Below are 144,179 nucleotides of genomic sequence, written 5' to 3' on the forward strand. Positions count from 1 at the left end.
TGTAAGAAACATCAATACTATCAGCTATCACCGTGATCTCTAAAAAGAGGTGACTGGATCTTTGACATGTAGAGCTCTGCTTCTGATTGGTGCACAGTCCGTGTTCTCAGTCTGTGCTCGTTGGATTGGAACTTGAGCGGAGGATTTCCCATCCATACAGGCTGGCTCTTTAGACCTCTGGCTCAAGAGCAAAACTCTGTGCTTGCAGTCAGAGGAGTAGCTGTTTAGAGATGTCCATGATGCAGTGGCAGCCAGGTGTGGGTTTATTGGATTATAGTTCAAGAAATACTTCATTCAGTCCCACAAAGAGACTGAAATAAGATTGTATTATATATACCATATTGCAGTTCAAAAAATACTATTTGTTGGTCATATGCATGGCAAAACTAAAGCTTGGTTTCACTTTGTTATCACACTCACTTCTGGAAGCAAGCTTTTCCAGTGTGGGAGGTCTTAGTGATTTGAAACAGGCAGCAGCTTTTCTACAGTTTTTCTCTTTCTTCTTGCGCTTGCTGCCCTTTTCAAGAAACTGATCATGCTCCATATCTTGGTCTTCATAATGTTTCAGATGAAAGAGAAGCTTGTGATTGGGCATTTTTCTCCAATGATTCATCTATAAATCATGATAATGAATAAAATAATTTTGTTTAGCTAATTGCTATCCAGTTGTAAGTTGTTATTAAAATCTGGTTTCCTACCAGTAGTTACTCCTCAGAAATCATAATTTAATCAATCTGTAAATCTACTGCACCATTCATAGTGCTATTATACCTGTGACATCGTAATAGCAAGAGTGAAAATCAAATCAACAATCTACTGACAGAGTAAGAGCAGTAAATGTCAAACTAATGAATATAGAGTGGGCATATGTAAATGGCCTAGGAGAGCAGATTGTTTCTTGGCATTTCTCCTTTTAAACATTGATCAGCCTAAGTTTTGCCATGTGAAAGAAGCTTACACAGCTCATCTGCCCTGGCTGTACCTTCATCAGAAATAACTTAGGAAGGGTTTCATTAGCGATTAATAGATGTCTAGCTCGGCAAGAATGAATCAAGAACTGGGATAGCATAAAGATTCCATTCAGTGAAATGACAATCAGAAGGATGGGAACTGGAAAACTGAGGCTTTTGGGGTCTGCCCCATTCCCACCAACTACCTCCTCAGAGGGATCTGTATGAGACCTTCCACAGGGGATGCCTCTCAAAGAAGAGAGGGCTAATTGTGACCAGGTGTGCCCTGGGAAACAGTTTGGTGACCTGCCTTTGAGTGTGTAGGTCTATCTGAGCTCCTTGGCAGTTTTTGATTCAGGGTGCAGACATGCTCTGTGGTGTGCTCCAGAGCTGACCTGAGCAGAAGGCATGTTGACATGTGCCTCATCTTGCTCAGTGCCCATGCACTCTGCTCCCCTCCCCATGGACACAGCAGGGGGACCAGTGCTGGGAGAAAAATGCATTCAATTCTTGTGGTACACACCCTGAATGTACATCTGGATTCAGGCACTGGGAATAACTCTAGACTGAGAACTCAGGTATATAACCTGCTTCTTTGGTTTCCATTTGTTCTGGACAACTATGCTTACTGTCACAAACATCTTTCAGCAGCTTTTCTCTGATGTGATTTCCTATCATGGTTTCTGTTTTTGTGTTTGATCTTTTTTGAGTCTGGAGTAATTGGAACTATGAAAGGACATGGTTTGCTCAGAACTACTCAAATGGTTGCACATAAAAATTATTTCTGAGAGCAGTTTCAGAAAACTATGGCTTTTAAAAATCTCTTGTGATAAGCTGAAAAAAATAATCAAATGATCTAATGTGGCAGTTTCATTGATTGGTTCATTTTGATTCAACTGGAAATTAACTCTGCTTATTTGAGTAAATACCCAACTTAGAGGGTATTTTAGTAGAATTTTTGTGTTCTTTGTAGCAGTGCTTCTGCTGAACAAGCCAAACAACGCTTTCATGAGGAGAGTCATTGAAATTTCCCCTCTCTCACTCTTTCAGTACAGTGCTATCCAGCAAGTGTAGGTACCTTTCTTTAACATTTATTTTGATACAGTAAGCATTTTAAATGAGTCAAGCTGAAAACAATCAGACTTTCTTGTCACTGAGAATGTCCTCCATGAAGCTAAATTAAAATCATTTAAATAAATACATTCTCTATTTTCTGTAGCATTAGTTCAGAGAAAGCACATGACACTGGATTTAGTATTCACTAGACTTCTCATTTTATTGTATAAAAGTAATTACCTTTTAAATACTATCCAAATTAACATTTTAATATCCCTCTGGGCTTATATATTTTAAAAACATAATGTAAGTCAGTACCTAATGCAGAAGAACCCTGTTTCCTTTTCTACTAAATTAGTCTGCTGTATGAATCTTAATAATCTGCCATGCAAGTGGCGGAAACTGGGTTATTTTAGCAGATAAGACTTGTATTACAACCAAAGACACTCAACATTTTCAGCACAAGCTACTTAGAACTTCAAGAGCTTAATTTCCTTGTATTTCTATTTCTTGGTAAGGTATTTGTAGGAAATAGTGTCTTAAGTTAATAATTTTCACGTTTTACTATATCTCATCAAGGAAAAAGTGTATGACTTAAAATATGTAGAGTTCCAACCCTCTGGTGACTTTTGCATATTGAAAGTTACAGCCGACTGAAATAATATAGAAAATTCCCTTTTATCTATTAAAATTATGAAGAGCATTTTGCTGTTTCCAGATTATACATAGATATGTTTCATGCTTTCATGTAGTTTTTTCAACAGTGCATCTTGTGATAATAAAAATAATTTTCCTCTTTTATTATCATATTTATTTTTTGCTCATGTCTAAAGCAAATTAATCACTTTTTCCTATGCATAAAACCAGCTCATTTATGAAGAACTTTATACTAAAATCAGGAGGGTGGCTAGGAAAGGGCTTTAAATTTGTAGCGAACAGATCAACCTGGACAAAAAACGAGAGAAGGACAGGAGAGACATAATACAGGTATAATAGGCTGGTCCACCAAATGTCTGTTGATTCCAAGAACACAGATGGAGAGCAAGACAGGTTAGGATGTATAGTAAAAGATCAGGAGGTTTGCAAAACTGTAGGGAAATTAATTGTGTTTATTAAAATCAACAAATGTGGTTATAACAACCATAAGGCAAGTTTGTGAAAATGCATACTCCTCACTGTCACATCCTAGAACAGGTCTGGTGACAGAGCTAGAAAGGCATCTTCCATAGATCCAGAACTGTGAGTCTGAGCCTTGTTTCTGGCATTATTCACTCTTCTAGTCTTATAGCTGCAATCCAGGGACTTGGATTAATACAGCGTAAGGCAGGTCTGTGTGCTGCTTTAGTACTACTGGCTGCAGATACTATTTAAAGCTCAACTCATTGTCCGAGTAGGCCATCTAATCTCTTGACTTCATCAAGCTACTTTTTCTCTAATCCTCTAAATTATTGTATGTGTTATTTGCTAGTCTTGGATATGCGCTTACCTTTTAGTGACTGTTCAAGTTACTGTGTGGGTTTGTGCGTTGGTTTGAGAGAGGTGACAGACCTGACAGTTACATGAGGAAAAAAATGAGTTTCATCTTGTATGACAAATATCATTATGATGTAGTTCCCAATGTTCTTTGTGTTGTTTACATGTCTAAAAACTCCTGGATGAAAAACTCTCTATGAAAAAATCAGGCAGAACTGCAACTTTACAGATCCATGATGCCAGTAATTATTCTAAAACATTTGCATAATTTCTGCAAGATTCTGAGAATTTAATAGATGTTAAAATAAACAAATGTTCATTAGGTAATAATATACTTGTTACTTTCTTTCCTTGAGTCATTATCATTCTAAACTATGAGTGATGGGTGTGCGTATTATATATATATATACATATATCTATTTAGAATTGTAAATCCCCAACAACTAAAAGCTCTCTGATTATCCTAAAACGTGCATTTTCACTTAAGCTTAAAATAACAGCACTAAAAAAAACCCTGAGTATTCACAGAAAGATGTCATTGGTAGTGTTCTTTTGTTTGGGGTTTTCTAATCATTTAAGTTATTCATATGATGCATAATTTTTTCATTTCACTTGAAGTGAAGGTTATGACACAGTATCATGAACAAAGAGAGTCTAATTCATCTGAGTAAAACTGTTTCATTGCTTTTGTGAAATGAACATTCAACTGAGATCATACAGCTTAAAAATCAGTTTCAGAGTATGACCACTGCCCTTAACTTTAAGGTTTGTTTTATTAAGAGAAGAAACAGACCTTTTAAAAAATTCTACTGTTATATTTATGGATCTATCATCTCCCTTTCTCAGCAGGTTGAGTTACAATATTATTTGTCAGAATAATTTTGACTTTGAGTTTCTCTGAATGTATTTTCATGTAATTCAACCAGAACTGGTTCATTTGACATTGACAATAACTGCCCCATTTCCTGTTAAATACTTACAGCTAACCAAGTAAAAAGCATTGCTGTGTGATTCCATCTGGGAATAAAGCAAATTATAAGACTCATTTTATTTCAAATGCAGAGCTCACAGTGACTAGTTTTAAAAGCAAGCTACTGAAAAATGTCTTGCTGGCCTAGACCATGAAGATATGTGTAGCTAGAGGAGTTAGCTGTGGTATAGCACAAGGAACAGAAGATGGGTTAGGCTCTCTATCCTAGATTTACATAGGCTTGACATGGATTGATTTGCATTCCATATTTATCTCTTGCTGATAAGTAATGAATTGGCCTGTGTTGGTATGCCTGGCTTCTTATGTAGATAACTCCTGCAAACTTGTATATTCATTTAAGCAAAGGAAATCAAAGCTCTAATAACATGTGTAGATAGTGGATAATTTACCAGCAGCATTTTGGTTAAACTGTAAGTAGGAGACTGTTACCACAAATCAGAACCAAGACAAGTGCTCATCTTTAAAAAAGATCATACAATTATAGAACCATAGAATAGTTTGGGTTGGAAGGGACCTTCAAAAGCCATCTAGCCCAGCCTCCCTGCAATGAGCTTAGGCATCTTCAGCTATATCTGCTAGATAGCTTTTATGAATGGTATATTCTGCTGCATTGTGGATAGTCTAACCACACATAGTTTAGAAACTCTGAGGGGAAATTAATATGACAAGCTCAAAGGCATATTTAAGGAATGATCCCTTGAATCAGTTTTCCCTGGAAGAAATTGTCATTAACACGTGCCCATTTAATTTTTGTCAGCTCACAGTGGTTTATTTTAATTATAACCAAACATTGGCAGAAATAACACTTCTTAAACACATTTAAAAAAATAACAAATTCTCAGTCCAGTCTGGTTAACCAGAAAGACAAAAAGCAAAATGCTGCAGAAATTCTCCAGCCTCTCATACTTACTGATTTTTTATATATATGAATTGGCAGACCTCAAAAATTACATTAAAGCAAAGCAATCATATTTGTAAATTAATTGTGGTGTAATACCTGTGCATTCTAAGTCTGCCCCTTAACTTCTGTCAAAGCATAACTGAAGGCAGCTCTTTAAAAGGTTGGGAGAAGCAAACCATGTGTATGTTAACAAGTAAACAGACATTTGCTTAGTATGATATAATGCTTTTACAAAAATCAGTCTTTTATTGTTGCCTTTCTCAATCCCATTCCAGCTGCATAGCATCTCTTAAACACAAGCCCTGACAGCACCCACAGATCCATCATTTGCTTGAAAATCTCTTTTTGTAGGACAAGAAAATACATTCAGTGTCACTGATGATCCCCAAATATTAATACCAATGTTACAATCCACAAGCATGGTAAACATAAATGAATGCTCTTCTGCATTGTTTAATATGGTGAAAATCCATACAGTGTTTTATCTTTGAGCTTTAGTTGCATTTTTTACCCATCCCGTGTGCCAAACTCTTATTGCTGAAACTGTTTGGCTTTCTCAAGCAGAAAACTATTTTCGTTTGTATATAGCGGCACTTTTCTTGGTAACAATCAAGATGTGACTAGTTCCAATAGAAATGTATTAAATGTAATGTATTGAGATCATCGAGTATTTTTAGCACACTCCCATCAAAGGAAGATGAAGATGAAGTGTACATTTCATAAATCTGTCCAGCTCTTTAGAGACCAACTCTTCATTTTTGCTCTCCCAGTTCTGGCTTGGTTTTTTCAAGCTGCTTTGATGCACATTTGGTCATGACTCTTTTTCTCTGGAGAAAACAAAACTTCTCCTGTTTTTAAAGAAGTGGATGAATTAGATGAGCAAAGTCCTAGAGCAACTAAAAGTCCTGATCCAGATACCACAGAAATAAATGGAAACATTTCTTAAAAGGCTACTAGAACATGGTTCATGAGATAATTCTCAGGGGTCCTGAATAAAGGAGGAATCTAGGAGAAAGCAGAGGATTGTGGTGATTTTCAAGTCCATTGTACTTACCACATTTTGTCTTGCTGTGAGAACCGAGGAAGTTCACAGTCCGTTCTACACAATTTAGTGGCAGAAGCCCAAAATTACTTCAGATAATGTAGCTGGGTTTACCGAGAGCCCCACATCTGGTCTAGCTTCCAGCATCTGGTGGCAACACAAGCCTACACGTCTTACTGCTCCTGGAGACCTCCCACGTTCAAGAGAAGGAGAAAGGAGCCAGAGCAATAATGACTTCCCCTTCAGTTTCATTAACTCCTTTATAGACAAATAATTACTGCAGAAGCTTTGCACTTATACATCTTAGCTGTAATGGTATTGTAGCTGCAATGATACTGTATTTTATCCTATCTGTAATGTCATCACTCTATTAGGGCAAATTTCTCCTTCTCAAGTTTGATGAAGGGAAGAACCAGTTCTCTACAGTAACCATGCTGAAATGTTGCAGCAGAAATACCTGTGAAGTTACAAGATGGGTTTTCAGGGCAACCCAGCTCCAGTTCTGCCTGGCTATAGCATGCTGCAACGTACTTGTCTCGTTACAGCCTCCCTGATGAAATCATTAAATTATTCACACCAATAAATGTATCTGGAGTAGGCATTTTTATAGGCAAACTTGAATTCTCAATTATTTCAAATATGGTATTACAGGAAAAGGCATCTTGGCAAAAATGGATCCAAATTAAAGGCAGGCATGCAGGTAGGAACTTTTGAGAACTGGCCAGGTAGTTATATCCACATTCAATACTACATATAAATGAAAGGAAGATTTTTTTAAATGTTATGTTTGAGCTAGTTATAGGTGATTCTAAAAGCCAGAATAAAATTCTGAATTATATTTAATTTGCCTTAGGAAACATTTGGGGTTTTTTCTATTCCTATGTTGCATTAATTGGAGGAAAAACTTGGAAGAAAATAAATGGACAGAAGAAGTTGAGTTATTTCATAATTGTGGCTAAAAGTCTGTAATTCCAAACTATTTCAGTGCTGAGGATCTTGGTTGTTTTCTGCCTGATGAAGGATTATTTTGAAAAGAGAAGACTAATCTTTAAAAAAAAAAAAGGTTTTATTTTACAGCATTAATTTGATCTGTCCAGTTGAACAATTTTGTGTTTACAAGTTAAAGGTCCTTGATATGATTTTCACTTGCTGTATTTACTGCTTTGCTAGAAGAGTAATATAATATATGGAATTGTCACAAATACTTACTGTATACAAATTAAGAAATATTACATGTATTCTGTAAGGAACAGATGGGCTATCTGCATGTTCAAAATTAAATATCCAACTGGCTTCAAGTTCCCTGTGCTTGTTTGGTTCCCATGTTACTTTTTCATTATTTTTGTTATTTCTTCTCTATCAGGATAAATATTTGGGCTTTTTTAATGCCCTTAGCTTTTAGAGCCAATAGGTGCCTTGAATAGGTCCTCAATAGTACATTAGTATACAGAAGATGCACATCCTCCTTAGCTGTGCTTGCTATAAGGTACAATTATTTTACTAGACAGCAAAACCACAGCAGCTTGCTCCAGCATTCCTCAGTGAATGTCTCCATTAACTAAATACACAAGGGAAACAGTATCCAACATTGTTGGTAAGTAGCTCTCACTCAGTTTGGAAACACATAGCATTAAGTTATTTATTTCTGTGAAGCAAGTGTAATTAGTTGTTATTGTGCTGTTCAGGTATTGAGATTACATAAGTATCATCATTGTTTTTACCTACTGGGTGGGGTTGTTTTGCTTTTGCGACTAGAGTTGGGAAGTAAAAGTTCATTTCATTTGCCTAGTTTCATCTTTTCCTTGCAGCCATCCTCAGGATGGTAGATTTGACTGAAAAGCCTCTGTTGAAATAAGTGTACTACAGTGTCTTTCTTTCACTTCTCTACAGAAAGTGAAAATAAGTATACTGTAAACACAGTTTTCTGGACCTATCGAGACCACACAGTTACTGAATTCATGAAATATTGTTGGTTTTCACTGAGTAGATAGAAAACTAAAAGCAAAATATTTATTCAGTCTGGTATGTTGGTTTATGAAAGTGCATTGGTCTCTTCGGGAAATTTTCGTACATCTGTATGCATTTTTTTTGCTGAAGTAACTTGACTTTTTATGTGAAACATCACAAATGACAGAAATTATAATTTCAATCAGTAAAGCCACAAAGTTATAAATAAGCAAAATATTATCCCTTACAGTAACCGCATATTTATGTCTTTAAGAAAACACAATATCTTAGGGAATTTTTTTCTTGCAGCACAGACAAATGAATCTATGAATCTAAAGTACCCTTCAGTTTTCAGTAAGTAAAAGCCATTCTGCCCTATTGGAAATATCGCTGCACAAGGAGGAGTTTGGCAATGCAGCAAGGCAGCTGAAACGGCTGCCAAAATAGCAAGTATGGGGAATGACAGGCCTATTTGGCAAAATGTTTAGAAAGTGGGTATACAAAACAGTATTAATTCACTTCAAACTCATGCTGAACCCACTCTTTAGTGGCAGTAGCTACTTAAGAGATTAAAATCTGTAAGGAAGGATATAAATTTGTATTTCTTACACATTACAAAAATTGCTCTTCTAATACAGCTTTTCTGAGGCTATTTTTTCATTTATTTACTTGAGCCCTCATTAAAAAAAATGAAAATCCATTCCTCACCATTCCTACCTCATTATCTTTTCAAATAAGGGGTGAGTGTCCTCTGTTTACAGGATATTAATAATTCTGCACCTTAAGACTATTTTTAATGTCTCTGAATTTTCTCTTTTCTCTCTCAGTGCATCTTCCCGAGAAACATTGTTTCAAAAGACAAGAACTGGTTCCTAAGCAATCAGAGAACAGTATTGGATGATACATTGATCTTGCACATTTTCTGAGAGCATTATGCTTTGAATAGTTTTTTTCTGAAAGATAAGTAGCATGGAAAGCTAAGTTGATAGCTAAGGGAAAGCAGCAGAAACAATGGCATTGCTTCAAAACACTTTCCAGTTTTGCACCTACAGCATCTTGGTCAGCGATCCCCAAACTTACCTCAGTAATGTTCTTCTAATGCTGCTGCACTGACCTCAGTATCCTGGAGTAGGGGGTGCCTGGAAATCCACTTTCCTGCCATAAAGCAGCAGGGAGGAGGAGTGTGAATGGATCCTATCTGCATTATTTATAGTATTAATTTGATAAATAATCCCCTTCTCTGTGTCTCATTGTAGTAGATTTATTTCCCACTGTTTGACATATCTTTCTGCAGGTGGTAAGCTAGTAAATCTTCAGAAGAGAGCATGAAAAAATACTGGTTTTCATAAAACTGAAGGGTGAAGCAATAGACATAGAATAATGAGATGTTATCATAAACTTACTTTTTCTACCCTGCTATTTCTGTTATTACCCAGTAAGACTCTTGCTAAACAGAGGAGTTTGGCAGGTGCCAATACTGTGTTAATCCTACAGGCTGGTAGATGGCAGAGCTGGGATAAAATGTTAGGAGTGAGGCTTCTACCACAGAGAGTTTCCTTCAAAATAGTAGTACTAAGTGAGCAAGGGGAGTGCAGTTTTCACAATGTAGTGAGACTGCAACAAACCCTTGAGTTTTATTTGTATGAGGAGGAAAAACGCAATGGGGATTGTTATATTTTGTTACAGCCTGGTTCTACTGCAGAACAACTGCTATTGTGAAATGGGAGAGTGGAAATAGGTGAGAAGTACATTTACAAAGGCACTTGTCAGCAGGAATGGCAATTAAGAAATATGGTTATATGTGATGCTTGAGAACCTCTGAGCAACAGTTACTGATTAGACTCCAGTCAATTAACTCAATAAACTGAGATGGGAGCGTGCATAGTGGGCAGGGAAAGCTGCAAAACCAGCCGAAATAAATTCTTCACGAAGCATTATCTCAAATTCTATTCCAAGGGTATTGCTTACACTGAGGAGAGTTGTTCAGCCCAAGTCTATTCATCTAAAGCCCTTACTGTAAGCTGCTTTGTGTCCTCTTTATATCAGACAAATTACACAAATGGTGTATCTGAGCAGGGTAAGACTAGAAGGATGCAAGGAGCTTCCTGGGAAAGTACAACCTGTACATTGGCTGCTATTACTTGCATGAGATACACTATGGAAAGATCATTTCAAGAAAAGGAGGTTGATCCAGCACCCCTCACCTGGGATCCATGTACATCTAGTGTTACCTTTATGGATAAATTATAGATAGGGTAAGGCTAATACCATATAATGAGTTGTGTAAGGGGAGGGGAAGCAGCTTTTAGAGCTTTGCTCTTTGGCTTTTATTTTGGCTACAGCTGACGTGTATCTTAGGTAAAATGTGCTAGTGATACTGAAAAGGTGGGCTCAGGAAAGGATCTCTGGCATAGCTGTGACTAAAATTCCTTTTAGTGAACTGCCTCACACAGTGGCCTCTCTCAAGAACCTTTACATACATTTTAGAGGTGAACAAAGAATCATGTAAAGAAAGTCTGACCAGTATCTCCCTGTGTTGATTTTTGTTGATAATTCTGGCAACAATTGAAGATCTCAGGCTGCAGGTGAAGACTGAGTGGCTGCTTGTGCCACCTGAAGAGGTGATGTAGATGCTGTCAGCAGTTGCACAGCTGCTTCCTGATTTCCTCAGCCCCTAGCAGAGACTGTGGCAGTCACCCTGAAATTACAGCCTGAGCATTTCACAGTATCACCTTGTTTTTCCCTGTGCTTAGGCAAGGGGTAGCTGTGTGACCATCCCCTGAGCTGATATAGCCAGCTACATTTCTGCAGAAACACCAACCAGAAAGGGAAAAAAAAGCCTTAATCTAAAAATGCATCATGGTGTCTCCTTCCCTCCCTGAATAAGGAGAGGTAAATTCCCACTCGAGAGCTATAGAGGAAGCAAAAAATGCTAAACAGCTTCATGAGATCCTGGAAAGCAAATACAAGTCCAATGTGTGCATGAACTAAGCACAGCTGTTTCAAAAACTTGTCAGTCTAGTAAGGCAATTGATCCCAATTTCAAAACTGTTGGCTGCTAGTATTATGGCCATGCAGAAATATGACTGAGCCTTCTAACTGGAAGTACTGCATATGAGTACTGTAGCTAATAAAAAATGCTGCACTGAGTTTCCTCAGACAAAAAATCCAGCTGGGGCAAGGCCAGTTCTGCACTACAGTTAATGGGCAATAATACTATTCTCTAGGATGGCTTTTTCCACTCTTATTTGTTAGCTAGACTGAGCTGCACAGTGCACCTAAGGACCTATTCCAGCCTTTCCTGTCGAACACTTGAACATTACACAAAATGACAGCTACTTTCATAGAAAGCCTGAGATTATCCAGTATTTCAAGTCCTTCACACTCTGTAGTTACCATGGGACTTCTCACATCTCACACTGTGATGAGATAGCTGAAACCTTCCAAACCTCTCAGAGATGGGGTATAGAGTTAGTTGTCACCGTCATCCACATCACTCTTGTGACTACTGTCTATGGATTTAGATAACTTTCTTAAAAAAAAAAATGATTGCTTGTACATCTTTTAAAAGCATACATTGCTTTTACATCTCAATAGATCTTACCAAAGGTCAAGATCCACTTCATGCTGCTATCATTTTTTAAAACACCAGGCTTTTATTAAATCCAGAGCAGTGCTGACCTGCAGAGCCCAGCTTCCCTTTAGGCAATAAGGTAGTGACAGTCTTTTCAGTGGGACTGCCCAAGCATATTTTAGAAAGGTTTGTATCTTTAGCTTCAAAATCTTGGGTATGTACCCTTGTTGCCTCTACATTTTTTGCATTTTTTCCCAAAAGTAACTATCCAATCACAAGTCTGAAATTTAGAACTGCTTCTGCATCTTGCTTCTGATACCACATATCTTTTTCTCTCTCCTTGTTCAGTTAGAACTATGCTGGCCTCCCTGTGAGCTGGGTTATTCCGGGAGGATTTTTAGTAACTTTTTTTTTTCACAACCCCATCTATGTGATTCACCCCCTTTGATTTCTCCTAGAAATCTCTGAAAAGATACATAGACTAAGAGGTCAATCTTTTCTAGGGTTTGGTATTAGCATGTACGAGGCTGCATACATGATGATGTAGACTTCTCATTCACACATTCACATTATCTGTTGGCAGCTGAGTAGTGAATTATCTAATTGAAGGAAAAAAAAACCAAACCAAACAACCTACTGCTGCAGGTAGGTATTTTCATGCAGTTTTATTTATTTATCTTTAAAAACAAAGTCCTGTTCTTAAACCTAAGCAGTTATTTCCTTGTGCTTCTTATCTAAGCCTCATTCAGTTAGCTGAAAGCTTTCTCCTCTTCTCAACCCTGTGTTACCTCTGTGTGTGGATAATGGGGCATTCTTCTAATCTCAACTTCTTCACTTTTTCTTTCAAATGCAGCTCCATCTAACAACAGCTTCCTTTTGCCACACAGCTCTGGATTTGTTCTGGCTGCATGAAGAAACTGTGTTGGTTGGGTTTTTTTCTTTTCTTTCCCAACACATCCAGAGATGAAAGGTGGCTCTTTATCTCCAAGTACTTCAAGGATTGACACACAGCCCCTAACAACTCTTGCTCTTTCTGGGTTCTCATTACCTGAAACAGATGGTGGAGGAGAGCTGGAATCCTGAAGGATGCTTTCCCTAAGGAAAGCAATTGCCTTTAGTGACAGCTGGTTAAATGTTAATTTCTGACTCATAAGACATATATTTCATTTAAAAGAACAAAAAAAATATTTGGAGGAAACACAACTTCTCACTTTCCTGCAGAATAAAAAAGGCTGAAACTTCTGGACAGAATTCTAAAATCAGCTTCAGAGTTTCACAAGTCCACTTGGAATCTTCACAGATACATTTATTTGTATATTCTCCTATATATCCTCACATAGGGGGAAAAAATAAATTACAGAAGGCCTGTGAAAATTCCTTTTATGTTAGGAACTCAAAAAATGCTACTCTGATAGCTAACAGTTAGAAACATGTCAAATATAGAAAGTATGCTTGAGTTAAGATGAGTTCTGCTCCGTATTACAGAACTTGCAGGTATTCTGGACCAGAGTCTCTTCTCATCCTACTGTGTATAGTACTTCTGGAATATCTGAAAGAAACTGGACAGTTCCAAACCAATGTGAAACTTCCTCAGACAACTTTTTGGAAGCTGGGATGTGGCCTGTCTCTTACTATTACAAAACTATGATCCTTCTCTAAAAATGAGACCAAATGTACTTCCTACTGTATGTATCCTAGTGTATAAATCCATTTAAAATGGCTTAAGTCTTTTTCAGTACACATAGCTCAGCACATCAATCCAGGTCTTGTGTATCTGCCACTTAGAAAATCAAGTGTTTGCAATGATGTCTGTATGATTTGAACAAGGAGTCTGGCCAAACTTCTCACTCCTTAGGTGAAAGTAACATTACTACATTCATTAAAGTAATTTTGGCTTTATATTTGAAAAAGTGGGGGCAGAAGTTATCCTGAAGTGTGATTTGCTGATGAGGCAATTTGATAATGAACATGTCTCTTCATCAGTGTCCTTATATCTGAAAAAGTAGATTGAGTTCTGAAACATACTTTGTTAACTTCATTCACCTGTGCTTCATCTGCAATATGGTGTGCAGTGCAAACTCAGTCCAGGAAAAGCATCTTGTTCTTACAAGTTGTTTTATTATTCTTTGAGGTTGCTGCAGTAATCTATTACATAACCAGTGCATTTTATATTAATACATTACTAGTAATATATTAATATAATTAATGCACTTATTCTTATTAAATTTAAAATATAAATATTGTTATAATATTTGACCCTGGTCCACTGAGGGAAGAGCTTTGTTACCAAAGTCAGGAGAAGTAGAATCAAATACTTCAATGAGCTGCAGTGGTGGGGAAAACAACTTGAATTAGAAAGAGTAAATTATTTTGATTCTTACACAAGGCAAGGCTTTGAACAATCTTAAACCAAAGTGATGACCAAAATCAGTAAATAAGCACAGATTTCTCCTACCATCATAGTTTTAAATTTATTTTTTCCTTGCTGACTTCAGAAAGGAAAGAAATCCCAAGAAGCTAGAAGAGCTTTCAAATAGACAGTAAATTAACTACTGAAGTGGAACAATAACTAGCCGTATATCAACACAAATGACCTGAGCACGGATAGAGTCTCCATCTAGATTAGAGAAGAGCTCAACTGATAAAGCCAAGAGAATTAAATAAAGAAAAGATGAGCAAAGACCAGTCAGCTCCTGAAATAAACTGTAATCAGGCACATTTGTTATGTTATGTTAGTAATATAGGACAGATCTTTATGTGATATAATTGGCATAGCAACACTGCACCTAATTGTGCTGCATGACTGCATGCAGAAGTAGATGTTGGTCCATGTGACTTTACTCATACTCTTATATTCACATTGGAAGTGTAACATACTTTCAGTGCCATAGTTGCTGGGCAAAGGCAACATTAAATTTCACAAAGTACTTTATTTTCAGACAATCCAGTAAATTAACATTTAATGGACATATGTTCTTTAATAATGAAGAGTGTTTCTAAGCATAATTCTTTGATCAAGCTTCTTATGAAATGGTTTATTTTTATAATAACAAAGTGGAAAGCAATGAATTATACTGAACTTTTCACCATTCTCAGGTCTTTATTACAACAAAAAAATCTCTAGGATACAAAATGCATCCAACATTCAGACCTTCTAAATTTGTTTGTTGTTAATGGCCAAACAAGTGGGTTAGACAAACTTTGGTCTTTCCTCACTAGCAACTCAAACATCTTGCACCCTCCCCCTTTCTGGTATTCCTCTTACACCCAAATTCTTGTTTCTCCAGGCTCACTAGGACTGGCAGGCTGTACAAGAACTAACCTTGCTACCTTCCAGTTTCTTGATGACTGCCTTAAAAGTGCTCAACAAACCTGGTTCTTCCCATAACTCTTCTTTCAAATCTGTGGGGAAAAGCTAATGTGATAAAACAATAAATTATCATAGTAAAGGATGAATGACCTTACAGAACAAATTCTGGCTTTTCTGCAAGCTTCAGAGCCTCATGCATCCCTGCAGCTGATAGCTTCCGGTTGATATTCCTGTATCTGCATTGCAGGAGGTTGCGATAAGTTGTCCTCAGGTCACGATTGAAGAAAGCATATATAAAAGGGTTAATGAGAGAGTTTGCATAACCCAACCATAGAAATGTTCTCTCAACCCACAGTGGGATACAGCTGCATGTTGTACCACAGATGAAGGGCCTGGCGGTTGAGAGGAGGAAGAAGGGCAGCCAGCAGACAGTGAAAGCCCCAACAATAATTCCAAGTGTAGTGGCAGCTTTCTGTTCTCTTTTAAAGATGGAAATGTTTTTCTTGTCATGCTTTAGGAGTCGTGAAAAATTAGCACATTCTTCAGATTCCTTGTGCAGTTTTACAACTCCATTCATAGAAATCCCTTCTATTTTTTCTGGACGGGGAAAACCAGCAAACTTGTGTTTAGCAGCACTCCTCTTGGCAGCTTTGTAAATCTGATAGTACATGAAAAGCATCACTGACATTGGAATATAAAATGCAACTGCTGTGGAGTAAATGGTGTAGCCAAAGTCTTGACTGATCAAACAAACCTTTTCATCATTTACATTTTGGGCCCAACCGAAGAGCGGTGGTATAGTGATAGAGGCCGATAAGAGCCATACACACAGGATCATTTTTGCCATACATTTCCCATTCTGCCTTACGGGATATGTAAGAGGTCTTGTTATTCCCAGGTACCTAGAATGATAATGTAGAGTTACTATATAGTGCAGTGCTTAACTAATAAGTTATTTCATGTAGACTGCCCTAAAATAAAACATCTTTGGCTGAGGTTTCTATTTTACATTTTTCAATCCTATCTTTGCATGTATTTCAAACTAGTAAAATCATATGGTTTTCATATTAAGATTTATAATGCTATTCTGCATAGTGATATCCTGCATATAAGGTCTTTTATTCTCGGAGGAAATCTCCCACAGGCCATAACACACTGTGATTTTAATGAATTTTTACAATCTTCATGCAGATAACTCATTTTTTTTTATTTTAAAGAAATTCTGAAACCTGAATTTTATTTGGCTAACATATGAAATCTTGGGGGTATAGACGAATGCTTCTTCCACAAAGCCTACCACTTTTTGTATTGAATACATGGTTAAATTAAAACAAGCATGCATTCATCTTAATTTTTCTTACCTATCCTACAGTTTTGAAGATCCCTGCCACTAAACTGAGATGCTTAGTTGTCTTTCTTATCTTTATGTTTCAGATGGGAACATCAAACTGCAAACTTGTGAAAAGAGTATATTATTTCAACACTACAATAATTCTTTTTATCATATTATTAGAAAGGAATTATTCAGTGTTCAAACTTTTACAGAAAAAATAATAATCTACTACACTGTCAGTTCAAGAAGTACTTGGACATGGGGAAAATATATAGTTTTCCCAGGACCTAACTTTTGAGTGGTAAATTGTAAAAAGGCAAGAAATATGTTTAAAAGGTGTCAAGTTTTAATAGGGGGAAAAAAAAAAGCTCACAACTTCTACTGTTCCCAAGCTGTGATAGCTTAAACTATGTGGGTTTTCTAATAAAAAAGTGCTATGGCCCTATACAGCTGGACAGCAGTATCTTAAGTTTGTGCCTACTCTCAACTACAGAAAATGTCTTTAATGCTTCTCTAGCTGTGGGAGGTTTCTCTTAGATGGAATTAGAGATGCTTTTTTTCTTACACCTAACATTTTTATGTTTAAATTTGGTTTCTACTTGGCTGGAAATTACATACGAGTAAGTGTTAACCTCAAATTGTTCTTTCTTTCCTCTCCCCAAAAGAAAGAGTTTTGAGAAAAATCAGTGCAATTCCCCTTGTTATTTGTAAAAGAAATGGTTTCAAATTATGTTTCAGGACAGAAGAGCTACCAGGGTTTAGTTACACAGTGAATGATTAGGGGGGTTATGAACATGAAATATAGTAATGTGATTAAAATATTTTTTGACCATTTTTTCCCTATTCACCTAGCAAATCAAATATAAGTATTTGCCTGGCTCTGCAGAATGCTGCATTGTTGATTTTACTGCAATGCAGTAAATTATGATCAGTGCTGCTGCTTTATACAAACCTCCAGGTATACTACAGTTCTGGGAGTAGGAAGAAGCATCATTTCATGATCTGTTTTGATGGGTAACAGCAATCCCTCCAAAAACATCATTGATTTTATATTAGTGATAGGGGAAGGGTTACACAAAGGACGGAACTGGTTTATTATAGAATCATAGAATAGTTAGGGTTGGAAAGGACCGTAAGATCTAATTCCAACCCCCCTGCCATAGGCAGGGACACCTCACATTAAACCATGGTCACCCAAGGCTCTGTCCAGCCTGACCTTGAACACCACCAGGGATGGAGCATTCATCCACAGCTCCCTTGGGAAACGCATTCCAGTGCCTCACCAACCAGTAAAGAACATCTTCCTTATAGACAGAGTGCCTTACTCTCAACAGCATGCACAAGCACATTACAGCAGGCCAGAATTTTGCCAGTGAAGCGGTGCCTAGTGGGGCTATAAGCTAAAAACAAGTATTAAAGTCATCTTACTTTAGAGCAATGCAATATATGGACCACTCTATTATAAAAGGCTGCTTCTTGTGCCCCTCACTATCAGCATTACAATATAGTCACTGGAACAGCTCCGCAGGCTGTGGGCACTCTGTAGGGTCCACAGAAATTTCTGGTTTACAGCATCACAGCTGAAACCATTTGTGCTCCTGAGCTGAGTTTTCCAAGGCATCCCAGTATGTAGAAGAGCAGTTTCAGAGTCTGACTACCTAAGGGCTACATTGTACTGCTTTAAGTAATCTAACTATAGCAAGGGTAAGTTATTAGCTGCAGTCCTTCTGGGACAAGATTTGCGTGCATTTTTCTGAGAATACCACAATTTAGCTACAAAACAATCGAACATCCTTTGTGCAGGAAGATTACTTGTAACTTACAATGTGTTATTTTCAAACAAATCTTTAAAAAGTTGCCAGCCTTCCTGAAGTGTGTATTTTTCTAGCAATTACCTAATTAGTCATTAAAAATAACAGGAGTTAAGCTTTATTGTGTAGCTAAAAAAGTTAAACTGGATTTCTGTAAAAATCGGATCTGTGCACACTCTGAATATCTGTTGATGCATTCTAATGCACCAGAATGTAACAAAAAATTCCTGAAATCAGAAGTATAAAAGTATACTGAAAAGAATTGAAATTCATTAGTTTTGCCTTGGCACCACTTTTCTGGAAGCTATCTGAGCTTCAAAAAATGCTATTTGAAATTAAAATACATTAATTAACATAAAAATATACCAGCATCCTTTTTGCCTTAGCCATTTTGTTAAATGTAGTATGATAGAGCAAGGAAGTCAGTAGGCATAAATGAAGGAGCGTTATATTTTTATCTCTACATATGAAACCCATTACCCTTGAAAACTTACTTGCAACTTCACAATAATGTAAATCACTACTGTTGTCTAATACACTAGAGTGTCCAAGATTTAATAGATTAATGAACTTCAAAAATATTATGTCAAATTCATCGCAAAATATATGCTTTGTATTGCTTAATCTGTAATTACTGCCTTCTGAAAAAAATACTAAAAGTAAATCTATCTCAGCTTCAGATACCATTCAAAAATATTTAATACCTTAAGACCTTACTGCTGCGAACAAATGAGGTGAAATTCGCTAAAAAGTCTTCCTGATGAATGTCAGCTACCCTCCGCGAGAAAGAAGTGTCTCAGACTTGTTATTCCGAGATTTGTCTCTTTTATATGCCACAGATGTTCATTTTGATCTGGTGGGAAAGAAACTGTGCCTCAGTTCTCACTTGCAAAAGAAGGGCAATGCTATTTCCTATTCCTCCTCCTCTGAGTTTCTTGACTATATGGTTCTGCTAGACAAGGCAGCTACCCATATTACACCCACTACAGCAAGGACCACATCTAGATTACTCTCTGAAAGCACAGTATTGCAGATGCATAGCCCTAATTTTCTTTTAAACTGGTAATGGTATTCCTCATTCAGCATTGCCTGATGGTGTAGGCTGAACACCAAAGTGCAGGATCCTACAGCATGTCAGGCAACACTATGGGAAGCACAACACATACTCCAGTCATGGTCCTGCTGCCATTCCAAGACAAAAGGCTGCGGGGTGACTGGAGAAAAATGAGAAGGGAGAACCTGGCACAGGTATCTAGTGGTAGTACAGCAACAAAAAGATGATGGGAAAATTTTTGTACTACATCACTGAAATCTGGAAAACAGCCTCTTACTCAAAGAGCTCAAAACAAGAGCAGACAACACAAATCAAAAAAAGGCAGCAAATGGCAAGGGATAGAGCAGATTTCTTTTTAAACATATGTTTAAACACACAAGTATACCCCCATTCTAGGTTGGTTTCTTATGATTTCTTCAGTGTCTGCTGGAGGATCAGAAACTGCTCTTTTGCCTCAATCCCATTCAGGCGTGAGGTACACAAAGGATGTTCAGCTCTAGGAAGGAAAAATTATCCCTTGCTACCATCTTTCTAGAGCTCTCTTCACATGTAGGTGGTAGGTTAAGAGCTCCCTCCTCGGTAGGGTGCTATCATCAGCTATCGCACACAATTGCCATTTGCCACATTCACCCAGTGAACACCAGCAATGGAAAAGATAAAAGAACAAGTCCTTTCTCTCCTTTTGCTTGATAAAAATCTGGCTCTCCTGTGATCCAGTATTCTTTCCCAGTACCTCTAAATTCTCATCATTTAATGACAAGCCATTGTATAAGCAATTTAATATAAACCCATTATAACTGTATAGGACTGCTCCTGAGATCATTCAGTTTGTAGGTTTTTTCATTCTGACTTTTTTTATACTGATGCTTTACCTTTAGAGCGACCATACAGAAAAGTTTTTATCCAAAAGGGCTAAAAAAAGTCTCCATTGTCACTTGAACTGTAGATCACAGAGGCATTTCTTAATACAGTGTGCTTAATACACTAAATGTTACAAGCAAGTGTTAAGATGTAATGTATATGGAAAGCAGAATGATGTATGGCAGAATGAACCAGCGTCCACTGACCCTGGTGTCTGTTTCTGGCACATTTTATCTCTTTGTGACTCTTTGTATTCTCTCATCCTATTTATGTTTGTCTTAACTATCTGCTTGTTATGATAGCTGTTTCTACTTGCACAGTGATTATCAAAGTAGAAACTGGACCACCACTGTGTCCCACTAGATATTACTGTATTTAAAGAATATGAAAGGTTCAATATTGTTTCTTTTCTTTCAAATGTATTAACTTGATTCTCTAAGCTAGGAAATTGTCATGAGTAGTTTATTTTGTCTGCACTAGAGTGAAGAGTGTTTATATAGCCATTTATTTATCGTCTACTAGAACTTTTCAGGAATATTTTCCATGTTGCTGAATTGATTAGTAATTCTGCAGATATAGAAGAAGATACCAAAGAGGGAAAACAAATCAGCACTGGCAGGCATGGTTGCATTTCAGGCTAGCTAGGCATGACTTTTCTTTGTGTGCGTGCCATGAACCTGATATTTTTTCAGCAGTAGAATAGTTTGTTTCCTTTTCTTCGTGTTTTGTTTTTTTTTTCCCTGAAGAAGCTAAACATAGCTGCAATATTTAAGCTGTAAAAATGGTGAATTGTTCATAACTACATTGGAAACTTTGGTATAGGTCTAGTCCTTGCACCTTTTGAAATATCCAGGAAGTTAACTGGGACTTAACAGCAGCAACTTCAACAATAGAAAGAAAATAGCAATAGGATGGTCCAATTTGGGATCCTGTGTCCAAAATCTTTCTTTATAATCTCTGTTATATGGCTGAAAGATAAAGAAGTGAAAGGACTTGCAGCTCACTGTGGTCAAAGTCTCAAAGTAATAGAAAACCTAACAGCTAAAAGCATTAAAACTCTTTTGAGGCCTCTTGTCCCACCCAATAACAAATCGAATGCACCATGACATGAGCATTACTCGTGCCACTTTTGAAGCACACACATGTAATTCTTTTGTCTCTGGTCTCCATGTACTTAATAGGCAGATAGAATTCTGTTCTAATTAGCCCGCATTAGTTTCTCAGAATTCACTGACCTGATTTAGCAATTATTTCAGAATCAGATTAGTATCTTTCACTCTCTACTTTTATGAAACAGATTATGGAACAGAACCAGAAACACTGTACTGGAAATTATACAGATGTGTATTATAGCTATTTCTACCAGGAACCTCGATATACTGTTGTTACCACTTACCATCTGTCTAGAAGTTGCGCTTAACCTCAGGTTCTTTCAGTTCTTCCTATTTTTGTATTTAAAAATAGTCATAAAGCTGTTTTACTTCAAAGATACAAAAATGTTTGCTTATTTGCTTTCATGTTCTTTTTTCTAATAGAGCAGCTTTCTGGATTCAATACATATCTCCTTGTATTAGTTTCTTTGCCAACGCACATATATAGAATCCCGTCTAATGATTCACCTGCAATAATAAATCACTCTGAAGAACAAGTAAGATATTCCTTCTGTGGCTATGATTTTCTCATAACCTTTCAGATTTTTTCTGTTTAACTCTGTGCAACATTAAGAGACACTCCACAAGAATATGAGCATGATGCCATTCCTAAAAGCTATCCAGCATTCGGAAATATGATCCCTAGTATAGTGATTGACTCGGGCTGATTTTATTTCTTATATTCTGATACATTAAACAATAGATTCAATGTAAATGTAACAAGTTGAAACAGTGATTACATCTGTTATTTGTTACAACTAAGTGAAACCACCTAACAGAAATTTAGAGAACAGAATTTTTCTCTTCTTTACAAAGATACTGTGTTTACACTAAGCAAAAGATGCCCTGTCCCACAGACATGCTTTTAAATAGAATAAGGTATACAAGCTGATCAGAGAAATACTATTTCCATTATATATGTAAGCAATTGACATGGAAGTAAAGGGATAGAAACATTAACAAAAAAAAAAAACCCCAACAAAACAAAGACTTAAGTACTGAGACATGAGCATTAGAGCTTACAACTGCGGTGCTGTAATGTGAAAAGTAATCTTGTTAATCATTGCATGACAGTACTGACACTTGGCTTTCTACAATACAGACTGGCCTCATAATTACATTGTGATAACTGACAGTTTATCATCTGGGAAGAGGAGGATATTTCAGAGGCAGTAAAATACTTTTTCTCCTTCCCAGAAGTGAACAAAGTTACTGATTTCATTGCATATATGATATATTTCAGAATATGAATTAGGTCACTTAAAAACCTAACTGTTACATATTGTGCAATGTTTGATGAGAAAGCAAAGCTGACAAAATCAAACCCTTATTCAGTGGAGAAAAAATACTTTGTTCAACTAGGTTTGTGCTCCATCTAGTTGAATGTTGCACCTTTTCTAGGTGGTGAATCAGTGCAAAGCTTATAAAAAGTCCTATCACAGTGGCTGGCTTCCACATCTTAACTGCATTTGCTAGAAATGGTTAAAGCTCTAGTTCATCCTTCTCAGTTGATGGTGAATGCAGTATCATGGAAGATCTTAAATGTGTGGTTTGGTATCTATTGTTTTATATGCTTATGGTTCACATTTCATTCAATTTCAAAATTATTCTTATTATTGAAACAGCCATAATTTAATTTTAGTATCTGGAAGAATTAGAATAAAATATTTGTTTTGCTTTCAGTAAGGTTAACACTTTCCATTATCCCCCTTCTTGCTCTCAATTAAACATATATCCTTAAATTCTTTTTACAAGTGGAAGACATTCATTCCCACTGTTCTAGTGGGTACATACTGAATACAGTACTATACTTTTGTTGCATGTAGTAGAAGTTCTGACTTGATTTTTCTTTTTCTCAAAAATCATTGTAGGGGTTTATTTTTGATAGAGCTCAAGAAGTGTAGGCTTTCCTGGCAGTGGGGGAGGATTGAGTCAATCAAAATTAAATATCTGTTCATCTACAAGAATGAAGTTTGCATAGTAGAATTTTATGTTCTCCTCCCTTACGTTTCTTTTGGTTTCTCTGTACTTTTTCCTCTCAGATTGCATAACTTCACAACTTCATATTTTTTCTAATGTATTTTAGCTCATTTTCATTCTTTTAGTTCACTCATTCTATTTTTATTTCACTTTCTTGTCCTGTCTTATATCTGTTTCTCTCTTAGCTCTGTATTTTCCCTCTTCATTTTTGCTTACTCATCTAAGACATCCATCCCATAGATGGGGGGATATATTCTACTTTCATTCTAAGAAATACATAACAAATATATTACCAGAGATGTGCAATGCCTTTCCACTCGACTTTCATTATCTTAGTTGTAATTTCTGAAACCATATTTCTCTTTCCTTTCAGACCTTAGGAAATTAATTTACCTGTCCTCACACTTTGCCTTTTATTTTTCCATTGCATGACTGCTGAAGTATTTGTCACCAGTCACTGCCTTGTTCTTAGCTTTCTGACAAAACTGTTCAGTAGCCTTTGGTTTTCCACGACAAATAATTGTAGTGGTTGGAACTGTAGTGCTTGGAAGAAAAGGTCCTAATGTGTTATTGTTGATGTGTGTCTTGAAACACTGCCTCAATGTTAGCCAATATTCTGCAATTACCCAAATAAATACTTTGTGTAAAGCTCTGATTAACTGTCTTTGAAGAAAACAGTGCCTGTATATTTCCCATCTTCTATCTTCACCATAAATGATTTAAAGGTACGCAACATTAGAAAGGAAATAGATTTCAGTCCATTGCATCATTCACCAGCTTCCTAGAATATAGATGCATCTGAAAATTGAAAAGGTTTGTTCGTGAAGTACTTAGAATTAAATTGGACACTGTAATGGAAAACTTTCTATTTTAAAAATCTTTCAAAATGTCTGAACTCCATCTTTGTGGATTTCTTCATCTCTGGTTTCCTGTGTATAAGTGTGGTTTGTTTACTGAGTGCAATAGAATTAATTATATACCGAGCTCAGAAGTGCTTCTCATCCCACTTCTTGATAGATAATCTGTATCACTTCAAAAGCCTTCTAAATCTCAGCAAGTCACACAGAGGAAGAATCCATTTTCTTTACATTGTTCAACAATGTGCAAGGTCAAGGGAAAATGAAAAACAATTTCATGCTTTCTAAAATAAAAGGTATTACTGTGTCAGGGGATGCACTACCCACTTCTGACCCTTCACAGCCCCTTCCCTAGATTATTTGCAAGCTCCCTTTATCTAACATTGATATAACGGGGGGGGGGAAGGGGAGGGAGGAATGAGAAGAGAGCCAAAAGGTTTTTCATAAATTCTTCTTCCTTTTCAAAAGCAAAAACTATATTAATCAAAATATAAGATGAAGTACAATTCGCAATATATATTACTACATTTCAGGAATATTCCCTAGAGAAGGTCTTCTTGTGTTTTTTTTTAAGCAAGATGTAAATTTTTCTCTGAAAAATTCTTCATGGAATTCATCATAGTATACACAAAAACTACTTCATGAGTGCAGGCCAGACCCTCGTAAACTATTACAGCTTCATACCCTTTGGCGTAACTTACACTTGTATACCGTATAGCTGTCAAGCAATTTCATCAGTCAAGGAGAAAAAGGAGAAGCAAAAAATGGTTTCTCATTGCTATATTCAATATAGTGATTTTTATCAGAAAACGCAATTTTGTTTAAAATTCACATTTCAGTTTATTCCATATTGAGCATCTTTTTGTTATTCCAAAATACTTTAGACTCATAGAAACAAATTTGCATCATGTCAGCTGTTGTACCCATCTGAACATCTAGTTACATGTCACATGTAATTAGATACTCAGGTGTCTATCTCATGTGACTATTTTTTCATCTTTATGTGTATGATGCAGTATCTCATTTTGTTGTTACTACAAGATGCCTGGACCCTTTTTGAGGGGACAAAGAAGATAGTTTAAGCTTCTGATACTATTTGAGAAGACTAAGATAGGAAAACCTGTATTTTAGGAGAGAAATAAAGAGAAAACACAGTCTCATTTATTTCTGTCTAGTTGTGATGCAATGTCCATTTGAGATTGGGTGTGTAGCAAAAAAGTTAATGCTGGTAAGGCACTGGTGGAAAATGCTATACCTCTATCCTTTCTTCTTTTTAATAACAAAACTGTGGAGGAATGCTTTAGCACAGGAAGTCATTTTTATGGTTACCTTAGTTCCTGAAGCGTTAATCTCATGTTTCATCCTTACTCACAAATGTTTCTACCTCCTGCACAATAAACCTCACAGTCCTTCTGGCAATTACAGTCTGTCAGAAGACAGGTATTAACTACAGTCTTCTGCTGAATGCTTACATTTTAAAGGATATAAAGCTTTAGATGATTCATTTGCTTATTGGCCTGAGCCACCTATACAACTGAAGATAAGTCCCTGAAATTTATTTGATCCTATGGGTTACCAATACAGAAAAATATGGGAGTAGAATGTCATAAGGATAACCCAAATGCCCAGCTGATAGGCAGAAGCACTCCAGAGCTGATATTTGCTGAAAGGAATAGCTTTGCATTTCCTGTGGGGAAGAGTAACTTAAAGCAAGGATATGGTTTCTTGAAGCAGCAGCTGAGATGAAATTCCTACTCTGTTAGTTCCTGAACAACAAACAATAGAGGAATGCAGAAGAATACATTTTGCAGGTTAAGAATTGGAAAATTCATGGTTTTTTTTTTCTCTTTTGGTTTCTCCCATCTTACCCCTCTTGTCCCTCATTCCAGAGGTATCGTGAAGGCCGACGCAGATCTCAGGGTTGTGTCAGTCTGTAGCACTTCTACCACATCCCTCCTCCAGCTCTTTACTCCCCTCAGAAGGGGGTTTAGTTCTCAAACTTACAACTTAATTGCAGATCTCAGATCTCTTGCCCTCCCATGTTCTGACTGGTGTTCTCCTATGGCAAAGACAAGTGTTTGTGATTCCAGGCCAGCCTTCTGACTTCAGCCAGGCCAAAGTAGACATGCCAGGAGACAACCACCAGACGTACCTCAGTCTTGGGACCATCCTGTGCTGTGCAAGCATTCAAATAGGCTGTAATAAAAGTTGCAGCATGTTTTCTCTCAGTTCTGTACTCTGCCAGACACCAGCACAAACATCACTTAGGTGACCAATGAAGCAGGCTGGTAACCCACAGGATCTGTGCCCGTATTTTGGCCAATGTCAGTCTGCAACCTTCTCCCACGTGTGTGGAGGCACATATGTACACACAAGATGACTCTTTGTAATTGGCAGCAAGGTGGATCCCAAGATGTATATCCTACAAAGAAGCTGAAGCAATGAGCAGGTTGTAGGAGGACCTTCAGAGAGGGCACTTGAAACGCTGGCAGACACCCAGCAGACACCCGTGGGAAGATGTCTGCATGGATGCAGCTGAGGCAGCCTGGAGAGTTTCTCAGAATAACTGGTGGAGACTCATGCTGGGGATGGGACACCAGGCTTTTAGATGGTTCTCAGGAGGAGGAGGTTGACAAAGCAGTACAGGGATGTCTAGTTCAACAACACAAAAATGCAGAACTCCCAAGTGCTCGCACCCAGCTGAGCACTCTGGCTGTTCCCTGGTTCCATCCTGGCATAAGACCCAGGCCTCCTGTGACCCTTGCTTTTGCAGAAGAAACCCTAAACACACTAGGAGCTGCAGAGAGCTCTGCAGCTCCCTCTGTGATCAGGGAACCTGGATATCTGTGTTTGCCGTGAGCATACCAGGCTGTCATTTTAGATACAGCTTAAGTGGCCTGCCCAGAAGCACAAAATAACCTTATAGACCCTGACCACTGGGTCATCACAAGCCAAGGCTGGTGCTTCAGTTGCATAATGAGGCTTCTTTTTTTGTGCTGCTTAAGCTATGCTAACAGATAACTTCAGCTAAAATGTGTGGGGGCTTGATTTCAGAGCTATGAAAAACTGCCTTTTTTAAAATGAAAACTCCAATAATGTAGAAATGGCTAAGGTGATTTTCTCCAACTTTACTACATGAGTCACGCTTGGATTGACACTAAACATCAGCCTAAAAGGAATTATTTTGAAAGTTATAATGGTGTTTCGAAATGAAAGCCTCCTACAACTTTAACTAGAAAATTATGACTGATGTCTTTAGTACAATTAAATGAAGCATTTCAGAAACTTCCACAGTATAAGTGATGAATGAAATGAAAACGCACAGCTCATTGAACTGATAATACCTCTATATTAGAACAAAGTATCTTCAGGGAGTAGCTATTTAAATGTGGTGATATTTATGTCCCCTCACTTCCTTCCTTGAATACAAACAATTTAGGCACAATATCTCCAGAAAAAACACCTAAGGAACAAGCCCCTCTAGAATGCTTCTTCCCTCCTCCCCCTTCTTTCACTTCCTTTCTCTGAAGAGACAGGAAAAATACTGTGGAAGGACCTGGTCCAAACTCTTCTCTATTTTTCCATGACAGCAATTCTGCAAGAGCCTTAAGGGACACCTATATCATCATTATGGCTGAATCTCAATACAGAACTAATCTACCTGGATATTTTTGGCTTTGTCCATAACCGTACTGGCCTGAAGGCAGATCTGAATTTGTCAAAAATCACACAAACATTTTGCTATGTTCTGCTTCATTGGGTATGAAAAACCATAAATATTGACCTCAAGTTATACTTCTTTTTTGCCAGGCTTAGCAGAAAAAAAAAAACCAAAACCACCACAGTATATCAATAAACTGTGCTTGATATACAGCAAAATCAAAGTCTAAAGCAGGTTTATTAGAAGTCTTACTTCTAAAACATTGGGATGTACAAAGCATCTTGTACCGAGTCAGCATAGAGTCTGGGTTTTCCCTATATTACCTGCAGATAAGTCAGCTAGAGGTACCTATTGTTCCTAGAAAATGATCACTGTGGGGTTTACTTTGACTTCATTCCTGAAAAATGTTTTTAAAACATTGTCGTTGTAGTTCAGAATAAAATACCACTTTCATTAGCGTGATCCTTCCACAAAGGAACTCTCAATGCAAATAGGCATGAAAACAAGAAAAAAAAACACAAACAGAATAAAAGTGAGAAATGACAACTTAGGGTTGTAACTGAGGTACTAAAACAGCCAAAGCATGTAAGTCATTCTGTTTCATAAAGAAGTCTGAGATGAAAAGGGACCCTGTATCTCCTCAAACACCAATGTATTCTGACTAACTTAGATCAGTGATGTTTCACTTGAGAATAGCAGCAAACAAATAATTTTGGTAAGGCTAAGTCAATTGGAAAAAAACCCCAAACAACCAAACAACAAGCAACCAAACTGTCTAAAACATGACCAAGGGAGTTTGTGATAAATTTCCAGAGTACAAGTAACTAAGTATAACCCTAGTCAAAGCATGACAAGAATAAGCTATCTCTGCTCAAAGTCACATACTGACAGGTATGTAGCAGTGCTGTGTTTCAGGAAAGTTTTCAAATTGGCCTTCATTCTGAAATTTATGAAGAAAAAATCTGAAGATTGTTTTTTCTCATGCATTGAGTGGTTAGAAACACAAAGGTACACTGAACCCTGCTTTTCACATACAAGCAAATGAACTGAACCAGCTTGTTCCGAAGTACCGAAAGATGACATCACCACAATATAAGTCTGTGTTACTTTAAAAAAAATAAAATCTAGCAAAATCATCTCAATTTCATAAAATATTATAATAACAGAACATCCCACTCTGACCCCCTGGAATACCGGTAGTTTTTTAAAATTGCAGACTCTGGAGTGGCATGTTGTCTATGGAAGTTAAAGCTTATCTTGCTTCCTAATATGAATAGGTCCTATCATAGGAAGAAATCACAACCTGGTTTAGAAGGAGAGGCAGTGGATTGGAGAGAGCACAGCATGAGGGGAAGTGATCAAGGAAGGAAGCTGGGAAGTTAGATCAGACCACGTATCTGCAATCCACCAACCTTTTAGAAAAATGTTATTCACAGCCCTCACCAACAAAGACTTCTACAACAGGGATGCATCAAAAGCTATTAAGGTGATTCCTTCCTTGTAACTTATAAAAACAGCTATTTGTTTGCTTTATCTTGATATTTTAGCAGTATATTGTTTATCATGTCTCATCGTCCTTCATGTCAGTGACTGTCAGGTCTACTGTAGCCACCACATATTTCCTCAGTACTCATTTTAACAAGCATACTTATACTCCAGGTTCCAAGTTATCCTTTCCCATGTAATCCTCCTGCCTGCTGTCATTTTCTAAGGAAAATGTCTTATTCAGTGATATTCTGGAACTTAATTTCAATAAATAAATTGGTCAGATCAAGCTCTCCTCTATAAACTCGAAATAGAAAATTGGTAGGAATTTAATATTATCTTACAAATATTTCTTCCCCTTACAGTCCCTCAGAACACTTAAATACAGCCCAAGGTGTGCTTTAACTGAAGGAGAAGGTTGAAGGGGAGAAATGCCCACTTCAGGATGAAAAATAACTGCAGCAAACCCCAAATTGCAGTGGGTAAAACCTGTATGCTCAGCCATTCACAACCACAGTATATAATAGTTCATTTGTCATAATATTTATTGATTTTCACCAGCAGGTTTGGGAATGAAGAAGTAATGGGCAAATGGTCACTACTTCTTTCTAGATAGCCAGTCCTGTAGTTTAATGAACTTTGAACCTCCTGGGTTTAAGCAGACCTGCCAGGCTGCAGTTCTGTGTAACTGGAGTTTTCCAGCTCACTGCTTCAGTAAGATTTAATCCACATCCAGAAGTCCATACACCCCATTTCAGATATCACCAGGACTACTTTTGCAAAGCCAGCTTCAAGTAAGCTTAGAGATCCCTAGACCAGGAAACCTGAAAAAAAGATTAGCCAGGATAATGTGTCCTCTTTGTCTTGTTGAGTGAGGGCCTGCCCGCAATAAGTTTCCACTACAATATATTCTTTTCCTTCAGCAACATCTTTCATAATATTCCTCCTTTACAAAATTGTGCAAAATCTGCAACAATAAAGCTTTTTTAAATATAGAACAAATTTCAACACAACACAAACTGCTACCACCAACTTCACAGATGCAAAAACATAGTACATCCAATCTACAGAAACAATCTTCTGCTTTTCTCCTGCCAGGAAAGGAGTCTCTGGCCCACTTTCACTGGGCTTTCTGTACAGAATGACAAAATTTGAGGCCAGATTCAACTACTGGTTATCCACAAATGGACATTTGTCCAGCTCAGTGTGTGTGGGCAGGGGAATTTTTTTACAATGCCTTTTCATGTTCCCCAGAAATTAAGAGTTACACCTTTGTGCTAAAACAGAAATACATACAGCTGATGATAGACTGTCTCCTCCTCCGAAGTCTTTAAAGATAGCAGGATATGGAGATTATAAAGAATCCCAAATCTCTTTTCTCTGTTCATTTTACAGTGCTACATCACAAATGAAAGCAGAGAAATAAGTGGCATTTGTGGAAGGAAACTCTTCTTCTCATCTCTTACTATGTCTTTCTTTTGCTTTTCTCATCAGCAAATTAGCAACTTTAAGAATGTTTTAAGATGTGGTGGCATCAACTCTGTGTAGATAAAGATTGAAATATTTAAGGTTTGTTGCTGTGCCTACAGCTTCCAATAATATCATTTTTTATTGTCAGGCTGACAACTTCAAACGTGCATTTGAATTTAGGAGCAGAACTTTGGCATCAGTGTGGGATGAATCACCAGAACTAGCTCACGGACAGCTCAGGGAGCTTACTGCAAACTGCAGGTATTTCAGATATTTGATAAGATACTCCCTTCATTTCAGCACTAAGGCAGAAATGCAGAAGCTTTCTGTTAAGTAACAGTCTTTGGAAATGTTAAGCTCCAATTCATAAGCAAACATCCACTATGCTATTTTAATTCCAGTTATTTTTGAAAAAATTAAGATCGTGTTCTGCCAAACTCATGTAATAAAAATAGCTTTTTAATATGACACAATACACTCTTGAGAGATTACAATTGGTATTGTTGCTAAAACTGCTTGTGCTGAGAAGTGGGTCTCCAAATGCAGACTTTTTAAGGTAAAAGAAAATCTGCAGTACATAAAAATGCAAAAATTAAGTCTTTAAAGCCAAAGCTGTACTATTTTTAGCATCAAAACATCTTCCTAGACTATTAAAGAGAAGCTTTGCATCTTGTCAGCAGCTGTTTTGGGTCATGGATATAAATATTTCCAAGTAATTTGTGGCCAGACAACACTCTTTGTTCATTGATTTAGAATTTTGACTATTTGTTAAATGTCAACTTACAGCAAATAAACAAAATTTAACAACCCATATGGAGAAATGCTACAAGAAATTATTCTGGCAAATGGTACTGTGTATCTGAAACATTTCATGACAATCACAACATGTTTTTATGGGTTTTATTCATGACAACATTTATGTTGCAACCTACAGGACAAATAGTTCCCAATGTGAAAAAAAAAGTGTTACCTTACATGTGGCTCTACCTCCACTTTCCACAGTCTCCTCAATGGAACATAAATAAAATGTAAAAAAAAAAATAATAACCCAATTTCCTTGTGGTTATATAACTTCCACTTCCACAAGCTAAAAAACTTGATTTCAAGTTTTTGACAGTATCAAAAAACTACCCATTTCCTCAAAATACCTCAGGACAAAACTCTGCTGCCAGCTTTTTCACCAAGACACAATGTACATCTAAGAATAGACTTCACCCTCATTTCTCTTTACTTTAAAAAGGTTATTTTTGTAATTTTCCCCCTTGTTTTTATGGTTTGGGTTGTTTTTTTTAAAGCAATCATGATCCTTTTGTGGTGAAATAGCTGTCCACGATGATGTTAACCCCTTCAGTGATCTCTTGTGCTAGCTCACACTTTGATAGCAAAGAACAAACAGAAAGAATATAGTCTGACTTGATTTCCCAGCACATCTCAGCTCTGTGTGTTATTAGAACAACTGACACTATAAGAAAATGTCTGTACATTACCCAGAAAACTTATTTACTGTTGAATCACTATTTACTGGTGAATCACTACCTGATCAGTATACATGCTGATATGAACAGAACCACACATATGTATCAGATAATCTGGATGTTCTATATAAAGCCTCCTAAGTAAACAGCAAGGTGCAAGCAGAAATTCAAAACTTCCACACTCTAATTTTGTTATGTTAGTTCAAACAGAATAGAAACAAAATTTCCCTACAATATACTTAATTACTGGAGACTTTTGGAAAGGAAAACTTAATCTTTGTAATAAGAGTTCACTTAAAACTTTAATCTGTTTTTCTATCTTCCTATACATAGGAATAGCTATATTATGAATCAATCCTTTAGAAATAGTTGGCTAGTTAGTACAACATGAAAAACTAAAACTTATTAGCTCTCCAGCTGAAAGAAACTACCCTTACCTTACAAACAGCAGTGGCTATTAGGACAAAACCACACTGAGCATTGCTTTATGATGCTCGTGCTTAGTACAGCCAGATATCAGAATTTGTGATTTTGATCCCCAGTCTTTCTTGTCTGAGTCTGCTCCTTGGCAGACACAATAATTTCTCATGTTCATCCAAGACCTTCAGTGGCCAGCTCTTTATTTAGATTTCCTAGTCCACAAGGGACGACCAAATCTTTGTGTGATATACTGAGAGAGAAAAAAAGAGAGGTGTTTGTAGCTGAAAGGCAGAGCTAAATGTACAATATCAACTGCAGATGAAATGGGATGTTCTGTTTCAAAAGTTGCTACAAATGTGTCTGATAAAATGTTTAAAACTCTATCACAATGTTAAAAATAATACTGGATTTATTTCAAAGAAATAAGATATTTTACTTATACAATTTACAAGAATTTTTATAAATAAGTTTCAGAGAAAATTATTCCAGAAAAGTCAAAGAGCATTCCTTGTTTCATTTCTGTTCCTCTAGAAGGTTGTGAGACCATGCTACCAGTGATATAGTAAAGTTGTTTCAAACATGGTATAATGACTACAGATTCTTTCTTGTTTTGTTCTATGACACTCATTCAGCTCAAGAACACTCTAGGAAAATACAGTTTGATGCCAGTATACACAGGTTACACTACACCATTGTGCAAGTATGATATGTATTGGTCTGTTTGTGATTTATCTTAGGATATATGTCTGAAAACTGCCTTCTAAAACTAAGAGGAGTGATTCTAGAATTGTGCTTTTCCCATGAATCTTGAAACAGATCCCACCTCACTTACAGAAATTATTTTGTGATCTTGACAGGAAAAAACCCACTTTTAAAATGTCTCCAGAATGCCCTGCTTGGCAAAAATGTGAATTAATGTGCCCTTACCTCTGACTTATCAGGCTCCTTTGAAATGTCTGGATGAACCCCCAAGAATTAGAGAACCCAAAATCACTTCTGAAAACTCATCCAGTGTTAAACCCTGGTAGGAGCAAACAGAAGATAGTTTCAAATGTGGGGGGAAAGTGCAACATACAATTTCAAGAAAAGGCATTCATGTAAATGTGATGTTAACTGCAAATCTCCTGGTACTGACTGAACTGTAATTCCCCATTCATGCATATCTTGGAATATTACCAATCACAATCACCTTTTCACTGCCACCTCTTTATTATCTTGCCCTCCTGTGACTCCCTTTCAGTAACACTACTAAAAAGCATCCAGTATAAAACAGCAAAAGAATAATCAATCTACAGATTTTTTCTAGAACGTCTTCTAGCTTCCCAAATTTTGTCAGCCTGCACTACAGCAGCTATGAGACACACCACAATTCAGATCTTATATCTGCTCCCGCTCCAGAAGGACAAAACTTGCATGTGTTTTGATGGTAAAGGAACCCCCTTAACTCACAAGTTGTTAAGGCTTCACAAAATAGGCCAACTGTTTGACAAAAAAAAAATCTTTTATTTGCTACCTCCCATCTTATTTACTGCACATCTGGCAGTCTAGTCATGAAGCATTGTTTTACTATGTCTGTACCAGGTTACAGCTTAAGTAACTGCACATCTTGCAGGCTGCCTGCGTGACATGGAGAAGATGCCTGCAGATGCTATAGAAAGGTACCTAAAGACATGTCATCATGTTAGTACAGCAAAACACCCCAGTTTCATTTATTCTTTTGGAGCTGTGAAATATACATTACACTGCCTTATAATATTTAATGAATTCAACTTCTTCCTCTTAGGATTTGGGAGCAAAAATCTATGTAGTATCTCTTAAATGTAAATAATAAAATGGAGATTGCAAAAGCGTTTGGCAAGAAATTCTCTGCAAAAAGAATCTACAACAACTTGAGAATATTGTTTAGATGGACTAGATTAGAAAAATTACATAGAAAGGAATAAAACCAAATCTTTTTTTCCACTGTAGTGTATTGATGCTGTCTGTATCTTTCATAGTTAGATAAGTTATTTACAGACTCCAAAAGAGTACATTTGCTTATTGGGAGGAACAATGGAAAGAATGGCTCTTGTGATGTTGGTGGTGATCAGGAATTAGCTGCCACATTGACCCCAAAACTTTCTTCTGCAATACAGACCTGAATTGCAGTAACTCCATTACACATTTTCCCTATGATTTTAGATTTTTCCTGATTCCTCAGTTATTTCTGTGTAAATATATATACTGAACAAAATCTCATGGGGAGGCATTGCTGGTGGGTGCCCATTTTATTATAGATCTAAAATACATTACATATAGGATTTTTTCATGTGTGTCTCTACATATATATCCTACCTGTATCTCCTGAGGTAATTAAGCAGGGCTGGAAGAATAGACAGTAGGCTTTTCCACCTATGGCCTGAAGGCAGAAGAGTTTCACAGCTAATGGGAAGCCATGCAGGTCTCTTAGGTGCCATTAGGCTTAGGAAATCATTGGTAGGGTTTTCAGGTCACATTATCAGTTTTAGATGTAGGCAGAATTTAGACACCTGTGTTCTACTGAAAATGCTTAAGTCTTTATTTAAATTTAGCCCCAAGTTCTTCCTGTTAGGCACTCTGAGGCCTCCTCAGTTCCCAGGCATGCACCAAAGACACTGGAAATGAGTGAGCTTTTAGAGACTGACATAGTCTAAGGTGAAACATAAGTACTCATACCTACTTAGAGTATAGCAAAAGATACCAAATGGGGAGGGAGAGAGAGCTGATCCTCATGTATAAAAATCTCAGGATCAACAAGCATACTTCGGTATCATTTGCACACAAATTCTAAACCCTCATCAATTTAATGGAAGTCTGGAATACTTGTGAATTGTTGGCTGAGATACAGACTGGAAAGGTTCCCCAAAAAGTGTTTCATTACTTGTGTGGGTGTGGAGAAAGTGTTATAATTCGTCAACTGTATCTGAGTAGTTATGTTACTTTATCACTTTCTAAGCCAAAGAGCTATTTTTAAATTGAATTAAAAATTGCTACTTATGCAGTTATCCAATGGATACTCTCCAAAAAGGATTTCTACAGCTATCTTGGGTCAGAAGAACATGATGAATCAGCATGCAAACACCACCAGTTTAAATTCAATTAATTCCCTTTATATGTTCACTCACCCACTAAGATGTGGTTTGCATTCATCCCTCATAATTAATTCCCAATTATTTGCTCACTCTTAAATGTAAAGGAATCTAAATGTGGTATAATTTATGTAATTTAGAACCAGAAAAGTGGAGCCTTGAGAGAAAAAAAACCCAAACACACTAATAAGAAAAGTTTAAACAAGGCTGCTATTCACTGATGCACACTTATCCTGCCAAATTCTCTGTTAACACCTACCTTTTTCCAGAGCTACACACCTCATATCATGAGTGGTGAGTATAGCAAAGGTAATATTGATTGTCAGGGTAGTGAGCCGTCTTGCTTGTTACATCCTTATAAAATTTGAAAAGGGTGAAATACTCTGTTTCTCCATCACATCTGTTTTAGTTCTGACAGACCTGCTTGTAAGCAGATAGCCTTCTTCTAAAGAAGAGGCTTAAATAAGATAAAGATACCTCAGAAATAACATGCTCATCTCAGGTCACCCTTATTTATGGGCGTTTTCATGTTGTGAAATAAAAGGAAAGATGTGATCTGAAGAAGAGCATAATAGTCCAAATCCTGGTATTGTTATGGACATTAGCTCATGATCTTCATAAATTTAGTTCTTTGTGGATAATAAAAAGGTCTTTTCAAATTGGCTTCTTTCTTCTGGACCCTCTACAAAGTTAGAAATCCCCACAATAGCATACTAACATCTACTTTGCAGCCCTAATGTTTATACAGCCTGAGAGTAGAAACAACTTTAAAAGTATGAGAAGTGCTTGATGGGTCTGACTAGGAAAAAAAGATCTTTATTTTATATTTTTTTCAACAGAATGAAACCAGCCTGTTGTAGATTCCATGCTAGTCTAAATCTTTCAGAGCTTTCTAACTGATAAATTCTGCTGGAAAACACATCCACAATCAACGGCTGTATAGCAAAATATCTCTACATGCAATAGGCCTGCCAGCTGCTGGCATTTCAGGGCTCTCTGGAGCATGAGCTGAGTAGCACATGTTTGTGCAAAAGAAACAAATTAAAAAGCCTCTTCAATTTACCCTTTTTACCTTGTTTGGAAAGGCCTCAAAGCCTCTTTTTTTACCAACTATATTTGCTTGTTTAATAAAAAATAGCAGTATTCATATTAATAAAATATTAATATTAAATTGTATATTCATAAAATATATTAACTTTCCGTAAAAACTCTGCCTAAGAGTTTTTAACAAACTTGTTAAAAAAAAACATTAGATCAATTCAATAGTAATATTCTTTTAGCTGTTTACCTTCAACCAATTCTCATATCTGTTTCATGAAGAACTTAGAAGTTAACAATTAAAATTTTTAAATATCCAACTTAATTGCTGTCTCTGCACTGCCTGCAACAGCCTCAGCATCTTCCTCTTCAGGAGAGACTTTATTGGATCATAACAAAGGCTTCCTAAGCTGTCCTAAAGAGCCACGTGTCAGTGCAATTCATAATGCTTCAAAAATGTTCCTTTTGGCCCTATATTAACCCTTCTTCCTAAACAAATGTCTTGTGCTAAGTGTATCCAAAAGGCACCAAGAATAGCAGCCAGGCTGAAGGAAGGTGAATTTCATTCACTCCTTCCCTGCTTTCCTGGTTCCTGGTTCACCTTGGTTTTGTACTCCTTGGACTGAGATAGTAAGGGCTGCATCATCAGAGATCTCCTCCTCCTAGATAATATGTATACAAGTGTAACCATCAAAACTATGGGAAAATGACCCTCTAAAGCACAACACACATTGTGATTTGCAAGCTCCTGTGCTACACACACCACTTCCCCCAGAGATAAATCATCCCCACTGATCATTCAAGACTTTCATACTGCATAAGTATAAGAACCACTGCCGGTAAGTTAGCACCATTAAAATCAGTGCTACACTGGCAACATTTCACCATTCACATTTAATTTTCATCACTTCTCCCTGGTTTGCATATTTGGTACATATTCACTATTCAAAGCTTAGTTACATCCCAAGCTAATCTTTGGACTGACTGAGCAGTGTTACAACAGTGTAAGATATTTATTTTTAAATGGGATTACAAACCATTAAGGTTTTTTATTTTTTTTTTTATTGTCATGTGGTAGAGACATTTTGCTAATGAATTGCTGGCTTGTCTCCTTTATTTATGACATCACCTATCTTAACTGTATAATGGATTTGGGTAAGAGAGGTTAAAGCACCATTATTCATAGAATTTTGATTTCAAGTAGGGAGTAGACAGCAGTATAATGAGTTATGAAGAGATCATGTTCAATAAACATTCAGTGATTGAAGTAGGAATATGAAGAGGAGAATAATTCAGTTTTAAACTAGCACTTGTTGACAAAAATCAGTCATTCAAAATAGGTTATATTTCTATCTAAATACATAACTATATCTCTTGTTAGTATTTTGGGGGGGAGAGGAAAGTGAAGAGAGAATGGAAAGATTACAGCAAGAAATGTAATTATCATTGTGACCAGTTCAGTCAAAGCCCCTGTTCAACACACAGCAGTGACCTCAAATGCTAAGCTAAGAAATTAAAAGAGCAAAACTAAATTACCCCAGTGCTACAGTGTGAATCAGACACACATTCTTTCTTGGGTAAGGAAGCTTAACTATGTTAACCTGTCTTCAAAAGGCTATTAGAGATGGAGGTAGAGAGCTTAGAGATGGACATCAAGACCAAAGAAGGGGAATACTTTATGTTGAGAGAGTGGAAAAATGAAATCACCTATCTTAAAAATAGGTAGGATAGAAAATGAGGGAAGACAGATAAGCTAGGTAAGTTAAAAAACAGCAAATTTCAAGGCAACAACAAAATAAAAACCCACCACCCTTTGATATTCAAAGTATGCATGTGGCTTTCACTGCTACATGATGCTTTGCAGCATTCAGATAACTTATAGTCATTAAACAAGCAATGAAATAGCATTGCAGCAGGAGATAATTATACAAAAGTTTAAGTTTGGAATTTAATATGAACCATGATCCTCTTTGGCATGAAACAATCTCCAGTTACTGTGGGAAGTTCTTTTGAAAGACTTTCTTTGCAGAAATCTAACTCAGAGTTCTTTCAAAAAACTTTCTGAAGTAGACAAGGGTAGTGTTTGATATCAGACTTGAACTACTTCTACAGTTTAGGAAGAACTGGGAGGTTCTTAGATTCTGCTAAGTGTGTTGACTTGTAAAGAAAACAGTCTCTCTCTACACTAAAATTCTTACGGGATTTAGGCTGTGGAAAAGGGAAGTTAGAGGCTGCAACTTACTTTAGAATGGCACCTGCAGGGATAAAGCAATCTGTTAGCCTTCCTTTGCAGAGGAGAACTTAGACATGGACAAATGCGAGATCTTAGGTATGGCCTTAACATTGGAAGGACATGTCTAAGATCCATTTCTGCAGTCTGTGTACACCTCCTTATTGCTTCACTGCTTTTATCTTTCGGAAGAAGATAAATTTCAATGAGTATAACTTGGGTTTTAAGAGGGCAGGATTTTTTTTAAAAAAGCAAACATTTGAAAGCAATTTTTCCTTCAAATAAACGTTATTTGTCAAAAATGGTTTTGTTAGTTGAAATGGAGCTATTGTGGGATTGTCCTAGAAAAATGATATAATCCTAACAGGTATAATTTCTGCATCTTCTCTGATCTGATAAAACTCCACTGAGCTTAATGAGGTCACACTGTCATCAGCTTCGGAAGAAGCAGTTCAAATCTAGCTGGGATATAAAGCAGCTTAAAGACATGTTGTAAATTTTAAAGCAACTACAAATGCCCCGTTGAGCCACAGTGAAAGTATAAAGTTTAGCTCCAGGTTTGTTCTGACGCGTTGACCCTAATCCTGGCAGGGAAGTTGCCCAGCGGGATAACCAGTTAACCTGGGGCTCGCGGGAGTACGCATTACTCCGGCGGGCTCCTTCGAACAGGAGAGCCCGCAAGGGTTGCTCTCGCCTCCCTCCGTGCTTTTAACGTGTCTGCAAATAATTTCCAAGGGGCCTGGGGGAGGCAAACGAGAGCCCCGTCGGAACCGCTTCTGGCAGGTCCCATCCTCGCTGCCCGGGGGCTGGCGGTGCCGATGCCCCCGGCTGCGCGGCAGGGCGGGCTGCGATCCGCCGGGTGTCTCACCTGTCGATACTTATCACGCAGAGAGTCATGATAGAGGCCGTGCAGCACATGACATCCATGGCGATGAAGACGTTGCAGAAGAGGCGGCCGAAGATCCACTCACCGCCGATGAGGTCGGTCACGCTGACGAAGGGCATGACAGCCAGAGCCACCGAGAGGTCGGCTAGGGCCAGCGAGACGATGAGATAGTTGGAGGGCTGCCTCAGCTTCTTCACGAAGCAGACGGAGATGACCACCAAGCAGTTGCCGGCGATGGTCAGCAAGGTGATGAGAGAAAGGACGGCTCCTATGACAACTTTCTCCACGTTGCCGTAGCTGAGGATCTGCTCCCCGCACTGAGAGTCATTGGCGGGGAGGGGGCTCGCCGTGGGCAGCGCCGAAGGGGGGGGCGACGGGCCGAGCTTCGTCAGGCTGCGCGGGGGCCAGGATCCGGCAGCGATCATCCTGCCGCCGCCCAGCGCCCGCGGGTCCCCCAGGATCAAGGGCCGGAGGTTACCGTAGAGGTGGCTGCCGTTGAGGGCGAGGACCATACTGGCGGAAGCTGCCCATGAAGCCCCGCTGCCCGCTCGCCCGCTCTCCCCGCCGCCCGGGATGCCTGGGCTCCTCCTCGGGCACCAGGCACCGCCCGCCCCCTCGCAGCCGGCGGCCCGGCCCGCCGGGGGGGCCCAGCCTTCAACTTCCCCTGGAGGGGCCGCGCTTGCCCGCGACGCTCCCCAGGCGGCCAGGGGGTGGGCAAGAAGCCGTCCCCTCCAGCCCGCAGGGGCAGGGGCGGGCCGGGGCCGCTCCCCGCCCACCCGCTCCCACCCGCTGCCGCTTCCCTCCGACGGCGGAGGGGACCAGGGTAGGAGCCGGTCCGCCCCCCACTCCTTCCTCCAGCTCTGAGCGGGTGAAAGGGGGTGCGCTTCTTCCCCACAGCACCTCCGCGCTGCGGCCGCGGGCGGCGGTTTCTCCTCTGGCTTCTCGTCCGCGGCAGTCGCAAGCGGGGGGGCGTTTCGAGAACCCTTCTATATGTGTATATGTGTATGTGTGTATAAATATAAGTGTACAAACACACACATACATATATGTGGCATCCGAGAAGCTGCTGGCGGGGAGAAGCTACAGCAGGATGAGCGGAGCGGCTCAGGTGGAACCGGGTAGGAGCCCCTTGCCGTGCTTGCCCCGTGCAGCTTCAGCAGCGCCGCTCTTCCCGCTACCGGAATGTGTGTGCTGGAAGACAGTCGGCCCGGCAGGAGCCTAGCTGCCGCCTGGAGAGTTGACAGTGGCTGCTCTTATAAGATCTAAACCCAACAACATGGTCTTCTCTGAAGTACTTTGTATCTTCAAGCTTACAGATTCTCCTTCCTACTAAATCAATGTGAATCCCATTACCTGTATTTTCTCTTTTATTAATGTTTTCATTGCATTATCTTGAATTTATTCACTGTTGCATGTCTAATCCTTTCAGTAAAATTAAAAACAACAACAAAATCCCACTGCTTTGAAATACCTGGTTTTCCTGCAGATTCCTAGAACTCTTGGATACTAGCCCTTTTCTGGCACTTACTGACTTTCTCTGTTCTTTCAGTCATATTCTTGCTTCCAGGTGGGGTGAAAACTGTTTGAATTGGCAGTTACTCATGGGGTGCCATCAGATCACACCTCTTGGTGTAGTAACATGCTAGACAGTAAGGATTTAAAACAGCAAACACCTGCCTTTGAGAGTGCTCTTGTATTTCCAGCAAGAGACAGAACCCAGATGAGCTAAATAAAGAGAGGGAATGACAGTTGAGCCCAGACGGATAGTATCCATTGACCAATGACAGTGATGTCTGAATGAGAGGAGGTCTTGCAGGCAACATCATGATGGCAAGTTTGTTTAAGTGTGCGCCAGACACAGGGAAGCACTGTGTTTGTGTCCCAGCAATAAGAGAGGCTGCAGTACGAGCTCACTTCACACAGACTTAAAAGTCTACTTTGAAAAAAGACCTAAGAAGTACCCAGATATCTGGAAAAACAATTCATCTAACACTCATAAGCACTACTGAAACATAAATCCACAGCAACTGGGGCTTCCATGCCTTGGCTCATGGAATGTCTTGGTTTTAATGAAATCTTCTATTCTGTTGGCATCAGCTGTTCTTGAAAGCAAGCTTTCCATTGTATGTGGCTCTGCATTGGCTCAACTCACCCATCAGCACACACAGGACTTGAGGGGTTGGAACAGATGTGACATAAAGTCTGAGCACAGGTAGAGTCTCCAGTGGTCAGAACACAGCAGGCAGTGAGCAGAGTTTGGGAGTTCAGTTGCTTGCTTTACCTTTTCCTTTTTTGATTCAGCTGAGAAAATAAAACAGGCAAGTCTCACATGGTAAGGATGCTCTTTTGACCCGAAAGTGTTTTCCTATTCAGTCACGTATTTTCCTGCACTTCATTAGCTGTCTCACTATGTCTATTCCCTATAGCAATAGGACAAGGGGGAATGAGAACAAATTTAAACAGGGGAAGTTCAGGTTAGATATAAGGAAGAAGTTATTTACTGTGAGGGTGGTGAGGCACTGAAACAGGTTGCCTAAAGAAGTGGTGAATGCTCCATCCCTGGCAGCATTCAAGGTGAAGTTGGACAGAGCCTTGAGCGACATGGTCTAGTGTGAGGAGTCCCTGCCCACAGCAGGGGGTTTGGAACTAGATGATCTTAAGGTCCTTTCCAACCCTAACTATTCTATGATTCTATTTAACCACCCAGAATGTGTTCATGAGCCTTGAGCTTCAAGTGACTTATCCCTCCAAAGTGATAAAGCAAGTCCTTTGTCTTTCCTCCTCAGACAAGCAAATATTAGGAAGAAAAGGATCCTTAGAAGTGAAAGGGTACATCAAAACAAGCTAAAGCATTCAGGCAAAATGTGGAGAAAGGAGAATATTTCCTTGTGTGAATAAGTTTTATAAAAATAGTGTCTGAAGAACAGATAAGGAGATAGGGAGCTGGTAAATTTTGTTCAAAATAGCTTTGTATCATAAAAGCTGATAACATTGTACAGTTTAATACTCACTGTAAAAGCAATTTTTCAGTTACTTAAAATGTCACTAAGGCAGAGCAAATTATAAGCTGGTGCTTCCTGCAAATGTGTTGACACAATTTATTAAATCAGTCATTCTTCTTGACAGCTTTTCAATATACTCCTGGAACGTGACTCTCCAAGTGTACTTGGTGGATGATGTACAGGATCATTTGCATATTACCCTTACCCATTCCAACCTGAAAGGGGTATTTTAGACTCATATTTTGTTCTGTACCTTAAATTCCCATGCAGTTCATTGAACTTAGCTGATTTCTTTCTTTCTCAAAGGTCATATGTTCCTTTTCTTTGTATTTACTCTCATAATCTTATCTTAGAAGAGACAAGCCAATTTAAACCAATTTGCTTGCTGTTATAGGAAGGGGGTTTCTTACTATTGCAGAGAAAACATGGAACCTTGGCAAGATGAAGTAGCTGATACCTCTTTATTTTTTTTTTCTTTGAAAGTTTTTCAGTAGGACACACCTAGAATAACATGCCAGTTCCCAGGGCTGGGCTGCATCTGGTGAGGTGCTTTCCTTGAGGGTTTTAGAAGCTTCCACATCACCAGTGTCTGGGAAAGCAGACAGCATCCATCACTCCATAATGCTACATCTATTCTATGTATTTAAAATAATGTTACAAGAAGGTAGGAGTTAATTCTTCCAAGTTTAGATCCTGCTTTTGTCTTCAGTGACCCTATTTACAAATTCTAACATGCTTTTCCAGACAGCATTCAAAAAATGAAACATACAAAATGACTGGGTGGCAAGAATAACAAGTTGATATTTGTTCTCCCCTTATTCCCTTACCTTTTCACCTTCCATTAGGCTTCAATAAATATCATCAAATCAGTTTTCTCTCTGGGTTTAGTAACATCCTGTCCTTTGGGTAATTTAGGCTCTCTTCATATTTCTGTATACCTCTGACTCTGTGCTAAAGCCCTTGTTCTTCCTTCTTCGTGCACTTCTTGAAGTTAAGCTACTTTTTTCACACCTGATAATGCACTTTATTTGCAAACCTCTTCTTTGATATTTCATTTTTGTTATATAAAAATGTTCCACATTAAAAAAAAAAGTAAGGGAAAGGAAACTTTTTCTTTGAATCTATTTTCCTCTCAAAAAATAATTAACTTTTTTTATTTTTTTCCCCTCCTCCAGAAACAATGTTAGTCACATATCTTATGCATTTGTGATTCATACTTAGAGTAGATTACACCAGAGGGTATTGGTATCAATTCTTTGTTCCTGTGTTAGCGAAGTAAGGTAAGATAGACATCATCAGAGCTAGCCAAGAAAGAAGGCCCCAGCACATGTTGACTTACTGAGGCCAGACTGTATCTATCAAAGTGTCTGTGTTGAAAGAACTTGCACTAAACCCTGAATCCTCCCTCCCTCTCCAGAGGACTTAATGCTTGCAGAGTCTGTTGACACAGCAGGTCTTCCTAACTTGGAGCACTCTGACTGAAATGAGTCAAGAAGTGCAGCACAGGAACTTCACCAGTGAAGGAGAAAGCATTGACAACCTGGCATGGCAACTCCCCCACTCAGCCACCTCTAGGAAACATCTTAGCATAAGAGTTTAAAGGCACTGCTACGCTCCACTTCTTAAACAATTCCACTTTGGATGCATGGCAGGAAAGTAACACAACAGGAGTATACAAGGTAATAAATAAAAAGATTTTTTTTCTTGCTCTTTTTCCTTTTTTATCATACCCATTTTTGTCCTTTCTTTCATGCAGCAATCTGTCTTCATAAAGTGTTGCTTTCATTTGCCTAGTGTAATTTTTTTTTCTTTTCTTCTGTTTTCCTTTCTTGGAAACAAATATAAGACTGGTGAGGAGCTGCTGTTGGGGACAATAAATAAAGTATAGGTATATGCTTCTTTTGCCTAGGGGAAATATGTTGTCAAAATGTTTAGAATATTTATCAGAGGCTGGTTAGAATTCTGTGGACAAATATTACTGAAACCTCGATTTTTATTCCCAGCATGTACTGTTCAGCAAATAACACTCTTGTCCAACTTCTAGCAAAGATGTTGCAGCTGCAGTTTTCTTTTCTGTCTTTTCTCATCTTTGTGAAAATAAATCATCACCAGTCTGTAGCAGTAAAGCTGAGAGGTAACTGTTCTCATCTTTGACATTTCTTATCATTGTCAAAATAAATACTTGCATCTGTGCAACTTAAATGTGAAATCATGTCTTCTCTTTTTGGAACTAGCAAATAATAACAACAGCAAGCTGTCATACGAAAAGAAAACAAACAATTAAAGTGAAATTTATGCTAAAAAATCTGTACTGCTCAGAAAAACAGAGCCCTGAAAATTCAGTCTGCACCTTTACAAAGGAGGTTATAATAAAAGTGACAGTGACATTTACATTGCTGAGACAGACAGTATCAAATAAGATGTTAGCTCCCTAAAAGTGTTAAATGCGAAACTAAAGCAAAACAAAATCTAAGAATTGCTACCAGGGGCTGCCCTATTGGTAGGATTCCTGCATGCAAATTTCTGACAGAATTGACTTGAGATCTATGTGTATTGAGGAGAAAGAAAACACCTGGAGAGAGGAGATCTGGCTCCATCATGAAATCTTCAGTATACTGATGAAACAAATCACAGTAGAAGCTTGTGGCTTAACAGGGAGGACCACAAAGATATTTTAAGCAGGTCAGTGGGGTTGGCCTGAACAAAAGTAGTAAGATTTGAATTATTCATGAAGGATATAAGATTGTACGCTGATCTGAGTACATGATTCATGATACCTGATGCCTAAAGTGCTTCATACTCAGGTTCTTACACCATTACAGCAACAGGGTTGTACAGATGTTCTGCATGAAGATCTGTTTAAATGTTCTCCATTTTAAGTGCCTTGAGGAAAGGTTTGTTTTGTTTGTATATTGCCAGACATAAAAGCTGCTTAATCCTGTTTGATGACTCTGAACACTGCTGCAGCACAGCCGTTCAAAAATAACTGACGCATGTTTATGGACTGCTTCTTACATTCATTAAGACGAATTACGTTCCATCATATGCTCAGCCAAAGAAAACCTGGAATTGTATCTCTAGCTCTTGTTTTCACCCACATCAAAGAAAAGCTTAACAATACCATTCAGCCTATGCTGATTGTTTAAAGCAGAGAAGCAGTGCTGACTGATAATAGTCAAGCCCCTTACAGATGCAGATAGGCCAAACCAGAGCTCCTTTACCGAAATAACTTCACCCAATATTGTCAAGAATAAAATGCTGCCATAGATGTCGCAAGAACAAAGGACCCTGAGCTCCTTGTGCAGTCTCTGCAGCCCAGAAGTAGCTTCTCTCCTATCACCATCCCAGGTCCTTGAAACTCATCAGACAGCAAGGCTAGAAACGTGCCCAGAAGGCACTATTGTTTGTATTGTTTGACCCAGAAGGTCATTCATTGCAAACCACGGGATCTCTGGTAGAAATGAGCCATAAGTGCCCAGGCACACCTGGCAGAAGCTGCACAAAGGACAGATCCTGTAAGCAGGGACGTACCAGGAGCTGGCAGCATTGATGCCTTGGCCTTGGTTGGAAGCAGTTTTGCCTCAGTAAGAGTTTGGAGCTCCAGACCGCACAGATTTCCCTTTATGAACATTTAGACCATTTTGAAGAAAGAGAAATCTGAGGATCCCCAGCCCAGCTGAGGCCCTGGAGTTGGATGAGAATTGCAAACCTGCTGTCTGCAACTGCTGCTGAAAGTAAAACCCGTGGTGGTAATTACCACCTGTATTTTACATATTCTGTGCTATTAATCAATGGTAGAAAGAAATATTTCTGGTTTTTGTAACAGTGCTACACAGTGAATGTGTATTTGGTTACTAGCCTATTATAATTCCTCAGTCCTTTAGGGGTGTAAGGGGTATCTCTTGACATGGGAGCTTGGGGCTTTAGTTCACATTTAATTTTTTTAGCTAACATAGGAAAGAGAAGACCTTTCAATAACTAGAAACGATTCGGGCTTTATTACTGGCAGTGTTGAAATGGAGCTCGAGTTTAAGTGGGAACACTTCAGTCGAGCGAGGTAACTGCTCCACCTGGTGGGGACGAGGAGAGCGGTGTGCCTCGGCCTGCTCTGTTTCAGATGTGTAGAGGAGCAAGAGCCAGGTCTCGTCTCTTTCGGAGCCAAGCGTGGTCTTCCTCAGACCCAGGTTTGATCTTCGGCTCTTCGCCTGAGATCTGACACACTCGCCACACTGGCCTTCCCCTGGGTCATGGCGGCCCTTTGGTAGAGCACCTCCGATCGAAGAGTACAGCGAAGATGTGAAACACCCTCTCGCTTTGCTGCTGCAGTTTTGTGAGCACAGCCAGCGAACACCGCCGGCTAAACTGCAGCTCTGCCGACGGGAGCAGGGAGCTTCCTGCCTGGGCCTACAAGCCCCAGGCTGCCGCGGGCCGCTGGGGGCGGTGACGGGAGCCGCCGCCCGCCTCTCCACAGCGCTCAGTATGGCCGGCTTCGCCGACCTGAACCTCCCGCAGGGATCGGACAAGAAGTCCCTGCAGGCTCTGCTGGAGACCGCAGCACACTGTAAGTCCTTGCCCGGGCACGGCGGGAGCGGGGAGGACGGCGGCGGAGCCGGGGCTCTGGCTCGGGCTGAGGTTCAGAGCCGGGTGGGCCTGAGCTGGGCCCAGCCAGGAGGGCGGTGGGACAGGAGCTACAGCTCCGGCTGTCTCGTGTGAGCACGGAGTGAGCGAGTTTCCAGGCGGAGTTTTCCCTCCCCGTGGGGTAAACCTGGCCTCCTGTTTCCCCGGCGGGTGGCGTTTCCCCTCGCTCCTCACCACTCTCCCCCTCAACTTGTGGTTTTCTGCAAGTGAAGTGACCAGGACTGAGGTCTTCCCAATGCCGAGTAGCGAGTAGTTTCCGTGTAGAGAGGAGAGCCTTGCAGGCTCTGTCTCTGCCTTTATCCCAGTGTAACACTTGCTTTTATTACCCGCGTGGACACATCCTTCCACCTGCAGTTTATTATGGCCCAAGTCTTTTTCTGCAGAACTACTGTACGGCCACGTTCTGACTGCCAAGCGTCTGGGGGGTGGTTTGACTTCCCTGATTCCTGCCGAATTAGATCTATTCAGTCAGTTTTGTTCAGCATCACTTTGAATGCTCACCTTGTCTTCTGCTGTAGCTGTATTTCTCCCAGCTCTGCATTGTCAGTAGCTTTAACAACTGTCTTGAATGTCCTTAACCATTTTCCCTAAAGAAAGATACAATAGGACCAAACTAGGGCAGAGTCTTTGGGAACCTTATTCTCAAGTGTTCATGCTCATAAAGCTCTGCCATTGAGTAAGGGTGGTCAGGACTGGAACATATTAAAAGGCAAATAATTTTTTAAGGCACTTTTGGGGTGAGTTAGTCTTCAGAGAAAAATCATGTGAAAAGCAAACATGCATGTGATTATTAATTCTGAGACATTTAAGTATTGAGTGTTTAACACGTTTTGGTTTGTTTCCATTAGTTTACTGTGATTACTTTTTCAGTGGGATATTCTGCGGTTGCTCTCAATCATGTCATTGATTTCAAAGAAAAGAAACAGGTAATTTTTGTTGGGATTATTTGTTTTTAGTATGTTTTCTCTTTTAAACCTACATGCCTCACTACATATTCCCAGGTAGCCTTATTTGCAGAATGCACATTAGATGCAAGTACAAATGTCTGAATTTATGACAGAACTCCTATTTTATAATTTAGTATAGTTGCCCTGGAGTTAACTTTTAATATGGTCCATGTATTGTCCGTGGGATACAGTTTTGTTAGCATTGCAAATTTCTTTTTAGGATTGGAACACAGCTTTCGTTTATATTGTAAACTTAACCCCTGACATTTTCAGTAACTCTGTTCTCTTTTAAGGAAATCGTCAAGCCAGTATCTCCTTCAGAGTTGTTTCCATCTTTGCCTGTTGTGCAAGTATGTCTCGTTACATCCTATCTATGTATTGTCATTCTGGGTTATGTTTTTTACTTTGGTGTGTTTGTATATGTGATTTTGTGTATTGCATGTTAAGCAAAAAAGATAAATTTGTCCATTGGTTGATTGTTAAAACTCCCAGCATTAGAAGAAGTATTAGAGTAGGCGCTATTCATTATATTTAACATTATTTTAACAATTGCTTTGTGTGAATTTTGAACCTTCTTGTAGCTGAATAATTACACTGTAATTCTTGAAAATTGAGTTTTGACAATCACTTCCTGACTTTGGTGGAGTATCATTTGGATATAATGAACCGAGTTACTATTTCAGATCGCTTATTCAGGAACTGCTTTTGCACACAGTTGTGGCCTGCCTGGGGAACCATAGCAGTATTAAAACATACTCAGGTTTTCTGCATGATTTTGTGCTTTCTGTTCTTCCACCATTATTCAGAAAAACATAGTAAGCCCTTTATAAAGGGCATGTATAATATCAAACTGATCAATTTAAAATTGGAAAGTGTAGCTTCAGACTTCAGAAAATTAACATAGGAAAGAATACGAGCAAGACACCATTTTCTTTTATAGTGGTCAGAGTAAAAGTCACCACATATATTTGCTTTGAAACTTTTTAAAGTCTTTTGTATTATATCTTTTTTATAGGGGACATCTAAAAGAATTAAAGTTTTAACCCGGCTAACACTTGTTATTTCTGATCCTTCCCACTGTAATCTCTTGGTAAGTATGTTTAGTATATCAATTTGCCAATTTTTATTTCCTTTTCTCAATGAATGAACGAAACTTTGGAAATTGTATGGGGAGAACTTTGTGGATTTTGTAGGACACTCAGCATTGGTTTCTTATATGGCATTTTCAGCAAATAATGTGATCATGAAGAGATGCAAACTTACAAGACTGGATATGGCTTCTATTGATCATTTCTCAATATGGGACAACAGTTCTGTTCCTCTTTTTTTCTTTGATTTCTGGACTTCTGCATATAAACTAGAAGGCTGTGAGCAAGCCCTGTGTCTATTTTTGGTTTGGTGCTACATGATCAAAGCAAAAAGTGTAAGTGCCTTACTAGGTGGGTGGGATAAGCCTCAAAATGAGAATGAATGACTTCACAGTATGGCTCACAGCAGAGACTTACTATGAAACTGGATTATTATGTACTTTTTTTTAGTAAAGAAAGTAAAAAAGGGATTGTCTTCCCATTATTTTGGTAATAGTCATTGTGCCTAGCTTTGGTACCTGCCAAAATTCAAGATAGTAATTGTTCCGACCTTTTGTAGAGATCGACGTCTCCAAATATAAGGTTGTATGACATCATAGCAGTATTTCCGAAGACTGAGAAACTGTTCCACGTAAGTAAAGTCATCTGATAGGTAATGCTCACTGGGTAACTCTTAATACCTTAGGCTAGTTTGAGTACATGCTTTGTTTTGATTTTATTTCCCATTTTATACAGTCTTGCATGTCATGGAGCTAATTAAGCAACACAGGCTGCCTGGTCAGTTGATAAACTGAGAAGGTCGGGAGGGATTGCAGGGGGCTGCAAGGCTTTGAGGTGACTGGTTACAGTCTGAAATATCTACCTAATGAATGGACTTGTATGCCCCTGCACTGTGGTTTTGTTTGTGTGCCTTGTACTCTACTGAGTACTTCTCTCTAGTGAGGAGGAAAAACATCCTTTTTTTCTTTTGTATATCTACACATACACATACTATCAGCATGTAGAAAACTTCAGTTTCGAATTTTAACTTTTCAAACTCTGACAGCTTTCCCAAAACACATTTGCTGTCTTCTGGTCTCTGAAATGCCAGGGAAAGTGGAAGGATTTTAAAGTGGAATTAATGTGGTTCTGAGAGTTGGCTTCTTCCTTTTAGCCTTAGGACATGGCTTGGAAATCTGTCCAAATTAATAGCTGATCTTTTTTTCCTTAAATTTTCCTTTTTTTTTTGTTATTTTAAATCAAAAGAGGAGCAAGAGCTTCTGAGATGGAGTTAGTTCCAGCTATCACAGCATCTTATGCACAGACAAAATTTCCAAATGTAAACATGCCCAGTTGACCATAATGGCCCTTACTCCGTTGCTAGACTCAGATTTCTGGTTTTATTTTGAGTGTTTTGGATTATCAGGTTGAGTGAGAGAAGCTTTACCACTCTGACTTCATGATGTGTTTGTTACTTTGCCTACTGGGAAAACCATTGGGGCTGTATGAAAGTAGAGCAGCCTCAGGGGAAATACTTGAAGGGCAGACGGTCATTTTCTCGCTCAGATTTATCCTGGCTGTTCAGCACAAACTTGCAACTGAAAACTGTCTCCACAAAACTTCTGAAGGTGTTAAAGGTGTTGCTATATCAGCAGCATATAAAATTCCAATATGTAAATTCCAATATAAGATTCCACTATCTAGGGCAGAACGACCTCAGTTTGGCTTGTGGGATGATAGGTGTTCATTATCTCCATGTCTCTTATATTTTGAACTAGATTTTTCTCAGGTACTTGCTAACAGCTGATGGGAGTGGTCTGATCAAGTCAGGCATCTGGAAGCAAGTTATCTTTTTGTCAGAATTCTTTTCTTACAAGGCCCTGAACTCTGGCATCTGACCTATTGCAAGCTCAGAAATAATAACATTAACTTTGAACTGGAAGAGTAAGTGGAAACATCCTGTCTCTGTTAGCCTTGGCAGGCAGCAAGCTTGCATGCAGTTTAAAGCAGCATGAAGACACAGGAACACCAAAAGAAACATGAATCTCTTTGTAAAACTTACTTCCAAAGAGAGCTTGCAATATAAAACTGAGTCTGTTGGTAGTGTTTTCAAAGTAAGTTAAAGCTACATTCTAGTACTGCTGAGTACACTTTAAAATTCTATTCTTCTGTTTTCCCTGCTTTTTGAAAAATAAAGTTTAAAGCAAGAGGCTGTAGAATAAAGTGAACTTTAAATCATCTTTCAGTAGAAGGATTTGAGTATCAATTGTGACAGTTAACAGCTTAATGAAACTAATTTCTGACTGCTTTTATTTCCCTTGTAAGATTTTAGGACTCCTGGGGATGTGAGAGAGGTGAATAGTTGTAAAATACTTTTGAAGGCCGCTCTTCACCTCTTTCTCTTCATCTCTGGCAACAGTGTGATTGATATGTTCTGAAAGATGCACTTGAATTCTCCAAGTAATTTATATCTTCATGGGTATGAGTAAGCTGTGTTTGCCAAGATAATTGTAGAACATGTTCCTTTAAGTGTCCCATGAGGATTGTTTTGGGCTGCAACAGGAATGCCCACTCCTTGCCAGTATTGAGGTCTGTGCCTGTTGCTTTTCAAAAATTACGCTTTTTAAGATTTCTGACTATTTTAATGATATTAGTTCTGCCTGCTGTTTGTAAGCAATTAGCAAGTCACCTGCATCTAAAAAGCCTGCACATAGAACTCTGAGGATGTACTGCAAAGCCAAATTTCAGTGTTTATTCCTAAAACGTTTTCCCAAACTTTCTTCAGGCCATCCAAGCAGTGGTGAATTTATTTACTTCTGGCTGTCTGGAGTCTCCCAGCAGATGGGGCTGTTGCCTGCGGTGTGGCCAGGCAGGCGCTGGGCTGTGCGACTGCTGATCATTTTCTGTGAAGTTTTCTATGAAATTTTGTACTTCAGATCATTTCAGCAGGCAGGGTAACCTTAATGTGCCTCTGTGTGTGACTTGTGCAGGATCCAAAGCTAGGCTGAACATTGTAGTGTTTGGAGAAATCTCCTCTGAAGTTTTCCATGCAATGAAGGAATTCCTCCTTATGGGAAATATGACTCTTTAATTTTGTTTTTCCTTGGTGGTGGTTTCTGAAATATTCCTGTCACTGGAGACCTGTAGATATCCTGACATTTGGGTCTCTCCCTTTCCCACTGTGCTTAATTTGCAAAATGGGAATGAGTTTTCCAGTGTTTCTGGAGCTGATTAGGAGCACTTGTTTTCTCATCACTTAGGGCAACTTGTATGTTTTGATATGTATTCTTTTTCCTTCATTTTCATCTTTCTCTCTTTGTAAATTTCTTATGGCCTTACTGACATGTTTTTTAAGACATGATTCAAAGCTATTTGCTCTATTTATTTTCCCATGAATCACCTCTGTCTAGGTAGTAGTTAAGAAAAGAAGTTAAACTGGCTGTAGTAGCGCTAAACTTAAGCATGCAAGTCTAATTCAATGAAGTAGATTCCAACTGTGTTCTGTTTAACACAGTTGGTAAAGGTAGGGCATGAAGATAAATTTTAGTCTGAATGGTAGAGACACCTTAACATGAAAAACCCTGTGGTCTTCTGCATCTTTGAATTGATCAGCTAAGAAGTTGTGTGTTACCCACCCAGCCAGGAAAGTGGGGCCCAGAACTGGGCATGGAGCACACCAATTCTGCTTTTCTTTCAGTCTTTTCTTGGTTGCTTGTGGTAAAAATAATCCCGAAAACAAATAGTTGCTACACTGGATTTAGAGAGTGATGGGGTAAGAGGCAGTGCCTTTGCAAATAGGGGTTTTCCTTCATTAGCTATGAGTTCTTTTGCCAAAACCCAACATTGCATATCCTAGTCAAGGAAAAAGCATTAAGCCTTGCCTTTGGGTTTGTCATTATATTACTGGAAAAGTAGTTCTGTGAGAGAAGGTTTGGGTTTTAAGCCCAAAATGCTCAAGCTTTGCACCTGTAGCCTTGCTGTTTTATTGACAAATGTGCAAGACAGGGTACCTCTTCACCTTAAAACTGAACTCATCCTGGAGAGACATTTATAGCATTAAGAGATGAAGGAGAATATTAGTACATCTAAAGTTGGTTATGTGTTTTTTTGGCATATCTAAAAATATGTTCCTATTTCTTTGCTGTAGATCGCTTGCACAACTCTAGATGTGGATCTGGTATGCATAAATGTAACAGAAAAACTGCCATTCTACTTCCGAAGGCCCCCTGTGAATATGGTAAATTTACATCTAAATTGTTTTCTTGCTGTTAAATTCTGTATTTAATGTCAGTCTGAGTTTAATTCCCTACCATTTTCTTCCCACCATTCCCATCCACATGGTTCTTTTATTTTCTTCCATACTGTATAGTGTTGTTTCAGATGTCCTTCACTTCAAGGCCTCCACTGCAGCATTTAATACACACTGATGTATGTTATTTCTTTTTCTCCTCCCTGTTCCCCACTTAAGAAGGCAGAAGTGGTGTTCCCAAGGAGTGGAAACAGAGCGTTAAGGCCACTACTATGCTAAGCAGTGAGATGTGGTGTGATTGCTGACTAGGCTGCTTCCCATACCAGAAGTGGTACACTTGTGTCAGAATAGATAAACAGCCCTGTGATTTAAAAGATAGGAGAATGTGAATGACAGTATTAATTTGGGACAGGGATCTTGTGCAGTTATTTGGAAGAAAACTGTATTGCATCCATATTTAGACAAAAAAATGTCTTGGCAGATGAGCCAAATGTGGAATTCCTAATATCTGCTGTGGGACACAAGAAGATTATCAGCATGGATCAAATATTTTGTTAATACAGTTTTGCCTGCTGTTGGTGGTTTGCCAGAAAGCTTAATCCAAACATGCTCTTCAGTGAACTAGTTTTTTCCTTTGAGTACATGTCAGGGTTCATTCCATGTGGGCATTCTTGGCTTGGACTACACTACTTGGTGTAGTCCTTAGTGCTAAAAAAATACAAATTTGGAATTGGCTAGAAACCCTACTTCCTTTTCTACAGAAAGTTTGTTCAAGAATTAAAATCAAAAATTAACTAGAATTTATTCTGAAACAGAGCGAAAGTAATAATTTTAAATTTACTATTGGCTGGGAATTTTAACATTCCACTTGAAATAACAATTTTATATGAAATGTTGTTTGAAAGTAATCTAGCTGGCTAAAACTCCAGCAACTGACCTGGCTCCAGCAAGAGCAAGGGTAACTTTTGGAGCCCTGTGTTAGGAGACATTTTCCTTACAAGCTACTTCTCATCTTCCACATTTCCAGCTTCAAGACAGTCTGTCTGTCAGACTGGTTTTGTGCATCCTGGGGCAGTCAGTTTTGGTTGTTGTGGTGCCGGACAGATTGGCAGGCAGCTGAAGCAGTGGGGATGAGGTTAAAAATCTGCTTGACTGGAAATTGGTGTATTGCCATCACCTGTTTTGGTTTTGATAAATTCAGGCTTCTCTTCTTGTTTGCAGATGTTGGACTAGTTCTGTTTAAAACATTTCACATGTACATAGCTTCTGTTGTGCTTACATGCAGAGGTCATGCATGGATAGGAGCTGGACTAATTCCACCTGTATTCAGTTACTGGACTCTTTTATACTAGTATTGCAGCATTTCTTAATAACATGAGTATAAAGCATAGAGCAGAATTTCAGGTAAATGTAGTTTAGGCCATGGAACAAAGAACTAGCTTTAAATTGTGTCTTTATCACTAACTCACTGTGTCCTATAACAAGTTGATAAACCTTTCTCTGTGTGCTTACAAAAACAGGAATGCTAGGTTTTTGGTGAGGTACTTTAACAGATAGGAAAAGATTTTAAAGCAGCTGAAAATATAATCAGTATTACTATTTGGAACTTCTCCTGTGACTCACTGTTGTTTAACTTTGTCACAAGTATCAGTATTGCTGCTGCTTTTATATAAGGACAAGTTCCTCACCTGCAAGTCATAGTACTGTTGGAACCAGTGGTTTTCCTTACAGCAGGCTGTGTGGCTAGAGGAGAGTCGTCAAAATTTTAAGACTTGTTTCTTATCAGAAGTAGCTTTCTCATCAACTCTATGATCTATAGATGTAACTGGAAAGCCAGTTACAACTGATAAATGGCTGCTATTTGTTTGTTAAACCTTGTTTATCTGTCATCCCAAGATTCAAGTACACATATCTGATGTACAGTGAAACCTTGCTGCCTGACCCTTGCATGCTATGCTGTGCTCTTGCTGGAACAATTCCATCTTCCTTTTTTCATATGGAGTACAGTTAAAGTGAGAATAAGCAACATCAATAATAGACAGTAGTTGTTGGATTGTTATGCTTCTCTGCTTTTGATTTTCAATCACTCTCTTTCATGTGAAGGCAATAGATCGAGGCATTTACTTTGAACTTCTCTATACGCCTGCCATCAAAGACTCCACAATGAGAAGATACACAATTTCAAATGCGATCAGCCTGATGCAGATCTGCAAAGGAAAGGTAAGCTCTCAATGTGAAAGCAAGCTAATTAATTCCCTTCAAATTCTTCTGGAGTTGGACAGACTGAGCCATTTTAAATGAGTTTGATGCTGGGGTTTCTGAAGCTGTGACTGAATCTTTGCCTGCTAATACAAGGACACAATTATTCCAGCGCCAGATACTTCCAGCCATGCACCACTGCATGACTTAGTCTTAAGTTGTCAAACTGTTAGATTCTTTTTTCAGAACAGTCTATCTGTTATTGTACAATGTGTGCATTATTCAAAACAAAAGGGGAAAAAAATGTTGAGAACTAAGGTTTGCACTGGAACTGAAACCTATGCATCTTTTCTTTAAAATCTGTTCCTTATTTCTAGTTGACCAAAAGTGACCCTAATAGTGTACCTTGAATATGGGGAGTAGAAAATAATAATAAAAAAGTAGAAATTTTATTTTGTTAAACAGTAAATTTAATAGTAAAGATATTTTACTATTAAATAGTATTTTTAATAGTAAAAATAACTGCATTCTTCCCTGCTACTGAAATCCAAGGAAGAAATAATGCTTGCAGCTGAGATGCCTGTAATGAATTGCTTTCATACCTTACCTCCTCCCAGCTACCAGCCTGAGCTGCCTGTCATGCTGGGTCCTTTCAGGCCATGTTTTGGTTTTTTTTTAACAGGGAAGCGTATCGTAATACGTGTCCAAGTTAAAAGAGATTATAGCTCCCACCACCTTTATTGGAAGTAATGGCCTTTGCTGCAGCTAGGTAGTTCAGAAAAGCCAAAATTGGCATTACTGTGCAAATCTAGAATGAAGTGGGATATACAGCTAGGAAGGCAAATGAAAAGCAGGTATGTGTTACCTTAGTTCCCCTCAGGCATAGCAGCCTCTTTTACAGGACAATAGAGTGGGTCAGACACATTCCCTTGGTGCTACAAAAGGTATTTTCATGGCCTTTCCTGACAGGCTCAGCTCTGGGAGCTAATTGCACAAATACTGACTTCGAGATGAGGTACATACACACAAGCCCCCTTTTCTCTGGGATTTCTTTTTTGCCAGTTTCCTTTTTCCTCTGTGCAGTTAAAAGTGTGCTTCTCATGATTACTGGAGAGCATCAGTTGAGTTGCCATCATGAACACAGCAAGTGAGACGTTTGGGTGCTCTGTCTGTGCACAGTGCCCTTTCTTTCTGCATCTGACAATCTAGTGCATCATCTGTGCCTGGATGGTAAATTAGCTGGACATGACAAGTTGCTGTTAGGCACTGGTAGTGCTGGAAGGGAACTGCTAGCTTGTCTTTACTTTTCACCATTATTCTTGCCTTCAGGCTCAGTACCTGGTGGGCCTGCAGAGGTGCTTATTAGCTCTCACTGGCAGGTTGTCTCCATCAGTTATGGAAAGGCCTTTTTTTAATGAAAAAGAGATGGCTGGCCCATAGTCTGCACTGATATCTAGCATGCAGCCCTTGCCTTCTGTAACGTGTAGTTGCTGAACTTGTAGCAGCTTTTGGATCCTTTTGTTCCTCCTCTGTTGTAGCAGGGCAGAGAAATTTCCAGAAATTTACTTGTATCCTTGGAGCTGCCATTGAGCAGAATCCTTCAAACATAGAATCATAGAATAGTTAGGGTTGGAAAGGACCTTAAGATCATCTAGTTCCAACCCCCCTGCCATGGGCAGGGACACCTCACACTAAACCATATCACCCAAGGCTTCATCCAACCTGGTCTTGAATACTGCCAGGGATGGAGCATTCACTACCTCCCTGGGTAACCCATTCCAGTACCTCACCACCCTTACAGTAAAGAATTTCTTCCTTAGATCCAGTCTAAACCTTTGCTGTTTAAGTTTCAACCTGTTACCCTTGTCCTGTCACTACAGTCCCTAATGAATAGTCCCTCCCCAGCATCCTTACAGGCTACCTTCAGATACTGGAAGGCTGCTATGAGGTCTCCACGCAGCCTTCTCTTCTCCAGGCTGAACAGCCCCAACTTTCTCAGCCTATCTTCATATGGGAGGTGCTCCAGTCCCCTGATAATCCTCGTGGCCCTCCTCTGGACTTGTTCCAACAGCTCCATGTCCTTTTTATGTTGAGGACACCAGAACTGCACACAATACTCCAAGTGAGGTCTCACGAGAGCAGAGTAGAGGGGCAGGATTACCTCCTTCAACCTGCTGGTCACGCTCCTTTTGATGCAGCCCAGGATATGGTTGGCTTTCTGGGCTGTAAGCACACACTTCTGGCTCTAAAATGTGCAGGCAATGAGGGAAGAACTAACCTGCATTGCCAGACAGGAGGTATGCGTAGCCACAGTCCACCTCTCATGTTTTGGTAACTGAGTGCAGGTACTATGCCTGAAGCAGTGTACTGAACAGTTGGTGTCTCCTTTACCTGGGGAGATAATATTTTGCCTTTGAGTTCTTCCCTTCAGCCCTTCCCTTGGATTTGCCTTTGCTTGCCTCTCCTTCACTTGCTAGCAGTGCTTTTCTTGTCTGCTCTTGCCTCCTCCCATCTTACCCATCCCCTAATGGAGGCCTTTGAACCAGGCAGAGCATATCTCCAATGTGCAGCAGTGAACTACAATCCTGTGTTGGTTGAAGATGACTTGCACAGCTGCTCTGGCAGCTTCTCTGAGCCTGGGAGCTGGGCATCGGTTGCTACAGCTCAGAGCAGGAGGCTTGAATTTTCACAAGCTCCAGCAGTCAGCACCGTTGAAGCACAAAAGCACCATGGGGATCCATAATGCAGTCATTTTAAAGGTGAACTATGCAGAAAGAAATGTCTTAGGCTCCATCATGATGTATGCTTTTAAGTCACTTTGTGCGTATTGCTTCTGCTTCTGGCTTTCCTTATGCTAAGGCAGAGTGGTCTGTCCCATACTTTCCTCCTTAGCACATGAAACCTTGGGCACAATATGAACATGCAGTCATTTCCATGCAAATAGCTGTTTTATGTGTTGAGTTCCAGCTGCTTACAGTGTTTTCTTCCAGTGTCTGCCCTGCTGTCTGTGCTGAGGAGGTGGCAGGACAAGCAAAGCAGTTCAAGGAAGGGATCAAAATCCCCATCTTGTAACGGGGGTGGTGTGATGTTGGTGGTACTCACGTCAGAGAGGGAAAGTCTTTCACTGCCTCAGTACAATTGCTCATTCCCACCCACTCAAGCAGGAATTCCCAAAGCCTTTCGTTCAGTATAATAAAAGGTGCAAGGGTTTTTTTTTTTTTGCTGCTTCAAGGTTTCCACCTGTGCAAAACAGCCACCCCCTGAGTGAGCATCCTTGGAGGTTTAATAACAGGAGAGCACTGGCAGCTAAGCTGTGGTATATGCCAGCCCCCAAGCAGTCAGTTTCTGCAGAAACCCTATGGGGGAGAAGGATGTGTCTCTGCCTGGTGATTTTCCTGTGGGTGCCAATGTTGATGGAAGTGAGTGTATGGCATGAATTGGCAGCCACTAGCTTCAGACACCAGTGTGAGTTCAGTTAAAGCCAGCATGAATGCTGAGGTTAGGATTGAGTTTACTACAGCACAGAGTAGGCTGAAAATTCGGGAGCACCTAACTGGCAAAAGGCATTATCTGTAAGCTGCTGCTGGGGGATCGTGAACTCCACTTCTAAGTCTTCTTCTGTTACAGCTCAAGCTGAGTTGTCATTTGTGTGAGGCCTTTTTCAGCTAGTGTAGGTAAAGGGGGCACTTAACACAGTGTGTACAGCTCTGCGTTTCTTCTTTACCCTTTAAAGTATACTATGAGAGGTATTGGCTTAATGCCATTACTCTGACATTTATATTGCTTAATCTGTTACCTCTGAAAGGTGCGGTACTTGTTCATCTCACATTTGTCTGTGAAAGTGTAACTGCAAGGGGGATCTTGTCCCTGTGCCCCTCTCTCTGTAGGGGGCAAGGGGATGACTGGGATTTATTCATGTCCCCAAATTAAGATCCACACCTTGCTAGAATTCACTGCCTCTGAGGGCATCAGATACTCTGATGTTTAATTGGGCTCTGAGCCTGAACTTAGTAATGCTCATAAAGTCTTTGCTGCTTGCTGACTTTTTTTCATTTCTTGATGCTGTCTGACAGATGAATGTTTGTTCTCTTTTGTTTTCTAGAATATTGTCATATCTAGTGCAGCTGAAAGGGTAAGTCCCAGATTATTTTTTTGTAAGTCAGAACAAGTTGAGGATTTATCTGTGCCTGAAAATAGAGCTCTAATTGCATATTAAACATTAAAATAAATTGTAATTTTAAATATTATTTTCATCTTGTGGGTGGTTTTTTAATCAATCTGTTTTGCCAAAGTATTGTATTGTGGGTTGAGGTTTATTTCTCTTGGTTGGGTGGGGATTTTTTTGCTGCTGTGGTATTTTCCATGACAGTTTTCTCCCAGATGAGGACTGTGTTTTCCAAAATAGGAGTATTTGCTTGATTTCCTAGTGCATCTTCAGCAGCTTGCTATTATGTAGTATTTAATCTTGCCTTCCTTATATCCCTATCCTGCTGCTCACACTGTGTCAGCCTTAGGGAGAGTGGATGCACATCTAGAATCATAGAATAGGTAGGGTTGGAAGGGACCTTGAGATCATCTGATTCCAATCCTCTGCTATGTCCAACCTTCTTTGTTTTGTTTTAGCCTTTAGAACTACGAGGTCCTTATGATGTGGCTAATCTGTATCCTTTTTTCAAGTAAAAGACAGCAGTTACTATTAACATGTTGAAAGTTCAAAGCACTTTTTGAATACTTCTATCCTTTGCACTCTTTGAACTTCACACAGTGATGATTGCTGATGACCAGTTCAATTAATTGAGACTGAGTGGGTGTGGGAAGAGCAACATCTTGGTCTTGAGGTGGCATGAGCAGTCACTAAATAGTAATGTCTCTGTTCAGCTACAGGTATGTTTGATTGTGGTATGTATTGATCCTATGTGGGTTTAAGTGGGGAAATGAATAAAAACCATCAAAATCTATGGACACTGTGAACCAAACCATAAATGATTACTGTGATCTCCAAGATGCCTCATCTTTAGTAGAAGAAGCTATAAAATTGAATTTATATTAAGAAAGATAAAGTTCCTATCAGAATGCTGGTTAGTTCTGAATTTTCCAGTTGTTGTTTACCCACATGTGTGTAACTAAGAGGTTATGTTCTAGAAACCAAGGAGAGTGTCTTTTCTTCCCTCTTTTAGGAATTCAGGTTAATTTTTACTATTTCTCCCTCCCTGCCAGACAACCACATATCTGGACTGTCCCTTGAAGGAGCATGCTCTGAGTCATGAGAACCGTGTGGGAGGTTTTGTGGCCTGGAAAGATTTTATGCACAACATTTCCTTCCCTCTTAAAAAGAGCAGTCAGGCTGAACCCAGATTAACATACCTAATCTGGTGGTGTCCCTGCTGAAGGTGGCTGGGAACTTTTCAGCGTAATGCTTTTGTATCAGACAGTGCCCTTCCCCCAAACCTGAACTTTTTAATGGGGTAACTTTTTTTGCTTATTAGTCACATCAAATTGTTCCTGTGATGGCAAACCTTCATTTTCAAAAGTATGGCTCCCTGTCTGGAAAAAAACAACATTGCCAGGAGCATTCCAGGAGGGCTGCTAGGGAACTACAGCTGGGAGAATTGGGTGCCTCAGTTCCCTGCCTCTGAGTAACCTTATGCAAAATGTCACTTTGAGTTACATCTTCGCTAATTCCCAGTTATTTGTGGAGTAAGCAAACCTACCATGCAGACAGACTTCCCTGTTTTGTTTGTTCCTTTCTGTGCATTTTGATCCTGAGCAAAGGTGACAGAGGTTTGCTATTTGGCCTGTCAGAAGGTGAAGCCAAGGCAGCTGTATCTACCAACTGCAGAGCCACCATGCTTCATGGAGGTGAGTGAAAAGCACAGTCTAAACAATGTGCATTTGTTGAACGAAGTTCATGTTAATGCATTTTTTCCAAAAGTCCTGAGACCTTATAAAGTAAGTCAGCTTGGGGTTTTAGCTTCCTTGTCCAATGCATGAAGAGGAGTTTGTGTGGCAAGGGTGTTTTATTTTCCTAGTTGCTGTGTCAGCAAACCAGTGGCTGAACTGATTGTGCTGTCTGTACTGGAGTACTTGCTTAACCACATTAACGAGTCATAAACTGTTTAGCCAAAACACAGATCTGCCTGTTGTGTTTCCTAGTGAAACTATCCCATCCCTTGTTTCAGGAAGGGTTGAATGCTGATCTTGGTAACACCAGCAGAAAATGTGTCATGGACTTTGAGAAAATCAGGATGCATGTGTGTTGTGTTTACCCTCTTGCAGCATGAGTGTGGAAACAACCTTTGCCATGTCTCTTTCTGATGCTTCATTATGTGGTCTGTTTTTCACTTGCTTTTCAGTCTGGACCATTTCAAACTTGATGCAAAATCAAACACCCTGAATGCTTGCTGCTTAGGAAAAAAAAAGTTTCATATAGTATAAAATGGCCTGAAGTGTTGTGCTGAAGCAAACCTTGCTACTTTATGCTTTTGGCAGAGGCAGCTCATAGTAGCTCTCTTCTGTTTGCCCATTGTTAATATTAAGAAAGTGGAAATTTAGCTTGTGGCCCCCTTGACTGGATGTCAAAAGGTTTCCAGTTGTATTTTGTGCCCTGGTATCAGTGCAGCAGAGATGTGAAAGTTGATGCTCCAGCAATCAGTTTAGACCTTTGCTTTCCACCGCAGCACCAACTTCTTCATCCATACCCTCCGTTTTACATGCTTAGCTATTGGTTCTCCGTCTTTCTTGATTTTTGTTGGTTATTTTGGTGGCAGTTCAACTTTGTGGCTGAGTAAGTACATCTAGCTCTTTATGTTTGCCTCTCTCAAGGTTTGTTGGGTATGTATGATTTCTGGTCACCTTCCTATCAACTTGAGTTGCTCTAAGTTTCAAATGTACAGTAGGATTTGGTTTATATCACTTGTTTCAGTAGAGGTGGGGCTTGAACCTGCTGTAATTCACAGCAGGTAGCTTTGACCTCTTGGAGAGGGTGTTTCTGAGAATAGGGTCCTTCTCCAGCTGCTACTCCTCAGCACAGAGACAGTGTATGGGAAAAATTTTTGTTGAGTTTATGTGGAATTTCTCAAGACCATCATCTATCTTATCTGGTAAATTAAATAGCAAGTGCTGGTTCCCTGTCCCCAGAGACTACTAGCCCAGAATAAGTCAATGCATTTTGGCAAGTTTCTTGCAGAGCCTCTTTGCTAGGAGGATTTGTAGAGAATCTCTTCTATCTCAAATTTTGTGGAGAAGCCTCTCATCATTAGTTATGAAATTGGATTGGACTTACTAGGTTGCTTGGCAAACTTGTGAGGAGTTTGATAACATCACACAGTAGTATTTTATGGTAATGCTGAGGGTTCTGTAAATTAAATATTCTTGAATACCATAAAGCTACTTACTTGGTATGTAAAGGGGAGCCTCTGCCAACAGAGCTGTGCCAGCATAGTCTGTTCAAGAATCCTGGCGTATGTGAATTTATTTTTTTTGAAGAACAGTATGTTTTGCTCAGAAATGCTTTTGACAGTGCTATAAGAATGTGTCCTGAGCCTATTGAACTGATTAAACCTGGTTTCCTATGTTCTTGTGTGTCTGCAGCCCCTCAGCCCCTACAGACCTTAGTTTTCACTTATGCTTGCTGTAATTTTACACCCACTGTCGGGTTTCCCCACTCCATAGTGCAGCATATCCCCGGCTCCTGCCTATGCAGGTTGCTTACCTGCTGTGTGTGCTGTCTGGCTGTTAAACATGTTGAACTGTGCTTTGGGGCATGGGCACCTGAAATAACTGTATTAAATGCATGTGTCATTTTATCTGAGGTACTACAGCTTCTGCTTATATTATTCCAGAAACTCGGAAGAGTGCCTGTGGGATAGTGTACACAGTGAAGAAGCCTCGCAAGGTTGAGGAGGAAGAAACACTGCCAGCCTGCAAAAAAGCTAAGACTCAAGCCTGAGGACTCAACCAGTTGTCAACAAGAACCTCCATCCCATCTTTACTCAGTGTTGAGACTTCTTCCTCCCTCCAGCTACTCCTGTTCCTCCCTTACTACTTTATTTAGCCTGGAGAAGAATTCTTCTGGTGCTCAAGTGAGGAAAGCTGTGGGAATGAGACTGCTGTATGGTAGTCCACCACACCTAAAAGGTCATGCTGGGCTTCTGGCCAAGGTCAGGAGACTCTCTCTCCACCCTGTCCTAGGTCTTCTGAAGATAGTGCAAACTCAACACAATGTTTCTAACAGAAATTTTCAGTTGTTACAAGTGCATTCCTTTTTAATTAAAAACGTTTCTAAGAATGTATGCTTTGAAAGTATAGCTCATGGTTTGTCAAGTTTTAAACACATCTCTGTACTAAACCTTACAGCTGCAAACAGTAGATGAAGTTTACCTTCAGGGGCCTGTGGAGAATAGTTGTGCAGTAAAGAAAAAACAAAACAAAACACTGCTTCCCATTCTGTTTTGTGGCCAGTGGCTATAAAGAAGATCCTAGATTCTGCCACTTGCTAGGAGATACCTTGGATTTGTGTTACAGTAGGACTGACTAACCTGACCTGCCAGAGACACATCCCAAGGGCCATCCCTGACCTGCAGCTCTTAAACCAAGGGTCACATGAGATGGTTACTGCAGATGGAAAGGAAGAGCCCAGGGTTACACTGAATATGTGCTCAGCATGCTGTGTTGCAGTCACAGCATAACAGCTGTCTCACCTAGGACTGAGCAGTCTCCATGTCACATCATTTTTACTGCATCATTTCCTTCTTTATGTCCTGGTCTGGCAATGTTGTCTAGGAGAGTGTTCATTTTGCTGCCTCCTGCCTTTCTGTTTTCCTTCCTGTTAATGCTTCAGTAAACTTAATCTGGCTGCCAAAAAAGCAATCATAACAGATTTATAATCAGCAGAGCATTGTCAGAGCTTTTCCAAATGTTGACTGAAGTTTTTCTTTTGATGAAACCAATATAAAAAGTTATGTAAGCTACTGTACTCGGGATACTCTTGAGCCAGCTTTACAGTGAATATTCCAGTTCTTTATTTGCATCTGACAAGTTGAGAAGTGGAAGTTACAGGATGTAAGATATTGCAGAAATCTTGCAGTGGATCATCTCAGAGTTCTTGGTAACTGGACTGAGCAGAATAGGTGAAGATCTCAGTAGGGTAACAGTTCTATATAATGCTCGTTAAGTCCCAACAGCTTTTGCTTCATTCAACAAATTTTGAGTTATTATTGTTAACTTGATGATTTCAGTCTGTTTTAGTCTAGTTGTTGGGATGTTATATGTATGTATCACTCACACATAGACACACATAGTTTGCTGTTTATGGGCTTACCTCCAAAATGATCATGCTCTAATTAGAGAAAAAGCAAAATGTGTCTAGTGCAATTTTCTGAGTGACATACCCTCTTGCCTTGGCTACTGAATAACCTACCTTGAGCATGACAGAAGTTGTTTGCTAACTAGCATATGGGAGGTGGCTTTGAATGCTAGAGGTCCTTGCTACTCGTTTGATTTGATACAAGAAAATTACAGTCTTGTATCTTTATTCTTTAAGATACAGTGCTTCAGGAACTGATTGAAAAGTTTCTTCTCCCTCAGTTTCCTGAAGTTTGTTCTGGCCAATTTGCTGCCTGAACAATTGAACTGCTTCTCAGTTAGGATGATAAACAAACTGAGTTAGCCAGCACTGATGTAATTTCTATTTCCTGCAAGGCATGCTCCCAGTGTCTGGGTAATTGTGCACAAGCAAGTAGTGAAATAGTGGCTTACAGAGAAGGGCAATGAGCAGAGATGTGCCATAATTTTTATGGAGAAGAGCGTGTTCACAAATACGGCCTATGGCTGGCAAGGTGACATCTGTGAGTTATGGTGCTTGTGTGAGAAAAGTCTCATCTGTCTAAAACTGTTGGCCTCAGTCTAGGATAGCTGGCTGCAGACAGAACTGGCTTTTCTTCTGCTTGCTCCTGTGCAGGGTTTCTGTAAATTCACTTAGTCTCCAAAATTGGCACTCCTGTAACAACTGTTTATCACTGTCTGCTCCTGACCCCACCTCATTGCCCAGGACATTGCTTTGGCCAGACAGTAAAGCCTTGTGGCTGGAAGCCAAGTGACAGAGCTTGGTGAAGGTGTTCAAGCGCCTGTCATGAATTTCTCAGGAAGGCCATTGCTATGGGGCATCAGGATTTTCAGTGAATGCACCATGTGATGTCCCAGTGAAATGGGATGTTGATTCCCCTGCCGGCAGCACTGTTAAGGTTGTTTTGCTTCTGCAAAAGCAAAGGGAGAGAGAGGTGTCTGCCTTTCCTAGCAGAACTCACATTGTCCTTGGCTTGGATAACTGAAGCTGTCTCATGTGCTCCACATAGTAAGTACTGATTTGCTGAGAAACTGAGATTTTAAATCAAATTCAGTAATAAAACTGTAGCTTTGTTTTACTAGCTGCTCAAGTACTGTCTTTCTGCTTTTGTGTATGTGTTTCCATTTAACAAAATAAGTAAGAGATGGCATTTATCTTGCAGTGACAGGGAGGTAGCTCAAGGGCGGGCGGCTCTAGGAGCTGAGACTTTTTCTGAGCTTTCTGGCCAAGACATGAGCTTTCTTTACGGAGAGACAGAATGACCCTGTGCATGTGCACCACTCCAGCTAATAAAAAGAGCTACCCTGTTTATTTAATCTGAAATAGATCAGTACAAAATGTACAGAAAAAGAGTTACAAATTTACAAATATACATAATCTGCTTTTGCATTCTTAAATCATCAGACTTCTTGGTAGTCCAACTTAAAAAATATTCACATTCCTGATGCTGTCTCCTCTCACCTTCATAACATTGCATCTGAATCCCACAGCCCAAATGGTTACATGATGGTTAGAGCTCTGTCCTAGAGCCCTTTATCAACTACAACTGCTAAACCCTGTCTAAACTCCATTACTCAATTGCTTCTATAAACCCACTTGACACCTTAGTATACCTTACATTGCTCTTCCACATATCACCACTCATTTAACATACTATTTTAACAGAATTTGGCAAAGTCAAGGCAACAGTTGCGAATATCTGCTATTTAGCGCTATTGGAAGGTTTGAGGGAAGTTGCTAATGTAGTTGGAAATCCTGCCCATCTAAGACAAAAATATTTATGCTTCTGGCAAAGATTGCATTATGATGTAAAGCTCTATTAAAAAGAAAGCTACAATATTGAGAATAATTAAAAATGACCTTTTAAATAAATAAATAATAAATAGTAATAAATAAAGCCATTTCAGAACTAGTGGAATTTTAACAATCAACCTGCCTTTTAGCAGAATTTGCATGTTTGTTTTGCAGTTTTCAGTGACGGTACCTCAAATAATCCAGTATTATAAATATTTTCAGTATAAATACTATGTTCAGGGCTATTTTCCTTCAGGTTCACATGAAGCATGTAAAAGCAGCAAAAAGAGCAGTCTGGTTTCTGTCTTCAGAACTTGCCTGGGTGGCTGCTCTTATAGGATTTGTCTTTGAGGCTATTGAATATCTCTTTGGTGCCATTCTGCCATTGAAGAACAAGATCCATAGGTGTTTTCCCTTGCTGGTTAGAAAAGCAGAGGAAGCAAGATTTAGTTTCAGTCAGTGATTACTGAATCCATCTTTCTTCCCTAAATATTTTTACAGTGCATCTGCCTGATGTGGACCCTTCTGCATGCACAGGTTCAGACTTCTCTCACCACCCTGAGACCAGAGTCCTTTTGCTCCACAGACCTACTCCCAGGTCTTGTCAGACTTGTGATGAAATTTCCCTGGGTTTCAGAGTGTCTCAGCTATGTTAGCAAATACCATGACTAGCAGAGCATGTAGGTGTTTCTTTTGATCTAGTAAACTGATTAGAAAAACATTGAGATGAAACATCAGTGAGACACTCAGGTTTAACTGAGAATTCAGATAAGAGTTTGTTCTGGTTTAATTAAGTTATGGACCACATCTACATTAAACAGGAGCAACCTTTTTGTGTGCTGATGAAGCCTAAGAGAGTTAGACTTTGGCCTTCAGGGCTGTACCTGTCATTGTTTTCATACCTTGATGAGGGCTAATGCTGGGAGTGGCACTGCTTCAGAGGGCATGAGCAGAGAACAGGGACTGCAAAGTGCTGCAGTGACTGGTGTTTTCCTTGCTCTCTTAAATTTTGATTGTTTGCCAATCAAACATTAACTGGCATTGGTAAAACACACCATCCATCCCACTGCTGCTTGCTTTGGGAGAAAGGGTTTGTGATGTGCTGTATTTTTAACAAGTGGTCTCAGAACTCCAGCAGTGTGTCTGCTGCTGCTATGGTAGCTATGAGCAGTCAGGTGTGGGACTTCTTCAACTGAAGCTCTGCTAAGGCTTGGGGAATTGTTGCCCAACAGTCAGGTTAATGGCCAGTCATACAGGTGTAGTGCTTGGGCTTGCCATCAGCTGTGGGAAAACAGAGCAGATTTCTATGACAAACTAAGATCTTCATTGTCTCGGTGGTGGTTGAAACCCAGAAGTTGTGCAGAGAGCAAGTGTCTGTATGTTAAAACTTTTCAATGTGTTGTGTATGTAATTAGAAAAAATCCTAGAAATCTGTGATGTTCTTTTCAATTGTAGCTGATGGGATCTGGCTTTAGAAGAGGTACAGGTTTTTCTTCCTCTCTCCAGTCTTCCCAAGTTATACTTTCCCTGTGTCAGCTCTGCTTTAATTAGCTTGAAGTGATCTAATTAAGACTGTTCAAAATAGTCTCTCCCAGCCTTGAAACCTGTGAAACTGCTCTGAAGGGAAGTTCATTCCAAAGTATTGGAATCACTGGAGTTTTGGGGGTATTACTTACGCAGTTTTTTATGGTTAGATCTGCTCCATACAGAATCAGAAGTCTGATCATTTTGTAGCGGTTCAGCCTCACGGCATCATGCATTGGTGTGTCTCCTTCCTAGAGGCAAAAGACATGGACCACAGCATCAATCCCACTGATCTGGCACTGAGGACCAGCTCCAGTCATACAGCCAGGGATTTTTACAAAGACAAATGGGAACTATCAAAGCAGACAGCAGCTTGATTCTACTTCATAGCTGACAGGTAAGAAGTCATTGGTACTTACTCTGTCTCTGGCATTGAGATCCGCTTCGCAAGCGATGAGGTGCTCCCCACAGTCATACCGACCCGTTCGCACAGCCACATGCAAAGGAGTGCTGAGCAGCTGAGAGGTGAGAGGAGGAAGCAGTCAGTAGCATGAAACAGGTAATGCCCACTCCAAGAACAGCTGCCAAATGTGATCTACTTGGAGTAAGGGTCAGCTTTTTCATCTCCAATTTAAAAAGCTGCAGAGCCCAGAAGTCCATACCTTGTCTCTTGCATTTCTGTTTATCCCTTTGTCCAGTAAGAATTTGAGAACCTCCAGGTTCCCCCCACGGCATGCCCAGTGCAGGGCTGTAGATTCAAGCTGCAGAAGGAAAACAAATGGTAAATTAACTCATCATTATATTTAAAGAAAGCATTCTGCTGTGATCACTGAGTTGTTTCTAGTAACACCTTCTTTTATTTTGCCCTAAATTCTTTAGTACCGTGAGTTTCTCACTCTTCACACTTGCTGTAATTTGCTCTTAAAAACAGAGATCTTTGCAACACTGCTGTGAGAGTGGATGTGTTTGTTCTGTGAACCTAGAAGTTATCTTTAGCCAGGTATGTGGCTTGTATGTACTAGTTAATATTTTTTATTCAATGCCTTTTGCGTTCTAAATGCACAGAAAATGAAGATCAAGGGGAAGACTAGTTGTCTTTAAAACAAACAAGCAAGCAACTTATGCAGGACCACAAAGTGAATTAGAACCCTTTTTCTCTGCAAGATTAAGTTTCTCTGCCCTAGATCTCTTCTGGGAGGAGTGGAATGTCCCCTAATGGTTTCATTTGGCCTGTCTTTCCTCCTGGTTCTTATTCTCTCCATGAGCACTGCTGGGTTAAGCAAGGGGGAACAAGGCTGACCAGTTCTGACTCTAGCAAAGGAATGGAGAGCCTGGGAGCGGAGAAGCAAAAAAAAAACAGGTGTAGAAACTGTTGATACTCAGCTACCCTTGTGGCTAGCATTCCAGTGAAGCAGGGGTCTCTCCCAAGCAGTTTGAAATCCCAGTGGAGAATGTACATGTTGCACCGAGCCCCGGATACACGTGTGAGACAGTGTTATCTCCACCACCTGCCAGCAGGCTGACATGGTAGCCTGACCTCAGCTCTCAATGTTGGGCTTTGTTGCCTGTGGCAGTCTACTGGCCAATGTGTTCCTTCACTTCTGTGTTTTCCACCAACCATTTTGGCAAAGGGAGGCAGACACAGCCTCCTGAAACCTCTTCTCAACAGTGTTATTTTAAGGACAAACAAAAGCCATTGCAAAGCCCTTTAATGCTCCTTTTCTACAAGAAGCACTTCTATCAGTGCTTCTCTTAGCGCTTATGAAACAATAAGCATTTTGTTGAAAGGAGAACGAGGTGATGAGCATACCATGTCTTTCTGTTCAAGCTGAGCTCCTGCTTCCACCAGTTTTTTCACCACCTCTAGATGTCCTTCAGAGCATGCCCTGTGCAAGGCAGTGCGCTTGTACTGGCAATTAAAACAATGCAAAGTCAGACATTAAATATGGCACAGAAAGATATCTTTAAATCTTTCCTCCCCTCCTCCCTAGGATGGTAGCAGATGCATACTTTATGCTGATTCATTTTCAAGAGCTAATACATCTGAGACCTGAAATCTGCTAATATTACTAGCAACCTGATAGCTGAGAGCTTCCTACATAGCATTTTAGAGGGTGTGAGAAATATTTGCAGTATGCCATTCAAATTTAAAATCCAACATGCTGTGCTGCATTTTGCAAGTGCAGATTATACATTATGGAGTGTGAGGGCAGGCAGCATCATTTTTTTTTGTTGTTCAGCTGACAAATTTCTTGTCTCTTAATCTGTACCTTTGGAAGATCACCTGTTACAGAAAATCAGGGTTTACTGGGCACCAACAGCTTTCTTTTAAACATATTCTTTTGAGTTAATATCACTAGATAACTTTACTTCCTTCCCCCACCCTCCTCACCCTCCCTTCTTTTCTCCTTATAAATGTGGAAGCTACAAAACCTAGTGGTAAAGTTATTTTTGCCCTGTAATAACCTTTCTTCCATAGGAGGCTTTGCAGTAAGAAGGAAGATTGTACCTTATCACAGACGTTGGGATCCCCTTTGTCTGACAGGTATTTTTCAATTACTGGCAGCTTATTCTCCAGTGCAGCTCTGAAGAATGTGGGGATATCCACTGGTCCTGTCTGGTAGTAAGAAATATACAGGGCATAAGTGTGTGTGGCATGAAACCCCATCAGTGCTTTCCCAGAAGAAGGTACTTTGAAATAACTTACTATAACTTCTGGTTCGGGTTCCTTTAAAACGGGCACTTTCACTTTCTTGCATCTTTTCTTCTTCTTCAGCTGAACAAGTTTTTCAAGATCCTCCAAGTTTTCAAGTTTTGACCTCTCCTGTAACTTCTTCTTCTTCAGCTGAAACAAGTCAGGGAAGTCAGCAGGATGAACCAAGTGTGACCACCTCTCCCTTTCAGAGTGGCAGGACCGTGTGTGGCACTATTCAGCTGAATTCAGTTAAGGCTTTTTTTATACAGCCTAATTGAATGTTAGCATAATTTACTAAGGGTGTGAGAAATGCTGTATCATCTATAGCTTCTCATACAATACCGGACCTCTTCCTAAATGCTGCTTCAGCCATATGTTGTGGGCTAAATAACATGCAATTTTGGTCTGTGTGAGACCAGGACTCAGAGCAGTACTGCAGTCCCTTCTGGACCAACAGCTTAAGAAATCTCATATGCAGCTTACAAGAGCTGGGAAGTCCCTGTAGTTTGAGCTGACTCCCACCACATATGTTTGTTTCCTTTATGATACAGCCCCTGATTTGTTCTAACTTAATCCTCTTTGATGAAAAATATACCCGTAAGTGAAAAGCAAGGCTTATGCTGATCTTGGCATTTCAGTCAGCAAGTGTTACATTTTGGTAAGCTACAGAGAATGTCCTCAGTATTCTTGGAGGGACAGTTCAATAAAAGTTTAAGACTTCTTCAAGCCTGTTTGTAAAATGCATCCCTGCACAAAGTTGGTATGAGGCACTGCTAGGATTAAGGGGAAGTGTGTTGCCTAAACTGACATCCCAGGTACCATGAGGTGTCCTTGTCTTCAGAAGGGGGATTCATAAACAAGGGGTAACTCACTAATACACATGACAGATTCTGTCCCATGGAACCATTAAGGGTAAATACATTGATGAGACCCTGTCATACAGTATATTTTCTTTTTTCAACTGAGTTATCATTCAAGCTATTTCCACCTCTTCTTTGTATTGTTCTCTGCATTTAGGATTTGACCTCTGCATTTAGGGTAGATCATTGACTTAATGGACAATCATTACGTTGGAACAGTGAACCAATTGGAAACCCCAGATGTTCTTAGGACACTGTTTTGAAGGAACTCATAAAACCTCTGTAGTAAGTATTGATCTCTCTGTTGAAGATGAAGTTCAGTAGTGTCTATTTTAATATTTCTTAGGCTCACTTTCACCCTTCCTTTTTTCAGAACAGTTTTATACCCTGTGCTAGTTAAACTTTTTCGTTCCCAAATAACTTTAATTTTTTAGGCCAGTTGGTTGCTTATTCACCAAAGAATTTATGATGTTACAGCTACTGTGGTTGGGTTTGGGTTGTTTGGGTTTTTTTTTTGGGGGGGGGAGAAGGAGAGAGAAAAGCATGTGTTCTTATGGATATAGGGAGAATTGTCATGCTCCAGGAATATAAAATGGTACTTTTCTGTAGGCCTGTATAATTTTCATTTATGATTTTTTTTCCTAAATGCATAATGCAGTGTTTTCATAAAAAGAACATTTTCACGGTAGATAATGATGAAATGCACTCTTACGTCTTTCTTGGTTAGCAATTATTGGTGTCAGTCTTCAGGTGCACAAGCTGAAGGTGTCTTACTGGCCATGATTGCTGTCCCCCTTACTGACAGCTAGCAGAGGGGTCTCTGTGCAGGAGGAAGACTGCAGCATTTCATTCAGACATTATGGGGGGAGTTTCAAGTTCTGCTTCACAGCATGACTGCCTGCCTGCACCCATAGCCTACAGGAGTCAGCAGATCTCCATTGCCTTGAATGGACTTTGGTGGCAATGTCCCAAAGGTTTATCTAGCTTACAATGCATATATTTCTAACTTAGAAAGAGGCAAAACTTCAAGGGCAGCAGCAGAATGTGCACACAGGATGATAAAAAGCCAAGTGCAAAACCCAAGAGCCTACCTCTGCTTCTATTTTTTTCTCCTTCTCATAAGCCAGATCATGTTGGGTCAGTGAGTGGTCAGAGACTGTCTTTAGGTCCTCCTGCTTCTCTAATCTTACAGCAGCTTCATACTCTCCATTTTTGAAGTCCTCAGGGAGGAAGTTGCCAGTCTCTTTATCATCTGCTCTCTTTCCAGTCACCTGTAAAAGCAAACGTGATATGATATAAGCAAGAATTTCATGACTGCAGTAGCCACCCCCGGGAACATGGATTACCTCAGAGCTAATTGCATGTCACTCCTGTCCTACTCTAGGAAAGTGTTACAGACAGAGTGCAGACCTCATTCCGCCTGTGCCTGGATTAACTGTGCATGTGAATGGCTAGAGCAATTTCACTTGCAGGCAGATCTTCCACATCTATGCAGCAACCCCCTTGGCATCTTAAGGGCTTGGACTGAGACCTGTGAGGCAAACTCACAGTCCAACTCCCTGCCTGGCTGGGTCGAGGTGCAGCCTATGCAGACAAAGGCCAGGGAGTTGGGAAGAGCATCCTTTTTGTTTGGGGTTTTCTTGTTTGTTCACTCGCCAGCGTGGGTCAGACTCATCAGAAGCCTGTGAAAGCCTGTAGTGGAAAGAGCCACCCTGAGCAGTCATCAGCACCCACTGGGTGTTGAGCAGGAGAACTGAGCAGGAAGAGTGGGAGGAGAGGCTTTCTCCCTTGGGACCTTGCAGTTTTATTGAAACACATCCAGTGCAGTTAACTCAAGTTTATGAGTAATTTCAGTGCTGGTTTTACCCATTGCTCTCAGTACCAAAGTCCCCATTTCTAGCAAAATAGCAGAAGGTAGTTCCTGTGCAAATCTATGCAGCAGCACAGCTTTCAATAGCTTCCAGAAATATTTCTGATGCTCAATTAAGTATGTACAAAGAGATAACTTATTAAACTTGGTAGAGGCTGTTGTGTGTTTTGAGAGTGATTCAGTAATTCATGTAGCCTAGACTGCCTTTCCATTCATCACCTAGTAGAACTGTGCTTGTTACACAGTTTAACACTACAGAAACTTGCCAAAGAATTTAAGACAGCATTAAACAGGCTGCATAGCAGTTGCATCTTAACATTCCGATCTGGGGGGGGGGGGGAGGAAAGCAGTTTCTGCATGATGTTGCAGTATTTTACTGGATCTTTCCTGTTTTCCCAGTTTATTGATTAAGTCAGGCATTCTTAGTCTGAACACTACAGTGGAATGTCCCATTACTTGCAGACTGGTTTAGACACTATTTTACAAAGACTTGTTACACCATGAGCAGCAGCGAGTATAAGAACTGTTAGGTTATTATAAGAAAACAATACTATTGCTACACTGTTCATTTAGTATTAGAAAATACTTCAGTTTCTCTGCATTGATAGCTCCTCCCAGCCCCTTACTAAACTCGATTGCTCAGTGTGATCATACACTTAATAGCTCCTAAAAGCACAAAAATGAAAATCAAGGTCAAAGGAAAATACATAGCTAAATTTTCCTTAGTCTCTTCTTTCTGGTCAACTATATTCTGATGCAAAAATCCAAACTGCTACTTGCTTACATCAGTGGTGTTTCCCTTCACAAGGAAAAGTTAAAGAGAGAATATAATAGGATAGCATGCAGTATATACAGGGTTTGCAGCTGGAGTACAGCAGTGCTGGTAAGCCTCTAATCACCTCAGTGATCCACAGAGGTAGGTTCTCTCTCTGGTATAATGACAGTCTAGAAAGAAACGTAATTATGAATAAGTGAAAGAAGGTTGTACCTACCAGCTCTTCTACTTTCATCATCATCATATTTGCTGGTGTTGTATTCCTGTATAGCTGAAACTCCCAAGGGCTCAGGCCAGCTCTGCAGGGACCACCACGCTAGCTTTGCTTATATAGCTTTGGGACAACTGTGCTTGAATGAGATAATCTTCCAACCTGGGAATCCAAGTATGCCCCTTGGGCTTGCCAGCTGAGAGGTAGGCTCACACTCATTCCAGACATGTTAATGAGCCAGATCTGGTGTCGAGGCAGAGAGGGGGGCGTCAGTTGGACGAGGAAGGATGAGCCTCACAGTCTAACCACACCGAATATGTGAATCGGAATGAAATGTGAGCTCATCATTCCTTTGGCAATGACTGCATGGCTCAGCAATGCGAGTCCTTCTGCGTTCCCAGTGCCCACTAGGACAGCTGTCTGTTGATATAGCATTATAACTTCATCATCTCTTTTTTTAATGTTTTCTGTGAACTGACATTCAAATGACTGTAAGACACTGGAAAGGGTAAGTGGGTTATGTACAATACTTGTAGTAATATCTTCCTGATAAATGGATTATGACCCCTTAAGTCTTGGAAAGCCATTCTTTTCATTGCTATTTATTCTTAGATGATAAACAGCTTTAGGGGAAAGGACTTTTCTCATCATGATGGCAGCCTCCTATATTTGTTAGAAGGAATTATCTGAAGGGATTACCAAACCGGAATGATGTCTGTGGTGCTAAAAGGGCCTATGACACAATAAGTTACAATCAACGTAAGATCTCGAAACAGTAAGCTTTTCTTTCTGGGCCTTTGTCAGTGATCACAAGCAGAATACTAAATTATATTCAAAAAAGAAGATAAAATTAATAGTGTTTCCTCAGGCAGTATTTTCTTTTTTGATATGGAAAAATAGGGGCGCAGGTGCCATTAGTTCATTTTTGGAGATAAGGTGGAGTACAGACAAATATATACAGATGATGTATGTGTCTGGGGGAAAAGGAGTTGTTGAGTCCTTTGGAAAAGCTCTTCTTGTGCCATGTCATTCTGCAATGCTTGGATCTCTGGTCTGGTGAGGTAGAAGACTGGCTGTAGGCATCCAAGTCACCTGGGTGAAATGAATACAACTGCTCAGGTGTCTCAAGTACAACATGTACATAAGTGCTTCACCAAATTAAGATCTAACTATCTCGGGTGTTGTTTATATCATTAGCATCATTAGCATTCTGCATTCCTGACATTGACCTTTCAAGGTGTCTCCCTGAACTATGTCCCAGTAATCCGAGTACATCCAAACTTGTCTTCTAGTGCCCATCATACCTATGCCCTCCCTTTCCCTGAAATGAAGCTGGACATCAGGTGGTTTATTTACTACTCAAAATATATACGGCATTAGAGGATGAGCCCCAGAACTAAAATAGAGTATGTGGCAGCAAGAGAACCTTTCAAAACATTTTTTTCCAAACCCAAGTACAGCCAGGCCATAATTCCCCCCAAGTGATATGTCCTTAATCACACTGCCAGGCTTTTTTTCCAGCTGTTTTGTACTCCTGCTATATGTCTCTATGATAAGAGGCAGCTTGGTTTGGCTTTTTCTTGTTTATTAATGTGCTGTAACAGCTTCCCTCCCTTTGTTTTGTTTTGTGATGCTTATCTGGGAGATTGTATTGAAATTCAGAGCCCTAACAGGGTGGCTGCAAAAACCACTTCTACTTTAGTTGAAACAGATCACAACAAAGACCTGATGTGAGAAGAGAAATATAGAAGTTTGCTTTAAGAACAAAAACTATTTCAGAAGCTGTAAACTATCTCTGGCCTCACTGCTTGAAGCTTACTTCAAGCTGATATATAAAACTGACTCATCAAAACCTGAACTGGAATGTTTAAGCAGATAGATCTTCCTCTGCAAATGGTACATAAATCCAGAGCCAGAGTAGCCTTACAGGAAACCTGTGCTCTGAGAGAAAACACAAACCCGTTCTCACACCATGAATGCTACAAAAAAACCTAGCTTATATAGAGATAATTCCATAATTATCTTTAAAACATCCTATCCCTGGTGACTAAAATAATAATAAAGACTAGAAAAGAATCTTCCTTGATTATCCTGAGTTTCTATGTGAAAATGGTGGCACACAGAAACTGACTTCAACCAAAGGCTGGGATATAAATCAACCTAAATGCTTTTAAGCTAAATGTCATGTAAACCAAGGTAACCTTACTGAAATAGTAGAAATGCACTGATTCATAACAGCTAAGACTCTTGGCTTATCGCTGCTGCTTAATAGTGGAGGGGGAAGTATTATAATGAGCTTGGAACCTTGTCCTGGCCTGTAACCACTTAATCACCTTTCAACAAGTGATTTCTCGTTAAGGTGGTTATAGCAGATGGTCAGTGGGAGACTTGTAACGGGAATCTGAAAAACTCTTGCCACTCTGCTGAAGGATAAGGGCATAGCAATGATCTGCAAGGTGTAAGGCAATTGGATATTGCCACAGAAAAACTTCACAGAGGAAAACACAAAAGGGGAGTAGGCTCAGCCTGACAGAGAGAAAACTGTGGCATGCCATGGTCCCTGCTATCCATAGAGAAATTGTCTGAATAGTGTAAAGAGCTTTTGCAATTAATTTTTAAAGAGGTTAGAGGTAGAATGAAAGCATTATGTGTGATACAGATGATATTGCCGCCTCCTGTCATGAGTATTACCATCATGCTCCCCATGCCGTCACTGCTGTACTATCTTACATTTTCCAGCACTCTGCCCTTGGCTCTGCCCTTGCATCTGAAGATGTTGCCCTTTGGAATGCCTCTGTGCCTGGCTGTCCCTGTCTTTTTCCTCCTGCTAGATAAGTAAGAGTATGAAAAAATCTAACTTTTTCAACATAGTAATGTGTAAATCTGTGTGTGTTTTTGAAAGTGATGAGGGAATTGATACATCTGTTTAAAACAACTTGGAGACTTCTTCTCAATGTATATTTTTGTGTATATAACTGCTCAAAAGAAACACATTATCTTCTTAGGAAAAAACCAAACAAATAATTTAATCTAGGAAAATAAAGTTACTTTCAAGTACAAAATTAGATTATGAGAAATTATAAGTTTAAAGGATGAGGTTATAATTCCATTTCTTCAGATAAATTACTATCAAAGAAAGAAAGAAGTCATAGTCTGACATGTTGCTGATCTGTCTAGCACAGTCCTCTGGTATCAAAACCCAAACCAATAATGACTCAATAGTTGCATCACTTACTGTAGGGCTTAAAAACCCCCTCATCAATTGTTAGAATTGGGGATTTCACATAGCAGAAAAATAAACAACAAAACAAAACAAAAGCCAACTGTAACTTCTATTCTAAAAGAAGGGATTTGAATTTATCTGAAGCCATAAGCTTAATCACGGCTTCAGATAAATTCAAATTTGTGGCATTTGTACAAAACGTGAATCTGGCTAATTCATCTTAATGGGTCTCAGTTAACAAGCAAGTGCAGCAAAACACAACAGAGGGGGTGTTATCTGTGGTCAGATGGGTTTATCTACTGGTTACTTGGTCTTCATAGTCAGCAGCATTGGTCAAGATCCTGAAGTTCCAGCACACCCATGCTGATGCTCTGTTCATTACCTCTGACTACATTTTTGTGTGGTCAAGGAAGTACAATATACTTACAGCTGCTGCAAAAAGGCTTTTCTCAATGTGGGATTGTCGAAAAGATTTCTGCCCTTCATAAGTACTCCAGAACAGCTCTGAATCTGTCAGGAAAGGAAGAGTACTTGAAGTAGAGAACTGCAGAAGAAGTTACTACCCTTACAGTGAGAGCATGCCTGCAAACCCTGATCACTTGAGTCATGACCCAACAGGTACCTACACTGACAACCTGCTCTGCAGTAAAGCATGGCTTTTGACTGGCAGCGGGGGAGAATTCACCTTCACTCCAGAGAAGCTGTGACATTTTTGAACTTTATTTTTATTTTGATTTACACATTGTCTTAACTTAAAAACTGCAGTTATTGAATCTTGTATACCTTTGCCTGACAGCTCCTAAGTGCTCCCTCTCACCCAGTAGTTCAATGCCTTTTTGCTCTGTAAATGTAAGGGGATGCTATAGTTTTGGGTAATATGAAGACCCCTGTGAAATGCTGCCTAGTTTTGGAATTTCACCCTGCAAAGGCAGCAAGTTTCTTGTGGGGATGTTTACCAGTGGCCAAATAACATGCAACCATTGCTTTTCCCTGTAACATGTTACAGTTATCTAATGCAGTTCCCAAGTCACTCTCCAGATGGAATCAACCAAATTATAAAGTGTAATAGGGAGAACCCTGGGAGGTCATTTAGTCCAAGTTTCTGCTCAAAACAAAGTCAAAATTGAATTCAGGTCAGGTTGCTCAGGGCCTCATCCAGTCAGAACTTGAAAACCTCCAAGGATAGAGATTTCATAACCTCCCTGGCCATCCTCATACAATGCCTGAATATTCTCATAGTTAGCTTTTTTCCCTTATATGAAGTTGAAACTTCCCCTGTTCCGATGTATGTTCATAAGTCTCTCATTCTTTTCCCATAAACCTCTGTATAAACCTCTGTAAAGCCTGGCTCTGCTTTGTTTGTAACCTCCTCGTAAGCTGCTCTTAGTTTCCCTGAAACCTTGTCTTTTCCAGGCTGAACAAGCCCACCTCACCCAGCCATTTCTTACACAGTAAGTGCTCCATCCCCCAACTATCTTGGGACTGATTTTACATCATTGTTTGGACACGTGATTAAAATACTAAATGATGTTGTACCAGGAACTGATCCTTGTGGGAATCTTCTGGAAATAGTTCCACTCATTACTCTCACCACTTTGTGACCTGTCAGTGAGCCAGCTTTTAGTTCTTCCAAAGTGCATCCTTTTAATTCCATACAACGCATGCTTTTTAATCATACCAACAGATGCCATGAAATGAAATGCTTTGGCAAGACCCAAGTGAACTGCATTAACGTGAATGCTACTCTCACCCAGATTTTTCATCCTGTGGAAAGAGACTTGGTTCCAGAGATTTGCTTTGCATCCAGCCACATGGATTCACATTTGCTGCATGTAACATGCCTGATTCTTTCTTGGTAATGCTTTGATTAACCCTTCCTCCCCTTTTTCCCAGAATCATGTAAAGTCAGCCTGTCTGTTGTTCTCTTTCAGCATTTTCAGCTAGCCAAAATATCTGGAAGCTAAGGAAAAACAGGAAGGTACTTCTCTGCTTTACTGGCAGTGAGGCTGGCCTGTGAGCTTTTTGGATGCTACCTAAGTGGATGCTGTGCTTCAGGGAGGTTCCTGCATCTTGTGAATGAACGGGAGCTCAGGGAACCAAGGTGAGAAAGAATTGGATGGATTTTACTTCAAAAATATGAGAATGTTCCCATAGAACATTGATTTTGTAACCTCTTAGCAAAACAATAACATGTCAGAGCACTGGTATAATATGTGCACTCAGGTACAACAGCCTCTCTGTTTCTCATTTATTGAAACCATATCCTTTATAATGTTAGAAACAGGTTGGAGAGATTCTGAAAATCACTATTACCTGGAAAATCCAACCTTTTTAGATTTTGGGTTTTTTTTGGTTTGTTTTGTGGGGTTTTTTTTTCTTTTAACATATTGCAATTAAAATATAAATGGATAAATCTGCTTCACACTAAATTTGATGAAAAGCTCTTCTCCCCCTTTCATGAGTTAATATTTCATTGGCAGTGAGATATTATTGGATTTGTATCCAAGCTATTTTTAACAAATATTTCCTTTCATTGTCATAATACCAGTGAGGGTGGGAAGGCATTGATGCAACTTATATTACATCATGTTATGTTGGTCGTCCTCTTGGGGCTAGAGGGTAAGTATTTCTGTGAATACAATCACAGACTGAAAAATCAATTTTCTCTTTTTTATCAAGCTGTTACAGGTATGGTGCATATACTAAAATGCAGTTTGAGTTTAATTTTAGAGAAGAGAGTAGTTGAAAACTAAACAAATAAAAAGAAACCAAAACCTAAACCCACCTTTTCCTCTAATGTGTTGTAATCAGAGACAAATTTATGTCAGAAGATGAACTTGGAAGAAACCTTGTGCCCTTCTGTAACACACAGAGTCTGTTACCACACTTCGGCATGTTTAATTTCAGGAGAAAATGTAGGGAATGCATGAAAAAAGGAGGAAAGGGGAGTGAATGATCTAAATTGGTTTCTCTGGGCCTGCAAACTGCAACATATTCATCTGCAGGTGTTATTTTTAGTAAGTTGTTATTTCACAAGAGAAATCTCCCATCGCTATTTTCTCTCAGCAAAGGCATCTTCATACCAGAGCCAGTTGGATAAGGAGACCATGGAGTAGGCCTTTTCCCCAAAAAATCTGTTGTTATCAATGTTTAGGAGATAGAAAGATGACGATGCTGTGACTAGCCTGTTCTTGCTGAGGCTGTACTAAGCCCATGCTCTGCCCACATCTAACTCACATACCCTGTAAGAAATCTTCCATGAGCTTTGCTTTGGTTTTCATGTCATCGTAGACATGTGGCAAAGCCAATGTATGGGGAGGCTGTTCTCACTGTAACATGACAGAAACACCAGTGAGAGCCTTGTTGCCCCAGGACATCAAGGGGCAAGATAGAGGACATTAATCCAAATGAAACATTTAGTGGTGCAGAAACGTAAAAATAGACACATACTTTCCGTTTTCTGATAGATGCAAGAAAAAAATCAAGAAACTGAGAGTACTAGGTGACTGCAAAAGTGAATACATTCAGTAGTTTTCCTGTCTGAATAGAACAAAGAGGCCGCTGCCTTCTCTGACAGTGGTTCAAACCACTGCAATTGTCTTTCTTTCAAGTGTGTGACCATTCAGTTCTGTTGAGTAACCTTAAGCTTTAGCAACACTTTGCATGATGAGGAGGGGAAAGGGCTTTGCTGTCCTGCTTAGCAGCATGAGTGGGACAACTGGTGTGGAGGAAACAAGAAACCACCAGGATCTTTGCCAAGAAACTGCGGTTTGTGAAACGTAGCACAGTTTTGGCAAATTATTTTCTTCATAAACTGTCTCTTCAATTCTTAGTTTTAGCAGAAAGTGAAAGAGAAATATTGAAGCATTGTATGTCCATCTAAATTCCTCTCAATCCCCAGCTTTCCTGAAGTGAGGAAGTAAAGGACATGTCTGAGAACTTTTTCTGATTTCCAGCCCAAATAGATCTAGAAAACCTTTTTTTCTTTACTTTCCAATGTTACTGAGTGTTATTTGTCCAATGTCAAACTCTTATATTTGCACATAATAGCTTGTCATGCCAGACTGCTGAGTTTGTAGCCAGGTACAGAGGAAATTGTGTTTTTCCTTGCGATTTCCTATGGGATTCCCTCTTTTAGTGTTTGATCGTGGAAATCAGGGGAATTTTTTTTACTTCTCTTTTAAGGGGAATAAAAAAATTCACCTGAGAGGTATATATGTGACATTTGTTCTATCAGAAATCAGAAATCCTACCAGAAATCCCTGCTAAGTGACCTAGAGACCTGCCAAGATATAAGAATTGTTTCTTTGATTGAAAGTCAGTCAGTCAACAAATCTGCAACCAGAGAAAAATATATTCTAAAAACAGCCGAAATAAAACACTGACATGTGCTTTGAGCATCTACCCAGCAATAAGAACACTATTAGTGTATTTTACATCCTACAATGGTTATTTACTTTTTGAAGCTACTGCCATGTGCAGTCTTTATCCCAGAAGCACAAACACAGGGGCTTCACACACTGAATTTGTGTACTACTTCTAGTTAAACTTGAAGAAATTAAGAGCAAGCATCCATGCTTCCCTCACTTTAATGCTTTAATGCCTCACATTTAGTAGAAAATTGTATAGCTTAGTGTTGAAGAGTTGGAAATGATGCTGCTTTCACTAGGGATTTTTGAGGAAGAGCATCACGTTCCATATCAACCATAAATTGCTGATGAGAGGACGAAAGTATCTTCTCATCAGAAATGTATGTGTGGTAGAATGAGCTCTCAAGGCATTACAGTATCATTCATGGGAACACATATAGCTATGAAGCAGTTCTTGTCTGTTGAACCAAATGAATTAATTCCAAGTAAAATATTAGATCTGTCAGTGCCCGTTGAGTGAGAAAGTCAAGTCAGCTACTAAATGCACTTTGCAGTTGCAGAGAAGTTCCTACTTATGATCTGCAAAAGCAGGAACTACTGGGAGAAAATAGTAGAGACTACCTTCAGATGAAAAATGTGTAGATGAAGCTGTTCCCAGATATGAAATCATAAGGCTGTAGTGCCAATTTGACTTTTGCTGCCTGAACAATTTTTGCAGAAATAAGGAATAGTCATGTGAAGGTGATTTCTCCAAAGACAGAATTTCTAGACAGCTATTAAAATGCTCAGGGCTGGAGAAGTCCTACCCTTTCTGCTCTAAGGTTAGCATCAAGCACCTGCAAATACTTCTGCTGTCCCAGTCACTGAAGAATGCATGTTGGATTTCCTGCTTTCCTGATGCTGAAAGGGAACTGTCAGAACACATTTTCCCATGCTAGCTGTAAGTTGTCAATAAAAAAGCCGCAACTTTCTTATTTCGTGTAAGATGATGGATTTTTTAAAATTTACATTTATAATAACTTGTGACTTTACTGCTTAATTTTCCACTGATCTTTCAATGAACTACTTTTTTTTACTGACCTGTGTAAGCAGCAATGTGCATGTGTTCATTATGTTCTAGGCCAAGAAATGGTGCTAGAAAATAGATTAAGGCAAATTCAATTTTGCTTTTCTATTCTTTATTACAAGTTGGTAAATACTTAGCTAGCAACTCAAGGAAAGCAGCTGCTTTGCTGTCTTATTCTCTCTTTACCATTTTGCTGCAGCATGTCACCCAGTCTTTTTAAAACTGACACCACCTCCCCAAGCCATTGTCATGTATCAGAACTTGGTACATGCATGTGTGTTTATGAATAAAGACTTTGAAAAAGCAGTCCTTAGCCCTGGGTGCCTGAAGTCATTCATAAGTAGAACTAGAAGAAAACCACACTACCTTGAGGAAGGAGTTAAAATGTAATGTTTTTTTTTTAATTGCAACTGTACCTTTGAGAACAGCACTTGTTAATCTCTTATCAAAGGATTCTGTTTTTCCTTGATCTATCTATAATTTATTGAGAGCAGTTGCCACAGGCATGTGTAATCCCACTTTAAATCCCTTTATGCATTCTACTGTTTCAGGCTGGCCAGGATGGTTGTATGTGCATCTCCCATCTGTCTCCACTGGAGTTATATGCACTCACATACACATCAAAGGTCCCTTCAGCTGTATGTTTTCTTTGTATTTTGTTTCACATGTTCATTAATTAATATGATTATTTGAGACTCGGATCTCAGTTGTCTATATTAATGGAGCCTCCAAAATATGGAGAAACGATAAACATTTTCTCGCTTGTTACTGTCTGAGAATAATGGCAGGGACATGTGGTGGCAGCTTTCACAGAGTGTAAACCTACAAATACCTAACTGATCAGATGAATATTCAAGCAATTCTACAATTAAGCTAAATGACTGCACCATGTTAACCTAGTCATGATGGTCATAGCTATCCCTAGGACACCAGTGTTAGGCAAACAGATGTGTTGTTTTGGACTGTGGCCTATCCTTGCTCCTCAGATCCCCATAGTGAATCACCATACAAAGATGTGCATGTTGGCTTGTCTTAAGGAAGCATTGCTATGCAGGAGTTTTTCTTATTTCAACTGTTACAACATCATTGCAGATGAAACAATAAAAACTTATATTGTATAAAAGTAGCATCTGAACTTCTGTTTCTTTCTTTGGCACTTTTCCCTCACCTGATTGTTCCTGTTTTTTATCAGTGCTAGAGAGTGGAGGCTTGGTCAAGGCTGGAGCCATGAGAAGACATGACTCGCCTTGATTACCTGCTTTTTCCTCAGGTGGCTTCACCATGAAAGGCACTGTGATCTTTGTGGCTTCAGATCACAACAGCAATTTAAGAGCTAGAGGAAGAGGTATACTTCAGGTCATGCAGAAAGATCACCTTCCATTTCCTTTGTGTTAGAGACGGCCTCTTTTGGATTTCAAATCCAAGTGTTACTTCACATATTCTGGATTATCAACCTCATCCTGTTCTTTCAACACAGGTACTTGTCTGAGGAAGAAACAGGTCAATCAGTGAGCACAACCACCTGATTTTTCCCTACGTGTGAAAGCAGGTAATGTGAGTGACAGCTGACAAGAAAATAGAGCTTGAGAAAATAGAGTGAGGTAGCAGATGGAAGATCTGACCTCAGCAGAAATAATCTTATGTTGAAAAAAACAAAACAATAATGAATAATTTAATGAATATTTTCTCTTAGGCATGGATTTTTTTAATCATACCAGGTTGGAAGGGACATCAAGGATCATCTGGTCTGACCATACTTGGCAAAGCATGACATAGACTAGATGTCCCAGCACCCTGTCCAGCTGAATCTTAAAAGTGTCCAACATTGGGGAATCCACCACTTCCATGGGGAGATTATTCCAGTGGCTGGTTGTTCTTATTGTGAATTTTTTTTCTCTAATTTTCCTTTATAGTAGTTACTTCAGTAATCACAGCATTTCTCATCACTAAACTGGGGACTAATACAAGTTTATGCTAAGTTCTGTTGACTTTTGATCTGAAAACATGCACTGTGCACATTAAATGATCAATGTTTACTTCCAGACTCAACTCTGGACTCACATTCTCTCCCAGAATTGCTAAGGACTAAAATCTCTTTTGAGAGATGTTTGATTTTTTTTTAACAATTCCTGATGAAAGTTTGTTGTCTTGTCAGGTGCCAGTTCCTAATTCTTTTGTAATCTTTCTTTACGATCATACTTCCCGACAGATCACAACATGCCTCTGTTAGGGTTTGTTTACCTGAGTTATTTATTGCACTGGAGAGGTTCTTTTGGGGAAATTTCCCCTGCAGCTATACTTGGAGTCCTGCATTCCCTTCCTCGGTGGCATCAAAGTCAAGTCACACCCCAGTGTGCCACGGAAACAGATTCATTGTCTGCGTGGATGCAGGGTTTCCCCAGTAATCACTGCACTAGCTGTGCATGGTGTTAGCTTAAGGCAGGAAACCTTTTTGCTGTTAAAGGTGTGATGCTGTTGTACAGCCCCAGAGCCATTACTCATTGCAGCAAATTGTACCTCATTGCTTCCCCATGCTTGCTGCACCAAGTGGGTAGTGTAACCATACCTAGAGAGGCTTCAAGAGCATATAAGGAGGATAGGACATACATGCTTGCCACTAGCTGAGAGGGAAAACCCACTCTGTACATAGGAATTGCTTTGTTTCTATCGTTATAATGACTTTTGTGTTGCAAATCACAAGTCATGCATCTTTGTGAGGGAGCCAGTAATAGGGGCAGACCCATTCCTTTATGAGCTGACAGTTTTGACCACATGCTTACAGACATTCTAAATGCAGATCATTAATCACAATGTGTAAGGACCTGCCAATTTCATCTTGACAGAAACAGCCACAAGCACAAATTACATAAATTCAGTCTATCTATAGAGTCTATAAAATGTAAGTGAATTAATAGGATATACTTTATTGAAATGTAACAAGACCTAATGATCTATTTGCTGTGAAGTGTTATCCCAGGCATAACCTGTCTTTTATTTTGCATTATTATGCTATAGATACTGTATATCTAATAGTTCTAGATCTGTTAGAAGGAGCTATAATTCTGTACTTGTCAGAGTAGTCAAAAACATTGTGTTTAAAAGTTACTTCAAACCCAGAATTTACAAACATATTTGATTGGATATTTCAACTCATTTTAAATTGTTATACTTCCAGTATTTAGTTCAAGCAAATAGTTCAAAGGGTTTGGAATGAACTGGTAATTTTTACTTATGGATTATCTGTATTTGAGGATGTTCTTTCTATTTCTCTTTCCAGATAGTAAGCTTTTCAGTTCATAACTAAACTGGTGCCTAAGATCCGTAGTCTCCTGAGGTGCCATAGATGAGTTTGAAGCTTCCCACATAATCAGCTCTTACCTTAGGCTGGCTAAAAACCAGATGGCTGAAGCTAATATATCCAAACCAGAAATGATGCAAACAGAAGCCTCTGAGCTATTCCATTGCTACCTTCAGCATCTTTGCAGAAGGTTGTGCTGTAGTTACACTGGACTTGACCCTGGTTGCCCCAGTTCACTTAAGATGACAACCAACCATTTCACCCTCTCTTTCATCAGCACACAGCAAATTTGCCACATTTATATCCTGCTGTCTGTGTGCTGTCAGCCAGTGAGACAGCTCATGCAGTACTCTCACTGAAGCACAGAATCCTTATGGAAGGTATTCTTGGATGCAATAAAATTACCACAAACATCACCATGTTGAAGTGCATGGATTGCCTCTGTGTCAAGACTTTCCACCTCTCTTTCAGGACAATATTTGTACAAAGTCAACTGAACACAAAAACTCAACCACAAGACTTCCCAGCTGACAGGAATAACTTAATACTGGTTCTGCTCACAGGAGAAAAATGGAAACAGCTTCCCTGAAAAATTCACCAAGTGCTGCATGCTCTAAGCATAGACGAGTTTCCATAATCATCTCTTCCCAATTGCAAGGACATTCACCTGTGAGAATATTGCTAGGCTGAACTAGTGTAGTGAACTCTTCAAGCTTAGCATACTTCCTACCTTATTAAGATGGCTTGAGCATGAGGGGTGAAAGGGAATAGCTGCTAATAGTATGTTTAAAAAATGACATGAGGTATTTATTAGTCATACCAGTCCCAAGTGAAAAAGAGGAGCAAAGCATGTTAGAAGCATCAGTCAGAAGCTGATAAACTCAGCTGCTCTGAGGAGCTGAACATGGTGGAGATGCAAACACACTTCCCTACCAGAGCAAGTGCAACACCACCTCTGCAGCCTCTGCAGCTGCATGTTCATGGAGGCATTCAGTCCAGCAAAAACATGCGGGGTCAGAAGCTTGCAAAGTTTTGGCTGAGGACTAATAACCTCAGCAGCTGCTGACTCTCCCTTTCACTCTGTCTATAGGGGGAATGTAAGCCCTTCACCCTAGAAACTATTCCCAGCTTCAGCTGCTAGGTATTCATAACAAATGTTTAATGGCTAAAACAGTACTGTGCTGTGGACACTGTCATTTTGCATGTCACATCGGGACAAGTGTGTATTCTCCACTGCAGTTGGAATACCAAATCGTCATCCTAACATCATCTAGAGCCGTACTCCTAGACCAGGAACTGCTGCTACTGAATGTAAGTTCTGACTGTATGTAATGTCTTCTTTGTACCAAGTTACTCTTTTCTAACAGTATAGCTGTAACAGAACCAGGTAGCTTCTTAGCCTTGTCTATGACTTGCATTTAAACCAGGATTGATTCCAGTTTACAACATGACAAAGGACATGTACATCCCATTCCAGACTCACTGCAAGTCTGTTCTTCCTAAGGAAGCATGTTAATGTTTGGTGTCATTGGGAGAAAACACGAGGATTTATTTTGTTGATGAATGAAGACAGCTGAACTGCTGCTGGCTGAAGTAAAGTTTCTGCTGGATCACTCTGAAATGCCTTTCTTCAAGTAATCCTGAATCAGTCTTCTGGGAAAAACATGCCTTTCTACTGATTTACAGCATGGAACTAATCTGAAATAATATTTCCGTAAATTAATCAATTTTTCAACCCCCAGAATTTTGCAATTTTACAAAAATCTGCTTTTTATTAGAAATAGTTTTGTTAAGATACAATGGGATGCCACAAACAGCCTCATAAGCTGTAAAACACCCAGAAATACTACTACACTGTGTAAGGATACCAATGCAAGCCAGTGACCAGAAAGTGCAATATATCCTACTCATGGGACCTGTTAGGGCTAAACACTGCACCAGCGCCATGTGGGTCCTGGCACCTTCGGGTCATTTCAGTCCAAACACAAGTGGGTGGCACAAATGACCTCATCATGTATCATGTTCAGACACATCCTGAATATGCTGGACTTAATGAAAGTATTTGGAACAACTCCATTGTGTGCACAGCAACAACTTCGCTGGGATTTCCTGATATTCAGCAGCCAAGTAACTGGGAGGTTTCTCTTTGAAGTGGCAAGATGCATATTGCTATCCCAAATCAGAAGAACTGATGCATCTGATAAACATATATGATTGTCTGTCTTTCTCCAGCTCTAAATCTAGAGTTGATGCATGGAGATTTGAACTCAGGGCCAAAGGCTCATACTGAAGAGAAGGAAACATCAATTTCTTTCTCTGCTTTGTAACAGAAAAGAATACTAGAGCCTAGTTCTGGTCCTGTGAAAGGACAAGACATTGCATTAAATGCTATCAACCCTTAAAAGGTTCTGGGATTATTTTTAAAACGACAAAACCAGACACATTATTTCTTTCTTGTCTGCAGGATAAATATTCTCACAAATTAAATCCAGCAACAGAGGGGAGTGGCAGGGAAAGAAGAATAGCATTTGGTCCCAGTAACAGTCTAGTCAGATGAAAATATCCTTCCTATATTGGTATCTCAGGGTGAGTTGCTGATCAAGTAAAGCCAAGTTGCATAATGTTCAGCCAAGAGAACACCAATTTTGGTGTGATGTGCTGATGATGAGATTTACTAGTGTACTTCTGTGTGTAGAATCAGTATAAAGAGGCACTGCAATGTTTGCCATCAAGTAGGGAAATGGTCTCATCCTGAAAGGCATTGAGATCATTTGCCTGGTGCTGAGCCACCAGACTCCCATGGGACTTACAGCTGAGAGCTTTTGATAGCTGAGGGTGAACCTCATGCAGAGGGGGATGTATGGCATCCAGCTTCTCAAATGCTGACAAGCTCTTCCCTGCCTGCAGTTTAATGCTAGAATTTGGCACTGGCATGTGTGTTTTGTGTCCCCTTTTGTCATCATACACATAAATTAAGGTGTAAATTGTTATGGAGAGATGAGATGTAAAAGTTCTTTTTGAGTAATTTCTGAGGCAAAGCAAAAAATAGCATCTGTTTTCTCATGTATTAATTTAATCTTTCATTTCATAATGAAGCAATCACTGCAAAGGGCAAGGTTTCTTAACATTAGCAAAAATCTCATCTGAATTTTACTTGGGCTTTGGTTTGGGTTTCTGTTGAAGAAACCATCATAGGAAACTATTAAAGCCAATCTGTCACTTGATTGATCTGGATTTCTGAATTCGCTTACACGTTTTACAGGAGAGTATCAAATATTTCTAAGGATTGTTTTAGCTCAAACTGCCCCTCTGAACTGGATGCCGAGAAAAAAGCGGTTTACATGAAATGATGCGGTTGGGAAAGAAGAAATAATCGTAATGGATTATCAGATTCAGGAACTTGTTCAGAGTTTGAATTTATAGAGGATCTGAGGTTTTGGCTTTCATATACATGCAAAGAATCCTTCCCATCCCTCTGACAGTGGCATTGTGTCTGAGCTTATGAATGTCATGAGCAGATCATACCAAATCTGTTCACAATTACGTTTCTTAAATTTACACTCAGAATATGATTAATCATGAACACCATTATACTAAAGATAAAAGTAATGTTGGTTAACTATAATAAATGCAAACTTATACCTTTACATACATCTCTTCCTCTGCTATTCCTTCACCATTTTACACTCTTTCTAACAAGACAGTGAACACAACTCTCTAATCCATAACCTCTAAACTCTGATTCTATATTCTAGCATATTAAACTGTTCCTGAAATAAAACCCTTTACTTTCTTATGTCATTTGTATTCTCCAGCTCCCACCCACATGTTTGAAAGCTTTTGAGGCATAGTATGTGTTCATACTACCACACAAAAGACATGTATCCACAGCGCTGCAGAATTGTGTGGTACTAATTTGCATAAGGTAGGTACTTATAAATCACAAGATACTTCTCTATGACAGCATGATTTAATTCACATTCAAACCATATCTTCTTAAAGCAATTGAAAACACTATTTCCTTGTTATTGTATTTTCATAAAATGGTGTAACAGTTTATTAGAATACTAGGATGGTATTGATCAAGTCTGAATGCAGCTGTTTTTAGCTGGAAAGGTAACATAAAAATGCCCATTGCAGCTCATGGATAGTTACAATTACAACAAATTCTATGAATATTCATTAACTGTATTCTTTTATTTAAACCCCAATCATCTCTGCACTCTGCTAACAAAGTTGTGCAGAACTGGCAGGTGTTTCTACTAAGGACCACTGACCAGCTGACCTCCTGGAAGGCAGTTAACAAGAGGAGATGAGAGAAAACCAGACTAGCTGCATTTGGGAAGGTAACGTGGACTGCTGCAACTTTGGGTGATAGCAGTCTCTTTTCTAGGCTTGAACTGAAGTAAGTGCTACCTTTGTTTTGGGCTATGGTTGAGGAAGATCTGCTTGCCTTATTTACAGTAATATGCTCTAGCCTATTAACTGTGTTTGTGTTTAATTTTCATGTATACTGCTGCCTCAGAGGACTTGTGCTTTGAGATTATTGCCTGTGTGATCTGAGCTGTCATGTAGATGTTTAGATTTTGTTTGGATACTTGGGATCTGTTCTTCATCTGGCTGCCTTTCCCCAGGGTAACTGGTGAAACAAAAAAAAGTCAACTCAAAACCCCATGAACTTCCATGCCTCTCTAACTCTAAGCTATTTGCTGTGCTTTTAAGATTTCCTTAATGTCTAGGGCAGAAGATAATTAAGAAGAGAGCATGGATATGATACCTGTGTTTCTTGCAGGGCAGTGAGAAAGGGGATAAGATGTGAATAGAAACCTTTAGTTTGTGTGATTGATGGACCACTTGCTGGTCTTCTGCAGGAGCAGTTCTTTCAATGGAGTGCAGGAAAAAAACAAATCTCATGGTTTTGTTTTTTTTTTTTTTGATTCATCAGCTTTTCTCTGCTATGGCCTCCTAATTCCTCATTTGAAGGGAAAAACAAACAGAAAAACCTCAACCCAAACAATCTTGAGCCCTCAGATGGGCACTATAATGTCTGTCAAATTAAAAATAAAGCCAAACACCCCTGCCTTGAAAACCCTAATATAAATCTGAGTTCCTTATCCCCCTTATTTCCTCCCTGATCACAGTCTCCCCCCAGGCTGCAGAAGGGAGGAACTAGGAAAACCACCAAGGCAGAGGAACTGTTCTGAGACATAATATTGCAATACATCTATGGAAATTACTACGAAGTGTTCTAGTGCAGGGAGAAAGAAGTGTGTAGGGTGGTTCTTGTCTGCTCTGGAAACAGAAATGTTCATCAACGCCCATAGACAGATGCTCATGTCTGGCTGCAGTGGGCATGAAGGAGCTCTGCAGCTAGCTGTACATGGTCTCTGCTCTAATGGTTTCATTTCCACTGATGGTGAAGAGTTGCTGAGTCCTGGAGGCAACAGGCTCCTCTGTTCTTGTTAGACTGTGAGAGGGCAGAGGTTGTTACTGAAAAGTGCCTGCTTACATCAATCTGTGTTCTGACTGGGAGTGCTCCAGTATCCACATTAGTACTTGCTGGTCGCACAAGAACCATGATTAGAAGAGGTACCAGACATGGCAGGTGTGAAGAAGCTTGATTTCTGTAGGTGTCTTTCCCTTTTAGTCTTGCTGCTTTGCCCAACTCAGATGGCTCTCGGGAAGCTCTGTAGGCTCTGGCTCTCTATAGCCAGCAGCAGATACTTGTCAAAAGCATAATTTTATCGTTGACCTTTCTGAGTGGCTACAGGCCTGCAGAGGGGGTGGGATACTGTCTGCCTTGTATCCATGATGATGCATCATTATTTACTTCCCCCTCAATGGTTTAAAAATGCCACAAATGATGCTTTGTACCTCCTGTGCCTGAGTCCTGTCACTTTGTGGCACTCAGAGCAGGTGAGCTGGATGTCTAAATCATGCTTGGCTGCAGAGGCTTCCCATGACTATCCAGTATTACTAATACCCTGCTAACTCCCTTCAGAGCTCCTTGTTATAGGTGTTCTTGTTAAAGACACTAATTGTTCCTTCCCCCTGTGCCCTAGCAGTAGTGAGGCTGCAGAGGAATAATGCACAGAAAAATAGTTTGACTCATGCACACCTTTAGCCTCTGTACTCGGCAATGAGACCTGCATTTGCACATCGGCTTATGGAGGAATGATTTCCATAGCAACAGCAAGGATATGTGGCATAGTATGAATACTGCCTCAGAGAGCATATAAAGTACCTCCTTAAGAAAGAACTGACTACAGAGGCTCTGAAAAAAACACAATTGGATATGTGGAGGAAGTGTTGTGTAACGTTAATTTTTAGTGGCAAAAAAAAACCCACGTTATATTCATGTTTTGTTTTAAACACTACCACTTTTTAAAAAAACAAGTTCCTGGGTATAGAGAATGGGGTCTTCTGGTTTATGCCAACTGTTAGTGGATGCAAACAGCATGGAAAGGTCTGTGGCAATTCTTCAGCAGCACAGTGAATTAATACTTAGTGAAGATCTAAAGGGGAGTTACCTGAGGCAAGCATCAAGGGGGAGGGGAGGATGACAGCTCAGTTGACTGAGGGGGCAGGGAAGCAGGATCAGCTGGTAGTCTCTTTAAATAACTGGGTTTGTGGTTATTACTGGGGGGCAGGTTTTTGCTATCAGAAGATAGGGTGGCAGTGCTTTAGTACTTGGGGATGCAGAGAAAATGAGACAGGAAATATGCATAAAGGAATAAAATCACTTCATTTTTGGTTACATGCATAAGTTTGTCTTCCCCTTGCTGCTGTTGTCCTCCTGCTTCTCTTATTTATTTGTTGCATAGCTCTATGTGTACACAAAGCAGTCCAGCACCTGGACACCCTCACCAGGATTCTCAGGGCAAGATGAGTGGATAAAAATGTTGTCTTCGGTAGGCTCAGGTGTGTTACCATTTCAGGAGGATTGGCCCCTTCCTTCTTGGCCCTTGCATGAACTCCAGGGAGATGTGTCCCTGGGCACACATCTGCAGTGAGCTCTGTGGTGCCAGCAGTGGTTACCTGGATACACACGGCTGTGTCTTTCTGAATGGCATAAGAGTGGGAGGAATTGCTTCAGCTCATTATAGGTGGAATGAATAAAAGTAACAATGCTGATTTCATCACTTCCTTAGTAAGGTGCTATCTAATCAACTCTGGTGTGCTGCACTGCAGCACAAGTATCTCAAAAATAAGCAGTTTTGGAAGGGGAAAACTTCATGTTTCAGGTATTTATTTTAACCTTGTAGATGTATTAATGTTGGGGACAGCTAGAACCATTGGAAATATTGAATCCTGTGGTTGAGATGGATGCTGCAAAAGACCTTCATGTGCTATGGAATACCTGCACTTTCCCACACAAAGAAAACTGGCTGAGTTTGCACAGCCCATCTTCCTAGAGCTTTTCCCTCAGCTTTTGAAAAATTATTACTGTTCCTGACCAGATTTATTTGCTGACTTGCACAACCAGATAATTCTTTTCTTCCTTCACAGCCTGAAGGTTGCACCCTGTAACTTTCACATGTACATCCAAAGTTAGCAGCCATAGTGAGAGATTTAGAAACATCCAGAGTGGGGTGAAAAAGGTGACATTCCCATTTTGGTCAGTTAGGTACTTCGACAGCAGCAAGATTGGTGACAACTGGCTGTTAACTCTGTATGGACGAAGTGTACAGAGGTCTGCTTGTAAAGCAGCAGCTGGAGGACTAGCTGTAACCTCATTTGCAAACCCCTTTGTGCTGGATAGGGATTCTAGGCCTGTGTCTTCATATGGGAGCAAAGAGCAGGGCTGTGGGATTTCTTCAAGCCGTGAAACCTGGGTATGTTAAGCCCTGCCTGTGGAGATCAATAATGGTGGGTTATCCCACAGCGTCTGCTGTTGTGGGGTTTAGATCTTGGAAACAAAGCAAGCTATTCTCTCTTAATGAATATCATGTACTCCCAGCTTGTGCTTTAATAGGATTAAACAGTCTCAGCATGGTCTTGGCAGGGCTTCATGTACCCTAGGGCAGGAAAGTCTAGACTACCCTGTCTGCCCCAGGCATCCTCACCCCCTTGATGCTGGCATGTGAGGAGGATGGCTCTGAGAGCAGCTTGGCAGGTGTGGTGTGGCTGAGTCCAGCCCTAACACAGGCTGTTTTAGTCTGGGATTGGGTTGTTTGTCCTGTAAGCATGTATTTACCTGCTAACTTGAGTTTAAAGAAGGCAAAAGATGAGCTGGAATATATCAGTGCATGCAGTAAGCATTGTACTGAGGGATACATTTCTCTCTGAAGACAACTGGGCAGGAACCATTCAATGCCATCTCCCTCCCCAGGAATCTTTTCCTCCTTTTGTCATCTGCTGTTCTTTTGTCTGTGTATGACTTGGTCATATAGAGGAATGTAATATCTAACATAGCATGACTATCTGAGTGTGCTTGTTCATAGGGTTCCTTGTTTCAGGCTGATCTGTGGCAAAGCAAAGGAGATTGAGAGTATGAACCACAGTGGGATGGCAGCCAGGACTTGATCAGTGTAAGCAGCTAGTTTCACACTGGGAGCAGGGGAGTTGTAAAGCAAGGCAAAGGTGCCCCATACTCTTCCTTCTCTGCAAAGAAAGTACAACTTCTCTTTACTTATTCAGCTGCATCTACTCTGCTCAGATGCCGGCTCTCCTGGCAGGTCTTAGATATGGAAACTGTGGACGTGCATTTCAGTGCCTGCCCAGCAAACATGGTGGAGGAAGAGCATGTGTGGTTCCAGGATGAAGATCTCCTCCTGCTCTGTGGAAATGAGTTCCAATTAACATCAATGATTTCAGAAGACCTGTTCTGGAAGCTGTTTTGTTTCATCCCATGTGTCCATTTTCCTGATGGGAATATGTCTGTATCAAGTCTATAAAATACTACTTTTACAGAAATGAATAAATTAATTGTGAATACTTCCGATGGCATTGCCACATATGCTGAACAGAGAATAAAAAGGCAACAGCAGCTTGTAATAAGATTCCTTTTCCTGAAGCAGTAAAAATCCATACGATCTTCCACCTACCCTTTAAGACAGTAATAAAAATGACTCAGCTTGGCAGCACTTGTCACAAGTGGTAGATGGCTTTAGAATTTTTTTGTTAGAGGAAAAACACACATTAAATACAGCCTTGGATCGATGAGGTATTGGCTCTTGAAATAAGTGTGAGGAGGAGGATCTGCCTTTACTGCTCTAAGGCTCATGCTAAACATGTACCATGAAAAGAAAGTATTTTCTGCTATGAACACTACCTCTCTGCTATCTTTCTGGGGAGGCATATGTAAAGCTGAGCTGAACAAGCGAACTAAAGAAAGTTCAGAGTCTTGCTAGAGGCCATAAAGTGAGAATGTGGCAGAAATGGCAAAATGGGGGTCCCTGTTACCTTAACTGAGTTCTTGCCTCTCACAGTTGTTCCTAAGTCAAAATCACTGCTTTGAGGTTTTGCCATGAAAAGCTCTGTAGCAAAGTGGGCTATCAAACACTGTAACATAAATGGAATCAGGAGATAGAGCCCCCCTCATCTCATTCTCATTCAGCTGTTCCTCCATCTCCAAATGTGCTGTATCTGTAGCAGCTTCTATGAGGATGATCTGGTGATCTGCTTACTGAAAGCATGCAAGCAAAAAGCCATTTGCAAGGCACTGGAGTAGATGTAGCAAAATGAGCAGGGCATTGAACTGGAAGTGCTTGTGAGGTAGGCAAACAAGTCCAGTGCTTCCATAATGGTAAGAGTGTGAAGGGAAGGATGGTGAAGTGAATGTGACAAGCTGCAGAAATAATAATGTAACTGGTCAGGGATGTGAATAATGAGAAGTAAAACAATCTCTGCAGGGACAGACAACAAATACTGCTCTAGGGATTCATTTCTTGTGCAGGCTGGCAGAAGTTCATGCCAGCTGAGGCACTCTGAGGAAGCTGGTTTGACAAACCAGCGTGGCCCTCTGAAATGAGCATCTTTCTGCCTGTCTACAGTCCTTTAGGGTCTAACTTCCTGAAGGCGAACCACTGGCCTATATGGAGACTTACATCATATATAGTATCTTTGGTAGCTCCCTTGGTAGGAAGCTCAGCTGTAGTTCTGGGTCCTGGCGAGACATTATCAAGGTCATTGTCTGCTTTCAGTGTTTGTGGTGATAAGAAGTCTGAGAAACTTTTGTGGCTCCATGTGAAATGTAATAGCCAGGACAAGAGGAAGAGAGGGAAGAGGCTCTGTTCTGCTTTTACTTATGAAGTACGTTTGCCTAGAGGTTCTGGGGAAGGGAGCATCTATTGGTACAACTGGTTGTACATCTTGGAGTCTTGTAGAGAGTGGTAATCGTGCTTCTGAAAGGGATAGCTGAAGGGTTATGGGACTGATTCTTAGTGGTCTGTGTAGGTATTCACCTATTGATTATGCCTAGTGGGCATACTCATTTCATGGCAACATTGTGGTGGTATTCATTATTTTTTGTTATTTCACCAGGAACTGAATTTTTACTTTTTAGTCAGTCTCTAAATCCACCCTCAGCTTTGACCACTGAGTGCATAAACCTCTGCTTTGATCTTTGACAGGGCCTACACAGCTTTGGCTTTAGGCCAGGACGTCCTGCAGGTCCATACTCAAACCCATACAATACTGCTTGGTAGTTTAATTATCTGCCGCTGTAGGTTGTGCCTGCAGACATCTGGAGTTCAGATTCAATCATCTGCAGGATCTTCCTCTAAGGGAGATGCCTTAAAGTGTATCTCAGAAGAGCTGGTTGAGAGTTGAACTTGTGCCCTGTGGTGTGCTGCTGTGTGAAATAGAAAGATGTCATGGATGGCTTTGGGAGGGGGAAACCAATTCAGTTTAACTTCAACTCTTTGGCAAGTGAAAACTGTCTTATTAGTTCACTGAAAGGAAAAGATGCTGAAAGCGATTTCAACACTTCAGCACAACATTTTGGCTGTTATGCTGCAAATGCTCTTGTTTCTCAGCACTGGAGAGTGGGGGAGGTCTGCTGGTGTTAGCTTCCTGGGGCAGAAAATATGAAATTCTACCCCTGCTCGGCTCTGCAGAGCTTTTTGGGGAGCTTTTTGGGCCTTGCATCCCAACGAGCAGTGAAAGATTGAGAGGAATTTCTGCTAATAGCCTGCTAGAGAAAATGGCTCAGGTTTTCCCAGAGCAGCATTAAACTGTAACAGAGCTTGGTTAGCAACCTCAGGGATGAGAAGTTATTTAACCTTGTCATCTGGTACAGCAACAACGCTATTAAATGGGTCCCTTGTTGTGAACAAATTACCTCAATGTACTGCATAGCAAGTGAGACCTCTCAACACCAGCTCTCAGGGTGAGAACAATCCTCTTGCTGCACCCACATGTGACATGATGGTGCTTCTATAAGTTTCTGTAGACCCTCATTTTTAACATGCAAAACCCCTAGCCAGTAGCTCCTCCTCTGCTTCAGAAATTGAATGAGAATCATGTTTTATGATGGGGAAAAAAATTAAGATATCCTTATTTTGTCTTCAAAGGTCTGGCTGCTTCATGCAACAGAGTGTATAGCTAACCCCACACACACATGCTCAGCTATCCTTGACTGTGCTCTGCCCTTCACACTGGACAGCTACATGCAGCATGACCATCCCCCTGGACCCCAAATGCAATGGTGCTGTTAGGAGGACTGCAAGCAGCTGGTGTGGGCACTGCTCTTCATGGATGTTGCTTCTGTTGTGAAGCTCACCTGGCTCTGTGCATCTGTGCTCTCCCACAGTACTGGAGGCATCAGCCAAGCTGGCACAGTGTAGCTCCTTTGTCTTGCAGCAGAGCAGCTGCACCCATAGCACCTTTAGCAACTGGATGGGGATTTCTGTCTTAGACTCTTATTAACCTATTGCTCACTCCTCTGCACTGGCATCTTGGTAAGTTGTCAGCCAAGCCTCCAGGTCTCTCATGTAAGTGTTTTTTCACATGCAAGTTTGCAGAGGAGATGAATCTTCCCTGGGATGGCCTCCTAGACAGTGAAGCATGTTCTTCTGCAAGCTAAGGATCATTGCAGCTTCCAACAAAACAAATACCAAGAACAAAGCATGCAGCCTCCAGCCTATAATACAAGCATACAGCAGTATGTATATCCCCAGGAAATAAAACCTACCAAAACAAGGCATACGGTCAACTGCACGTTTGGGGGGGGGGGGGGGGGTGGGGAAGAGAAAACAAACAGCATGTGACAGACCTGAGCTGTGTTTTCTAATGCCAGGCTGGAAGGCACTCAGCTGATAAGCCGGATGTAGGAACCGAGACAGAACAGCACTAGGGAGATTTTCATGGATCAATGTGCTTTGGTTACTAGGGCATTAAGCAGCCTGCTTCAGTCCGCCTAGAAATTTAATAAAAAAGAGAATAAAAGAGTTGATCCATCTCTGAAATTGCTCTTGGAAGTTAAATGAGATTTCTCAGGTGTGTCTTCATCTTCTTGGATGGACATGGAGAGGATCTGGGTCAAGGGTGTCAGCTGTACAAAGCACACCTCCAAACATTACCTCAGGATCAGCAATGTGTTCTGCTGTGTGGTGGTGTTTCCTGAAAGAAAGCACTCACGCAAGATTTTTTAAATGAGGTTTGATTGTGGCAAAAGAAGAAGTGGAGAGGAGAAAACTCAGCTATGAAGCAGGTGTCTAAAATGGGAGGAGCGGAAGGAGAGAAGGGGGCACAGCAGCTACCAGAGAAGACAGCTTGCTACTCATGACACAGAAACTGTTTTCTAGGTTCCCCTCAACCTGTTTGTAGTGATTCATCTTCTTAAGGATGAGTCATCTGAACCAGTGAACAACTGAATATGAAAATATTTACCTTAGAGTCATCCTCACAGATATGGCCTATCTTGTTTCTTTAGTCAGAACAACTCATCTTATTCCTTCCATTCTTTAATCTCATGATGTTACTGGGGTTTTGATAACCTGGCATAGACCAGATATGACAGGCAGGAGAAACAGGAATCACACTGAGGTATTATCTGTGGACATTAGAGGTATGATGAGAAAGTGTTGAGCTTGTGCAAACTTGCTCACAAAGGGTTAGTGGGGAAATGGCAAGCACAAGGTATCTCTTAAAATGAATTTTAAGAAAACTATAAGCAACTGCTTGGACTGACACTTCACATGCTGGTATCTGTCTTGGGACAAGCTTTCCTGGGAATTTTTCTCACTTTCAAGAGACAAACTTCAGAGCTTAGAGGATCCAAGGATTTGCAATGTGGAAAATATCCTGTCAACTTATTCTAGAAGAAAATGTTTTTAAATTATTTGTATCAGAGACATCCCATAAGGAATCAAATCTGTGCATTTATACTCGCCATATAATGAACAAGGAAAAGAAATGTCAGAGTTATGATGAAAAACACAAGGGTGATGCACAGCTACTTTGTGCTCGGAGAGCTCACATCATGGTGCAGTCCTTGTGGCATTGCTTTTGTCTGGATGCCTACAATCTTTCTGTAGCTGACTGAGAACACAGTAATCATTAGCTTACATTTACATTTGTACCATGATTCCATGTTGTATTTTCTCAGCTTAATAGTCAGTCTCTACTTGGACAAGTCTCATTGCTTTAGCTTATCCTTTTTTCAGCAAGCTGTACTGATGTGACAGCCTGACGCCTTCAATTCAGTGGAGTTCAATTATTGCTGAGTATACAGTAGCCAGCAACAGGTTTGAAGTGTGCACTACTGTGTGTATTGTGATCCCTTTCTGACCTCAAAAGTAATTGTTTGTGATCTTGTAAAGCTCTCTTGCTATCATATGAATGAGCTGTGGTGTTAAAATGGTGACACTCAAAAGAGCAATGATAAAAACTTTTATACACTTGTCCCAATTTGTTGGCCCCTGAGTAAGATGCAATAAAACTTCTCACAGCTAGTCTTTGAGGCAAGACCCATCCCAGTACTTTGTGTTACAGTAAAAGCCAGCCCTATTTGTTTTCAGGTCAAGTGAAAAGTAATTTTTATGGTAATAACATGGAGCTATCAAAATGCCCAATTCAGGGCAGGCATGGGAACCATCTTTTGTCCAAAGTAAAGAGGGAGAAGTCATGTCAGGTCTTAAGATCTTCACTGAAAATGATCTGCAGATTGCTCTTATCCTGTTGATGTCTCTAAAGAAAATAAGATCATCAGGATAACAATTTTATCATTAATGTAAATGTATAAGTAACTTCCTTGGCCAGGTGAGAAGGTGCTGCAATTTCTCTCCTATTCCAAATAATTTCTCATTTTAATCCACTCTCATTTTAAAAACTTGAGAATAAACCTTCCCTGAAGACCCTAGCTTTCCAATAACTCCAACTTTACCCAGCATGAGCTTATTCTTCTCCTTGTGCTTCTATTGCTCGTGCTTTAAGTTCTGCTGCTACATGTGTGGCAATTCCACTTTGATTGCTTTCCCTTTTCCCCTCTGCCTACAGTAAATTTTATATAGCAGCCACACAGCTATTCATACCTTTTTGATCCTTGCTCTGCTACAATTCAGTCTCAATGTCATCTTTCCAGTCCAGTTTCTCTCAAACCTAAATCCAAATGGCAGAATCTCAAGTACCCTGGGTCTATTACCTACAAGTAAAGAACCAGGTACTCTTCCTCTCCTGCAGTCCCTCAGATCTTAGAATCATAGAATAGTTATGGTTGGAAAGGACCTTAGGATCATCTAGTTCCAACCCCTCTGCCATGGGCAGGGACAACTCACACTAAACCATGCCACGCAAGGCTTTGTCTAACCTGGCCTTGAACACTGCCAGGGATGGAGCATTCACTACCTCCCTGGGCAACCCATTCCAGTACCTCACCACCCTAACAGTAAAGAATTTCTTCCTTACATCCAGTCTAAACCTCTGCTGTTTAAGTTTCAACCCGTTACCCCTTGTCCTATCACTACAGTCCCTAATGAATAGTCCCTCTCCAGCATCCCTGTAGGTCCCCTTCAGATACTGGAAGGCTGCTATGAGGTCTCCACGCAGCCTTCTCCAGGCTGAACAGCCCCAACTTTCTCAGCCTGTCTTCATATGTGAGGTGCTCCAGTCCCCTGATCATCCTTGTGGCCCTCCTCTGGACTTGTTCCAACAGCTCCATGTCCTTTTTATGTTGAGGACACCAGAACTGCACACAATACTCCAGGTGAGGTCTCACAAGAGCAGAGTATAGGGGCAGGATCACCTCATTCTTAAATATCCCCTAGGATGGATTGTTATTACCTGTCTTGTTTTCATGCTGGTTTTCTTTTTAGATCTTCCTGAGGAGTTTTCTTTGGGCTTGCTCCTGACACTGGCCCTAAGCTGGACGCTGCAGTCACTCAGACACCCTCTCTCAGGGGGTTTCTGCAAAGCAGAGACCTCCTGCAGGAGGGGGCTGAATTGCTGGCCTCAGGCTGCAGCAGGATGCTAAGAAAGCAGAGTCTCTGCTCACCCTGGTGCGGAAGTCCCATAGTGTCATTAGGAGTAGAACTGATAAGGAGGGCTGGGTTTTTTCTTTATCTGTCAGCTTTGCATACAAAAACACTGATTCGCTAAAACAGACTCATCTTTTTGTGCAAACTTGTGCTTCCTTAAATCCTTGCCACTACCAGAATGCAAAAGCAGAACAGCAAACAGCTGCTGATTAGGACATTTTCCCTGACCAAAGAGAAACAGGTTCAAAGCTCTTGTCAGAATAGGACCTGGTAAGATTGTGAACCTGGCTATGTGGTGCCTCAGGTGAGTTCTTGAGTCATTGAATTATTCTAGGACAGAAATTTTATGCCCATTTATCAACCAGTTTCATCTGTTCATTCACTTTTCAGGGTTTTATGTAACAAAACAGATAAACAGAGGAATCTTCCTTCCCCCCTAAAAATCTCTATTAACCTTGTACTGAGTTTCTATTTTTTAATCAAATATTTGAATTGTGATGTGTGGAGGTTTGCTTAGAAGCTCTTGGTTGGCACATGTTAAATGTGTTTGCAGATTACTAAATCTTATTGTATAAGAGCACATTCATATAGCCAGGGGCCATACAAATACCTAGACAAGTGTTCATGTGGATAAAATGCTTCTATTACCTTTGTCTTTCTGTGCAAACAACAGTTGCTTTCCTGCCAAGAAAAAGTATTGTAATAAACATAATACAAAAATATGAACAATTGGATTTACCTCTATCAATTATAAGTACTTGTGAAGAGATAAGACAAGAAATGTAAAGCATTTAGCGTTATTTACACGTGATGCTTGGCATTAATTCTTTGTTTAAGTGCTGATACAAAATTCCATCAAGTACAGATAACTATGAGGAAGGTAGTTAAGTCCATGGATGCATGCTTGGCTATCTGCTGATGTGGTGTGCTCCAAAGTGATCCCTTCTTAGGAAAGTGAGATGTTCCCAGCTGGGCATACCCCTTCCAAAAACGACAACTGAAAAAAACTTATGTTTTTTTTTCTGTTTTGAACCTTTCTTCCATCAAAACCCTGAATAAATGAGCAGTAAGATGAGAGATAAGCAGATGTTCCACTTAGGATACTGTATGAACTTGCAGAGATAAGCAGGCAAGAATGAAAATGGTCACAGTAGAAAATGAAAAAAGACAACTAAAAATGAAGAGTTTGACACAGTCCTGTCCACAGTCCATCTGCTGCCATGACTGCACCACACATCCACCTCATTCCTTATTATGTGTGTTAGTGGAGAAGAGGGAGCATAAACTAAGAAACAACCTAAAACGCATGCCTTGCCAAAGTAATTAGATCTCATTTCACCGCTGTGATGACTCCCTGGACTCTACACTTTGTTTCCCTGTAAACACTTTTTTCCCATGTGATCTCACAATCTTCTGCTGCACCGATTCATTAATGTATCCATAGCCACATATAGTTGCAAACTGTGGAATTCACTCTCACTTGAACCTGCTGCACATAATAACCATGCCTGCCTTCACTAACAAATAACAGCTGACAGTTGGGTAAGTGTCTCAAGTAAGGCTTTGGGCACTGCAACAGGTATTCTTGACTGAGGCTTTCAGGTACTAAAGTCATACAAATAAATAACGACACTTCATCTTGGTGATCTGTGCATTGTTTTAGCGGTCAGCCCTTCCAGTAAGTCAGTAAGTAGTAAAGCATAAAATTATAGATGTAAACTTGTTCTAATGGATTTGTGCTGATGATCTCTGTTGCTTACTGCTCTCACATAGTTGCTTGGCAGTGTGCTAAAAGATGAGAGAAAAGACTTATCCTTTGTTAATGGAAGTAATTGTCTTCCAGTGCACAAAGGACAGTCATTGGAACAGTCTCAAAGTAATAATGATAATAGTGTAGCTACCTGCAGGCAACATTGGCCTCCAAGCAAGCAACAGGTTTGTGTTTTCATTATATCCCCTGAATGCTGGTTAGCAGGTTGCTGAGAAGGTGGAGTTTATTCTGCTTTGTACCTGTGATGGCTGCAATATAAAGGCTGCCAGAAAAAAAAAAATGCTGATTTTTGCCAGGAAAGTGGAGCCATGGGAATGCTAGGTTGTCATGGAAGGACCATAGATTTGTCTAGCTTCATCTGCACTGGATGTTCTGGGAGTATGAGTACTTACATGTTCGCAGGGTCATGGCCCGTGCTGACAGTAAAGATGCAGTTTCTCTTCCAGTCCCATGTAAGACAAAACTTCATGCGTGGCATCTGTAGTTATTTGAAGGAGACAGTCCTCATGATAGCAAAAAAAAAAATAGTTGCTGTTTTTTCCATGCTGTCCTTGCAAAAAACCTTAATGTGTCCTCCAGCACCATCTCCGTGTCTCATTCTGTATTTCCATTCCAAGTCTCTTTCCCTTGCACCTGTTGTGACAGGTATGCAAACTTCTTACTGTAGTTTGTAATAGTTGGTAATCTCCAACTTATAAACCAGTTGCAGGCCGTACCACAAAAGCAGCAATTGTGGGTGCAAGTGGGACAGCACAGGCAGAGAGCTGGAACTGAAGCTCACAGCAACCTCTTCTCTTACATAAAGCAGTCAGTACTGGCTGGAGTGGGGGCCTTCACTTAATACCCAGCAGTGATTCCCTAAAAATAACATGGCTGTAAACTCATTCTAAAGTACATCCTGGCATTGCAGGCTTGTGTTGACACTCTGTGAAACTGAAGTGAGAGGGAAAATGCAAAGCAGGCCTCTGTGACCAGTCATTTCACTTCCAAAACTCACTACTGTGCAAATACAAAGCATTGTTCTTGTTTTAATGTGCCTATCCTTGTGTCTGCACTTAATGCCAGGAATGGTCACCAAATCTGACTCTGAAATAAATATTTTGGAATGTGGTTAGAAAACAAATACTGAAACTGTAATCATGAGTAGCCTCATTGGGAAAGATGATGCTAAGCGTTCCTTGTTTGTGACAGCTGGGAGTTCATCTGTTGGTAATAGCTAATACAAAATATAGCTTGTGTTGTCATGTGTCTTCTATTTTTTTTATGCTATGTTTAAACCTGAGGCAAAAAAAGTTGAAGGGGAGGGGCAAAGAGCAATGCTTCAGGTAACATCTTAATTCAATTTACAGCAGCCCAACTGACATCCCCTTCCTCCTCACCCACTGAAACCAGAGCCAAAGGCTGCAGAGAGAAAGAGGATGCATTCAAACCATGCTAACTTCAGCAGAAATCAGGAAAGCTGCCTCCTCAAAATAACAGGTTTGCTCTCCCAAGCACCAGCTGAGACTACAAGAGCTACAGGGCACAAGTGTGTGTGATGTGAATTCCTGTGTTAGGAGGAGGAGATTTAAATAGGAAACCTCAGTAATGGTTACTCTTCTTTTAGATTTGAGCTTTGCAAGCATTTCCTCATTTTTGGGTTGTTTTTTTTTTTTCCCCAGAGCCAAATTACTTTCATTCTTCCACCCAATCCAGCACTAGACAGACAAGAAAAGTATTTTGTAGGAGGTAGAAATAGAAACAGAAGAGTTGATGTATCCACTCCAAGGGTGGGGTTTTATTTGTCTGAAAATTGTCATATAGTCACTGCATTTAGTTGCTGTCCAACCAACAGTCAAAGGTGAATTTTTCTTTATTGGTGCTAATTACTGCTTACCAGTGGCAACAAAACCCAGCAGGGGTTAGGGTCAGAAGATACAGAAACTGCAAGAAAACTATCAATTCAACAGATGTCTGTATAGTATTATTGAGTTACTGTCAAACCCATGCTAGGCCTACAAGTTTGAGTGACAACAGAAACTGAATCATCTGTTAAAAGCATCTTCTTTGTTTTCTGAAGTCAGAATAATTACCACTCATCCTAATTTAATTTGCAGTAAAAAGCCTCAGTGATGCATGACACAGCTAACAGCATTTCTTCTCATAGTGACTGATAAATTCTCTTGGTCTCCAAACTTCTTTTTAATGTTAGGCAGCTTTTGTTATTCCAAAATTATTCTTGTAGCCTTACATTTGAGCAAGGGCATGTTTTATACAAATAGACTTCATTAGGATAGCAGGGTAAAATTCAGACAAACCAATAAGTTTTGGAGTTTGATTAAATTAGCATCTTATTTCTGAAAAGATGGCATTCAAGGATATGGATTCTGTACAATTCCTTCATAAAAATGGTTTCTGCCAATAAAATTTAGGTTGTGGAAACAATGACTTACCATCCTTTTCACCATTTATAGTAAGATGACATTTTGTGCAAGAAAGGTATCAACACTGCTTGGAAAGTTCTTTTGATGATAAATGAGTATTCAAACATTTAATCCTCATTCAGCTCTACAAATGTCGGCAGTGGAGGAATACCTGGTCTCCTGAAGGCCCATGTAGCTGAAATAGGTTCTACAATGAGGATGACTTAGTCAGTTAAATTTACATTCTTAAATTGCGAACGAGGTTGAGTTTTTTGTTTGGTTGGTTTTTAGGGTTGCGTTTGGTTTTTGTTTTCTTTGCTTTAGCTGATGTAGTTTCTCCTGTAATTGAGCCCTATGAAACATTCCCCTTTGAGTTTCAACAAAAACCTCCTCAGAGTTCTGCTTCTAGAAACAAGCTGAGAGAGTGGGATGAAATTAGAGCTGCCTAAAATAAGCAGGGGCTTTGGATCAGAATGGGATGGAATGTTCAGGAAAATGTTGTATTGACTCAAAGTGAAATTCTCTTGGCTTTGTTTTCCCAGTAAAATAAGGAAGAGATCTCCTTACCTGCAACTGTTTCACCTGACGCAAAAGCAGAAAGTTTGCTTTGCTTTAGCATCCTTTTGACAATTTTCAAAACAAATGTCAGCTAAATGTCAAAGTATATAGCTTTTTGTTTTTTTCCTCTTTGGTTACCATTACATGATAAATCTGAACTGAATTCATGAAGGCTTTCTCTAACTACTCCCACTTCCCAAAGGAGGAATTTTTCAAGAAATTTACTGAAGTGTGCTTATAACTTCAGTTAGAGCACTCCCATCAGAAGTAGGTTTTGTGGCCTTTGAACAGGTTGGGCATTGAAATCTTCGTCCACAGGATGATGAATTCAAACAACCTCTAGTGACCTGTTTGATTAAACATTTAGATGGCTCTTTTCCTGTGCATTAAGAACCTGGTCCATGAGAGTCTCTGATTTCCCTCAGATGGGGCTGACATTACTGTTCCCATAGCGGGTGTTGCTGCCTAGGGTCCTGTTGCACCAGGTGCTACCCAGGTCCAGAGGATAAAGCTGGTCCCTGCTGCAGCAGGGAGGTGGAATTACCTCTCCAGGTGTGCATATAGGTAGGTGATGATGAGAAATATAAGAAGCCAGGGCAGCAACCACTGCATGGGGAGCATTGGCAGTGACATTCAGGTGCCAAACAGCTGCCAGCTTTGTGTTGATGCTAAAGCAAGGGAAAGGCTTGAAGGGAGGATTCAAAAGGAGATGAAGAAATCTCTGTAAACACTGGCAAAACCATCTCCCCTCAAGCCTGCAGGGCAGAATGGCAAAGATAGAAATGCCTGTTTGAAAATTCCAGTGGGCAGTGGAGGCTGACAATGCTATTCTGCTAAGGGCAGGACAGCACATCTTCCTGCCCTCTTTGCAACCTTTATGCCCAGTGCTGTTAGCAGATCAAGCCATTCTGTTGTGTAGGAAAGCTGAACAAGAGCTGGTTAGATGGGGAAAAATAAAAACACAAACAGTTGTGCAGCATTGGTGCTGACTGTGGCGCAGAACCAGCTTTCCAATGTCTGTGGAGCCCTGGAATATGGGAGAAGCCAGAAATTCAAACCATCTTATTTCTGCCAGTGTATTAGGAGACTGCCCAAGGAGACACTAATCAAATAAACCTGATTTCTTTGTGGTCTGAATGGGCACCCATTCTGGATCTGGGGAATAGGAGGATCATGCCTATTAAGCCCTATTCTGATTCTGGCTGGGGATGTGGCCCAGGTACTGCATTCAGGTCAAATGCTGGTTCCTTAAAGTCCTCATGCATGGGAATCCAAGCTGTAGTTTATTGCAGTTTTATACAGCGGCATGCACAGTAGTGTTGATATATTATGGAAGTACATGGCCTTAGTCCCCAGCTTGCACATCTGTGCAAACTTTAAAGCAGCCGCAGCTCACTTGCTGTGAGCTTCCTAAAGCATCCTTTTCACAGTGCTTTTAGGACAACAGGGAAGTGTGTGTGTAACAGTTCATGCATATGTAGTTTTTAGTGGTGAAAAGGGTTGTTTGCTTTAATCAGTGCTAACTTCTATTTAGCAACAAGGCTTTATGCATTCATTGGTGTGGCTGCCAAATTTGTGAACTGAGTGATTCAATAATTCTTCTTCTGTTCTGATAATTACTGTGAAACACGATAATGTGAGAAAACACAGACTTCTTTCAATATTGAATTGTAGATGTGGAATATTTGACTCAATAGATTCATTAAAACACTTAATTCTTGGACTTGCCCATTCAGGAGGAAGGTTAAATATCTCAAGTTGGGCTGATGCAGAATTTTAGTCAGGAATATTATGAATTATCACATCAGAATATTTTAGCAATTAAAAAAATGGGTAAAGCAGAAAGATGCAACTTTTGAACAGACCTTCTGTTCTATACAGCCCCAAATGAAAAACTTTGCATGAGGGTTTCATGTTTGTTTAGACTGATCTTTTGAAGGCCATCAGCAGCAGCTTACAATTGATGTTAACAGGAGGGTGAATGCTAAGATGCCATACAGAACTGCTGCAAAGCAGCATGCACAAAGAAAGTAAATTTACTGATCTGGGTAACTTAAACTGTGATTACATCATCAGCTCTGTCCTTAGGTTACCTGTTACCCATTCACAATGTATCCAGTTGCATGCAAAGCTGTGATCTCCTCTGCCTGCTTTGCTTCTGCCTCCAACCTCTTTCTGATCCACCAAACCCCAAAAATAGCTTCTTTTTTCAGTTTGACCCCCTCTCCTTTGTTCATTTGGGTAGAAATCACCTGAAGTGCAAGTTTTCCCAAGCACTCTGGACTGTGCCAAACTGCTTAAGGTTTTTTAAAATTCAGGACTGAGCAAGAGGCTTTGAAATCTGTAGCTAAGAGTTGTAAACCCATGGTACAAATCTTGTCTCTTGCCAGTTCAGCCCTTATCTTCACAGCTTCCTAATTTTATTAAATAATAGTCCCTGGACTCCTCTTATGAGAAAGTTCTGTTATAAATGATTGCCAACCAATGTATTTTCCTTTCTACTTAGGAATAGGAGCAAAATTGAAGTTGCTCTGTACTTGCTGGGACACAAGGGAGTTACAAGGCTGAGGATGACACAAGATGCATCCTCTGCTGTAGGCAGGAGAAACAAAATGTGTACTTTTAGGCTATAAATAAGTTATGCCCTCAATTAAAATAAGAGATACCCCAAAAGTATTAACTGTAAAGAAAAGGGGAAGGTGTTTTTTTTGTTCCACTGTATATTTAAGGGAAGAAAAACCTAGCAACCAACTGCTATAGTGAATTACTTAGAAAAGAATGTAAGAACTATAGTTAAAGGTCAGTGAGATGTTACCATCTCTTTGTGACTACAATGGTGTCTGGTGGTATATATCCTTCTTCACCGGCAGGAAAGACAGATGACTAGAATTGTGAAGATCAGCCTGATACACCACCACTATTTTCTCTCTAGGGAGCTACAAAAGAAAGGTCCTTTGAAGGAAAGCTTGTACAGACATCCTGTAAGTACATGAGGTCCCCTGGATGGTTGCTGTCCTCCTTAACAGAAAGACTTTGCTTCATAGCTCTGGCTGTGGAAGAGGAGGCAGAAATTGTAAAGGAGCATGCAGAACTTCTTCCCCAAACTCAAGAGTTAATGTGTTAACGCTAAATGGAAATACCACGTTAATGTTACCAACCAACTGCATCAAGTTTTACTTAAATTTGTGGCCTGGTTTGGTAACACAATAATAATTAATATGCATGATCCTCACTAGAAGAATAGGTTATTTGGACAAAAGACTAATTAGATTAGTTAGACCCTCAATGTCAAGAGCTTTTGAAATCAAACCAGTAACATGTATAATTCATGAGAGGCTTGTTTTTTTTCTTCCACATGTAATTACTAATCCAGAAAATGGTGCAGAATGAATTGTGATTTACCTTTAGGGAGCCTGTAGATCCTCAGCTGTGGATTAAAGGAATAAATTAGGTCTTATCAAAAAAAAAAAAACCCCAAACAACTGAGACAGAAAGGATCACAGGGAATCTAGACCTTTCTTCCTCCACAAAGCAGGAGAATGTACTTTCTTAAACTGTACTGACAACATGCTTGCTGGTGCTCGTACTCTCATTCTCTCTCCCCTTGCAAACCCCTTGGCAATGAATATCCTACGTGGTGTCTACAGAATCCACTACACAGCTTTACTAAAAGGATGATTTCTGCCCCCTTGGGCTGTAAATTGCCACTTCCTATGGGGTATTTTGAGATGCACAAACCTTTTTCTATCTTGTATGCTCTCAGCTTAGTGATCAGAAGAAAAACTGTTGAATCCGGGTAGCAGAACTGTGTAGTTGAGTTCTTAAGGAAAACACCAAAGCTATTACCTTAGACTCTTTCCTCTTGAGCCTGTGGAAGGTTTCCCTCTGCATTTTAGTTGTTAGCTATAAAATCTGACTCAGATATTGAGTCTTATGGCAGCTCAATCTGACAAAGCAAACAAAAAGACAGAGTTCATACATCAAGTGGTCCGTGATCACAAAGAAGTAAATCACATGGAAGATGCCTATTCAGTCATGTTACTGTATCAGTTTTTGCCTCCTGGGAATGAAATGAAGGAGTCCCAGTAATGCCAAAAGTAACTAATGATACATTATCTGATGACCAACAGAAGACTGAAAAAGCTCTGGGCCAAATCTAATGCAGCTACAATGCTTTAAGGCAATTGATTCATGTCAGTCTATGTTAGCAGAGGATTTAACTCTCCATGTTCAGATGACAATACATAACCATGCTTGCCATTGCAGTGGAGAAAAGATATGTCTGAGATTTATTAGAGATGCAGTTACTGAATGGTTAAGTGTGAATGGGTAAGTGTGAAGTGGTTCTGTTATTGCTCTGAACTCTTAAGGAGAAAAATAAGTCTCCTGGTGATTTCCTCAGAGTATGTCCTACTTATGCAGGCTGTGTGCTAGGGGGTCGGGATTTGAGCCAGTGTTTGGCAACTCCAGAAATCAAAGACTTGGCACTTCAACTCATTTGCAAGTACCGTATAATGAGCTTTGAGAATTTCTCTTTATCTGAGTCTGCTCTCAGAAGTTCCATAGTCTGTGTATGTGAGGGTAGCATAAATGACAGGTGAGTCAAAGCCTTTTTCAGTCTCTTCTCTTTTGAACCTGAAGAAGGATTATCTGAGTTGGCTGCCTACGTTCTCCTGAACTTAACTGGAGTTTTACTTCCACTGTGTTAAGTCTCAGTGAAAGTTTGTTTCTACTCATCATGACAACAGTAAGAAGCTTTTTAAACAATATTGATCAGTAAGTTCAGCACTTTCTGGGTCCCCCCAAAATTTCAAGGTTCAGTCTGGGTGCCTTCTTCAACCCAATATCAGATTATAAGAAGACAACTAAAATCCTGAAGTGAGCATAAGATTCTGTACAGAACTCAGATTCAGCACTGTTAAGTGAAGAGAGGACTCATTCACTAAGCTAAAGACTACAAAACAAGCCAAATCATAACTGAAGTATGCTTCAAGGCTCTGTTTGAGCCTTCTAATAGAAATTGATTCTATTGTGTTCTCATTTGCCTTACTTTGAAAACTTTCTTATTTTTTGAAAAAAAAAAAAAACAAACAATCATTTGAGGTGCTTTTCAGACATCAGTTTCAGAAAGCATCAATATTGGTCTAACTGCCACTGAAGTCAGCAGGAGCTTCAGGTTATGAACTGACCATAAACCAAACTCACCAGAGTGACCAGTTGTGATGGAAAAGAAAGAATGGTCTTACTGAGAAATAAAGCAACTCTCTGGGAATCAGAAAAGCTGCTTTGGTAGCAGACTTCTCATGAGATGTCAGCATATGATTTCTGCAGTGATTTGGTTACTCTTGCTTCATAGAGAGGGTATTTCCTTACTGAGCAGAAAATGTCTGAGATACGTGGCATGTAAATGGCCTTATGAACACTGACTCTTACAACTGACTCTTCTTTCTAGTGTAACTGTGACTGTAGTTCTTTGGAGTGGTAACAACATTTTCTGGCATTGCCTTGAAATCAGGGCCACATGAAATCTTTGTAAGGAGCAACAGTATGACCGTGTCTTTGTACTTTCAGAGAAATTTGACATGGTAGCTGAATCACACCTTGGTATTCCTGCAGGTGGCAGTGGTACATGTTCTTATACGGGACACCTCCAAAAGTTATGCTGTTTGCTTTCTGAAAAGTGGTGAAGTTACAGCTCCTGCTGTAGTAAGAAATATTTTCTTGGAGTTCTGCTTTAGGACTTACAGCAGATTGTACAACTGCCTGCCTAACACCAGCCAAAAAAGTGCCTTCCTGAAGTCACCTTCAAAAGGAAAAGTATGAACTCTGATAAGGGCAAAGGCTGTCTGAAAGGTGAGAAGCAGCAAGAACCAAATCTGAGCAAGGTATTTGGGACACTGAAATCTAGGCTGAAGACAGACACAGGCTATCCAAAGTTGTGCTGTACGCAATGCTAAATACCAGCTGCTTTCTCGCAGCATTTTTGATAAGAACAGCTAACTAAGGGCATGGAGAAGTGCAAGGTTGTTTTAACTATCCTTTTATATGTATATGTCTTTATATCTGTATTTTTTTATCTTAATATTTAAGTATATAACTGTACGTGTATAACCTCTGGGGCTACATTTGGGATTTAAATTGGAAATGCCTTTTTAGGTTTGAGTTTGTTCACTGTGTGGATCTTTCCAAAGAGAGCTAATGCCACTGTTAATTAAAGAGCTTGTCAGTCCTGTGTGACAATTTCAGCTTTTAGTGACAGCAGCAGGAATTAATATTGTCATTTTAGCTGTTCTGATGCTGGTTTAAAATAAATGGCTGAAACGTTAACTTCTTATAATTAGAAGTTACGCTTTGCAGTCCCAAAATACAATTGCATACCTGACCAGCTTTGATGATATATTCCTGCCAGTGACCCCTTAGAATGAAATAGAGGATGCAGTGCTTTGCATGGTTGCTGTTTCCCTTGCCTGTTATCCTCTGAGCTCCATTACAGTGGGCAGTGTAAACTATATATTCTTCCACATCTCTTAAAAGGCCTCTTTATGAAGGCAGAATCAAGAGGAACACTTGATGCAGATTATACTGCGAGCTCTGCTGCTGTAAAATCAAGGAAGAAAAATGGGTAAAGGAAGGAATTGAATCCTAACTTCTTGTGGCTGAATGGAAACAGAAAAATGTTGTGGAGGGAAAAAACTTTTCCAGCGTAGGATCTTGAGTTAGAAATAAGCCCTTTGCACTATGAAGTGTTCAAACTATAAATTACGGAGGCTTTTTTTATTTTTAAAATGTGTGGATTCGTATCCTCCCATCTTGAATGAGACCCAAGTCCCAAATATTGTTTCATTGTAGAATAATGGTAAACAACTGTTTGTATGTGAACTTGAGATAAAACCACAAGTGGGAGGACAGGGAGGTTGGAATGTAGCAAGTCTCTTGAGAGCATTTACTCCTCTAGCAACAAAACGAGTCCTGAGCAGAGATATTTAATATCACATATTAAGGAAATAAAAAATGGGCAAATTCCAATCAGTGCTCATCTGAATCCCCAAAGCTGCACGTGACAAAAAACTTGACTTCATTTAGATCTCACCAAAATCTTTTCACTTTTAACCAGAAAAAAAATATGATTCTGATCATCAGCAACCTCTATTAAATTCTGGGTTTGTGCTATCATATCTGTCACTTTATGAGCTGGAGTTCTGTGCAGAAATAGAAATATTAATGCATGCTGATGCTTGTATTGGATCTAGCATACAAAGAAGCAGTTCAAGAGACAATCAACTGGCAGACTGCCATTTAGAGAAAATATAATTCAAATGTGGTAAGAAGGTTACAAACACCCTGCATGTGAGACCAGTAAAATTCTTGTCTGCATTAATACCTTGCTATTTCTGGGTTACTCCAAGCCCAGTGTGTGTATCCTGAAAAATGTACATGTTCAGTTGAATGACAAAGTTCAGCTTTTATCAGTACTGTAATTGCCAGAGACAGCTCAAGCTCCTGGTTTGTGGGGAGGGACTGCAGCAGTTTCTGCTGCTCAGGTTTCAGAATTGTCTGGTTACTTTTAGGCTTCCATATAAGTGGTGCAAAACACGGGTAATGGGGTGGGGTGGGGGTAAGGAGGGTAAAGGTTATTGGTAGATCAGTCCTCAGTGTTCGTTTATTTCTGCTCTCAGCAATTACAGCAGTCACAGCTGCTTGCTGGGGATTTGGCTCCCAGGGATAGGAGGCCATCGGAAAAACAAACCCGCAGCAGCTAGTACAGCCCATCTGCTAAACAGACAAAGCATGATAGTTGTGAGAAATGTTACCTCTGTAATGAGCAGTTATGTTAGTCCTGGAACCTGGCACTCCATTAGCTCTTCTCTGAACACACAAACCCCACAATTGACTATTAATACATACCTGGACAGTTGGTAAGAAAAACCTTGCTGTTACCATGCCCTCCGCCCCCCCCCCCCCCCCCCCCCCAGGAAAAACAAGAATCCAGATATGTTTGTTAGAGGATGTCTGTATTGCTTGTAAGGTAAAGAGTGTTCTATCAAACAGAAAAAAAAACAACCTAAAAACCCAATGACATGACTTGAATTTAACCAGCATATATTGCAAGGAGAGAACTTTAAGAGAAACTTTTCCGAATCCCCAGGAGAATTATGGAATGAATTCTCCTGGGGGCTATTACAAGTCAAATGAGTCATGTGACTGGGAAAAGCCAGCACAGATTCAACAAGGGCAAATTATGCCTGATAAACCTGGTGTCTTCTATGACAACGTAATCTGCTCTGTTGATGTGGGGCGAGCAGTGGACATTGCCTATCTGGATTTCTCCAAGGTTGTCAGTGTGGTTTCCCATCACCTCCTTCTGCAGAAACTAATACATTATGGACCAGACAAGTGGTCTGTGTAGAGGGTGAGGAGCTGGCTGACCAGCTGCACTCGGAGGGGGGTGGTAAATAGCTCCTTTTTCAGCTGGTGACCTGTCACTACTGGGATTCCTCGTGGATCGATATTGGGCTTAATGCTTTCAATGTCTTTATAAGTGATCTGGATGTGGATCAAGTGTATCCTGACCAAGTTTGCTGGTGGTACCAAACTGAGTGGGGAAATGGACACTGAAAAGATGAGCCACCCTGCAGGAAGATGTGGTTAGGCTGGAAGAGTGGGTTAACAAAAACCTCATGTAGTTCAACAAGTGTAAAGTCTTGCACCTGGGAAAATATAATCCAGGAGTGCAGCACAGGCTGGGATCTACCTGGCTGGGAGCAGCTCTGTGGAAAGGGACCTGGGGGTCCTGGTGCACAACAAGCTCAATATGAGTGAACAATGTGCTGCTGTGGCAAAGACAGGCAACAAGGTTTTGGGGTACATCAACAAGGACATTACCAGCAGAGATACAGATGTCATTATACCACTACTCAGCACTTGTCAGGCCACACCTGGAATACTGTGTTCAGTTTAGGTCCCTGCTATACAAAAACAATGTGACAGGCTGGAAAGGATCCAGAGAAAGACCACAAAAGATGATCAAAGAACTGGGAAGCCTGCCCTATAAAGAGAGCTCGGTTTCTTCAGCCTTGAGGAAAAAGAGGTTCAAGGAGCCCTTATCACCATGTTCCAATATTTAAAGGGTGGCTACCAAGTAGAGCTCCCTTTCTATGAGGAGTCACATGGAAAAGGGGTAATGGGTATAAGTTAATTCCAGGGAGATTCTGATTAGACAAAAGAAGAAAATTTTTCACAATTAGAACAATCAGCCATCGGAATAATCTCCTCAGGAAAGCAGTGGATTCCCCAGTGCTGGATACTTTAAAGATTCAGCTGAACAGGGTGCTCAGACATCTTGTCTAGACAGTGCTTTTGCCAAGAAAGGTTGAACCAGATGATCCTTGAGGTCCCTTCCAACTTGGTATTCTATGATTAATAATGAGACTGCAGCTAATTCGGAAGCAAGGAAATAATAATGCAATTTGCTCCTTCGAGTGACAAAGTCTTAACCTTTGGGTTTTAGAGTCTCTTCTCTCAGTATCAGACCTAATCTACTAACCTCAGTATTCACAAATGCACTACCTTCTTCAGCTGCACCAGTGCTTAGCACAGCCTTCCTAAACTGAGCCTCTCAAGTAGTGCTGTACCGAGGTGAATGATGCGTGTGCAGTGCAGACACTAATGGCAGCAGCTGCAGTGGAAAAGGCTGTAAAAGGTGGTAGGGATGGGCTCCACAGCTCAAGGCTTTTTTACATTGAGCATTACCCACCTACACTCACTCCACTGGAAACAACAGTGAGGTTTTTTCAGTCTATGCAAAATCCTGGCACATATGCAAATGCCGAGTGTCATTCTTTCTGCAGATACGCGTCACTCTTTCTGCAGATACATAGTAGTTTAGATCACGCTGTGCAGTGCTGCTGTTCCAGTGTGGGGATGACAGAGCATCTGCACCAGCTGCTGGGCAATCTGAATGCTTTCTGCTAGTGTCTGAGTTATCACTCTACTCCACAGCAGTGGCTGAGAAAGAGGGAAAAAAAAGGGGTAGGGAGGAAGCCCAAGCAAGAACTACAGCTATGAGGAAAGACAAAAAAAGGATGGGAGGTATGTGTAAAACTGGGAGAGGAGTACAAGTTTTGCTGTCATGCTATAATTAGCATTACAGATCTTAATTTAGGGCAAACATGCCTTCCTTGTGCCATATAACCCTGTCCTCTATCACGCATGTAAATGTTTCTAGAATAGAGCCAAGTTCTCTTGTGGAAGAGAGACCCGTTTGGAGTTTTCATCAGAAATATATATTTGTTTAAAAAGGTGATCAAATTATTGGTTCAAAATATGCACCAGTATACCCAGGGTGGTATGATTCCCGTGTCACTCATATGATGAGGTTATCCGGAGAGAACCTCATGATTTGTTTCTGCTTCACTGTAGAAATATATACACTGCAGGTTCAGTAACTTGGCTTACAACTTATTGGAAGTACTGAAAATAGCCATAGGGAGGGAGAAGTAAGAGAATCAAAGGAGATATTTTCCAAAGCAGAACTTCTGCAGAACCGAGGAGGTGCTTTCTGGAAGTTTACTTTGACCCTGTTTCTAGTGAAAAATACTATTTAAAAGAAAATTGTGTATGGCTTACAAGATACCAAAAAAAACGTAAGTCTTTAAAGAAGCTGAATCCTTATTCTCCTATTTATCTGTAGAGAAATACATTTTCCTGACATAGTTCCCTCCCATAGACATTATGATAGACATCTATTGATGTTTTTTTGCTTCTGCAATAAGAAATGTCATTCACTAGATAAAATTTCTTTAATGCAATATATTGCCTTATTGATATTGTGGTAATGAAGCATGTCCTTTGGTAGTTCAGTGAAGCTCAGCTGTGTTTGCTGCATGAAAAAGTAAAACTATTGTGGTAGATGAGAGCCATTAAGATATTTATAATCTGTGAACAGTATTTGCCTCAAGAACTTTCTTTCATCTGTGCAGATTTGCTGTGGATAGAAAGAGGAGGTCCTTTTTAGCTGTTGTCAATATATTGTTTAAATTGCTCTTTCCTTTCTCTTCTATTTCCTTTTTGCGGGTCTGGGAATTATTGGTCTGGTTTTCTAAGGAAACAAGGCTTTTGTGATCATGTGATTTGGATGTGGTCACACCTCTGTCTCCCCTGCTGTGGCAGCTTTATAACCCACTAACAAATTTTAACCAAATTAGAGAGAAGCAGCAGTCTCCGAGCAGTTTATATTCTTACAGATTTATGACAATCAAGAGCCATTTACACAGGGAAGAGAAAAGCACTGTAAGAGTGCCCCAACAAGGGAAAGCTTTCCTTCTGAGGACTCAGTTCATGTAGGACACCAGAGATTCAACACAAGAGGAGCTATGTTCTGAATATCCTAAATTCAGGAAAAACTTAAAATTAACACTCATTTGCTACCAGTGAAATCAGCTCCCTAGCAAACAGGCTCCCTTAACTCCTCTGCTCACAGAACTATTTGTTTTGTGTATGTGACCTTGGTCAAGGGGAAGCTAGATCCAAATGCTGCTGCACATTACTATTACCCAGTGTATTTAGACGTATCTGGCTTAGATGTGAAGAAATAATCATAAAAATGTTGCATTTCATGATTCATTAAGCTTTTAGTTGACACTTTGTGACACAGCAAATGGAAGCGAACAAAAAAACATTTCTAGGGCCCTTTATTTGTTGCTCTGTTTCTGTGAAATCTGTTCAGGAAGTGGCCTGTTAGTGCCTCCATCTCCCCTCCCTTGCAACGCCGTGCAGCTTTTTCACCTCTGATGAAGTTTAATCAGCATAAAAAGAAGTAGTAAGGGTGACTCAAACGTTTTTAAGTAAGTGCTTCTGACAGACCAGAATGCACTTTACAAACCTTCCCTTGCATGAGCAAAGACAGAAATACACACTCCTTCCTACAGTCTGTGCATGGGTTTTCTCTTGATGGGGGTCATTTGTTGTTTCACTTTTGCATAAATGTAACTGTGAATGAGATCATCCTTTTGGCACATTCTTGCTGAATTCTCATTCTGTTGTTCAGCACTCCAGTAGTTCTGAAGAAAATCAGCCACAGTGATCTGTGAGATATCTTTTGTTGAGCTACTGGGTTTTATTTTCCAGATATGTTAAATATATGTTTATGACAAATCAAGTCAAAGAAAAGATGATATTTCTCATATAACATTGTGTAATGTCTTAGTGTTAGTTAATTATTGTGAAGTTTTCCTATTATTTTCTATAGACAAAACTAGTGTTTCTACTATTACTTCCTTGTTGAGGGAAAGTCTTAAAGGGGAAAACTGAGAACATACTTCTATCCTTACAGTTTTTTATATCTGAAATAAAACTGCTCTTCTCACCTGCCACTGAAAGAAAGCTTGCACACAGAAAACATTTTCCTTTCATGCTGCTCACCTCCCAGCTACACTACTGATGGATGGTAAGAACGCTGAGCTAGCTGTCACATAGGTTCTTCTGGTTTTCTTCATCAGGTGGTGACTCTTTAAAGATCTGTCTCCTATCTTTTGCTTCACCTCAGTCTCTGGGCATGGATGAAAATTCAGCTGAGACAGGTTTTTGTTCTGTGTATAGTTACTTTGTGTTCACAAAGGACTGGAAATGTCAAAACCTATGACCCACTGTGCACCAGAGGTAAACAGAGATTGAACCACCGAAGCGGGCCACTTTTCAGAGATTAACACTATTAGGTTTGCTACCAGCTGCGGGTGACAATCAGGATTCAGTGGCAAGTTACAGTCTTAAGACTTTTTGACTGCATTGCAATAGGATTGCTCCCTCAATGTTGCATTATTTCCACCCCTCTCCATGAGGACAATTTTCTATTTTTTGCTATTAGGGAAATCACACTGCCTGGAATGATGTCTCTATTAAGATGACATGTGCTGCTGGGAAATAGATTTTCATCTGATTGGCTTATTCTTAGAAGATTAGAGGCTAACCATGCACAGAAAGTGTTTCTTCAAATGTTATTTCTTATGTTTAATGTACAGTTTGAAAAGGAAGGCTCTCCTAAGAGCTGTCTTCAAAGATGCTTAAAAACTTTCTCAGGAATTAGATACAGGCAGGGAATGATGCCTAACCCCCAAATGCTCTTATAAAACTAAGTACTATGTGTAAAAGGATGCTCTTGGCTTTTGTGGCTCTTTACCTTCTGTTCTGTTTACAAGAATGTCTCCTAACTGGGATCAGAACAGCTGGCTGCCAATGGGAGTATTAGTGCAACTGGAGGGAGAACAACTGGAAAGACCCAATTTGTTCTCTTGCAATTTCAAAGATGCTTTTTAAGCAGGGAGAATGGCCTGCATTCTGCAGCCTTCAGCAGTCTGCTGGGAAAGCAGCTACCCTGTGATAGGGGGAAAAAAAAACAAACCAAAATTTTTATGAAGGCCTTTCAAGAGAAATGGATAGGCCATCTTCAGCCCCAGCAACACATGGAGGTCTTTAATGTAGCAGGCAGAGCACGTGGCTATGTGGGGTATCCCACAGCCTGCTTACAGCAGCCAGGGCACAAACTCAGGCATGGGGACACCAAACGCCCTCATAGCAAAGGAGATTCAACTGCTCTTCATCACACACTGAATTACTCAGCAGTCACACAGGAAGAGATGGAAGGATTTCCTCCATGTGGTCACTATGGGTGCTATAGAAGGAAAACGTATAACCCCTCCCAGGTATAGCAGGACAACAGAAATACAGAGAGGAAGTAACTGACAGTGAAATAAAACCTGTGTTGAGGAGAGAGGTATCTGGGAAAAAAAATATAAAAAAATGGGGCTGATTAGAGTCCTACAAAGAAAATTGAACAGGGAGCTGAGGGAAAGGCTGGGAAGACAGAAGGAAATTTGGGACAATGTATCTCCAAGTCTGCACTCGAAGTTTGAAAAACTGGTTGTGGTTTTCCCCTCTAATACAAACACCTCTTTCCTTAATGCAGCAACAAGGTTTCACTACCGGTCAGAATATATATGGTCTGATAACAAAATTATTAAACTTCATTTACAATTTTCTATTAGGTGGAAACACATATCCACCAGATAAATGTATTACTATTATTGATTTTAAATTGCTGTGGAGTTTTTTGCATTTTCAAAAATATCTTAGTGATTTCTTGGAGACCATGGAGCATGAAGTACTTTGTTGAGGTTAGTGGGATATTTGCATTATTAACCCTTCCTACTGTAATATCTGGAACAAACTTTTCAGGAGTTTACAAAGGACTCTACTGGAAATCCAAAAGTGGCTAAAAATGCAGTAATACTCCTTTACACAAAGCCACACGTCTCTGGGAAATCTAGCTGCAGAATGAACCATCGCATTACTGAAAAGCTGAACAGCTTTAAATACAAAATGCTGAATTTCCAGAAGCTGCTATCATTAGCCTTTCTGGTTTATGCACTATTAAACTGGTGTGCAACAGGCTGTCACTGAACATTTGTTCCACATTTTGCTGAGTGAAGAATGAATGCAAGGCAGCTAAGGTACTTTCCTTGCAGAGAGTAAAGACGAACAAATCAGAAGCTGCTGTAGAGATTGAATAGGAGAGGTGTGGGCTACCAGCAGTGTGTGCTGCAGTGATGCTTATCGGAGATTGTGGGAGAAGTAAGCTGGTGCTTACTGAAATCACCAGAGCTATTATGTAAGCCATAAAAAAACCCCAGTTCTAAGCTGTCAGCTATGTAGACTATACTGGTAATAGGAAGGAAAAAACAATCCTCATTTGGTGTCTCTCTTGCAACTGGGAAAAGCCTGATGGATGTTCTCAGAAGATAAAATATCAGTAATGGCTTCCAGAAGTTTCTTTCAGCCTCAAGAGTCTGGCTAAGCATGAAGCATGTATGAACTGCATCATCTAACCACAATAGTCATGAAGCCCCTCCTTTAGCTGAATGTCCTGTGGGACTTGCATCAAATTTATTGGATAAAGGAATCTGACCTCTCTTGCTAACAAGCCAGCATCCTTCATACCCCTAGGCCTATTTACCTGGCAACTCTGTAGTAAAAACTGTTGAGGAAAGATGGGTGAAATTTTCCGAAAAGAAAGATGGTATTAAAGTAGGCATGCTGTCAGGAGGGATTAAACTTGGGCTGATGAAACGTGCATAAAATCTGTTCTGGAGACAGAATTCTTCTATGTACCAGACAGGCTTAGCATAGCTAATGCCAGTGTAAGTGTATCCTGTCACATCAATATGCTTTTCTCCACCTCACTGAGCAAGGCAGCTATGATATTGCAGAAAGGACACACCTAGCTCCAGCTGCCACACTTAAGTGGTTCTGCAGTCCTCCTGAGTCAAAGCAAACAGAAGATCAGTACTTGTTTTTTATGAGAAAGAAGGTGTATTTTACATTCAAAGTCTTCCAGACTTTCCTAGTCCCTCACTGTGGTGTTTCAGTTGTCCCTATTCAGCAACTGAAAGAATTAATCTTAAATAGAAACTAAAATTTGACTGTATCATACAGGATCTTTGTTTCCCATGAGAATCCAGCTAGTTATGTCTCGGCTTTTGAGACCTGAAGTCTAAAGTGCTGCAGTCACAGCAAAATTAAATTTACTCATCTCCATATGTCAAAGCAAATCTTAAAATATGAGTAAAACTACCTGAAGCTTAGGCAGAACCTGCCCATGCAACTCACCAGATGGCCTGTGCATCCGTGTTTTTATTCACTCTTCCACCAATGTCTATATCTAAGTAATTATAAAGGCTTCTCTTTCCCTCTGGTTGGTCTGCATGATTCCCTATAATGTACTTTAATTAGCATGTTTAAAATTAGTGACTCCTATCAGTAACTAAGGATATGTGTGGCTGGACAGAATGTAGCAGAAAAAAATACAAGCTAAACACTGAGGGAGGAAGAAGGAAATTGCAGTAATTAGTCAGCCAGCCTGGCGAGCCGTTCAGCATCACTGGCATATTTCACTCACATGATTTTGTGGGAAACCAGATGAAAAAAGTAGCATTGATTTTCTTGACTTCTTCCTCTAGAGTCTGTGAATGAAATCCCCTAGCAGCATGAAAAAACCTGCTGCTGCCGCTGTACCGGCAGCTAGCTCTTCAACTGGCAGAGGGCTCAGAACTTAAATTCTACAGGCACCTGACATGCATCCTCCTTCTCTCTACTCTTGTCTTTGTTTCCTCATGCTCTGCTGCTCTTTCTCATTTCATCTCTCCAAGTATGAATCTGTCTTTATAGAACATGCTATATACCAGTGAAGAAATAACACCTTAAATTCAAAATTCAAATTAATTCCATAGCAGTGCATATGGATCCTGAATTCAGCAGGAATTTAGATGAGATCTTGAAGGTTCCATTGCACAGAATTTGGGGGCATGAAGTATTCCAGTTTCACCAATTCATCTTATAGGTTCTTCCTATTTACAGGTTTGGCTGTGTGAAACTAGATTCAGTATTAAGTTTAGATGTCTACCTGCTTCCATTGGTTTACCACTAAGGGTGTCTGTAAATTTGGTTCCTTAAAGCTCTTTCTCAAAAATCTGAATTTCAATTAAAAATACCAATATGCATACCATAACGTTACTGAAAACATAATTTGGGCTTTTAACCAGCATTACAGAAAATTGTTTGGTCACTATTAAGAGGACTTCCGAAGGCTAGCTCTAACTGGAGATCAGCTGGGTGTTTGAAGGAAATAAGACCTACAGTCCTACAGTTTGGCCATCTGTTGGCTTCCTTCCCTAATGATGTTTGAATTTACTGACAAGTTCCAGCTATATTTTACAGACAGAAAGACACCGAGAACACAAGGCTCCTGTAAGCTTCATGAAAAACAGTGTCCTGGTTTCAGCTGGGATAGTGTTATTTTTTAATTTTTTTTTTTTTTTGGTTCTTAGTAGCTGATGCAGTGCTGTGTTTTGGCTTTAGTCTGAGAATAATGCTGGTAACACACTGATGTTGCTTACCCAAATCAAGTTATTTTCAGTTTCCCATGCTCTGCAAATGAGGAGGGGCACAAGAAGCTGGGAAGCAGCAGACACCTGACTCAAACTAGCCAAAGAGGTATTCCATACCACAGCATGTCATGCTTGGTATAGAAATAGGGAGGGGAGTTGGCTGGGAGGGGCAAATCACTGCTTGGGTTGGGCTGGGCATTGGTCAGTGGGTGGTGAGTAATTATATTGTGCATCACTTACTTAGGTTTTTTCATTGGTTTTTATTTCTCTTGCTTCCCCTTTTCATTACTATTACTTTACTTCACTTCTTAAAGTGTTCTTGACTCACAAGTTTTACCTTTCTTTTCCCAACTCTCCTCCCCACAGCAAGTGGCTAGGTGGTACTCAGTTAACAGCTGGGTTTAAACCACAACAACCAGCAACTAGTCAGAGTACAACAACCCAGATTAATGCCGCTCCAATTAACAGCATCTAGTCCCTGCTATGTTTAGCTCCAAGGAGGGCTCTAAGGGATGCAGAGGGGAAGTGGTTGGAAGGGGAAACGGGCATCTGGGAGCACTGGGAAAAGTGGGAAAATCTCCCCTCTTTAATTTTAACGCCATATCCCCTAGTCCTATTACTACTTACTTTTCTAAAAAGTCCCTTTCCAGACTTCTTCTAGGCCCACTTTAGGTACAGGAACACTGTTATAAGGCCTCCCTGGAACCTTCTCTTCTCCAGGGTGAACAACCCCAACTTTCTCAGCCTGTCTTCATAGAAGAGGTGCTCCAGCCCTCTGATCATCTTCATGGTCCTCCTCTGGACTTGCTCAAACAGGCCCATGTTCTTTTTATGTTGGGAGCCCCAAAGCTGAACACAGTAAGAGGAAGAGGGTATGTGATGAGATATGTACTTTTACTTGGCCTCTCTCTCTTAATCTTTATCGACTAATTATCTAGACCTGAGAGATGGTTGTTTCAGGCATGCTCCTCCGGCAAGAAACTTCATTAATCTGATGGACAGAGTGTTTCTGCAATTCTGTGGTCTCTCCGAGTACCCTACAAGCAATTGCCTGTGAGCAGGTTTTTGAGGAATGTCAGGTTGTCCCCGTGTTTCCCAGCACTCATGCTTACGCCAGCTTTTCATATGCAAGGTTAAATATTAATTGAAAGAATAGGATATTTAAGGCCTTCTGTGAACTATTCTGTATAACAGTCCAAGGTGCTGACATGTCTGCCTTGAACAAATAAAAGTCACCTATGACAACCTTCATTGCCTACCATGAAGCTGCAGTCCCTCTGCCAAGATGTGGGTAGCTCTGCCTAAGTAGAGTGAAGTCAGGAGAAATAACCATTGGACATGTGACGGAAACATTTTCAGATTGCTATAAATTCATTCGTAAACAGCAGAACTCTAACATAAAGAAATCGTACACCTCATTAAATAAAATGAGATAAAAATAAACAATGCTCAGTAGACCATTAAGGAACTATGCGGTACTTAGTTTTGAATATGACAAATTATGAAAGCACTGTATTTTTTCTGCATGGATTTGCAGCTATAAACCCTTTATGTTTTAATGAGTGAAAATTTTTACATAGTGGGTGAGTTTTTATGCATTTAATGAACCAAAATACCTTGGTAACTATTCTGATTAGAAGTACAAAGAGCAGTCTGTCAAATTCTCCTTCCTCATCTCTTCGTTTAAAATCTTTTCTATGTTTGCCAAGAAAACACACTAGTATGCTACCACTTGGTAAGTAAATATTTCACTGACTCACTTTCAAAATACATATATTGCCTAATGATAATTTAAGCACTCAATAGTAACTGTTTGGGCTACTCACATATGTTTTTATAACAGTTTTGACAATGAATCAGGATTAAAAACTACAGGATCCCTGCTGCCTTGGAGGAAGTCTATAAGGAATGTTACTGTGTTCCAATTGATGATGCCATCAGGTACATGCAGAGGGGTTTAAAGCAGGTATAAAATATGTTCATGCTATGGGGCAGAAAAAATGCAGTTTTGTACTGCACATTTTAGTATGTGCTAGAAAATAGATATTTTTTTTAACCCAGTATTGTGCTTGCTGTGTCATCCCAAGAATTCACTAGGGAACAGGTGGAGCTTTAATAATTAGAAAAGCTCCTTCTCATAAAGGAACTTTTCAATTCATCTGTGCTCTATCCTGTGGGAAGTGCTCTTAGTGACTGCTTCCTTTTAAAGAAACTCAAGGAAGATCTCTGATCTGTGGGATGGATTTGCCACATATATCTTTTTCCTTTTCTCCTTGTACTGGTGTATCTCACTGTAAAGGAAATCTCCAGTATCTACAGCTCTAGTTGTCTACATGGAGACCTCCATTACCCCACCCTAAATTTATAAACCCCTTACAACTTGCTTGTTTTTAACAAGGTCCACAGGCTAGACTGAAAATAAATACTGTGTAGCAGAACTTTTTTCTCTCTACCTTTAAAAATCTTTATTCCAACATTTTGGCTGACATACAAATAAGACTTAAAAATATATTTGCCCTTTTAGTACTAACATGGTCAGATGCTCTAGCGAGGATTGACACAAAACATACCAGATGAAACATTTATGATCTTAAGGATTCTGAATGCTAATCTAGAAATTGGTATGATACATGAACTTGACTGGTTGTAATTTATCTTACTGTTTGTGTTGCCAGTAAGACCCACTGCAGGTGTTCTAGTAGAAACTAAATTTTTAAAAAACTGATTTCTAGGTATTTTATATATATATATATGCATATAAATACCCTAGTCCTACTTTCTTTTAATTCAACATTGGCTCAGATCAACATTATCAAAAACAAACAAACAAGACTCAATGCAGGAAATATTTGTCTTTAGGCTAGTCCAAAAATGTTTACATGATAGAGTATGCACATGATCTGAATTGAGACATGTAGCTTCACCTCCTCCTCCTGAGCAGCTACTTCTCTCAATTGATTTGTGAGCTGTTTTGCACACCACAAGCTACCAGTTATATCCCTGTCTGTAAATGAGAAGTGTTCCTGGAGATTTTGTTCTGCCATCCTGCTTTCCTTCATTCATTCAACTTAGCAAAGCAAAAGTAACTGCCTAGCATGGTCTCTGGGCTGCTCAAGGTTTGACTCTATTCAGTAACTATGTTCTGAATCTCTTGATAAAGGATTATCTTACTGACAGGAGGGAGACTTCCTCAGAAGCAGCTGCTGTCATTACTGAGCACAGGTATCAGCCTTGTCCTTCCAACCCCCTCAAACAGAACATTAATAGTTTAGTCTATCAAAATCTTCTCTGAGTTCTCTATGAGCAGTACTCTCCAGTGTGAAACAATACAGCTCAGTACTAGGAGACAACCTGTCTGTATACCCTTTTCCATTTCAGAGGGAAATTGTCCATAGTAATTCACAAGCATTTTATCCTGCCTACAAAATGACATGTTATAATAGCCTCTTATATAATGTAATTATACCTAATTCATATTGTGTAAAATGATGTAATTCAAACTACTGCTGAGAAATACCTTTCTCTGACATTAAAACTGAAATGCTTCAAAATACTAAGCTATAGAACATGGTTGAGCTTAAAAAAAGCAACCAAACAAAAAACAAAAAAATGCAAACATTAGTGAAATGTAAGGAAGTAGAGAAAGCTTCTGGAGCACTGCAACTGGACATGAGATACTAGTGCCTCAAAGCACTAGAGGTCTGTGGAGACTACTGCTGCCTTTGCAGGAGTGCAGAGTGCCTGCCGAGTCTAGCCTTGTGGCTGTAGCTGCCGTTAATGATCTGCACCAACACTGGAGATGTTTGTTTGTCTTTAGTACCAGGTTCTGGCTGGTAGCTCAAAGATGTTTGTCATTTATTTACATATTTACAATGTGACAATAGATTACATGCTTTTCACCTGCTGGTCTCAACAGCTTTGTCCTGAGCAGAAAGTAAACTGATACTATCTTGTGATAGGTTCTGCAGCAGCTTTGCAATTAGGCAGTTATTCTAGCTGACTGAAGATAGAGAGATCATCTGGCAACTCCTCCTCCTGCTGGAACTGAAGCCAGGCTAAGCAGGTGTTTTACACCTTTTCCTTCTCCTCTGCAACTGAGTCAAAACTCAGTCTAGTAGAAAGGCCAGAGAGCATTTGTTTTCCAGTGTGTAATTAATATGGCAGTATGTTTTGGCACTTAATACAATAGAAATAAAAAAATGCTGAAGTTGAAAATATCCACCAAAAAGCAGAATTCACCATTTAGTCTCACCATTGGTATGAGATACTCTAGAATCAAGAGTACTACTAAGCTATGCTCAGTAAAACTAAAACTCAAGTGTGCCTATAGCTGACCAGTAAACAACTGATAACTTGGCTTGGAGAGCCAACTGCATATGACATTGTAACATATACAATGAATGAAACTGAAATACCTGAAATGAAAAATCATAGGGCTAAATAGTAATTAAAATAGCAGAATGGTTCTAAATATAGAATTAGGAGTGGTGATGCTCTCTTTTCAAAATGGAAGTAGTCATGGAGTGCCTTAGTACTCTGCTAAACAAGACAGCTTACTAGTCAAGTTCTGGATGAAAGGGAGAGGGATTCATCACTCATGCTAGCAAGAAGTCCTAGGTCATAAGAAAGCTGCCTAATTAATGCTAGATGTTTTAAAGTCATAATTGCAATTCCTGTGTAAGCTTTGGAAATGTGTGGTGGTTTAAACCCAGTCAGCCACACCGTTTCTACTCCACCCCACCCCTGCCCACTCCTGGAGGGATGGGAACAAGAACTGAAAGAATGTAACTCCCATGAGTTGAGATAAGAACAGTCCAGTAGCTAAGGTATAACACAAATCACTACTGCTATCAACAATAATAATAATGATAAGAGAAATAACAAGGGAAGAGAATATGATACCACCTGCTGAAATGAGCCTCACCAAGAAGAGAATGAGCCCTTCCAGGTAACTCCCAGTTACCTCCCGGGCATGACTTGTTGTGGTATGGAATACCTCTTTGGCTAGTTTGGAACAGGTGTCTTGTCTCTGCTTTCTTCCAGCTTCCCCTCCTCCCTGGCAGAGCATGAAACTCACAAAGCCCTATGGCCAGTCTAAACATTTGAGCAGTAACGAAAAACATCGGTGTTATCAGCTCTGTTTCCAGGCCGAAAGTCAAAAACATGGCACTGCACCAGCTACTAGGAAGGAGAAAAAAATGATTGCTACTGCTAAACCTAGAACAAAATAGAAAAATGCACCCTGGCAATAGTCCTGAAGAGGTAAAAAGGGCACTCACTGATAATTACATATATTAAATCAGAAATTGAGAGCCAGAGATCTGAAAGACAAATGTATACCAAAAAGTTATGGCTTGTCCTTCAGTGGAAATTATGTGGGCTTGTTACAGATTTGCTAACGACTTGGAAGTTATCTTACAACCCTAAATGTAGCAACGGCTGAGAACCAACTTAAACACTTTGATTTTGCTTATTTTTAGTTAGAAAAAAATATTTCCCAACCACACATGTTATGGTTGAGAACTACATTCATACCACTTCTCCCAAGATACATCATCATAAGAGGAGATCCAGATGTGGCTGTTGCTCTAATCACAATTAACTGAGTTTTTAAAAGCCATCATCTTGAGGAAACACATGTTAAAAGCTTGAGATCAAAAAGAAAGACAGAGGGAGTGGTTTATGGCTCCCCACTGTAGTAGAAATAAAATCAACAGAGGAAGTGAAAGAAATATAGTTAGAAAACTGAGTCTTGAACCAGACAAACCCTTTTCTTCTGTGAAGTTGTAAAAGCTGTTTACACTAAGAATTCAGTATCATCAAGGTACAAAATAAAACTGGAATCTGCAGTTGAGGTTTTCACAGCCACTTAATGGATTTAGACCTTTATGTCTTACATAGCAACAAATAGAGTGAGTGGGACAACTCTTGTGCTTTGATTATTAGTCTCTTGCTATTTAATATGTCCTTAGGAGATGAGAAAACATGTGAGAAGATAAACTTTAATCTAAGTTTACGATTATAAATTATATGTATGGACTTATATTTAAATATGTGGCCCTCTTGGCTGTGAAGAAAATTCTTTAAAGGGAAAACCCACATCCATTATTTAGATAGACAGAAAACATTTGATGAGATGTCTTAGTACTAAATCATGTTTTGCACTGGGTACTGGGACCAGCACTGTTTAATATCTTTGTCAGCAACATGGACAGTGGGATCAGGTGCACACTCAGCAAGTTTGCTGATGACACAAAGCTGTGTGGTACAGTCAACATGCTGGAGGTAAGGGATGCCATCCAGAGGGATCTTGATAGGCTTGAGAGCTGGACCCATGCAAACCTCAAGAAGTTTAAAAAGGCCAAGTGCAAGGTGATACATACGGGTTACTGAAATCCCAAGCACAAACACAAGCTGGGCAGAGAATGCATTGAGAGCAGCCTTGGAGAGAACTTAAGGGTGTTGGTCAAAGAGAAGCTCAACATGATCCAGCAGTGTGCACTCGCAGCCTGGAAAGCCAACTGTATGCTGGGCTGCATCAAGGTGGCATCAAAGGAAGTGATTCTGCCTCTCTTCTCTCATGAGACCCTACCTACAGTACTGCATTCAGCTCTAGGGACTGCAACATAGGGAGGATGTGGACCTGTTGAGGCAAGTACAAAGGAGGGCCACGAACATGATCAGAGGGCTGGAGCATCTCTCCTATGAGGACAGGCTGAGAGAGCTGGGATTGTTCAGCCTGGAGAAGGCTCCACTTAGAGCAGCAAGTACCTAAAGAGGGCCTATAGGACAGCTGGAGCAGGACTTTTTACAAGGGCAAGTAATGATAGGACAAGGGGAAATGGTTTTATGATGAAAGAGGGTAGATCTAGACTAGATAGATTTTCCAGTAAAATCACTCAATGCTCAAGAATCTTCATATACATGAAAGACTAGAAAGGCATTTTTTTCTCTTTCTACCCTTTTTCAGATGAGCAAAGACCACAGCAAGAACTAGTGTCTCTCTTGGAAACTGTTCTTTCATGATCCAGAATTTCTCTATTTACTCTCTAAATAAATTTCTAAATAAATAAAATAAATTTGTTTACTTTCTGCAAATGAAAGCTTCTGATTATAGTCAGAAGTTTTACTTACTGTAGCCTTGCACAAGCCTCCCAAAACAAAACTAAATAACCCACCCAAGCCTTTAAGGTTGGGACACAGGTAAAACTATTCAGATATGTTGGAGTTTTCAATGAGCCTGATGCAATAGCTAGTATATATAGTCCAATTTATTTTCAGTGAAGTTTCTTTTAATCTCTAAATATACTCTGTGCACTGTGACCCCCATTGAGTATAAACTTGAAGGAGCTGAATGCACTGTTCTGATACCACAAATCTGAGTGATTATCACAAACCCAATGATAACCAGCAGATGACCTGACAGTCAATATCAGTACTAGTCTGACCAGCAAAGCCTCAGAATATCCACTTCCTGACAGTGCACACTGATGTCTAAATACATATGATACTGCAACCTGGTCAGATGCTGCTGAAGCATCTTAAACTCAGATGTCCTTCTAAGTGCTCTCAGGAAGGCTTGAGGTGGCTAAGAGGAAAAAAGATAGCAGGCACAAGAAAACTCTTCTCTAGGTAGTTTAATGCAATGGTACTTAAAAAGTATCACAGATTAAAGTGAACCCCCCAAAACCGTTCCTTGACTTCCCATCTAAGAATGAAAGTTGAACTCATGAAAGGTACTAATTTGCAGGTGAATGCCCAGCTGCAAGTTAGCACCAGGAGTCCTGACAGCTCACCAACTTGCAGGAAAGTGGCTCTAGCAAGTAGTCTTATCCCAAACTTCATGCAAGAGACGTGACATAGGTTACAGGGAATACTGATTCTTTTACCAGGATGAGGAAGTTGAGTACTTTACTGTTAAATCTCAGGAAAACTTGACTGAGCAGCTTACTCATCAACAAATGAGTCAGGGAAATTCCTGTGGTGCATACTGAGTGTGCAAACTAGGGATTCCTATTGCAAAGAGCTCTCATGGCATACATTTTGATATTATATTTATTGCCATTGTTAACTGTAGGGTGGGAGTAAAAGGGACGGCAAGGGGTTACTTAATTAGAATTAATGAATACATGAGTAATGTAATTCAATCGAGTTATGTTCTCATTAATTCCTTGGTTTAAACGATTTCTTTCCCTGGAAATTACCATGGATGAGATTAGTCACAATGAACACAGCAGAAATAAACTAAGGAGAAAATACCCATTGCTGCAATGGCCTTTTGCCTCCACAAACGGAACACAATACGGTGTTTGCTCACATACAGAGGTTGCTCACATAACGGTAAACCCTGCTGCCTGCAGACGCCCGCTGCGCCCGAGTACCGCCCTGTTAAGTATTCCTGATCCTATGCGCTAAGGGAACGAGGAGGAGTCCTTTTCCTATCCCGTTGGCAATGTTGTACTCCTGTCACTAACTGAGCCGCCGGGGCGGGACGCACCTGCCGCGTAGCAGCGGGAAGATGGCAGAGGCGTTCCCTGGCCGCTCCCGCTACACGGCGGAGGCAGGTCCTCCTGCTGGAGCTAGGGAGAGCGTATCTATCTCCCCGGTAGGGAAACGCATTCACATCAACATGCAGAGCAGCCCCAAGGGGAAGCCCTTCCCCAGACGTTACCGCCGGCAGAAGCAGTGGCACTACCGAAGGCGGCCGTCTCCGCTGTAGCTCGAGCAGAGCTGAAGCGGTTTTCCCCAGCCGCTGGCCGCCCGGGGCCCCCAGAAGGACATGGGTTGCATGAAGCCTGCAGGGGAGCTGCCAGCTCCACCGGTCCCCACTCAGTCACCACTTTGCCGCCTCAGAGGAGGCGGACAACCCCGTCACAGGCTCCCCCCCACCCCCGCCGCTGAGCCACCCTACTGCCACAGCCTCCCCGCCACCGGCCCCAGCTGAGAGGTGAGGGCACAGACTGGGCAGCTGCTTGGCGCCGACCTCCCCGGCTCAATGGGCATGCGCAGCCACGAGCGCGCATGCGCTTTGGGCGCCCCCGCCAGCGAGCGGAGCATGCGCGGTGCCGGCGGCCGCGCAGCGGTTGAGGAGGAACGACTGTCGGTGGCGAGTGCTGGTGGAGCCCGTGGGGCGGCGGACGGGCAGGGGAGCTCCCCGGGTCCCGCCACGGCGCAGCCCAACAGGGGCTCCAGCGGCGGCCGAGTGGCGCCGAGGGCCGCTACGCTGCCGTGCCGGCAGGGCCTGAGCCAGGCTGTGCCCCAGTTTGTGTCCAATCAGAGAGTGAAGTGCGTGCACCGAGCGGGGCGGCAATGCGTAAACAAGCCCCGGGAAACTCCTCCGCCCCCCGCTCTTCCCTCCGCGTCGCTCCCCGCGCCGCCCCGCAGCCTCCCCCGCCGCCCGCCAACAAGTCCGGCGAGGCGCGCGTTCCCGCCGCCCAACCGCCTCAACCGCCCTCCCTTCCCCCCGCCCAGCCGGCGCCGCCCGCGCTGCCACACGCACCCCACTCCCGCACACGCCCGCGGGTGCCCGCGGCCTCTCGAGGGGGAAGGTAAGGCGGCCTGCGGGCCGGCCGGCGGCGGGGGCGGGCGGGGGCAGGCGGGCAGCGGTGGGGTGTGGATGCGTGCGGGGGGGGATCATGTGTCATAACAAGTTGTTGAACGTGACATTGGTCTTGAACCGCGCTGCGGCAGGGGCCGACGAGTAACTTTCTCCTCCAATTCGCCGCCGAGGCGGGAGCCGGCCGCTGCGCGGGCAGGGCGGAGGTGCAGGGCGCCGGCCGGCGGGGACCGCGGAGCGTGCCCGCGGGAGGCTGGTGCCGATCGCGATGCTCGTATGTTCCTGAGGGGACGGCGCGCAGCGCGGTTGGATGATGAGGGTGACGAGCGCTCCGCGGCCGGCTGCGGCGGGAGCCGATCCACCCCTGCGAGGATTTTTCTAGCAAGGCGCCTGAGCGGCTAGTTAGCGAGGAGTAGGTTCTGGTCCAAAGCATCTGTTCCTCTGGGTAATTATCTCTGCCTAATGCTCCGTGGCAGTTTGGCTCGCTTCCGTCGTGATTAGCTTGGCTTATTATATAAGCTGTCACCGGAGGAGGAGAGGCACAAGTCCTCTGCTTGGCGGGGACACACGCGGTACACCTCGGTACGGCGCGCCATCCCGCAGCAGGTACCAGGGCAGAGGGAACAGCCCTGTCCCGGAGCGGGCGGCACGGCCCGGGCAGGGCGAGGAGCGGAGCGAACCTTGCAGCCCGCCGGTGGAATACGGCAGCTCGTTCTACACGTGGGTTGGGTGTGTTTCCCAAACCTTGTCTTTGAGCTGAAACATAACCTGTCCTCGTTCCTCTCCGCATGTTGGGTTTCTTCTGTGCTCTCTCCAAAAATAAACATTTGAGCATAACAAAGTTTAAGAACTTGTTTTTTGCTGCCATTATGATTAGTATGTTAACATGATCTGGAGACGATTGAATGAATCATCAGTTCCATGGAATAGAAGCAAGTGAATCATCTCTCATACACACAATTGCGAGGGAACATAGTTGTTACTGTAGACAGGGAAAGGTTAGTGTCAGTTTCTGGTAAGTGGTGGGTTGTAAGAAGTGTAGACTGCTCAGAAACCCAGCAGGATTCCCGGGGCTAGTCTCTGAACTGTGAAAGTTTTGTGACACTCCATTGCAGTTTTCCTGGCTCGGTGGTTGAATAGTAACCTCTTTCTGTATCTGCTTGCTGCCTTTTATTTTAGCTTAAATTCTTAGAATGGGAGATGTTAATGGTCAGATTAAAGTAACTATGTTATTCAGAGTGTATTTGTTTCTTAAATAAAATTTAAACACCCCCCCAAATGTTATCACACTTATATCTGTACCCTGAAGCCAGAGGCAGATCCCAGATGCTTTTAATCTGGGTTTTGTTTTGCTTAGTTTTGTTAAGCAAAAATAGTTTGTCTCTGTTAGAGTAAAAATGTATAAATTCATATTTGGAAAACAATCCACTGTATGTAATAAACACATTAGAGTTATACCTAGGTATGCTTCTGTACCTGATCCTCTTGCCTGTTCATGTCTTAAAACGGGATTGAGTCTGGGACCTATGTATAATTTTTCCTTCAATTTCAACTTGGTTCCAAAGTGGGATTTCCATCTTCCATGGTTTTTTTTTGGCATGTCTGCCTCTCCCTGTACAGGGACAGAATTATGAATTTTACAAGATTAATTCCCCTTTTTTTCTCGGCATACCGGCCACTATCGAGAAATAAAGTTGCTGTTTACAGGAGTGAGGTAGTGCTTTACAAATACAAGCACTTGGTTTTACAGTCTAAAAGTATCTGAACAGCTTTGTATGACTTACTAATAAACCCTTGTGTCTCCTTTGGCATCGGGTATCCTTTATCTCGCTGCCTGTATTTTGTATCTCTAGTCGTTCTCCAAACAGGAATGAATGAATGAATGCATCAGTCATGGAAGGGGTTGGTGTATTTGTTACTGTTGGGGGGAAAAGGGTGTGTTACCGTTTTTGTTTGACTAGTTTTGTTTGACTTTGCTGCCACTTCAGAAACAATTTTATGGCATAATGGAGTAGCTTAAGTGTGTAAAAACTGTAGTACTTCAAGGTTCATTGTGTGGCTTTTAACACCTTACTACCAGAAGATTCTAAAGATAACCAAGTAAAGACTGCACATGACTGTTAACACACTGTAACAGAGATTCTCATAAGTTAGTTATATTAGGTGGTCAAGATAAACGGGAAAAATACAATTGTATTCGTGCATTTAAATCAACAGTCAAATAGCATTCATTAATTTATTTACAAGAAGATAGAAACTTACAGTGTGCATGGCATTCTGTGTGGCTGGATCTCAGCTGAAAGCGGTACAGCAAGTAATACTTTAAGTGGACTCATCACTCTGCTCCAGCTCTTTCCTCCTGCTCTGTATGCACTTTAGGCTTCAAAGTAGTAGTGAAAAGTTCTAGGTTTCACTTTTAAGCCTGCAGAATGTGCAAAATAAAGTGAGATAAAATGGATTGGTTTAAGGTTGCTTCTGTGCAACCATTTTTAGGATTGTTAAGCAGATTACTGTAGGATGCACAGCAGAACTTTGAGAACAGAGGAGGGCAATGCAGATAAAAGTGGAGTGTCTGAACTTTGTATCTGGGGTTTTGCTATGTTGGCTGTGTTCTTAGCATGATATGTTTATGAATATATATAAAATCTGACACTGCCTTTAAAATATATATATAAAGAAAACCAAACCCAAAACAAACAAACAAGCATGAACACCACCAAAAACAACCCTCCCCCAAAACACGCACAAAAAGAGATGATGTTGAATAGTTTTAGCCAGGTTGGATGGGGCTTCGAATATGGTCTACTGGGAGGTGTCCCTGCCCATGACAGGGATGGAACTAGATGATCTTTAAGGTTCCTTCCAACCCAGACCATTCTATGATTGTATAATAAGTTATAATCTTTATTTGGAATAAAAAGTACTTTGACAAAAGAATAGTTCAAGTTATCACCTACTTTGGAAATTCTGTGCCCTGAAGGACTGGTGCTGGCAGCGCCTTCATATGGCCTCCCAGCTATCTCAGCTGGAAGTTAACAGTTAACATCCCAATGGAAAGGAAAAGGAAAGAAAGATTGTTTTTTGCAGTTTTTGTTTTAATGACCCATTCTAGAGAGATGCAGAAGTCCCAAGCAAAGTTGTGAACTATTCCTGTAGAAAGGCACAATGCTGGTGCTGAAAAAGAGAAACTTTTCTACAGCTATTGAAAACTTTGTGGCAAGTGCACGTTCCTCTGGGAGCCATTTGCTCCCCAAATCCTCAGTTAAAGACACTTTTTATAGTTGCCTGTGAGGAAATTTATTTCTATTACTCGTCTTAGTATTTTTTTTTTTTAAAAAGTTCTAAAAAGTGGGTGCTATACCAAGGTGATTTCCAGTAAATGTACTGCTATGAAAACTAACAGCTTGACAAACTTTGAGACTGAAATCCGTAAGGAGCAGAGGAGGTGTAGCACTGGCAGCAAGCTCCACCATGCTCTAACCAGACTGTGTCTATATAGCTGCATGTGTGCAGGTGGGAAATACCAGTGTTACCATCTCGATCTTAATTATTGTTTAGGAAATAAAAATTGTCCACTGCCAAGTGTAGGAAAATTCTGGAATGAAAGATATATATAGTGTTACTTGAGCACAACAGTCTCAACAGCTGCCACTATTACTTTTTACGTGTGAAACAAATAACTTTGACTCGTTACCTAAAACTGAAACCATATATCCTATTATTAATCGTTGAATTCACGCATGTCTCAGCAGTTTTCCTAACATCTGGCTAAGTTGTTTATTTGCTATTGTGCATTGGTCATTTATTAATGTTATGGAATAATTTTCTTCCTTTGTCATTGTTTTATATGCGTTTTGAGGTTTGACTGAAATTAAAAAATAGCTTGCTAATTTGCTACCATAGTCCTATTTTTATAAAAGACCTAACTGGGAAAGATTGAGAAGACTTACTTTCTCAGAATAGGTTAAAGATGAGACTAAAAGTTATTGGGAGGATCTTCACTTAAGATACTGTTCTATTTCTAACTGATAAATTGCAAAGAGGGAAGCACCAGGCTTCATGTATCTGGATTCTGTGATGGTTCAGGAACTGCTTTCCAGCGTTGAGTTTCTGCTAGCTATTTTGGAGAGTGTATCACTCTCCATTGAACATTGACTGCTGAAGACTCAGGTATCCACACTCCAGATGGGGTGCCTTCAGTGACCTGTTGTGCACAGTGTCAATATTGGTTCTTTGGAGGAAGGCCACTTTGTAGTCATACCACTCCTACTCAAAGCAAATTGTTGTCAAAAAAAAGCCAGTGCCTACACACTAAATCACTAGGGGAGATGTACTGAGAAATAGCGTTGGGACCTAAATGGTGAAGCTGTGTTTTTTTTCCTGATTCATGGGTATGATTCATTCTATGCATATTATTGATGGCTGCATTACAAAATTATTTTCTGACAAAGATACATTGTTTTTGGCAACTTTATGGCAGTTTTCTGCTTCCTCAGAAGATTTATGGCTTTGTGCTTATGGATAGCAGACAGCTGAATCAGTGAGTACCATCTGATACCAGCAGGGAGGGTCGTAGTTTGTAATTGCCATAAAATTGCTTGCATCCAGTTTATTGTTTCTATCTTCCAGACTCCACCCTGCACACTTGTTTAATTCACCTGTTACAGCTTAGGTTTTGTATTATGAGTTTGTAGGGAACACTTTCATTCATTCTGTGCTTGTAAATTCTGCAGCACTTTAGTATCGTGGCTGATTTGGCTGGTCTCTATGGAAATAAGTAATAAATAATAGCCTTCATTTTAGATGTCTTTACTGTGTTTCTATCCCAGTGCAAAGAAAAACAAAACAATTCTGCAGTTTTTATAGAACGTTTTTCCAAAGATCAACACTGTAAGTGAAATACGACTCCAGATATACAGCAGTATGAATGAAAGAGAGCAACAAATCTAAATTCACATTTTTGTGACTCATGTGGTGCTCCAGTGAGGGAGACCATGAAAAGACAATCAATACTACCAAGAGCAAAATTAAGCCCTAAGAAAACTAAGACTTAAGTTTTGTTTTAACATAGTTCAGTAGGAAAAATCTCACAGGAATTCTCAAATGTGATGAACTTCTATAAGGGGCAGATTGGTTGTAATTTGTGTAGTGTCTTCTGATCCTTCTTGAAAAAACAACTAAACAGTCAAAAACCACCACCAATGAAAAACCCAGACCCAAACCCCAATCTATTTGTGATTTTCTTGCCTAGCCAAAACACCCTATGGTACCCATAGTAGAGGTTTATTAAGCTGTAGACTTGGAATCGCATCGTTCTTTTGGTACCTGAGCTATCCTGGCTCACTTCACAGAGATGTCGAGTTAGAGACTGCTTATACTGATTATAGACAGATGAAATTGCTACAATTGACTTCTTCCATGAGAAACCAAATGCTGTGGTTACAACTTACTGACAGAGAAGTGCTTTATCTTCACCTTGTAATTACAAGGGTGATTTCACGTTGGCACGTATCAGAGTATAGGAAATATATAGATTTTCAATGTGGCGTTACTCGGTACATTTACATTACTCTCTTTGTAGTGGTCTTTAAAATTATTCAGTTCATTCAGGTGGTGGATATGCCATCCCTGGAAACATTTGAGAGCAGGCTGGATGTGGTTCTGAGATGTCCCTGCTCATTGCAGAGGGTTTGGACTAGATGACCTTTGAAGGTCCCTTCCAGCTGAAACAACTTTTATGATTCTGTGAGTCTAACTTTCCTAGAGTTTTTCAGATCACTTTTTGTATTGCGTTGCATCTCTTAGGGTCTTCGTGTACTAAAAAAAGCACATTCAAATAAAAGAATCCAAACCTCAAATATTCTGAGGATAAATTTTAGTGCTAGTTACTACTCATCAGCTCTGACAGACAGATGAATTCTCTCTGCCACAAAGAAGTTAATTGATCTTGAGATAAAAGTCTTCAGTAATTCTTAAAGAAGCATCACCACTAATTAGAGTAAGTGCAATTATATTTATTTCCTCCTTCAAGAAGAATGGAATGTTTAAGAAACCAGGCTCTTGATTAATTACATAATGAAAACACAGTTCTTTTTTCAGATGAAAGATCAGGTCTTAAGTAGCCAGTGTGTGGATAGAATGAAGTTAAAGATGTTTCTTTCTTTCATGGTTTTGTAAAATTGTTATTTACTTTTTTGAAGAATCATCAGTACTAGCTGCAGAAGCAAAAGATCCTTTATATGCTATAAATGATATTTTGACTAAGTACTCTTGGTTGATTCTGGCTGTAGAATTTCTCTGTATACAAAGTGATTTTGAAGAGCTGCTTAATCAAACCAATATTTTTCAGCTTTCTATCTTAACTCTTTTTATACATCATAGATATAAACTTTTGTACTTTCATTCCAAATACATATTTACCAAAATTTGCAAGTATTTGTATGGACAGTGATCAAATAATTCAAATGGATTTATTTGAAATAATGTACTCAGGGACAATTGGTGTCTCACACAAGCAAGTGTTTAAAATCTGCTATTCATGCATAACTTTTGTTTATTAATTGCTGAAAATTTAGAATGTAACTTTACAGGGGATGGTCTGCAATTCAAAATTTCTACTAATTGCAAAAAAACTTTTCTGGTGAATTCAGTATGAAGCTGGATGAAACCTGTGACCAGTTTGTAACAGAGGAGCTTTTCTGTGACATCTGGCTTCTCAAGGTATTATAGCTCTTATTACATTAACAATAGGGAAATCCACACAAACTGTTGAGCACACAGGCCCTTTTCTTCAGGTTTCAAAACAATTTCAGCGAAGTTTGAGCTAAGGGTACAGTTTCAGAAGACATCTATAGGCACTCCTGTTGAATGAGGAAGTGCTGCTGCCATCTCTTATTCTGTCTGAGCCTTGGCAGTCACTGAACCCTCAAAAGTTTAACCCAGCAAGGAGCTAATAAGCCCAAGTTTTCTGCTGGGCTAGTGTGTTAAATGAACTTGCAGATGGATCAACAAGCTCCAGAGTGGTGCTTCTCTGTTTTGGTACAACTGGTCCACTAGGTCAGGTCTGCTGTTAACTGGATCGAGGACAAATTGGGAATTTGTTGAGTTTGTTTTAATTACAGCAATCAAGTAGCTAATCTAAAGGAAAAGTATGGTTATCAGCTGTAAAACAAAGGGGATATTAGCATAGAGAAAAGTTGTGAGATAGTGCTCCATCATGGGCAGGAAGAAAATGGGTCATTACCACCAGAACACTGAAGATTTTAGCTGGAATGTGATTGTGCAGTAGAGGCAGTATTTCCAGTAAGTCTATCATTTTTGATGTCTAAAAGATCTGTGAATCTTTGTTTCCAGCCTTGACTTGGTGATTAGGACTGAGAAGTGAGAGATGGAATTTTCTAATGAAAAATGTTCTAATGGAATTCGTTCTGGCACCTAGAGGTCTTACTAATATGTGTGTTATTACACTGACAGATGAACAGCATTGATAGAACAGTGTAACATTAAGAAAACAGCTCTTTAAGGTAATTGCTGGTCTTCTTTTCTTGGATACCTGCTAGGCTTCTGCACTAGGAGTGGGTTTGGGTCACATGGACTTGAGTTATTGGAGCAAGTTCAGTGTTCTCTGGTTCTGGACTACTAGGTGCAAACTCTGTATCTGACTTCTTTTTCGACAGTGGAAAACCCTCCCCACTTCCCCCATCTAGCTGTCCTATACGTAGATTTCTCAAACACCTCTAATATATAAAGAATATTTGCAAAGATTTGCTGAGCATTTGGCCTTTGGATTTACAGTTTCCATCGTTTTTGGGAGGCAATTACCATGTTATTTTTACTGCGTATTTTCAAAGGCAATGTCTTGAGTCTCATGAATCCAGGGTAGAATCCATAAAATACAAATAATTTAGAACTTTAGCTGATGGAAACTGCTGTAACTTAAACTTCAGTTCATCCATTTGACTTTATACCAATATTGAATGTGCCTGTACATAGAGGAAAGCCTAACACAAGTACTGCTTGTACTTGCCATAGTTACCATAGACGTTACTTTGAATTATAAAGTTGTCAGTTATTAAATAATTCCAAGAACAAGATTAAGGGAAAGTTGTCATTTTTTCCATTTAAACAAATTTTGGTAACATTTTCATTAAAGCAGGACCTCAGATTTGGCTTAATTATTGTCCTTGTATTGTGAATGTGTTTTTTCATGTTCTTGAATTGTGTTTGATCGAAGTATAAGCCTTTGAAAAAAACCATCTAAGTTTATATATATATATTCTTAGAAGAGTCTGATGAAAGTTTGCCAGCTACATTTTCCAAAGACAGGATGTGCAGCCAAGTAGTTTAGTGAAACTTTCCTTGCCATTGTTACTCCCTCAATCCTGGTGTGGACTCCAGTCGACATATTAAAAAGGAGACTAGCACTGCTTAGGTTGTTAGAGACATCATGAAGGGGAAAGAAGAGGTGGCTTCTGTTTGCAAGTGTCAAAGGGTAAAGAAATTAGAAAACCATTAAGAGAGTCTAGGGAAATGTGGCGATGGACATAGAGTGATTTGGAACGTCACCTGCTCAGGAGATGATGCTCATTCTAAAGCAAGTGGAGAGCATGCTTCCTAAACCTCTTCTTTCCTCTGCTATTAGCAAATAGCAGAGAGAACAACAGGCGAAGAACATTCTTTTCCCTTCAGTGCATGCTGGCTTGCTATTGATTCTGTTTAATCATACATGTGATGTCTGTTAGGCGGGTACAGAAGTCAGACTGCTGACAACTTCACTGCATGGAGTCATACTGACTCTGCAGTAGAATTCTTGTATTTTTGGCATGGTGAAGTATAAAATTTAGACTGTTCTAATATAGCTATTTTAAGGCTAAAGGTCTAAAATGTTAGGACATTTCTTATCTTAAGGTGTTGGTGTGACCATAGTTTACCTGCTGTAATGCTCTCCAGTTCTGTTCTGAAAAAGTTTTCTCCCCAGTACCCCCTTATTCACTTCACAGTTGTAAGGTGTTTGGGGATTTATCAGTAGGAGTTGCCTGGAGTACTGTAGAACGAGTGCAGAGGAATGCAGGAAGATGGAGAATGGTCTCAACTTAGGGAAGTTGCATGCTGCTTTGGAGGACTAGTTTCTGCCCATCTTGGATGCCAAACGACTGGTTTATCCTGAGTAGGTAATATAGGTTGGGGGGTTCACAGATGGCCATTCATTTTTTAACATTTTAAACATTTGTAAGACACAAGTAGCAAAATTTGCCACTGTTCTGACATCACCAGTATAGCTAAAATCATGTGAAACTGAGCTGTTTATTGTTAACAGTCTTGAGGGTTGTGAAAAATTGAACCTGAAAACTTACATCAGGTATATAGAACTGAAGACTACTGTGTCTTCTCTTTCTGTACCTGTAAATTATGGCTAGAAGTGCTGTCTTGTTGAATAGATTATGGAGAAGATCTCTGCTTTTACTATCTGTGGAGCATTGAAATATTAGAGGAATGAGTACGTGTGTGTGTGATACCAAACACCTAGGAGTAAAATAAAAAACTATAACTGCCTTTTATACTAGGTTGTTAGGTAGCAAATATACATTCATAGTATTGCAACTGCTGCTACAGTTCATATATGCAAAGGCCCAGATTCTTTTCTTCAACTTTTTTGGAGTCTGTAAATTTTGCTGAAGTTATACTGATCTTGGAAGTCCTCGTCTAGATACAGAGTTCTGTTGAGTTACATGTCATGGAGGTGTATAAGGTGTATAACCTTTGCCCAAAGGTTGTGTATTTAGACAAAGGAATGTAACAGACAAACTGTGTTCTGTGAAAGACACTAGTCAGGTATAGTTCCCCATAACATACTTGGGTGTGTTGCTTGGAGGTACAGGGGTGGTGTTTTATTCCTTAAATATGCATTGGGACACCTCTGTGTGATTTTCAGGAGATGTAAGCTGCTGCTGCCTGAGCTTGAAGAAACTGGGAAGATACCTGCGTATGGTTAGTGTAATATCAAGACAGAGTATATTACCTGTGGCTCAGTGCCATGGTAACACAAACTATGTTACTACCACAGACTGTTGACACAGAGTTATGTCTACAACGCAGACGTATCTCACTGCTAGTAGACATAGCTTGCAACTTTTATTGTTGTTAACATAAAAAATATAATGAAAAAATATTAGATTAAGAATAAAACCCACAACAACCAAACCTGTTTTTTAGGAAGCTGTGACAATGATCTTATGGATGAGTTCGGAATATGTGTTTGTGGGAAAAGACATGCAGAGTTTAGGAAGGATCTAGTGTAACTGTAGAGTAATAGAAAGAAGCCCACAATACTTAAACCTGGATA

The 144,179-nt window shown here is 40.2% G+C and overlaps 3 protein-coding genes and 2 long non-coding RNA genes across 5 annotated transcripts; 3 read left to right on the top strand and 2 right to left on the bottom strand.

Annotated features, from left to right (window-relative positions):
• Positions 1-15,031: 15,031 nt before the first annotated feature.
• On the bottom strand, positions 15,032-40,577 carry HTR7 (5-hydroxytryptamine receptor 7). The gene is made up of 2 exons (XM_005155234.3): positions 40,046-40,577; positions 15,032-16,146 (listed from the first exon to the last, which is right to left on the bottom strand). Exons 1-2 carry the CDS (start codon positions 40,573-40,575, stop codon positions 15,396-15,398), a joined length of 1,281 nt encoding a protein of 426 aa, XP_005155291.2. The 5' UTR covers positions 40,576-40,577; the 3' UTR covers positions 15,032-15,395.
• A 6,637-nt stretch (positions 40,578-47,214) lies between these two features.
• Positions 47,215-66,586, top strand: RPP30 (ribonuclease P/MRP subunit p30). The gene is made up of 11 exons (XM_005144037.4): positions 47,215-47,626; positions 48,574-48,629; positions 48,944-49,000; positions 49,666-49,740; positions 50,298-50,369; positions 53,865-53,954; positions 56,070-56,186; positions 60,268-60,297; positions 60,789-60,826; positions 61,945-62,024; positions 64,007-66,586. The coding sequence occupies exons 1-11, from the start codon at positions 47,545-47,547 to the stop codon at positions 64,111-64,113; spliced, it is 804 nt and encodes a 267-aa protein (XP_005144094.1). The 5' UTR covers positions 47,215-47,544; the 3' UTR covers positions 64,114-66,586.
• A 306-nt stretch (positions 66,587-66,892) lies between these two features.
• ANKRD1 (ankyrin repeat domain 1) lies at positions 66,893-75,321 on the bottom strand. The gene is made up of 9 exons (XM_005144038.4): positions 75,244-75,321; positions 73,473-73,652; positions 71,534-71,671; positions 71,336-71,443; positions 70,637-70,735; positions 69,489-69,587; positions 69,246-69,344; positions 68,979-69,077; positions 66,893-67,720 (listed from the first exon to the last, which is right to left on the bottom strand). The coding sequence occupies exons 1-9, from the start codon at positions 75,268-75,270 to the stop codon at positions 67,610-67,612; spliced, it is 960 nt and encodes a 319-aa protein (XP_005144095.1). The 5' UTR covers positions 75,271-75,321; the 3' UTR covers positions 66,893-67,609.
• On the top strand, positions 71,920-85,429 carry LOC115945661 (uncharacterized). Its single transcript, XR_004079942.2, has 3 exons — positions 71,920-72,666; positions 80,392-80,561; positions 85,374-85,429. It is a non-coding gene; the product is annotated as an uncharacterized lncRNA (long non-coding RNA).
• A 5,586-nt stretch (positions 85,430-91,015) lies between these two features.
• On the top strand, positions 91,016-96,141 carry LOC115945662 (uncharacterized). Its single transcript, XR_004079943.1, has 3 exons — positions 91,016-91,119; positions 91,431-91,540; positions 95,873-96,141. It is a non-coding gene; the product is annotated as an uncharacterized lncRNA (long non-coding RNA).
• The last annotated feature ends 48,038 nt before the right edge of the window (positions 96,142-144,179 follow it).

The sequence above is a fragment of the Melopsittacus undulatus genome, chromosome 4 (assembly GCF_012275295.1).
Source record: "Melopsittacus undulatus isolate bMelUnd1 chromosome 4, bMelUnd1.mat.Z, whole genome shotgun sequence".
In the NCBI taxonomy this organism is placed as follows: domain Eukaryota; kingdom Metazoa; phylum Chordata; class Aves; order Psittaciformes; family Psittaculidae; genus Melopsittacus; species Melopsittacus undulatus.

What these genes read in the sequence shown, in the direction of transcription:
- RPP30 (XM_005144037.4), top strand. Translation starts at nt 47,545, where the DNA reads ATGGCCGGCTTCGCCGACCTGAACCTCCCGCAGGGATCGGACAAGAAG. An exon ending in ATTTCAAAGAAAAGAAACAG is followed by an intron (nt 48,630 to 48,943) that starts GTAATTTTTGTT and finishes TTCTCTTTTAAG; the next exon opens with GAAATCGTCAAGCCAGTATC. An exon ending in GAAGGCCCCCTGTGAATATG is followed by an intron (nt 53,955 to 56,069) that starts GTAAATTTACAT and finishes TTTCATGTGAAG; the next exon opens with GCAATAGATCGAGGCATTTA.
- HTR7 (XM_005155234.3), bottom strand. Translation starts at nt 40,575, where the DNA reads ATGGTCCTCGCCCTCAACGGCAGCCACCTCTACGGTAACCTCCGGCCC. An exon ending in TGCGTGATAAGTATCGACAG is followed by an intron (nt 16,147 to 40,045) that starts GTGAGACACCCG and finishes TTATCATTCTAG; the next exon opens with GTACCTGGGAATAACAAGAC.
- ANKRD1 (XM_005144038.4), bottom strand. Translation starts at nt 75,270, where the DNA reads ATGATGATGATGAAAGTAGAAGAGCTG. An exon ending in AACCCGAACCAGAAGTTATA is followed by an intron (nt 71,444 to 71,533) that starts GTAAGTTATTTC and finishes TCTTACTACCAG; the next exon opens with ACAGGACCAGTGGATATCCC. An exon ending in ATCCCAACGTCTGTGATAAG is followed by an intron (nt 70,736 to 71,335) that starts GTACAATCTTCC and finishes TTTAATTGCCAG; the next exon opens with TACAAGCGCACTGCCTTGCA.